General features: G+C 40.5%; 1 long non-coding RNA gene across 1 annotated transcript; it reads right to left on the bottom strand.

Moving 5' to 3' along the window:
• Positions 1-39,506: 39,506 nt before the first annotated feature.
• Positions 39,507-143,058, bottom strand: LOC132816666 (uncharacterized). Its single transcript, XR_009644814.1, has 3 exons — positions 142,986-143,058; positions 51,336-51,453; positions 39,507-39,647 (listed from the first exon to the last, which is right to left on the bottom strand). It is a non-coding gene; the product is annotated as an uncharacterized LOC132816666 (long non-coding RNA).
• Positions 143,059-144,179: the final 1,121 nt, after the last annotated feature.

Genomic DNA, 144,179 nt, shown 5'->3' with positions numbered 1-144,179 from the left:
GGCACTGCAAGGATATTTGCAATAGAGGGAGGAAGCAGAGGGCGAGGGGTGAATGAGGATTAGGAGCTGCATATTTAGATGGAGAACACAATGCAGTGGGCTGAGGAGGGAAACAAAATGGTGAATACGCAGAGGATGCAAATGTACTGCTGACCATCGGGGTCTGGATGGAAGTGAGATCTGGAGGGAGAGAAGATATATCCAGTTAAATGGTGAAAGGGCTGACAGTTACAGTGCAAGATTGAAGAAGTAAATATAGAATGCCACTGGAAAGGAGAAAGCCATAAACGTTTTTGTTTTGAGTGGAAAAGAACATTCTAGCTGGGGAGAGTAGAATATGAACCACCTAAAGAAAACATTCTCTAAATCTGTTTTCAAAATAATGCCTTTCAGATAATATGCAGTGGGAATGAAAGTGGCCCAAGGATTTTTTTCACATGTACTTCCCCAAAGCCCAAATGTGCCTAGTGAGGAACACAGAAACTAAAAAATGCTAATGCATGAAAGGTAATTGAGGATTTCATACTGAAGGGCTACACTCACTGCGGAATAAATATGAACAAACAGCTCCAAACATTAATGCCCCACCTATTTCCAACTATTCATCAACCTTTGTCAAGGAAAGGACCTAAGAATCACCAGCAGTTGTGAGATGGGGATAATTATTCCACACTCACCCATATAAGATTATTCACAGGCTTGTGTCGAGCTCATTGGGCATGGTTTTCTTCTTCAGAAGGAAAGAAGTTTGAACAAGTGTTATCAATGATATGTTAATTACTTTGCCTGCATTGGTGGACACAGATAAAGACATAAAAACCCCAAAGCTATGATTGTTTATGTGCATTATTTCTAAATATAATATGGTACATGTTAAGTTAGGAGGCAAAAGTTTCTGATTGAAATATGTCTAGTTGTGCTCAAGAGGCTAAGATTGATGGAAATTAATCATGCCTGGCATGATGTGTGCACGTGATACTTCTATGAGGTGTTCAGACTGAAGACATCTTTTGTAGTTGCTCTGTACAAGCATCTGTTGAAAAACAGTCATTGTGTAGGTCATCTTGGCTGTGAAGAAAAGACTCTGAGCTGATAATCCATGAGCTGCTCAGTGTTGCATGAGTTGCCATTTCTGAGAGACAGTATTGCTGCAGCACACACAGTACAATATCAGGAAGCTAAGCAGAAGGTCCTAACAGGGGCACAACTTCCTGACTGTTTGCCCATTAAACCTAACATTTTACCTGCATATGAATATCTAATCAGCAAAACCCCAGCCCAACCAGTCAATCTCCCCTCCCTAACAGATATCCAATTGTTGATACACCCACCACTCAGTCTCAAACAAAAAACATTCCACTCATGTAGATTGCAGTTACTCCTTCCAGCAACGTAGCTGGGTCAGAAGCCTGAACCTCCCTTCATATCAGCACTGGGGTGTACCAGCACTAAATGGACTGCACCACCTTCTCAAAGGACTTTAGGAATAAGCCATCAAAGCTAGCTTGACCACTAAGACTATAGTATAAATGCTATTAAGGGTCTAGTTGTACAGTGTTAGCATCCTTACCACCGGGCCAGAAATCCCAAGTTCAAGTCCCACCTGGTCTAATGGTAGGTCAAAACGTATGAAAGTTAATTAAAAATATCTAAAACATTGCTACAGAATTCCTAAAATGTGTGCAACTAAATTTTGCATACATCTTCTGTTGATTCTAATTGAAACATTCATTTAAAATTCATTTGATCATTTATTAAAAATATGTGTTTAAAGTAGTTATTTATCTGAATACTGCCAAGCACCAAATGAATGCAGAATAATATTGGACCAATATTGTGGGCTGGGTCAACCTGCTGGTGGTCTTGTCAACACTTCGTTTCCATTCAAAGTGAAATGATTAGTTAGGAAGCAACGAGGCCTTTGGTGTAATTTTTGCAAACTTATCTTTTTACCAGAATTAATTAACTCCAGTCATTATGGATTACCATTCAGTGACTTAAAGCATTAATTAAACTAATTAGAACAGGGCAAGCTTGACTAAAGGAAACCAGCCTATAATTTCCCTATCAACCCCTGGTGCTGGAAGCATACATTACAGAGGCACCATTGAAAGCAGCTTAAAAGTAAGAGTTTTGTCCACAATACAGGGTCACTGTCAAATAATTAGTCATGATATAGCCTCATTTGATTGCAGTGACCATGTGAAAATATTTATTTTCACAGTAAAAACAAAACATTGGAAATTGAACATGAATTAAGCATCAATGGCTATGGCTTTGACTGCAACAAAAAACAAATTCATGGGCATTGGTGCATTTGCTTTTCATTCCAAGAGTACTGGCTGTAGTCACAAAGTCTGCTTAGCAGGAACTTGCATTCAGATAATATGCTTAAAGTAATGAAAGATTCCAAAGTACAGAGCAAATTTTTAACCAAGTGCATTATAGCGATACTAGACCAGACAGACAAAAATTTCTACACAGAGGTAGGCTTTAAGAGTATACTTGCATTGTAAGGCTGATTCCTATGATGCAAGTTTTGACTTATGAGAAAAGATTGAGCTAGTTGGGTCTATACGTATTGGGCATAAGAATCAGAGATGACCTTACTAAGTCACATAAACTTGACAGAGGAGTAAGAGAGGCCAGGTGCTGAGGGGATGTTGACTCTTATGGCGGAATTGAAAATGAAAAGGAGCAGTTTTTAAAAAAAGGAGTATCCCATTTAAGATGGAGAAGAGGTGCAATTTCTTTTCTCAGAGGATTTCAAAGTGTTTTGAATTCCATTTTCCCGGAAAAGAGTAGAAAGTGGGTCATTGACTATATTAAGTTGGACAGATTATTGAGTGGCAAGGGAATTTTGATTGACAAGGGAGTTATGTATAATAAGGTCTTAGACATGAGAGCAGAATTAGGTCATTCAGCCCATTGAGTCTGCTCTGCCACTTAATGAGGTCATGGCTAATCTGATCTGATCATCCTTAACATCACTTTCCTGCCTTTCACTCATATGTCTTGATTTCCTTACTGATTAAAAATCTGTCTATCTCAACCTTGAATATTCTAAATATAACATTGGTGGCAGAACTTTTTTATGAACTGAACAGAATACAGATGCTGAGAGGATGAACAGGAAGATTATGTTATACGAGACATTACTATTCAAATGATTCCGGTGGTTTCAGAAAGCTGAAGATTGTACATCACAGAGGACTTCTAGCAACTTATTCCAAATTCACTGAAAGCCCAGACCAAGCCCACACACAACCTTACAGCTCTACCATCGATGTCCTTATCTCACAAAGAAACACCTTAGAGGTGCAACATATGATTTAAAAAACTCATCTATCAAAGGGAGAAAATGCAAACCTTCAAGAAACAAGGTGCAACAAAATCAGAAATTACTGGAAAAGCTCAACAGGTCTGGCAGCTTCTGCGCAGAGAAATCAGAGCTAACAGTTCAGGTCCAGTGACCTTCCTCAGAAATATTCAAGCTGGTTGGATAACATGCAGTTACTTTTATGTGTTATTTTCTTTCATGTCCATTCCAGATACCTGGTGATATTTGCCACCTCCATGAGTATGTGGAACTGGATGAAGATTATCTCATGTAGCTTGCTGTTGTCAATCCTCCTATGTCTTTAGTTTGCCATGGGCCTAACTATTGTTTCATGATGGAAATACATCACAATAGATAATGTACAACACAGACACTGTTCTTAGAGTACAAGAAAAGCAGAACATCACAATTGCTTAGAAATAATTACTCAAACCTTACAGAGCTGATACATAAACATTGTTCCTTTGACAGCTTGAACTCCTTGACCCCACCTATTTGGGGCAGCACGATGGCTCAGTGGTTAGCATTGCTGCCTCACAGCGCCAGAGACCTGTGTTCGATTCCAGCCGCAGTCTGCGTGAAATTTGTACATTCTCCCCATGTCTGCATGGATTTGCTCCAGTTTGCTCCCACAGTTCAAGGATGTGCAGGTTGGGTGAATTGGCCATGCTAAATTGCCCATAGTATTCAGGATTGTGTAGTTTAGGTGCATTAGTCAGGGGTAAATATAGGGAATTGGGTCTGGGTGGGATATTCTTCGGAGGGTCAGTGTGGACTTGCTGAGCCGAGGGGCCTGTTTTCACATTGTAGGGATTCTATGATTGACGGTGCATGGACAGTCAAATGCATGGAGCCAGAATAACCAATTCAGAACCACATTTACCCCACAGTTATTCAATCACATATATCATTGCCGAATGGCCTACTCCTGGTCGTATGTGCATATGTAGTTGCATTACATTTGCCACTACCTCAGCTCACAAGACTCTGTCATTACAAATGCAAGCAATCTGAGCATTTTACAATATAATTCCTTCAAAAGTAGAAGTACACTAGGTCCACTGCTTCACCTGTTGACCCCGGCTCAGATCTTTGGATTGTTGCCCTGCCGAAGGATTTTTTCCCTCTTGGGAACACTCTGTGGAGGACAAAGGTAGAATTTATTCTGCTGGAGATCAGACGGTCTTTAAAAATAAATGCTGTCTTTGTGTAGTATCCTGGATTTCAGGATCAAACAATCAATTTCTAACTGGAAGAAGTCATCTTTTATGTGCTGCATCTGTGATGTTTGGATTCTTCAATGCATCCTGGATCTGAGGCTATTGGTCCATGGAGTGAGACACAGTTTATCTGTCTTGAACTGTTTATCAGGCCACATATCTTCAGTCAGCCACTATGGTTGTTTTCCTGGTAAAGTAAACTTTTTCAGCCTTTCAGTCATGTGACTGAAATATTATTACTCACTCAAAGCTGCCGTCGTAACTGGGGTTCACAATTGTTTCAGAAGACGGAAGATTGAACATATCCTCCAGTCCTGTGCAGTGACATTTTTAATCTTGACAATGTTAAAAATTCTGTATTGAATTTTTCAATAAAGCTTTAAATTGCATTACTGTTTGCTCTGTATCACCTTATTGCTTTCAAGATTCTAAAATAAGTTTCTTTGTAGTGTAGGTACACAATCTTTTATCCACAATTCCGAAATCTGAAAAGCTCTGAAATCCAAAATTGGTTTCGTGCAGTGTGGAGCATCACTTTGACATGCGAACAGGTGTCCCACCTCCACACCCACTTAAACCACATCACTCAGACTTGGCCACGTGGCCCAGCACTGGCAGGCATCAATTGTGTCTCAGCGTTCAGACTACTCACACAGGCATCTGCTGTTCGGCAATGTTTTCTTATTTGACAATGAAAATGTCCATTTATTCTGAAATCCAAAAAATTCCAAATTCTGAAAAACAACTGGCTCCAAGGATTTCGGATGCAGGATTGTGTACCTGTACTGAATTTCTGCACTGCTTACTGGGTTTCCCACCATTTTCAGATGTTCCTGCTTATTTTTAACCTATTAAATGAATGGTTACCCACTCTTTGTAGAGCTTACCGGACTTCAACAGCTAAGATTGAGTTTTCCCACTTCCTTTCTGGTAAAATAGACATTTTCCTATTTCTTATCGTCTAAAACACCTTGCACATGTACATTTTCTAAAACGTTTTATGATTGCGATCTTGAATAAATTAACATATTGAGTCCCGACCAGTCTAATCTTTATTTTTCCCAGATTTTTCTTTGTTCGCTATAATCATTCTTTAAATATGTCAGAATCAAGGGGGCATGAATGGTAAATCTGATGTTCAGTTTAATAGTTATGCAAGAGTTAGAGTAGATTTTAATTGTCTGACTTTTTCTGGGTAACCTTTGGCCTAACTGTGTTGATTTCCTCCACCTTCAATGGACACTTCTATGTAGACATGGGGAATTGTTCATTGAATCTTCAATAACCCAGACATTTCCCATAAAGCCTGCTGTATCTCCTATCTGTGCTGCTCCATTGATTATCTGATTATCAGAATATCTGAGTTATTTTGGATTTTGTATCTGTGTACTGATTCTTGCTTCCTAATGGGAAATATTTCATTGGAGCTGCACTTTTAAATGCAAACAGTACAATTGAGGTACAAATCAAAACAAAAGTTATGATAACTAGCAGAAGAAAACTGTTGAGAGATCCATATTGGTGATGCACAAAGAATTTAACTTCAATACTAATACCTGATGGACTTAGTTCTAAACTCCCCCAGTACGAGACATTTGGAAATAAAGGAGAAATAAGTTGATAACATATAAGGCTTATAAAGGATTTGCCTAAAGACTGACTGTATATTTTGAAAGTGAATAATTACTTAGCATGATGGAATGACCTGAAGTGGAAGAGTGAACCAAACTGACCAATGTCAAAAAGGCTTATATAAAATTGCGGTCACGTTTGCCCATCTAATTAACTTCTGATCAAAAACCTGTCAATTGGATTATCAAGTCTGTTTAAAGGGAGATTAACAGACGGAATGTTGCAGAAGCAGTTAGTCATGGTGTTCAGAAAGTGAGAGGTGAAACATCACGTAACTGCGAGCAAGATTGACAGAACAATTGATGATAGTTGGGCCTAGGACCCTAGTCTGAGGAACTCCTGAAGAAATATCCTGGAGCTGAGATGACTGGCCTCCAAAAACCACAATCACTTTCCTTTGTGCTCAGTATGACTCCAACCAGTAGAGAGTTTTCCCACTGGTTCCCATTGACTCCAGTTTTGCTAGGGCTGCTTGATGCCACACCCAGCCATCTGCAGCCTTGATGCCGAAAGCTGTCGCTTTCACGTCACCACTGAAATTCATCTCTTGTATTAATTTTGGAACCAAGGCTGTCATGAGGTCAAGAGCAGAGTGGCCCTAAAGGAACTTAAACTGGATGCCAGTGAGCAAGTTATTACTGTGTAGGTGCTGCTTGATAGCACTGTTGATCACACCCTCCATCACTTCACTTTGATGGCAATTAGATTGGATCAGTCCTGTCTTTTGGATACAGTCCATGCCTGAACAATTTTCCACATTATCAGATAGATGCTAGTGTTGTAGCTGTACTGAACCAGTGCCTCAGTGTGCGGCAAGTTCTGGAGCATAAGTCTTCAGTACTATTGTCAGAATGTTGCTAGTGACCATTTTTAGTTTCCACTGCCTCTGACCATTTCTCAAAATCACATGGAGTGGATCAAATTGTCTGAAGACCAACATCCATGAGGACTACTGAAGGAGATCAAGATGGATCATCCACTTGATACTAGTGGCTGAAGATTGTTGTGAAGCTTGTGAAGCTTCAGCCTTATATTTGCACAGATGTGCTGGGGTATCCCATTATTGAGGATGGGGATATTAATGGGGTCCTCCAGTGAATTGTATAATTGTCCACCATTGTTTGCAATTGGATGTGGCAGGACTGCAAAGTATAGATCTGATCTATTGGTTGTGGCTTTGTTTTGTCCTGTTTACCACTTATGCTATTTCTCATGCAATTAATCTGATTTTGTATCTTCATCAGACACCTCAATTTTAGGTAAGCTTATTGCTGCTCCTGGCATGTCTTCCTACACTCTTCATTGAACCAGGTTTGATTCCCTGGTTTGTTGGTAATGATAGTGTGATGGAAATACCAAGCCATGAGGTTGCAGATTGTGCTGGAGTCTGATTCTGCTGGTGCTGATAACCCACTGCACCTTTTCAATGCCCAGTCTCGAGTTGCGAGATCTGTACAAAGTCTGTCTCATTTAGCATGGTGATAGTGCCACACTATGCAATGTAAGTTATTATCATTGTGAATCTGGGACCTTGACTGCACAAAGATTGTTGGATGATCATTCTTCACGATACTGTCATCGACAGATGCATTCATGGTAAGCAGATTAGTGAGGACGAGGTCAGGTACATCTTTCACTCTTGTTCATCTTCTCACCACCTGCTGAAGACCTAGTCTAACAGCAAGTCTCTTCAGTGATTTAAAAAACTGGGTGTGTATTCTTTAACATTTGAAAGAATGGTGCATAATCTCTTTGAAACTTGCAAAATTCATAAAGGGTATGACAGGCTGGTCAGATAAGATGTTTCCTCAGACTGGTGCAATTGAAACCAGGGCATATCATCTCAAGGTAAGGGGTAGGCAATTTAAAATAAGATGAGGAAAAATGAGAATGATGAATTGTTGACCTTGGAGCATTGTGAAGCCTTAATCATTGAGCATGTTCAAGCCAGGAATCAATACATCATTCAAGACAAATGATATCAAGGAATATGAGGATACTGTAGGAAATCAGCCTTGAGGTGAATGATCAACCATTATCTCATTGAATGGCAGAACAGACTCAACAGGCTAAGTAGTCTACTTCTGCTCCTAATATCGTATGATCAGCCAGAAACTTGTTTAATAGTGAAGCTGACCTGGAGATTTCAATGAGCTACTGTTGCTCCTATTTCTTCAATGCTTTTATTTAAAAGAACTGAAGGGGCAAACAGACTTCCTTTTTCTGATATTTCTATGTTTTTTTTGGTTCTATGTCATCATATTATTTCACCAAACTGACAATAGGGACCATCCATAGGCACGAGCCCACAGTGACAGAATCAGAATGGTACAATGCTAGTTGGCAAGCTGACCCATCTAGACTGATGGCAAGCCAGTTATATGAACTGCAACTCAATATTTAGTTTTGTAGCATCCTTTAATGGTTTACACTTAGGTGGCATTTAGCATTGGAAGCATGCAAAAACGACACTGGGAAATGCCACAACATAAAGGACAAACACAATGGTAAAACACATTTAGGTTTGAAAAACTAACTAAAATGGACATATGTTTTACTACCTGTTATACCTTTGTTCTGAAAAAAAAGTAAGGCTTCAGTTGATTGATCATCCAAAATTCCAAATGAAAGAAAAGAAATGTTACACAGCAAGGCTAAACTGATTAAGCTAACAACTGTCTAATAACTGTAACCACCTTAATAAAGCACAAGAAGGCACAAAACATGTATCAAACATTATTTCCAGGTGAATAAAACTCAAAACTAAGTGGGTTGCATTGTCATAATATAAGAGAGTCACTAATAATCTCATGAGAAATTTTGGATAATCTTCTTAATGAATCGTAAGAATATTGAAGTAGCTAACATTTGGAGTGAGTGATTGAGGTGATGCAGATCAGGGGTAGTTTGAAAAGTGAAACAGAAATAATGTTACTGAAGGCGATGAAGTAATATCAGAGAGAGGAGAGCAATGTGGAGCACACGCAGCTGTATAGACCTTTTGGACTAATAGACGCCCACATGTACCATTGTTATCTTTTTTAAAGGCAATTATAAGGTACTGTGTTCGTGATGTAATTCAATTGGTTACATTACTTGGCTTTAAGCAAAATACATTTTATTCTTACCCAATAGTAAAATAACAAAAGGAAGAAGAATTGTCATAACTTAACTCTATTGGAAAACTTAACAGAAATAATATATAATTTAACTACTAAATAGTAATTGTTCCAATACAGAAACATCCCATAAACACACCCTTGACAAAGGCAAAGCCAGTAAAATAGATTGCCTCACATGTACTTGTGGCAGCAGAGAGGCCTCCAGCTTTTAGCTATAACAGGGTGATGAATACTGGCTTCTACTTCCAGCTTCAAGAACCCAGCAAATACTGAAAGCTAAACTTATACCCTCGTTCTATGCGAGCCTGATTCCACCCACTCAGGCTGCTTCTATTGTTGCAATTTTAAAGGAACCCGAGGCCTTTCAAGCTGTTTACTTTATTAGCTTGAAGGGGACAACTTGACATCTATGGCTCAAATCTTTTGATCAAAATAGTCAGGATAAAATACACCTTTCATGCCTTTGAATCATCAGACTGGCATGTTAAAATGTACACCATTTAGAACTGACGCCCACAAAGAAAAGGAAAGAAGAACAGAGATTATGGTCTGAAATCGTTGCACTCAATATTGAGCCCAGAAGGCTATAAAGTGCCGAATTCAAAGATGAGCTGCTGTTCTTTGAGTTGGTGTTGAGTCTCTCTGAAACCGGGAAACATTCATTACAGCCGTTGGTTTCTGAGATAGGCTCTGTTACACAAAGATTGAGAGCACACTACAGGCCTTTATATTCTGTGGTTCTTTATTGCATTCATAAATCAAAACTCCAGCACAAAAATAAGGCTGACATTCCCAGTGTAATTCTGAGGTGGTGCTGAACTGTTGGGCAAGCAGTCTTTTGGGTAAGACATTAAATCAAGCTCCAATCCAGCCCATTGGGTGAACATAAAAGATCACAAGCCATTATTTCAAGGAAGAATAGGAGAGTTCTAAATAATACTTACCCCACAACCACTAGAAAAAAAAAACAAGCTGGTTCATACTTTGCTGTCATTAATGGAGTCTTGCTGTTTGTAAATTGGTTGCTGCCTTCCCTTTATTATGTTAGGCACTACACAACAAACATCATTGGCTGAGAAGGACATTGGGATGCTGTAGATTCATAGAGCCTTAGAGAACACAGAAACAGACCCTTCAGTCCAATTCGTCCATGCTGACCAGATACCCAAAATAAATCTAGTCCCATTTGCCATCAATTGGCCTATATCCCTCTAAACCCTTCCTATTCATATACCCATCCAGATATCTTTTAGATGTTGTAATTATACTAGCCTCCACCACTTCATCTGGCAGCTCATTCCATACACGCACCTCCGTCTGCATGAAAAACATACCCCTTAGGTCTCTTTTAAATCTTTCCCTTCACCCTAAACCTATGCCCCCTAGGTCTGGACTCTCCACCCTGGGGTAAAGACCTTGTCTGTTTACCCTATCCAGGCTCCTCATGATTTTATAAATCTCCATAAGGTACCCCTCAGCCTCTGATGCTGTGAGGAAAACAGCCCTAGACTATTCAGTCTCTCCTTATAGCTCAAAACTTCCAACCTTGGCAACATCTTTGTAAATCTTTTCTGAACTCGTTCAAGTTTCACAAAATCCTTCTGAAAGGAGGGAGACCAGAATTGCATGCAGTATTCCAAAAGTGGCCTAACCAATATCCTGTATAGCTGCAACATGACCTTCCAACTCCTGTATGCAATACTCTGACCAATAAAGGAAAGCATACCAAATACCTTCTTCACTATCCTATTTACCTGTGACTCCATTTTCAAAGAACTATGAACCTGCACTCAAAGATCTCTTTGTTCAGCAATACTCCCCAGGACCTTATCATTAAAGTGTTTAAGTCCTGGCCCGATTTGCCTTTCCAAAATGCAGCACCTCCCATTTATCCGAATTAAACTCCATCTGCCACTCCTCAGCCCATTGGCCTATCTGATCAAGATCTTGAAATGTGCTATGTAAATGCAAGGGAATTCAAACTAGTCTAAACCAATAGCACAAGATAAATGTGAATATTTTATTTTGTAAGTCAGTATCTTTTTTTTATGGCATGGAATCTTCTTTCCATGAAAGAACATAAAACTATAGCTCAAACAGTTTTTGTAGGTTCATTTCTTTGTCCCATTGTAACTTGATTGGAAATTTTAAAAAATGGTAGCGTTTACTAAGTCAATAGAAAAGAAATCTAATGTAGTGAATAAATAAATAGCTGTTTATTTACTGGGAACTTGTTATTCAGTGCTGATATAATCCATAAGACCATAAGACCATAAGACATAGGGGTGGAAGTAAGGCCATTCGGCCCATCGAGTCCACTCTGTCATTCAATCATGGCTGATGGGCATTTCAACTCCACTTACCCGCATTCTCCCCGTAGCCCTTAATTCCTCGAGACATCAAGAATCTATCAATCTCTGCCTTGAAGACATTTAGTGTCCCGGCCTCCACTGCACTCTGCGGCAATGAATTCCACAGGCCCACCACTCCCTGGCTGAAGAAATGTCTCCGCATTTCTGTTCTGAATTGACCCCCTCTAATTTTAAGGCTGTGTCCACGGGTCCTAGTCTCCTCACCTAATGGAAAAGAATTTCCTAGCGTCCACCCTTTCCAAGCCATGTATTATCTTGTAAGTTTCTATTAAGTCTCCCCTTAATCTTCTAAACTCCAATGAATACAATCCCAAATCCCAAATCCAATTTTATTTCTTTTATTTCGGTGGATCTTAATATAAATGCTGTTCATAGTTAATCTAATGACCTTGAGCCTCTACATCCACTCGTGCTCAGACAGATGCTAGGCTTGTCCACACAGTCCCTTTGCAAAGTGCAAACTCAACTACCTATTTGTGCCTTAGCAAAATTCCATAATGAGGTGGATAATTTGAATAGCCTTCCTCAAAGCTCTAATGCTCATCCATGCCAGGAACCTCTCCTAAGCATTGGCCAATAATTATCCATCAACCAACATGACTAGAACAGATTATGCAGTCATTAACTAGATTAATGATGTTTGCAGAAGCTTGCTGTGCACAAATTGGTTGCTGCATTTTCTAAATTACAGCAGTGAATACACATCAAAAACACTTTGCTGTTCTGCAAAATGCTTTGGTCTGCCTTGAGTTTGTGAAAGTCACAATAACAGAACAAGTTGCTTCTCTCTTCATCATATTGAGGCTGGATCTTGTCGCTCAGCTGCATATCACTAATTTGTTCACAAGCTGTTAGTGAAATAGATGTCAATGAGACGCAGATGATTACATTGAGAGTACTGTGTTAAAACCACCACACTATGCTGTGCTGAGACATGTCTCAGTTTTTATATAGTCAGTTACAATATCAATCAAACAATTCTTGAGATGGTGAGGAGGATCTCGGCTCAGATTAAATCATTTACTTTTCTATTCCTAGTTTTAGCCTGAAGAGAGCTACAAGTCATGCTCAATCAGAGGTAGCAATAACAATATTGAGACTAGGAAGCAAGTAGAAGTTGAAGGATTTAAAAGATGATTTCTGCTGGATTTAATCATAGATTTCATAAGAGTATTTTCAGAGTTGCCAGCAGCCTTGAAATCTGATTTAAGTCAAGTTGAAGAGCATTGTCTGCTTCAAAGGTTTAGGACTAATACAGAAGTATCAATGTCTAGTAGTTGTTTAGTGCCAGTCACACAGCAATGTAAGAAATAACTCACTAAACAGTGATGAACAAATTAGAAAGAATGATTAAAAATGTAAATGAAGCAATCTTCATTTTATTGAAAATATTTTGAAGACAATGGGTAAAGTAGCAAGGGACAGGTTTTAGGGGATGTGTTTGAAACAGGGTCGAAGCTTCTGTTCCTGGGGACAATGAGCTTGAAGGCGGGAAGGGCTCAGGATCAGGCAGGAAGTCATGTCTTAACCTTGCTGCTTTACCACCTCCACCAGAATTCAGTTCTGTTGGGAACACACCTGCTTGGGCTTCCTATCCCACCACCAACTGAGACCTTTACATGTTTAATTTAGGATTATCCAGGCTGCAAGCTGATTTCGCATCATTTGCCATGCATACCAGGCCAAACTGAATAGGCAGCTTGCGGTGGTAGAGAAAGCGCTCTTTGATTAAACTGCTCATTTGCCTGATTGAGAGACTGGAAATTGAATAGGGAACCATCCCATCCTCCACTCACCCTTGCTTCTGAACCCCTCTTCTTCCTGTGATTCCCAATCCCACATACACAAATCATTGATCCTTGAGCTTGCTGATCCCGGAACTCTGGGAGTGTAATTCCTCCAGCAGCCAGAACCTTCTCTCTGGCTCTCCTGAGCACAAGAGCTGCCAATCTCTGACTGGCCAGCAGATCTTGCTGGGCGTGGTCTCTGAATGGCTTCAACACGATTCTTTGCAGTTGCAGAGATGTGTGAGCTCTTCAATGAAAGAGAAGAGCAGGGTGAGAATTTCAACAATTTCAAGATGGCAGCAGCAGCAGCGTAGGAAGTGTTCTGACTCTGTGCCTATATACTCCCACTTAAATTTATCTAGCAGCAGCATTCTTCTTTGTTTTCATTTTGTTTTGTTTCTTTGTTTCTCTTTTGTATCAAAGTTCAACTTTGCTTCTTTTCTGTGGGTGCAGTGGAGGAAGGTGGTTGTGAGGGCCTTTGAAGCGGTGGCAGCACAGTAGATCGGGATGTCCATTTCTCAGGGCCATAGTGGCCCAAGTTTTCTGGAAGGCCCCATCGTCAGTGGGTTTGGACCATTCTTCCTGGTGGTAGTGCGGCAGTTTCAGCAGTGGTGAAGTGGTGGTTCAGGTTCATTCCTTGTTGCTATGGTGGCAGTGTAGCATCTTCGGCGACTGAGGTGGTGATGACTTGAGCGACAGCTTCAGTACGGCAGCTTGGTGGGTCCGGTCTGGAAGTCCACACTTTAACGGCCTCATGGATGCCTTTGGCAGCAGCGTCTCATAGCCATTCCAAAAACCCAGAAGCAAGAAGGGAACAAAAGATGAACTTGTCTTAACTTTGTCTGACTTTTTATCTTTTTATACTTTATGTAATTATAGTGGCACCAAATCATGGCAACTTATACACATCTCATTGTATTTTCATAAATACAACTGACAATAAATTGCTATTCTATTCTATTCTGTTCTGGAAGGTCAAAGTCAACTTGTTTCCTTTAGCTTTTTTTTTGGCGTGCAATGTCTTCAAGTCCATTCCCTTCCATGTATCTGTCCATTGGTCACCTTGCAACTAAGCATTCTTTATCTGATTCTTTGTTAAGACCAAAGAAGAGGGTTGGAGTGAGGCTGCGCAGTATGTTCTAAATGAGTTTGATCAGAATGCATGAGAGATGACAACCATCTGATGAAGGAGCAGTGCATAGAAAGCTAGTGCGTCTAAATAAATCTGTTGGACTATAACTTGATGTGGTGTGATTTTCAACTTAGAAATGATTGGCAGCAGAGGTCAATGGGGACAGAGCTGAGTGGGATTAGAGGAAAATGAGACAAAATTGAAGGACTTTAAATTAGTTTGCATAATTGGAGGTTGGATTTGGAAATTTAGCAAGGTATGCCTTGAAAATTATTCATCTCAAGGTATCAGAAGTGTACAAAAGGATTTTATCAGCAAGTGGAGGTTTGACAGTGGCAGAGGTGAGCTTTGGTAACATTGAACAGAACTTCGACCTAACTCAGGTTTGAAAAGATCAGCCCTGATGATGTGTACTAACTGATTTAGGACTGAGTTGGCAGCATATGAGGACATTGGAATTGGTGGGGGGAACACATAGGTTAAATGGTAGCCAAATGGCATGGCTAATGTCCAGTTTGGGCAATTCTTAGCTCATCCACCCAACAGCAGTACAGGAGTAATCATTCAAGGAAGTGGTGCACAAGTGCAGCTAAGAGTCTTGCAATATGTATGTTGAAGCCTACCCCATCTCTATAAGCACTGTCAACAAGGGGCATCATTCATATAAACAACGAAAAGGGCAAAGATTAGATTCCCTGCAGTGTGTAAATAGGCCATTTGGCCCAATCAGCCCACACCAATCCTCCAAAGGGTAACCCATCCAGACCCAATCCCTAACTAATAAACCTAGCACTATGAGCAACTTTGCATAGCCAATTCACCTGACCTGCCCATCTTTTAGACTGTGGGAGCAGCCAGAGGAAACCTACACAGACAGGGCGAATATGCAAACTCCACACAGACAGTGGCCTGAGGTAGGAATCAAACCCACGTCCCTGGCACTATAAGGCAGCAATGCTAACTACTGAGCCACCATGCCATGCCAGTGGAGATTTGCCAAGTTTAAAGTGGACAGGGCGGCATGGTGGCTCAGTGGTTAGCACTGCTGCTTCACAGACTCAGGGACCCAGGTTTGATTCCAGTCTTGGGCAACTGTCTGTGTGGAGTTTGCACGTTTTCCCCGTGTCTGCATGGGTTTATTCCAGGTGCTCGGTTTCCTCCCATGGTCACAAAGAAGTGCAGGTTAGGTGAATTGGCCATGGTAAATTGCCTACAGTGTTCAGGGATGTGTGGGCTAGGTGTAGTCATCAGGGGAAATGTCGAGTAATAGGGACGGGAATGGGTCCAGTTGGGATACACTTCAGGGGGTCGGTATGGACTTGTTGGCTAAATGGCCTGTTTCCACACTGTAGAGATTCTATAATTCTGTGCTGCCAGAGTTGCTCATTTGAGACATTAGTTAAGATCAGACAAAGAATGTTAGTTGCAAATGGACCAATGGACGGATAGGTGGAGGGGAATGGACTTGAAGACATTGCATGCCAAGGATAAACTAAGGGGAGCAGGTTGGAATAGTGCAGCACAGTGACAAACACAAAGGGTATTTTCATTGAAAATTATTGGCATAATTTTTTCTGAGAAAGTATTATGCCATTTAAAAACAAAGAAAAATATATGGCCAAGTCCAATTAATATTACTTTGTTTTACATTGTTTTGTTTCATATCATTCAGTTAATAGGCCAAGTATTCTTGTTTTGACTCACAAAATTCATATTTTTGTTCTTCATGCCAATAGAAATCCAGGCCACATAACCAAATCTAGACCATTTTGCAGCAACCTATCCTCTTGCTGCAAACCCATCAACTTGTGATCTCCAGTACTCCGAGACATAATTTCTCACTGAAACTCTGCTGCTTGCCGATTCCCTCTGCTGAGACCTTGATGTAAGTGAGGAGCTCCATGTCACTGGAGAACACTGACTACAGTGAAGACTTCAATAATAACAACCCCAGCTCAACACTTCTGCAGTGTTGGGACCCATGCTCATTTGTCAGAAACTATGTTCAGATTTAATGAAGGTCCTAGGTCCAGATGTGATTTGAACGTGGAGATCCTGGATTCCCCCATCCCTCCCAGACTGATCTTAATCCCCCCCACCCCCAGGAACTCTCTGATTACTACTTTTCTCCCCTCAACCATGACTGGACCTGTTCAGACCTCATCGTTGTTCCTGACTCCCGAACTACCCCATACCTGTTCTGACCCGACCTGATTTCCCCTGATCCCTGCTAGCTGTGCACCTTCAATCCAAACAATAACCCCACCCATGTGCACTTGTTATTCAGCCATCCTACCTTTTTGAAACCCCACCAACTTATCTACTGCCTCCCTCCCCACTTTACCCACCCAAGATTCCAACAAATTCCTTACCTGCCACCCCACCCCTTTTCATTTCCCTCACTCACTCTACCCCCTTAACCAACTTATTTTTACTCAGTACTTCTTCAAAAGAGCTTTGGAGCATTTAAACTCTTTGATTACTGGAATATGCCAATTAAAGAAGTAAGAAAAGGAGACATAACTTTTTTGAATACAAGGGAGCTTTACCAGCACTTCACATAATCTAGTCTACTGCCTTCACTGCTCACAATTGGAGAAATGAAGTCTAGACTAGGTGACCATTTTGCAGAACATCTTTGTTATACCCACAAAAAAGACCCTGAGCTTCCAGTTGTATGCCACTTCAACACACCACTCTGTTCCCTGGCCAATGGCTCTGTCTCAGGCTTGCTGCAGTGCTCCAGTGAAGCTCAGCACAAACTCAGTACAAGCTCAGAACACCACCTCATTTTCCACTTGGGGAACCCTGCACCCCTCTCGTCTCAATATTGAGTTCAATAGCTTTCAGGTTTGAGCTCTCCGATGTCCTTACCCCAACCCCCACACACCAGGACTTGTTACCACATAGTCTGCTGTTATACACAACTATTGTTAACCAATAACAGTTCCCGTTAATAACTATTTACCATCTTAGTCAGATCATTAACTACTCTTTTGTCTGTCCAACTGTTCTTTTCTCTCTTGGGGTTCTATTCTCACCTGTTGGTTTACTGCTTATCCCCTCCTTACCTTACCATCTGCATATAAACCGACATTTTCCTCGTTGCCATCAGTTCTGAGAAAGGGTCACTCGACCCAAAATTTTAACTCTGATTTTTCTCCACTGCTGCTGCCAGAGCTGCTGAGCTTTTCCAGCAATTTCTGTTTATGTTTCTGATTCCTGTGAATATTCTCTCTGCTGCTGTTTACGAGAATCCCTTTGCTTGGTGAATCTTAAAGCATCATCCATCAGAAGGCAACTTAAAAAATTAGAGGAAGCTACATAGGATTCTGTTTTGGCTGATCAGGATTGGAAGGAAGAGTTTCAACCTAGACTGGAAGAGTTGAGCTTATGCATATTTTCTGATTTTAAAAAAATATGAAGGCTTTACAAGACATTGGTTAGGCCACTGTTGGAATATTGTGTGCAATTCTGGTCTCCTTCCTGTTGGAAAGATGTTGTAAAACTTGAAAGGGTTCAGAAAAGATTTACAAGGATATTGCCAGAGTTGGAGGATTTGAGCTACAGAGTGAGGCTGAACAGGCTGGGGCTGTTTTCCCTGGGGGTGACCTTATAGAGGTTTACAAAATTATGAGGGGCATGGATAGGGTAAATAGGCAAAGTCTTTTCCCTGGGGTCAAGGAGTCCAGAACTAGAGGGCATAGGTCTAGGGTGACAGGGGAATGATATGAAACAGACCTACGGGGCAACTTTTTCACACAGAGGGTGGTACGTGTATGGAATGAGCTACTAAAGGAAGTGGTGGAGGCTGATACAATTGCAACATTTAAGAGGCATTTGGATAGGCATATGAATAGGAAGGGTTTGGAGGGATATGGACTGGTGGTACTAGATTGGGTTGAGATATCTAGTTGTCATGGACGGATTGGACCGAAGGGTCTGTTTCCAAGCTGTACATCTCTATGACTCTATGACACAGCTTTTATATGACTTTAATGGGAAAATCAAAATTTTCAGGCATGCAACTATAACCTTAAGCTAGGACTTACTGCATGGTAAATATTAAAATGCAAAGAACAGTATCAAAATCTAAACTAAAATAGTTTTTCCCTGCCTCATTGGGTACATCTTATGCCTTGACTTTAACACAGCGAGATATTCAAATCGATTGAACACGAACGCCTTGGAAGAACGCTAAAAATAAGATGTGAAGAAAGGAGTATTTAGATAAAGGTCAGATTATGTATCAAAGTCACTGCACAACAGCACAGCACACTGCATATTCAGACATGCTGCTTGAAAGACAAGTTAATCAGAAGATCTTTAAAATTGATGGAGCAATGTCATGTCACGCATTGAGAAAGCAATGGTTAACATCAGGACTCTTAATAAATGGCTTATGGCATGATTAAGATAAAAGCTCTGCATAAAGGAAATTATTTTGTGTAAAATAGATCCATAGAACCATGTGATGTTTCTATATATAATTTAGTTTCGTATATGATTCGTGAAATTAACAGAAATTAACAGAGATAATGTTCTTGCGCTTTCAGGGATATAACAGGAGTTTTTTTTTTAGAAATTCTACCCTGACAACTACAATCTTTCAATTTTAAATATTTTTATATCAACCAGTTCAGGCACATTATGACAAATTCTGGTATAATGCAAATTGAACCAAGACCTTTTGAGCTAGAGGTAAGAATTACATCACAAGAGCCCTTCAGTTTTATTCCCGGCTAAATCCAAATGTCTGAGCTTGATACTATGCCACAAAAATTGCCTTATTGTGCACTATTGATTGATTGAAACAATATAGGGAAGTAAAGCAAGACCTCATTTGCTTTGCGTGCCAATTATTGTAGAAAAGCAAATAATTAGGAAAATGTATGGACAAGCGGATGGGCCACCTTCACCCTTGGCCAATGCAAGTGCATTTTGAATGTTTTTTTTTAGTTCATTTCATAAGTGCACCTAATGGGAGGAATAAACTTCGAGCTGCAATTTTAATGCTGCCCCTTCACATCGTTCATGTGGTCAATATCATGAAAAATTTAATTTTGGAATTCTGTTTGTGCTGCTAATCAAATGTATGGATTTCTCTTTGCCTGTTTATTGTTGTTCTAGCCCTATCACTTAACACCATTTCAAATAATTCAACACACTTTACATTTTGATTATATGTCAGCACTCAGCAATTGCTTGAAACCAGAACCATAATCATCTGCATGTAATCAGAACACTTCTTTAAAAGATCATTTGTCATTGTACAAAAATGTTTTAAACCAAAAGCAAGTAATCATTTTACATGACTAACCATTGATGCCATGTCCTTGCATGATCATGATGATCCTCAGATTGTTTTGAGTATGTTATAGGTCTACATTTATGAAGGTACAAGCACTACCAAAAGATGAAATGGCAAATCAGAGCATTATGTGAAATAACAGAATTATCTAAAGTGTAGGGACACAAAATACACTGATCAAACCCTCAAATGTGCACAATTATAGCTCATAAATCACATTTACAACTTCAATATGCATATACCAAGTAAGTGAAGCTTATTAAGTTGATTTCCACTGAGAGCTTTTTTTTCAGTGTCAAGCACTTTGTTGTGTTTTAATCTTCTTTGTCGCAATAAATTACTTATGAGTTACCTGTGGCTCTTTATATCTCCTCATTGATAATTGCAGATAATGCATAATGAGACTGCAAGGAGGGAGAAAAACAAAACAAGTCACCACGGTTACAGGGGTGACATTGAAAACTACCAAACCAATTTCCATTATGTGAATGAGGTAGCAGCATAAGTCATGATTGGTTTATTAACATAAATGAACCAATCAACTATGATCTTTGATACAAATAAAGCAAATATTGATTAAAAGATTCATAAGGATGGAAAGCAATTAGTGTATGCAATAAAGCTGGTGAGATATACAAAATAGTAAGATTTCCTATATATATTGTAATAAAGGGATAACAGAGTCAATGTTCTTCTTGTTACAACACAGGGTAAACTCTCCTGCTTAGAGTAAACAAACAACACATAAAAGATTTATCCCGTGCAGTAATCCGTAAAAATTCAAGAGGCCCAAGAAATATTTAAAGTAAAAATTAACAACTTTATTTCTTAAAGTATAACAGAGAATAATTAACTAACAACTATTTACAACTCCTCTCTAACCTATCTTTTGCCTTCCCTTCTGTAATCCTAGTCCAATAAAACTCCCAATTACGACTTACAAAATAAAGCTCCTTCTCTTAAAACCGGACCGCTTTCAGTTTTCTCTGTATTCCGGTCATCTTTTCTTCTCCTTTGGGATTTTGTTTCACAGATTACTGATCAACAAAAGTACCTTTGAAGAGAGCTTTTTTTTCAGACAGTCTTTACAAGCTGGTAGCTTGGCAGTTCTCCTCTCAACTGTTAAACTTTCCCTAGTCTTATACACCCAAAGCATCAGATTGTGTCATTGGCTTTTAAGATTGTCAATATACTTAATTCAAACTGGATTGGAGTTTGATATTTTGCAGGGTATAATTTAAATTGATTGGCCTAATTCAAATCTGTTTTGTCATTTCCAGGCAACCAGCTAACCTAGCTACCCCAGTAGCTGGAGCACATGTTACATTGTATCTTTTTTCAGAACACTTGGTGTTGTCAGGTAGTTTTTGTTAGCTTTTAACTCTGTTAAAGGTACAGTACACCCACATCTTCGTAACAGTCTAGAGCAAGTGAATCTAGGGAATTATTAAGAGAAAAGAAGGAGATGACAGAGATTTGAGTGGGTATTTTGCATCAGTCTTCATTCCAATGGATACACATAACATCACAGAAATAGCTGTACATCAGGGAAGCAAGGGAGGAACTCAAAATTATAATTCACAGAAGGATTTGAAAATAAAGATCATTATGAAATTCCAAATAAACTTATGCAGGTATTCTGTACTATTTGAATTGTTTACTTCCTGAAAAGAAATGTAAAACAATTTCTAATTAGCATTTTGAGGATAGGTCTTTGCACTATTGATTAAATTAAAAGTTAGAATTTCCACTTGCTGCAGGGAACACTGCGAAAGATCTTTACATGTTCTTCTGCTTTAATTGTCATCATGAATTAGGTTATGACTAGAATAGTTTTTGGAACATTTGATTGCTTATAATGATTAAAAATAACTAATGCTTATTCTTACCTGCAGATGTCTGCTTGATACTTTGCATCTTAGGGTGATATAGGAATTGTCCATTGAGCTGAAAAGTCAACCATTCTTTTATAAATCAACCTGACTTACCTTGCTTCTCTAATCTAATTTATTTCTCATAACGAACACATTTTACAGTCATTTTAATCTCCTTTCCTCACAAACAGAAAGAAATGCTCAATATAATTACCATAAAACATCACAGAAAAATTTACACCAAAACAAGCCATTTGGTCCAACCAGTTTATGCCATTCTCAGGTTCCACACAAGCCTTCTCCAGTTATACTTACTTCATTTCATTCCATCAAAATGTCTATTTCTTCTTTTTTCCTTCTTTCTAGCTTACCCCGAATGTGTATTTCTCCTCAACAAATTGCTAATGCACTCTAGTGGACCACCATTGACCAGAATTTATCAGTTTTCCTCCTTCAGTTTCTTCCATATGATTTTCCGTGTAACAGCCTGAGAACAGAAAGGGAGTTCAATGTTTTTAATGGTGATGCAGCCAAGAGTGGGACACCTGATATCTGTATCACTGGCCCCTTTTGGTTGTTCTTGTTTACATCAGAGATTCCATCACATAACACAGAGAGAAATAATGAGCATGAATTAGGTTCTGACTAGAATAGTTTTTGGAATAGACAGGAGGGAATGAGAAATAGAGAATAACTGATAAAGAATATTGGGAGTTAGTTTTTGAACATCTTCTCTCTTAAATGGTGGCCAATAAGACAGCAAACAAGCTATAACAGAAGGACTGAAGTGATCAAAAGATCACATCAAGTACAGTAAGCTCGAGCCTTTTTTTGTCAAATTTGTCAATAAATTTCATATTTATTTCCCAGAAAATGAAAGCCATGAACTTATTGTGTAACAGTCTCACCGATAAGGAAAAATAATATTGAAGTGTCAGTATCATATCTAAGTACATGTTTTATTCCATTTAAGTGAAGATTCAACACAGTTAAATAAAGCATTTAAAATCCCCATTGAAACTAATGTTACATTGTTTACCACACTAGTCACTTTCATATAACTTCTGCATTCATTCCTAATTAGGACTGTAGAGGAATTAGACACATTACAGTTGGTATGATAATTAAAAAAAGCCACATGGTGTATTCCAACAATCAAACAAACCAAAGGTTGCAATGCTTCAATGATTAATAAGAAGTCTTTCTCAACTATTCAGCATATTCAATCATTACCAAGAGACCCAATTAGCTCACTTGATTTTTTTTGCCCTGTAAGAATACATGGAGAGCTTTGAACAATACTCAGCAATTAATATTATGGTATTGTTCCTGCTGAAAAGACAAACACAATTACATGTCTGCAATTGCAATTCAAGTTGTAGATCTGAAAAATACAATACCAAGGGGACAAGACTAATAACTTTCCCTTATCTAATTTATGCAAGGGTATTATTTTCAGTTCAGTTATTCGTCTTCATTACATGTCATAAATGACAAAACACAATTTGTAACAAGAAAGTAAAGGAAGTGTTTCTCTGCACATCTGCATCCACTGACATTTTGCAGCATGCAAATCAATGATGAACAGCTGGGTACAAGTCTTCATATCGCCATTGCTGACACAAGACATATTCCTGTCAGATTATAGGAATATGGCAAGTGAAATCAGATAGAAAATTGCAGTTGAAATCATCTGTTTCTCAAACATAGCAAAAGAGTAATGATGCCAATTATCATTTGCAACAATGGTGAATTGTGTCCCATTGACACTACATACTGTGTCCTTGAAGTGAGAATGAATACCAAGATAATGCGTCTGAATCAGAGTGAACAATAATAGCTTGAGGCTGAAGCAAATATACTTTGCGAATAAACTGCTTACTATCCGATGTGACTTTACTTGCAGCTTACTTGTCAGGAAGTGTTATTGCAGTCCTAAAAAGAATACAATTCATTTTCAAGAAACTGTTTACAAAGCTGACTGAGCTGAAATTAATTTCAAGAGGATTTCTTATTGAAAGTACTGCATCAGACAACAAATGTTAATCTCGTAATGTATTGAATTATTACCAATGCGCAAAACATTGTCATAGCAAGCTAAAGTGCTGTAACATTTCTCCAGATACATACGTCTCCAAATGGTTAATTATATGCCATCTCCACATAACTATGTGCAATCAGAATCCAGATTCCTTCCCAGAGGGCTGAAAGAAGAAAAACAAAGCAAAAATGGAAAGGAAGGAAGGAAAGGGAACCAAGGAAGGAACATCCTCCAGCGAATTTCAAGTTCTGAGGATGTCCTAAAGTACTTTAAAGCCAAAAAGAATATTTAAACTGTATTCACCATTATAATGTTGGAAATGCAACAGTTTGTGCACAGCAAACTCCCACAAATAGCAATGTGACAATTACCAGACCTTTTCTTTTGCTTGAGCGAGGGATATATATTTATTGGAAGAACCATCTTACCGTTCTTCAAAATAGCACCATGGGAACATTTATATTCACTTGCAATGGTCAGCAAAACATCAGTTTAATGTCTCATTTGAAAGATGACATTTACGACACTCTCATAACAATCTATTGGGAGTGTCAGCTCACATTCTGAGTTTAACTATAAGATGGTCACTATTAAATACAATGGGGGCCTCAGGGGGAAAAAATTCTTTACTCAGAGAAATTTGTTACTACATGGACTGTTTAAAGCAAATCATATTTAAGGACAAACTAATAAGCACTTAAGGAAGAAAGGACAAGATGGATATGTTGAATGGATTGTTCAATTGTTCTTTGTGTAGTTTTAAGTCTGCTTACTATTGATGCTCACTGTGCTCACTTGGTTAAGATGAGGAGTGTTCTCCAGAGAAAAGTAAACAAACTATTGAAAGCATTGAAGCACAGCTAGAGACATACAGTCATAAAGATGTACAGCACAGAACAGACCCATCAGTCCAACTCATCCATACCAATCAGATATCCTCAATAAATGTCATCATTTGAGCCTTTTTCCTCCAAACCCTTCTTATTCATATACCCATCCAGATGCATTTCAAATGTTGTAGTTATACCACCCTCCACCACTTCCTCTGGCAGCTCATTCCATACATGCACCACCCTCTGTGTGAAAACATTGCACCTTAGGTCTCTTTTAAACCTTTCTCTCTTACCTTAAATTATCCCTTCTAGTTTTGGTCTCCCCCACCTAGGGGAAAAGACTTTTCTATTTATCCTATCCATGTCCCTCATGATTTATAAACCTCCACAATGTCACCTCAGCCTCCGACGCTGTGAGGAAAGTAGCCCCAGCTTATTCAGCTACTCCCTATAGCTTAAACCCTCCAATAATGGCAATATCCTTGTAAATCTGCTCCAAACCCTTTCAAGTTTCACAACATCCTTGCTTTAATAGGGAGATCAGAATTGCATACAATATTCCAAAAGTCGTCTAACCAATGCCATGTACAGTCACAATGTGTCATCCCAACTCCAATACTCAATGCACTGACTAATAAAGGCACGGGTACCAAATGACTTCTTCACTATCCCATCTACCTGTGACTCCATTTTCAAGGAACTATGAACCTGCACTCCAAGGTCTCTTTGTTCAGCAACACTCTCTAGGATCTTACCATTAAGTGTATAAGTCCTATCCTGATTTTCCTTTCTAAAATGCAGCGCATCACATTTATTTAAATGAAACTCCATTTACCACTCCTCAGCCCATGGATCCATCTGATCGAGATCCTGTTGTACTTTAAGGAAAACATCTTCGCTGTCCATTTTACTTCAATTTTGATGTCATCTGCACACTAATGAATCATGTCTCCTATGATCTCATCCAAATCATTGATATAAATGTCAAAAAGCAGTGAAGCCAGCACCAATCCTTGTGGCACGCTGCTGGTCACACGCCTCCAATCTGAAAAACTACTCTGCACCGCTACCATCTGACTTTAGCCTTGGAGTCAGTTCTGTATCCAAATAACTAGCTCTCCTTGTTTTCCAAGTGACCTAACTTTACTAACCATTCCACTATGCGGAACCTTTTGAACGCCTTATGAAAGTCCATATAGATCACATCCACTGCTCTGCCCTCATCAATCCTCTTTGTTACTTGTTCCAAAAACACAATTAAGTTAGTCAGAGATGATTTCCCATTCAGAAAACCATGTTGTCTATCCCTAATCAATCATTTGAAGCAGACTTTTAAGCATGGTAAATAAAACCAGTTACACATGCAGAGCTAATGTTGCCTGGTCTGACATATAAGGTTTAGATCACAAACTCAGTGAGATAAAATAGAGTAGGAGGAGGCTTGTGGAAGCTTAAACTGCAGAGAGGAATATATAGGCTGAGCAATGTGCTGTAAGTTGAATACAGTTCAATTCTTTTTGTTCTGAGAAATGAATGTAAGTTGCCTTTATCACTTTTATCCAATCTTAAATGCATGGTGGCAGAAATTGTGGCACCCATTGTTCCATTGTATACCAAGGGTATTTTAATTCATTTTCAAAATGAGGAATGCAAGTTAAATCTTGCTCTCTAATACAGCATTTCTCATAACGTGATTGATCTAATGTGAAGCAAATTTAAGGAAGAAACAATTGATGTAGTTATGTCTTTAACTTACTGAGAGTACTGACTGTCACTCTACCTTCATCTCTGGCTGACAGTCTATATTATTTTGTCAATGCTCTATCTTTCTCTTCCCCAAATTGCCTGGATAATTAATTAAATATCCCAGTCCTGTAGTTCATAAAATAGGTAAATCATTTGATCTGCAGTAACAACCTGATTAATTTTATATTATAATGGTGTTAGATTAAAGGATTGATTAAAAGATCCTTATTTAGGTGTTTAAAGTTGAACATGATATTTAGTATTTGGAAAAACAGACCTAAAATATCATGACAATATCCGACATACCATTATTTCTTGACTCGGTGAAAACTCATGCAAATAAACCTGTTAACAATAAACAAGCATAGCAGTAACACTCAAAGGTCCTTATTCTTCAATCAACATCACAAAGACAAATTGTGAATTGGCTGCTATGCCTTCAACTTTTCAAGTATGGCTGCACTTCAAAAATACATAATTGTCTACGAAACGCTTTATGTCCTGAAGGCCATGAAAATTGTGACACAAATGGACTTCTTTTTCTTTTATTATTGGGGCAGTGCAACATGCACTTTTTTTGCAGAGTTTTCTTGTTTCAAGTGCTGTTCAAATTTCAGACTGTTTTCTGAAATTTCGATTTCTTAACTTATATAATGGCAGTTTATTGACTACTTCATCCATTATATATCAGTCAGGCAATATAACATTCTAGGTGCAGTATTAAATCTAAGTAATTTGAAGAAGACAGTTCTAGAAACTTCTTTATGCATCGGGTTTTGAGATTGTGAATTCACTACCAAGCTCATTGCTTGCCAAACTAACGTCAACATTATTTTTGGATAGATTAGAAAAGGTAAACAAACAGATATAATAACAGTTAGGATAAATGTAATCTAGATGGTGGAGGGTGAATGTTGAAAGGGCCTGCTTTAGCCAAAGGCTTGGTTGCTGAATTACAGCTTTTATTGTTGCTAAGTTAGCCGTGCCATAAATGGCTTCCAAGGTAAGAGTTCCTGCACTCATCAATCATTCAAAATCTGCATATTGTAGGATGTCACCCAAACATATATTGCTTTAAGATCCAAATCTGGGAAAGTTCAATCACAAACACAAGGCGATGTATTCAGAAAGAGAATGGTGCTCAATTACATCGCCATTTGATCAATAACTGGGGGAGGCAATGGCCTAGTGTATTATCGGAAGACTATAATTCCAGAGGCCCAGGTTATTGAACCTGAGGATCCAGGTTCAATCAAAAAAAATCTAGAATTAAGAGTCTAATCATGGTCATGAAACCATTGTCAGTTGATGGAAAAACCCATCTGGTTCACTAATGTCGTCTAGGGAAAGAAATTATCATCCTTACCTGATCTGGTGTACTTGTGACTCCAGATCCATAACAATGTGGCTGACTCCTAACTGCCCTTTGGGCAGCTAGAGATGGGCAAAAAATGCTGGCTAAGCCAGTGACATTGTCATCTTATGCATGAATTAAAAAAGGCAGCTTACGTACTAAATAGTTGTATGACACCCTACCCGAAGGGTTGATCACATTAAGGTCTAAGGGGATTGCTTCAGACCACAGAGTCTCTACTGTGCAGAAATAGGTCATTCAGCCCACCAAATCTGCATTAACCCTTTGCATTAACCCAGCCCTCGGCCCCTCATAACCCTGCATTTCCCAAGGCTAGTCCACCTAATTTGCACCTAAATTAGGTGGACTACAGGCAATTTAGGGACACTACAGGCAATTTAGTACATTCAATCTACCTAACCTAACAGGTGTCTTCTTCTTGTAAGATGGTGTATGCTTTCCCCATTAACTGACAGGTTTGTTATGTTTTTGGAGAGTTAAACCATCGTGTTTTATACTGTGACTGCTGGGAAACTAAACTCTCAGTACTTTTCTATTTTCTCTCTCTCTCTATCTCCCTCTTTCTCTCTCTCTCTAATGCTGAATCAATTTGCAAACATGCCCTCAGTCTGTCAAGATGCTGTTGTTTTTTTAACCTTGTCCCTTTTCCATACACCAGTGTATGCAGCCAGTCAGCCTTCCAAGCAATCATTGTAACAGTCCTGCCTGCTTTCTTTATTATTAATAATACTGTTGATGAATCAAGCACTTTGTTTCAAACACAAATAAGGACCCTTTTTACTTCCATCAAAACTGATATCAAAAAAGTTAATGATTCTTCAAAAGAGATTAACTAAGGCAGTCATTTTAATATTATGCACCCCATTCCTTTCCTCTTCATCATCTGGCATTCCATGTTTTTCCTACTCCCTGTTTTCACACTAGTAACAGTTAGAATATTCCAATAGATATATAGTTGTCTGTCTATCCTTACCATTAGCAATTACAGCTTTTCTCTCAGTCAGAGGGATCAACAACAGTATCCTTGTTTTCTTACACTCATGATGTTGTGGGATACATTTGAATTTAATACACCCCACTCTTAACAGTTGAAATATATTTCTATTCCATTTATAGAGATGCAAGCCTGTCATTTATCTCCGGAGAACTGCTTTTGCCCTTGCAATTTGGATTTAGGCTTTCAGTTTATTTACAACTTTTTCTCTTGGGCTAGTTTATTCCCAGAGGTATTGATTAGGTCCTTGAAGTGCTAATATTTAACTTTACGGACGTACTCCATTAAAATCTCTTAAATGATAATCCATGCTTATTGCTCCAAGACCGAAAGTTCTCATTTGAAAGGAAGGATCTATTTTGAGTGTACCTTTATGGCTCCTGTAGGAGCTGACCTGCTTTTTCTTCCAGAGGGAAGAGGACCTAACACACGGTCAACTGCTGATGAATTCATTCTCATGTTCGAAAAATGGAGCAATTCCCTTGATCCTCATCACAAAGTCAGAACAATAACTTGACATTTTCAAAGCACCCCCCAATATAGCATGACATTTTTGGAATTATTGTGAAGCCTGACTCCAATGATATATCTGGAGGTTCATTGCTTGGGATCTGTGAATTCTTTGGATCGTGAAAAGCTCAACTTAAAATGTAACATAACATACCATCTCACTGCAGCAAATACTGGGAAATCACATTTGACCTTGCTCTGTTATATTTTTCTTTCAAACACCAACACCACTCCCTACATAGATGGTTCACACCCTGGTTCAGGGAAGAGCAGGATAATGATTGAACAGAAAATTGAAATCTTATATCGTTTAATTACTTCTCAATAATCATTTCAAGCCATGTTCAGTTACAAATATTTAGCTCCTATAATCATAGCCAAGCACTACTGAGGCAAAGCCTTTGAATTGTCCAGGAAGTTGTTGAGTGTTTAATTGTAGGTGATTAGGAGTTCTATAAATCAAGTAGCATACCTGAAGGACAAGTGTATAAAAAATGTGAACCTGATGTTCAGAGCAGGCCAGAGAGATAAATCTAGATTTTCAAGCTGCATTAACTTTGTTTTGGAAATAGGAAAAGAAAGAAACAAAAACTTAATTACAATGACAAAAAAAAATCAAGTATTTCATAGCTATAAAATGGAAAAGAAATAAGAATGCTGAAAATCAGAAAATTTTGGAAACAATGTAAAACAGTCAGAGGGGGAAAGGTAAGAGTAACCATTCTGGAAATGTCCTTCTTCAGAAAATTCTTGTAGTCGAGATGATAAAGTAAGGAACTGGCGATCTGCTGTCATGGTCTACAATTTACCTTCAAAAACTATTAGAACTTAGAAAAGATTTGCATTTATAAAGCACCTTTCATGATTTCAGTGTGCACCAAAGCATTTTATAGCTAATTAAATAGTTTTGAAATATAGCTTTGAATTGTACTCAGTATTGTATATAGGACATGTAACTGCCAGTTTTTGCACAGCAAGGTATCACAAACAGTGGTAGACAGCTAATCATAATATTAGCTGAGGGAAAGCTAATTGTCAGAGTGTAGGAGAACTTCCATGCTCTTTTTATATTCTTGCAGTGGAACTTTTACTCTCCAGCTGAGATAAGGGACAAGCTATATTTTAATATCGCATGGAAAATCGAACTGGGCATCTCACTGAGTATGATTAATTTACGTCTGGAAATGTGAAATTAAGTTATTTATCAGGAGTTGTTTCTCCATTGAAAGTGTAAGCTACTCGTGGAATGATCTGCTGGACAGGTTAGACAGAGTGAGGAAAACTTTATAATTAAAGCAACAGTAAAGTGAATGGTGATCAGAAAGATAATTCTGTATGGATGAATTCCACAATCGTCTAATGTCCTTCCATTAGGTTGTCATTGTGGTTTATTGAAATACATGACCAACGCTGTGGTGCTGATTTCACTTTGGGGCCATGAGATCTGTAGCAAAATGTAGCAAATTATTTTGACATAATCAAATAATTGTTCATAATTGTCTAAAATCATCATATTGGCCAATGAAATTCTGATTTCATTCTGAGATCCAAGGCTGTCATTTTATTTCTTAACCAAACAGTGCATACAAACTTTCACTGGAAATGCTTTCCAATTCAGAATTATATTTTTCTGCAATTTGCAATGTAGATTTTTCCAACGGTGAAAGTATCAGGCACAATGGTTCAAATATTCTCCTTACTATCAATGATTTGATAAACAAGGCTCTGGTTCCAGGGAGGAAAATTAAAGCTTAAAAGAGAAGTCAACGTTGTCAGACAATGAATAGGTACCTTATGATCAGGGAGCTGATGGCCTAGTGATATTACTGCTGGACTGTTAATCCCAAGGCCCAGGTAATGTTCTGGAGACCTGGATTTGAAGCCCACCACAACAGCTGGTGAAACTTGAACTCCATAACAACAAAAATCTAAATTTAAGAGTATATTAATGAGCATTGTTGTAAAAAAAAAGCTTGTTTATTAATGTCCTTTAGGGAAGGAAAGCTGACTTATATGTGACTCCAGACCCGCAGCAGTGTGGTTGGCTTTTAACTACCTTCTGGGTGATGAAGGATGCATAATAAATGCTGGCCTAGCTGTAGTGCCCTGATCCCATGAATGAATTAAACAAAATATTTATAATAATTATTTTATCACAACAGGACAGCATCATTTTCAGCCACGCAATGACCCCAGGGATATTTACAGAGTGAATAGGGTGTGTGTGCAATTATGCCTTTAGGATTCATGTATTACTAAAGTGAAAAAAGACATTTGGTTTGAATAATGTTAACAACATTTATTATAATAATATTAACTTTAAAGAAAATAGTACTGTTTGTGAGATGTCTCCAATGTCTTGATTTATTTTTAGGTTGCCAAAGCAACAATATATAGATTGTGGATCATACTCTGAGGAAGTAGTGTAATAAAAGTTTCAGTTGAAATGTTATGAAATCAAAATGATAGAGTGAACCAATGGACACAGGTATCTTTGATATGGCATTACTGCACACAACAGTAAGCCGAAGATCTGTGTTAGCATATCTCAACTGACAGTCACCAATTTCATCCTAAAACAGTTTGCCACAGTGTTCTGGTTCAGAGGAAAATTCTCAGCCAGCAGTAATGCCCCTGATTATCTTCATGTGGTCGCTAAACAGAGGAACCTCGATTATCCGAAGGACACGGGCGGGGGGGTATTTCGTTCAGCTAATCGAATTTCGGATAACATAGATTAGCCAAGCATCGGGACCATGTGATCTTGCCGGATAAACCAATATTCAGGTTAATGAATGCTGGTTAACCAAGCTTCCTCTATAATTGCTTGTGCAGGATTGGACAGTAGGCACTGGAACAACATCATTTTTCAGCTAGCCTTGAAGAACCAACATTGAGTCCAATTTCAGGTCATAAATGTTTCTCTTTTTGTTAAATAGTGTAGCCTCATTACATCAGGGATCCAGGTTCAATTCCTGTTTCAGTCTGTGTGGAGTTTGCACGTCCCCCCCCCATCTGTGTGAATTTCCTCTGGGTGGTCTGGCTTCCTCCCATAATCCAAAGATGCATAAGTCTGGTGATTGGCCATGCTGAATTATCCATAGTGATAAGTGCATTAGGCAGTGGTAAGGGGACTGGCCTGGGTGGGTTACTCTTCAGAGGCTTGGTGTGGACCTGTTGGGCCGAAGGGCCTGTTTCCATACTATAGGGGAATCCAGTCAATAATTATGTATTTTGCTTTGGGCGTCCACACCAGCCTTGCCTCTTCTCTGTTTCTGCCAAAAGTATGAAATCCAGTCATCTTGGACTGAAAATATTAATGCTGTTTTTGTCTCTCTACAGATGTTGCTAGAACTACTGAATTTCCCTGGGATTTTCTGTGATTTTCTGCAGATTTTCAGCACCTGCAGTATTTAGCCTTTGTATTACCTATGGGTATTGATTCTGCTCTTCCCATATTCCATGCAGGTAACTTGTCTACCCTGTTCCACTGCTACTTTTTTTCTTACATCAACATTCCTCTTGGCATTTAATCTCTCTTGCCTCCAACCTAATGCAGATCAGCTCATTTGTACTTTCCTTCACAGGCAGTCTGACTTAAAAGCTGTTACATCTCGAGGAGCTACCAAATGAGATCAACCAGAAACATTTCCACCTTTTCTCCTGCCACAGATGCTGCCTGATTTTTCGCTTCCACCATTTGCAGTATTTTACTCCAAGTTGAGCAAATGTTGATACAGGGTCTGACCACGCAGATTGCTATGAAATGCTGTCTGTAATGGCATGAGGAAAATGTAAGCATGAACAACTTTTGGAAAAAGACAAAGAGGATAAATATTCCTTAAATCTCTCAGCATTAGTCTAAAGGAATCTCATTGTGCCTTTTTAATTTTTGTGGTTGGATGCATCTCTTGAAAATTTCTAAACAATGGAATTTAATCTGAACTATCGGGTTTAGTAATGTTTTGAACTTCTGGATGTCATTGTGTATTGGAATGCAAGGCATTCTGTGCCTGTTGTCTTTCATTAATATTGGGATCACATTTCTCACTTGTAAGACTGAGCTGGCTATATTAATTTGTGCTATTTCACATGCTGTTTCTCCATGTTCAACTAGTGTTTTTCTTTCGTAATAATGCTAGAGTTCAGCTCACAAAATTAATCATTGTCACTTTTAGTTTCAATGAGCAATATCCATAGTTAAAAATCAATTCTATAGAGAGCCACGAAAGTGCCTTAGACGCATACTAAATCACACCTTCCCCCATGTCACATATAAAATCACTGTACTCATGTGGTCAAAAGTACAATAACCTGGATAATAAAATGTCGATGTTGTGATTGTTTTCAAACTTTTGAGCCATGTTTGGAAAATTGAGGCCAAACATGTTTCATTAATAACAGAAAGTGAGGTTTCATTTACTCGCATTTCACAATAGAATTGTATTGAAAAAGAATAAAGTCTTCTTTGGATCTGAAAAAAAATAATGTGAACCTTTATCTTTGAGTAGCTGTGTGAGCCAGAGTGGGGGTGTCTTGACCAAAAAAGAATGATCAGGGTGAACATTATCAGGATTCTGGGAAGTACTACCTGTTTCTCTTTGAAATCGTGCCATGGACTCTTTTAGATTCACCAGAGAGAACAGATGTGGCTTCAGTTTCGCATCTAATTCAATAAATGGCACATCCAGTAGTGTAATTGTCCCTCGGTACTGCATTGGAATTTTAATGCAGACCATTAATGCCCAAAGTTAAGAGTGCTACCACAGAATCAACATTCACAGTTTTACAATATGCAGGACTGGATGTGTGTATCAGACTTATAACTGCAGATGTCGTATTGAAAGGGCACAAGTCATAAGTACCTGGTCATACTAAATTGCATAATTCCTTTGGTTGTTGTCTATCTCAATGATCATTGCAGGAGTTATGGTAAACTCCCATTTTGTTTATGACATTAGTCATTTATCCACTTATTTTAATCAAGAAATATGGAAATAGTGTCTGTCCTTTGGATTGAAAGTAGATTTGAGATGAGCAGCAGCAATACTATAGTGTTATCGTAATATAGGTCAGTTGTAAAGTGCATTTGAAAACTATTAGTTGTTGCTGAGCAATGACTTCTAAATTATTTGAGCTGTAGAGAGAGTTGCTAAAAGGTCCGATGTTTTCAAGGGCAATAATGCTGGACTATGGCTCTTCATCATGGAGTCACAGAGGGTCATAGAGGTTTTACAGCATGGAAAGAGGCTCTTCGTCCCATCATATCCACACTGGTCATCAAATATCTATCTAATTTAAACCCATATTCGAACATGCAACACATAGCCTTGTATGCTGTTGGATTTTAGGTGTTCATCTAAAGAGTTCTCAAATATCTTGAGTGTTCCTGCCTGTTCCAATATTTCAAGCAGTGAGTTCTAGATTCCCATCACACTCTGGGTGTTTTTATTCCCTCAAATTCCCTTTAAAGCCTTTGTTTCTGACCGCATAAATGAGGCCTTTTGTTATTGATACCCCTACTAAGGGGAATGTTTTTCCTTTCTACACTGTCTGTACACTTCATACATTGTGTCACATCCTCTCTCAGCCTTCTCTGCTTTAAGGAAAACAACCCAACTTATCCAGTGTCTCTTTAAAGATGAGTCTCTCCAGCCCTAACTATATTGTGGTGAATCTCCTCTGCACCTCCCAATGCAGTCACACCTACTTGTAGTGCAGCAATGAGAACCATACTCCAACTGTAACTAAGAATCAATACAGCTTCATCATAACCACTTTACTCTCATGTTCAATGCCTTGACTAACAAAGGCAAGCATCCCATGTGCCTCTTAACCACCTTACGTCCTGCTGCCTTCAAGGATGCATGGGCACACATACCAAGATCCCATCAATCTTCTAAATTTCTACTAATCAGAATGCATTCCTTTCCCTTGTTAGTCCTTCCAAAATGCATCACCTCACAGTTTTATGGATTAAATTTCCACTATTCAGCCCATCTGACCAGCCTGTTTATATCATTCCTCATCACTCGAAATGAAGTCACCAATTTTGTGTCACCTACAAATGTAGGCTTACATTGATGCCTAGATAATTAATTTACAAAAAAAACAGTAAGGGACCCAGCACTGAACATTGGGGTACTCCACTGGGCAGAAGCCTCCAGTTCCAAAGATAATCTTTGACCATTACCCCTGTTTCGTGCCACTAAGCCAATTTTTGATCTTATCTCCCATGAGCATTTAGCTTTTAAACCAGTCTCCCATGTGAGGTCTTATCAGAGGGTTTACTGAAGTTCATGTAGACTTCATTAGCACTATCCTGATCTACACACTTAGTCACCTTCTTGAAAAATTCAATAAGTGTTTTTAGACATGGTCTCCCACTTGTAAAGCTATGCTGACTGTCTGTAGTTAATCCATGCCTCTCCAAGTGGAGATTCGTTCTGTCTTTCAGAATTATATCCAATAGTTCACCCTGCTATCGATGTTAGACTTGCAGGTCATAGAGCCATAGAACATGGAAACAGCCTTTAGTACAACTCAGCTATTCTGATAAGACATCCCAATCTGACCTAATTCCATTTGCTAGCATTTCGCACAGATCCCTCGAAAGCCTTTTTATTCATATACCCATCTAGGCAACTTTTAAATGTTGTATTTGTACCCAGCTCTAGCAGCTCATTGTATACAGGTACCACCCTCTGCATGAAAACATTACCCTTCAAACCTTTCCCCTCCCACCTTAAACCTATGACCTTTTGTCAGGATTTCCCCAGCCTAGGAAAAAAGACTTTGGCTATTCAGCTTATCCAAGACCATCATAATTTTATAAGCCTCTGTAAGGTCACCCTTCTGACACTCCAGGGAATCAAGCTCCAGCCTAATTAAGCATCTTCTTATAACTCAAACCCTCCAGTCCTACCAGGATCAATGTAAATGTTTTCTGCACCCTCTCAACACATATGGTATGTGCCACCTCTAGCCGTATATAGTACTGGGTAAGGGGTGTTTGAGGTGGCTCCCTGCAACCAATTCTCCATTGTATTGGGCCTATCTAGTGATATTATATATATATATATCAAGTCTACTTCAATTATATTGAGTTTGAACACATTCTAATGGAACAGGTTGAATATTCTTGCAGATTCTGTAAGATTCAACTTGAAATGTATTTGCATTTTTAAACAACTTTTCTGAATAAATTATATTGTTGGGGAAGAATAGAAATAGCAGATACACCATCTTAGAGTATCTGCGGAGTAGGCACTGTTTTTAGTTAACAAGAAGGATGATTATATGATAACAACAAGTAGGATTGTATTTGGTCAGGAATAATTACTCGGACCTTAGAAAGCTTGAACTGATAAATCAGGTTTTTCTTAAAGCGAGAATAGAATTCCTCATCTCCAACCAAAGTGAACAGATGAAACAGTAGAAAGGGTGGATCTGGTGTAACATGAGCAGGAAGCAGAGGGATGACCCAGTTCTATACTCTTTCTGAATCTGTCAAAACTTTTAACACTACTGGAATCACAATAAAGAAGCCATGCTGGAGCACCAACCTCAACCCCTATCCATCCTTGCAGTATTCACAGCTCTAATTCTCAAATGTTCCCCAATGCAGTGTGATGTCAGGCTCAGGATCTACCCAATGTACATAAGCTGCCCAATCATTATTGATCAAAGTGCCAGTGAAACCTCAGTCTAAATTTGCTCTCCAAATAATAGTTATAATGCACAGAAGCAATTTCACGCAAAGGAAGACGCATAATTAAACACGGATATCCAAAGGTTGTTGGTTGAGATATCCCACTACATGTGGGTTCTATAAATAGGACATCACACTGTCTACCTCATCACTGAAATGCACTGAGTGGTGAAAATTTGCAATACTTATACAGTGAGTACAATTCAAACTCTCAACAAGAAATCATGAAATCTAAGTGTCCTTTTAACCCTGCGATATTTTAATTACTTATTCCATATTCCTGGCATTAAACACTAACCATTACAAGTGTGGAGTCTCATTTAATTTAAGTATTTTGTTTAAAAATGAATAAAGTACAATTAGTAATCATTTTAAAGCTTTCCCTCAGCCTAATCTTTCCCTCTTAATTTCTCCTTTTGTATTTTGAGTGTTTATTTTGAATTAATCTACTCCACATATTCATAATCCTTATGCTGTAAATTTCATAAACCTTCAATGCAGTTTGTTCAGGAGATCCACAGTTACTTATCCATTCTCACAGATGCTAAATGTTCAGTTTGCACAAGCTGCAACTTGTAACATCATATTTTAAAAAGAGTAAGTCTGTCAAATCTTGTTATTTTCACTCCTACAACAAATTATCAGACTGAATCAGATTAAAATTTTCAGAATCTGATTTCCATTCCTTACCTGCCACCAATTAAAGGTGAACAGCTTCCCCACACGCTATTTCAAACATTAAATCCTAAAGCCAATTGCTTGAAGCCAATAGGGGACTTGTTAGACCCAGTCAACTCAACAAAAAAACAGCCTTCAACACTTCAACAATCAATAACTGAATGCTACACTGAACACTATCAGAGCTTGCCAGGTTCACTGAGTGGTCATTTATAGTTAAATTGTAAAAGTCACTTTTTAATAAATATTGGGAATTTTTTTGTGAAATGTGATTGTTAATGTGAAATGCCGAAAGTACATTTGACCTCTGGCTATTTTTAATAATATTCCGCAAAACATGCATTTGCAGTTTTTAGATGTCTTATTTAAATGAATAAAGCAGTCAATTATTAATACATTTTGAAAATGACCAGTACTCCTTCATAAATTGTAGGCAAATATATAAAATAAGGTAAACAGAAGCAGTTTAACCCAATTAAACACAACTCAGGTCAATAAATTTTCCACTTGAATTCATAGCAGTTCTGTTTGTTTTCTCTTGATCTTTTACAAATGTGGGAATAATGTTTTCCTTCTTGTGTCTTAAGTTACCCTGAGGAATGGATTCTTAACATTTCTCAAGTTTTCTGGTTTATCTTAACCAGTCTTTCATTATGGTACAAGTTTAGCTGTGTTCCAGTCCTCTGCCCCTCCTGTGACCAGAATTTCTATCGAAATCCAGTCGACTACTTTACAGCCTAACTTGACCATGGTCATTTGTTCAATAAAAACTGAAAGAACTGCAGGTGCTGTAAATCAGAAACCAAAGCAGAAGTTTCTGGAAAAGCTTAACTGGGCTGGCAGCATCTTTAAGAGAAACCAGACTTAACGTTACGGGTTCGGTGACTCTTCCACAGAACAAGGGTCAACAGACCCACAATGTTAACTCCGATTTCCATTCTCTTTTGCTGCCAGACATGCTGAGGTTTTCCAGCAACTTCTGCTTTGGTTTGTGATGACCATTTGCTCTCTTGTTTACAACTGCAAGATCAGAAAAAGTGATTTTAAGAATTTTCGCTCATAAGTTTATTTTGAAGTTAAATCATTGAGCAACAAAAATTATTGTGAAAATAAGCAAAGATTTCTTTTAATGCAATTTTAAACATGTTTGTTTATGGCAAACTTTAAGAGAATTTAAAATGCCATTTGTGTCCAAGTTGTAAACATTTGGCTCCATTCAGAAAATGGCTGCATGAATGTGTGTAAATGTATCTTTTGCACATGAGTATGTTGAAAAATTTCTCCAGAGTTCAGTTTTTCATATTTCATAATTCAGTTAATAACATGGATATTAATTTGAGATACACATTTAAGCTTTTGATGCTTCAGAACAGAGAGTTCATGAAAGATGCAAGCCTTAAAGCATTTCTGTTTCACGGTTCTGGGGCCCTGCATAGTTCAACTCCCTTTAGTAGTACTTTCTGATGACTACAGTTTTGTTGCATGCCTTTCTAAAGTATACGTTTCCCTTCTAAATCATCTTGGATTATGATCAAATAGGACTTATGTCATTCTTACTCTATTAGTTCGTCATGCTGTGCTGGGACAGAATGATTGAGATCTTGTGAAAGGACCAGGCATACTCAAAACTATTGGCATGGTTTTAAAAAATGTATAAAATCTATTATTTATGCTCAGTTTCAAGTAGTATAACACATTTTGGATCAGTATCATTGCACCAGTTGCCCACTTGGAAAATAAATAACAATTCAAACTTTGTTTCCAAAACATGCATATTTTTATAATTCAATAACACAAAATGATTCTCAAAAAAAAACAAATAACTATGGATGCTGGAATTCAGAAACAGAAACGCAAATTGCTGGAAATGTCAATTTTTAATCAGAGAGTCGGTGTGGGTTACTCTTCAGAGGGTCGGTGTGGACTGGTTGGGCCGAAGGGCCTGCTTCCACACTGTAGGGTATCGAATCTAAAAGAAAAAAAAATACCCTGTTATAAAACTGAAGACTTGTCTTAGTTTCCTGAACTTCCTAATGTCGTGTACTAAAGCTTTCCAAATGAATGCTTGGATATGCTTTCCTTAATGTGTAAAACTAAATCATTTTTCATAAAGCTATTATTATAAACTATTCATAGTTGTAAAAATGATTAATTTGCTTCCTTGCCAATGGAATTTTGATATGTGTGTTATATTATTTAGTCAGGAAGACGTCAATGAAAGGGATCTGAAGACAGTAAAATCCATTTGAAAACTAAATTTCTGTTTTAAACTAAATTAGAGCATGTAAATAGAAGAAGTTATAATTTCAGCTGCAAGACTGAGAGAGACTGTGTTTATTTGACCTTCCAAAGTTGAGTGAGAGAGAAGCTGCTTCCAAGCTTGTCAGCTTTGTCAAATAATTATAACACTAGATGTAAGCTTTACATTAGAGCTGATCTTACAGACTTCATAGCAATTGGTAGAAATTAACATTCTCTCTGATCTTCCATAATCAGATTTGTAAGGAATATAAACTGCAAAACAGAAGTTAAAAAGTTATGAGTGATAAGCAAGTGTCTCATTTAATGGGAACTTTGCCAATTAAGTTAGAACTGAGACATGAGACTTCCCAAAAGTAAATTAGGAGGTGTAGATCAAAAGGAGAAATGAAAACCAGGCATGGATTTTTGATGGATTGCCTAAAAGGATAGATGAAAAAGAGCTCAGAGAACCTATGAAAGACCTCATAGCCGAAGCTCAGGAAACCAAAAAGGCATCAGACTGGTTTGAGATGGATGGCAATGGAACCACAACCAAATAGGGTGGTGATGGAAACCTATGCTAAAACAATCAAGTACCTGATTGTCAGGGAACAAGATGATACCAAAAAGGTTCGAGAAGGACAATTGTGTGTGCAGGTGGGTTATGGAAAGTAGACCAGATAAGACAATCTCAACTAGATCCAAAAGGGGGAAGGGATCTGACTGGATTAATAGCATTGCAGCTGGTAAACTAACTCAGGACAGAGAGACTGAGACAAATGCAGTTCAGCCACAATGAAGGATGTGTTCTGGAAATCATTCATACGTTCAACACTCATCCCCAATAAACACTTCACCTAATCAGAAGAAAGGGAAGAGGGAGGGACAGTACAGTGCATTGACCAAAAGAATGTCACACAAACTTGGAAGCTTACATTACATCATCACACTCCTCAATTTTGGCTTCACTCTTTGCCTGCCAGTTACTATATTTTGTTGTGCAGTTTATATTCCTTACAAATCTGATTATGGAAGATCAGAGAGAATGTTAATTTCTACCAATTGCTATGAAATCTGTAAGATCAGCTCTAATGTAAAGCTTACATCTAGTGTTATAATTCTTTGACAAAGCTTTTATTCCTGATGATAGGCTTTTGCCCAAAACGTCAATTTTACTGTTCCTCGGATGTGCCTGAACTGTTGTGCTCTTCCAGCACCACTAATCCAGAATGCCAGTTACTATAGGCCAGACTTGTTTGATGCATATCCTACAACAAACACCCAAAATTGTCCAGATATTCGACATGTCCAACAATTACCTCATGGACTATGAGGAAGTAGAAGAAGTCCTTATCCTACAGTTAACTGAGTAATTGGGAGAGAACTAGACATTGGCTAGGTCAGGCAGTCAAGTTAAACCATAGAGTCATAGAGATGTACAGCATGATAACAGACCCTTCAGTCCATTGCTGACCAGATGTCCCAATCCAATCTAGTCCCATTTCCCAGCACTTGGCCCATATACCTCTAAATCCTTCCTATTCATACACCCATTTAGATGTCTTTTAAATGCTGTGATTGTACCAGGCTCCACCACTTTCTCCATACACACACCATCCTCTGCATGAAAATATTGCCCCTTAGGTTCTTTTAAATCTTTCCCCTCTCACCCTGAGCCTATTCCTCCTAGTTCTGGACTCCCCCACCCCAGAGAAAAGACCTTGTCTGTTTATCCCATCTATGCCCTTCATGATTTTACAAATCTCAATAAGGTCACCCCTCAGTCTCCGACGCTCCAGGAAAAACAGCCCCAGCCTACTTAGCCTCTCCCTGTAGCTCAAATTCTCCAACCTTGGCAACATCCTTGTTAATCTTTTCTGAACTTTTCAAGTTTCACAACATCCTTCCAATAGGAAGGAGACTAGAATTGCATGCAATATTCCAAAAGTGGCCTAACCAATGTCGTGTATAGCCTCAACATGACCTCCCAGCTCCTGTACTAATACGAAAAGGATGATCACCTTATTGTGATTGTATTATAGACTCCCTAAGAGTCAGCAGGAAATTGAGAAACAGATTAGTAAGGAGATCTCAGTTATCTATAAGAATAATAGAGTGATCATAGTAGGGGATTATATTTTCCAAACATAGACTGGGACTGCCTTAGTGTTAAGGGTTTCGATGGAGGGAAATTTGTTATGCGCGTACAAGAAAAGTTTCTGAGTCAGAATGTGGATGTACCTACAAGAGAAGGTGCAAAGCTTGACCTACTCTTGGGAAATAACGCAGGGCAGGTGACTGAGGTGTCAGTGGAGGAGCATTTTGAGGCCAGTGACCATAATTCTATTTGTTTTAAAAGAATGATGGGAAAGGATAGACAAGATCTAAAAGTTGAAATTCTAAAGTGGAGGAAGGCTAATTTTGACAGTATTTTGAAATGCATAAAAGTGGATAAATCCCCAGGCCCTGATCAGGTGTACCCTAGAACTTTGTGGGAAGTGAGGGAAGTGATTGATGGGCTGCCTGCTGAGATATTTGTATCATTAGTAGTCAAAGTTGAGGTGCTAGAAGACTGGAGGGTGGCTAACATAGTGCCACTGTTCCAGAAAGGTGGTAAGGAAATGTCAGGGAAGTATAGACCGGTGTGCCTGACATCAGTGGTGAGCATGGTGTTGGAGGGAATCCTGAGGGACAGGATTTACATGTATTTGGAAAGGCAAGGACTGATTAGGGATAATCAACATGGCTTTGTGCATGGGACGTCATGTCTCCTGAACTTGATTGAATTTCTTGTAACAAAGTGGATTGATGAGGGCAGAGCATGACCGTAAGGCATTTAACAAGGTTCCTCCAGGGATAAAGGATAATGGTTAACAAGGTTAGATCTCATGGAATACAAGAAGAACTAGCATTTGGATACAGAACTGGCTTGAATGGTTGATTTTCAGACTGGAGGTCTGTGACCAGTGGAGTGCCACAAGGATCAGTGCTGGGTCTACTGATTTTCATCATTTATATAACTGATTTGGATGTGATATAGCAAGTTTTCAGATAACACCAAAATTGGAGATGTATTGGACAGCAAAAAAGGTTACCTCAGATTACCATGGGATGTTGATCAATGGGTCAAGGGGATGAGGTGTGGCAGATGGAGTTTAATTGCGATACTGGCACAGAAACAGATCCTTCGGTCCAACCCGTCGATGCCGACCAGATATCCTAAATTAAGCTAGTCCCATTTGTCAGCACTTGGCCCACATCCCTCTAAACCCTTCCTATTCATATACCCATCCAGATGCCTTTTAAATGTTATAATTGTATCAGCCTCCAACACTTCCTCTGGCAGCTCATTCCATACACGTACCACCCTCTGCATGAAAGCCAAAAGAAACTATGCATCTTGAAGAGAACATAGAACAAAAATTTCAGGAACAGAAATGTTAAAACAAAAAGATGTATGTTAAAACACTCCCCTATATCAGAATAATACCACATGTTATAAAAGTACAACCAGCATTGGTTCTGACTTGGGGAATAATGGCCAGTAGGTCTATTAGGAAAGAAAACAAACAGATCCTAGAAAGACACCAACAAAAATTGCTGGTAACAGTGGCAATAGGTTCATTTGAAGGACCTTTATCCTTGCTGGCCCTGACCAAAATAGGGATTATTAAGGCAAAAATGAATTTAAAACTGTGAGGAATAAGTCTAAATAAGGAGACTAGTCATTCTGACAGTTTAATAGCCACTTTACATTCCTACCTAGAATTAAATATTTACCTCATTATTGACACTATACTTCTTCCCATCCTTTTATAAGTGTTACAGCTTCCCATGGTTCTAGTTAACATAAAATGGCTGCCCATGGTTCTTATTTGAAGTGAAAATAGCTGAAGAAGATTGTTAGCTGAAATAGTAATTTATACAGTCATAATTGTGGCCTTCATACTCATAGTAACCAGATAAGATTGTAATCTTTGGAATGAGCCAGCTGGACATCACAGAATACGAGTTCCCTGATTGGGGCTGTTAAGCTGGTCCAATCAGGGAACTCTGGCTTATATAAAAGAATGAATGTCAGGGACATTGATCCCCGGATGCCTGACTCAGTGAGAGGCAGTGCTATTGTCAAAGGCTATTCATTTGTAAATAAGGGATGATTGGTGATGGAATGCTGGCCTCTGAAGGGTTATTCCAAAGATAATGAAGTGCCTTGAAATCTCTCAATAAGTTCTTATTAAAAAGAAGCAAAATGTAGTCATTGTTTACACTGAGAAATTTTGGATAAGGGAAGCACTGATAGAAGGCCTTTGTGCAAGCTAATTTAAAGTTTGTTCTATAAAATAGGATAGAAGTGAAAAAGTTAGTCTTATATTAGATCAGACCCTTTCAGTGGCTGCAATCACATATATGCACACCTGTATATTCATATATGAATGTAATAGCAGGTTTTAGGTATTCTACATCAAGGGATTTAATTGAATTCCCGCAGAATCAAAAACTGTCTTGATACCTTGAAAAACCTTGGTAAAGGTCCCTTTTACCAGCTGGCTTAAAGTTTGTTATTTATTAAAATTAGAAGAAAAATCTATAATAATTAAAACCCTTTAGGATAATTGTCACTACATATTATATATACCTCTGTCAGATTACTGCAGTTCTGAATGCAACAGTAAACTGACATTGAGGAATTTAACTTAATTCCTAAGGACAGACAGCCTTGGGCAGTAGGGGGAAGCCCCATCCTCTAACTGGGAGGATTGGTTAAGAGATGCAGAAGACAGCATTACTAGAATGTGGTTGAATAAGTTCAAGGTTAGGTGATAGGGATGTCTAGCAAACATAGTGAGATCATGGGAAGACCTGGAGTTGTCCAATATTGACCATGCAGTCACACGATTAAACTGATAGGATGTACATGTAATAGGATGGGTTTGTAATAGTCAACCGTGGACTAAAAACAAATATATAGAAGTTTATATGTTTCCTTTGTTCAAGGAAGAAACCTTTGGGCCCCTAGAGGCTTTCTTCTATCGGTGTAACTTCAATAAACTCTTTGACACTGAAAGTGGAGTCTGGGTATTGGAGATGGAAATTTGTCACGTGAGAAAAGTATCTGACAACTGCAGATGTACTGAGATTAAACTAACAGATGCCAATTCCTATGCAGTTTGGAGGTGAATTTGAGGTGAGACTCCAACAGGAAATCAAGGGACTACAACTTGGGCTAAATCTCAAAGCTCTGAGTTTTTTGTCTCTTGAACATTTGCTAAAAAATGTCCTTAGAAGTTATGGTTTCTTCTACTTATGTTCATTACATTGTAAAAATATTTTGTGCTGTCCAAATGCAATTTTAATGGCAATGGGCTTTTGGGGAGCTTATGTCCTTGGTCAAGATCAAGAGCTTCACTGCATCCGCTGCACCCAATGTGGCCTCCTCTACATTGGGGAGACAGGCCGCCTACTTGCGGAACGTTTCAGAGAATACCTCTGGGATACCCGCACCAACCAACCCAACCGCCCTGTGGCTGAACACTTTAACTCCCCTTCCCACTCTGCCAAGGACATGCAGGTCCTTGGCCTCTTCCATCGCCAGACCATGGCAACACAACGCCTGGAGGAAGAGCGCCTCATCTTCCTCCTAGGAACCCTCCAGCCACAAGGGATGAATGCAGATTTCTCTAGCTTCCTCATTTCCCCTCCCCCCACCTTATCTCAGTCCCAATCCTCGGACTCAGCACCGCCTTCTTGACCTGCAATCTTCTTCCCGACCTCTCTGCCCCCACTCCCTCTCTGGCCTATCACCCTCACCTTAACCTTCTTCCATCTATTGCGTTCCCAACGCCCCTCCCCCAAGTCCCTCCTCCCTACCTTTTATCTTAGCCTGCTTGGCACAACCTCCTCATTCCTGAAGAAGGGCTTATGCCCGAAATGTCGATCCTCCTGCTCCTGGATGCTGCCTGACCTGCTGCGCTTTTCCAGCAACACATTTTTCAGCTCAAGATCAAGAGTCCAATGATAACTATACCTTTTATTAAATGTCCTTCAATCTATTTAAATAAAAGTCTTAGCATGGAACCATCTCCCAGTAGTGTCTGTAGCCATGCAATCTGAAGGTAGAGACTATTACGTATACAGCATTTGACACTTTACATGACACTCATGAGCTATCAGAGACATTACACTCTGTTTGACTCAACAGACCAATCCATGTCTGCTTGGTCTTAAGGTGGCCCAATCACTCTAGAAAAACTTTAATCAATCCAATGTCCATTCCATGACAAGGTTAGAACCATTTTTTAAATCACGTCTGTTTCACGACTTTTTTCGGCCTCCAATACATCTTAGAGAAACACTTGCTATTCTTCTTCTAATTGTTCAATGTGACAACTGGCTCTGCTGCCATGAACTGGCACAGCCACATATCTTGAATACTGACAGGACTTCCATTCCACAATTTAAAACCAAACCCAAAGTCAACCAATGGATATAAATGCTATTTGATGCTTTGCAACATTCTCAAGAACTTACGAAGGCTAAACTGTGCTATTTTACTGACATTCAAGAAAGTTAGGGACAATTAATGATCATAATACATTGGAAGTTATTTTTCAGCAATTTCTCAATGAAAAATAATAATACATTCATGGTATTAGGATACTTAATGTCTTAATATTTTAATAATTTAGAACTATGAAGTGTTTTGGGTTTACCACATTGAGAATATATTAAAATCCATTTTTGTTAGTAGCAGGGAATTTAGAAAATCATAATACAACCAAACACAGCCAACACCATTTTCTGAAAGGGAAATTATGTTAGACAATTTTTTTTCAGAATTACATGAGAAAGTATCATACAAGGTGCAAAAAGAGGCGCCAATGGGTGTTTGTGTATTTGTTTTCAAAACACATTCAACAAGGGGCCACATGAAATGAAATGACTCAATAAGAACCTTGTGCTATTGGGAAAATATCTTAGCATGGTCAGAGGACAGGATAAATTTCAGGAAGCAGAACTGGAAGAAGTTAGTCAGGTTATTATTTTCAGGTGGGCAAACTGTAACTGGTAAGGACAAAAGGATAGGTGCTGGGGCTGCAACTATTAATATTATGGATGAAGGGATCTAATCCAATGCTGGTGCTACAGAGATAGCTAGGAAAGCAGGTTATAAGGTGGTTACAACAAATCTGCAAAGGGTATAGATAGGTTAAGTGAGTAGCAGAAATTGAGTATATTATAGAAAAAAAATGAGCTGTCCTCTTCAGCAACAAAAATAGAAACGCAGAATATTATGAAGAGAGATAACTGGATATAATTGTGATAATTTAGTTCTGTGCAGTTCCTTTTCTGTTAAATGAATGGCATTTGTTTTGCATAACCTTTACTTTCATATGGACGCACTATTTAGTTAAATAATCCGTCTTCCATTCAAAAATATGCAACAAGAGAGTAAAAGCCAAACAGACATTATAAAAAGAGGCAGAGGGACAGTCATTAAACTAAAAGTTTTACTCTTAAGAAGAATTACAGCAATAATTAAAAATGAAAAAAGTAAGATGCTGCACTGACAAGAGATCTTTGTCACTCAGGAGGCTAGCTGGCAGTAATTAAAACATTGTTGAAAGGATGCTTTGATTTTAAATGACTTTATTTAACATTGTGATGCGTTTATTTCACAGCAATGGGAAACTGGCAGAGAATAAATATAATGCTGGCTTGTGATGACAACCATGCATCAACAACAACCTGCATGAATGTAAAGTCTTTAACTTAGTCAAACATCCCAAGGTGCTTCACAGAAGTGTTATCAAACATTAAAAAAAAGGAAATATTAAGACAGGTGACCCCCACCTTGGTCAAAGAGTTATATTTTAAGGTATGACTTAGAGAGGAGAGAGATTCAAAGTGGCAGAGAAGTTTAGGAAAGGAATTCCAGAAATTAGGAACAAAGCAGCCAAAAGTACAATGGATTGTATGATTGTAGGAATATCTATATGTCCTGGAGCCTAAAATTTTAGCAATGCATAGATTTAAGAGGGTTTTAGGTATGGAAAAGTTTCCAGAAACAGAACAGAATCAGGTTACTGAAGATATTTGAACTCAAGAAGAAGTTTTAACATTGTTAGGACAGATGTGGAGCCAGTGTAGCTCAGCAAGAAATTAGTACATGGATGAATAGGTTGTGATGTGAGCTAGAACACAGGCAGCAAAGGTTTGGATGAACTCAGAGGTACAGAGACTGGTATGTGAGTCACTGCACCAAGAGCAGCAAAATAGTCAAATCTGGTAGAAACTAAAGCATGAATTATAACTGGAATATAATTAAACAGTAACAGTAAAGCAGAAGCTTGTTTCTTGATTGCAATAATACGTACAGACTATTTAATGCTCGAAGCTGTTGGAGAGGCACATTCTTGGATTGATCTGTAAAGCCTTAGCTTTGAGATTTGCAGATCTCAAAAGCATTCAATGTCTACATGCAATGATGATTAGACTGCATTTTAGAGGACTATGTTTAAAGTTAAAACCTAAGAATACATGATTAAACGTTATAGCAATGATGATTAGACTGCATTTTAGTGGATATGTTTAAAATTATAAACTAAGAATACATGATTAAACATTATAGTTTTTCACATATCCAAAATTTTCTCAAACTATATTCTCAGTTCTGTTATAAGAATGTACTGTGCAGCTTTATGATAAGTTTAGTTGCAGAAAACTATATACAATTATACAAGGATACACACCAGGAAAAACTCAACTGCATGAATATTTATGTTTTATAAATGTTTGTATTTTGTTAGCAGAAGGTCTAGGTATTTATTTACACAGCAGGGACCCTTTAGAAGCATTCACTTCCTCTAGTCTACAGAATGTTTTTATCGTTTATTGACTAAAAATATGCTTGAATTATAGTGCATCGAAAGTAAAAAAAAACCTGTTTTCAGTGGCTAAGAGCGAGATATATATAAATTGGAATGAATAAAACTGCAAAGTCAAGTCTTATACAAAAATCGCTTAACAAAAACAAACCATTTCTTGTGATTGCCTATTTGAGAAAAAAAACCTGTCCATTAGCTGTGGTTGGGATTAATTCCAGTACAGCATAATTATTACAAGATGTCAAATGGGAAATAGCAATTATCATTTTTATGACTGAAACATGTTTCTTGATTGCAGTAATGGGTACATATTATTTCATCCTTAAAGCTGATGGGAAGGCATTGTAGCATATTCTGAGTTTGATCTATAAAGCCTCAGCTTTAGCATTTGCAGCTCTCAAAAGATTAGCAAGTGTCAAATGGAACAATAATAACTGTGAGACAGTGGGATCCAGTAACAGAAAGCAAGAGCAAAAGCTGGGTAATAGGAGATAGGAGATCACAAGGGTCTAGAGAAGGGATGTTTCTGCTGTGCAGATAGATTAACTGAGCAATACTGGCGATGCTAGTTAAAGTCAAAATATACATCCCTATGGAAACTTCTTATCTAATAGGTCCAGGCATTCATCATTTCACTTTTAATTGTCCTTGATCTGCCAAAGTACAACATTGATATGTCCATAACAAATCAACATTTAATATATCACTCAGAATATTTACATGAGGTTGTATCTTTGAATTAATTCTACTCATTAGTTTTGTTACAATGACAAAAAATGTAACTGTTTTATTTCATGGAATAGATGGCTAAAATTGATTTGTATTCATAACACAGAACGTACTTTATTCACCAGATCAATGCTGACTTTGATATATCCCCTTCTTTGCACCCTATTAACATATATTTCTCTTCCTTTTTTCTCATGTGGTGATCAAGTTTCTTCATCCTCTTTATAAAGATTTTTGTCCTTAATTTCCTACTAAATTTGCTGATGACTGTCTTAAAGTTACAGCCCCTGCTTTTGACACTATCGTTTACCACAATTAAATGATTATAAACCAACCGAGTTACTTTTGCAGAGAAAGTAAAGTGACCAAGTGATGGATTAACCATTTAGAAGCCAGATGAGAAATTGAAATAAAAACAGGAATTGCTGGAGAAACTGGGCAAATTTGGCAGCATCTGTGGAGAGAAAGTGGAGTTTCCCCTTCTCACTGGATCAGAAATGTTAACTCTGCTTTCTCTCCACAGATGTTGTTAGATTTTTTGAGTTTCTCCTGCAATTTTTGCTTTTGTTTCAGATTCCCAGAATCCAATTCTTTGATTTTTCATTTGAATTGTGTATTTACATAAACACCAAGAGTATAATAAATGAAATTGGATAGTGGGAGAGCTGATAAATGAATTACGATTCCTACAACTTAGATGAAGAAATAGGGTAGGTGATGAATATTCTTATTAAGCTACATATGGTTCAGAAAGGGGAGTAAAAGGTGTGGAAGAAGAGGAAAGCCCAGATGAATAGTGAAGACTGTTATATTGCTGAACAGAATGAACTGCAGTTGACACAATGCCAGTACTTGATACTGGCAGACAAAAAGAGTTAATCATAAGGCCATGCTGTGAACAGAGATGTCCCACTGTGAAATATTATTAAAAGAGATATAGTGCTGGATCCTCAGTTTAAATCATGGAAGACTGTTTATCTTCCTGGTACGGACTACTATTTACAAAGGGGATAAGTTTGTGCAATATTGTAAAGTTAATTGGAGTCTAATTCCATTTAGGAGCATTAAAAAGAGATGTATTAATTTATTATGACAACATCAAGTAACAGAATGGTGACAAATTTAACTCTCCCAGGCATTGCAAAACAGAAGATAATGATTTGGCAGTCAATTTTGCAACTTTATCCATTGTAATTTCCATTGTGGAAACCAAGAATGGAGAAACTGGAAAGAAGAGACTTCTGTATAGATACCTTCTCTTTCAAAACATTTCTCGCAATTTAACTTTCCCAACATCAGCACAATGTAATAATTAAGCTGCAGTTTAACCACAGTTTTCTGTAACTGGAACTAACCGACATTGTTCTGAATTTGAACCCAGTACCCTCCCCATAGGAGCACCTACTGACTCCAACTGCCAACCTCCCCCCACCCCACACACACACTCAACCCATCATCCCACTGTGCCCTCCTGCCACTAAGATAAAAACTACTGAACTGAGAAGTGGCTCTGAATTCAATTGTTTACATTTGAAAACAAATTAGTGGAAACAAAGCACTGAGAGAGGAACGGAAATGGTGGTTCTGGAAACAATTCATCAAAGGACATAAAAACAATCTCACCATCCGAGCCACAGGGAAATCATGCACCTCCCATTTGGAGATTGCCAAATAATTTAGACGCAGTTATTGTCTAATAAAGTACAACATCTGGAAACAGTCTACCATTAGCATAGAACGAAGAAGCCACTTGACCCAAATAAAGGTGCCCTTATTATCACCAGGAAACATGGACTTACATTTTCTTTTCCCATTGCCTTCAGAGACTAGAGACTGAAGATAATTTGCAGAAGGCAAAACAAAGAACCATCTGCTTGTTGTTGTCATTCCCTTCCTTCCATTCAATATTACGCCAGCCTGTGAAAACAAAATCTGTGTTATCTTTGAAAGAATTATGATATGTGCACAGAAGAAACAAATGGGCAAAAATGGCCCACTGTTCTTTTACAAAAGCACTCTTGTTGCACATGCTTTCCCCTCTTTTCGGGTCTTACTGACATGAATTTTGTATCCCAAGCAAAGGCAGCTGATGAGAACAAGGAGATCCATTCGCATCAATGGAATTCCCTAAACTGCCTCAGTCATCTCGGGGATTGGAGAGTTATTTTCCACAGGACATTTTCTTCCTGGGTTTTCGATGACATTTTTTTGCTTCTCCTAGGAAACGACGTGATTATGGCTGATGGGAAGGAGTGAGAGAGTTAAAGGGACATAGAAGATGTTTGGACATGATGCTCTAGCTTACATGTAATGTGGGATAGGATTGATGGACTGACTGGTCTTTTCTTGTTCATCATTATCATACAATTCTTAAAATGCTGTACTAAATTCAACTGATGGAATATATATGTGATACAGAATCATAGAGAAAGGAAGCAGACCCTTCAGTCCAACTCATCTATGCCGGCCACCTATCCTAAACTAATCCAATCCCATTTGCCAGCATTTCCTATTCATTGGCCCATCCAGATGACTTTTAAATGCTGTAATTGTATTATCATCCTCCACCTCCTATGGCAGCTCTTTCCATACACACACCACTCTCTGCCCCTCAGGTCCCTTTTAAATCTTTTCCCTCTCAACCTAAACCTATGCCCTCTAGTTTTGGCCTACCCCAGACTAGGAAAAAGACCTTGACTATTCACCCTATCTGTGCCCCTCACAATTTTATAAATTTCTGTAAGGTCACAGCCCCAGTCTCCAATGCTCCAAGGTAAACAGCCCCAGTCTATTCAACTTCTCCCTCTAACTCAAAGCCTCTGAGCCTGGCAACATTCTTGTAAATCTTTTCTGAATCCTTTCAAGTTTCACAACATCTTTTCCACAGCAGGGAGACCAGAATTAAATGCAGTATTCCTAAAGTGGCCTAAATGTGTCCTGTACAGTCACAATGTGACCTCCTAATTCCCGTACAGTGGAAGCTTCATTGCCTCCCAAAGTGCTTACGTTTATCCGCTGCTAACTTCATAAAGCAAGAAAAATGACATATCCCAGAAATATTCATATGAAACATATTTCCTGCCAGTTCCCACCTGCTTGCCTGCTGTCACCACTCACCCTCCAGCCCTGTCCCAACAACTTGCTAAATAACAGGCTGTCAGATATAAAAACTGTGCAGAACTGGGTTCATGATTTGAACCTGACTAAATTGAATTTCGAATGTCACACTTGCCACTAAGTTCGACAAAAACAAAACATGTTTTATGAAATAAAACATCCCAAGACATTCCATAGAAGCAGAATAAAACAGAATGGAACGATAATTGGGGCGGTAAAGAACAGCTTTTAAGGAACATTTTAATGATTGAATAAGAGGTGGTGATTTTAAAAGGTTTAGAGTGGGAATTTCCAACTTATGTCTTTGACAATTGTAGACTCAATCACCAATTGTGGAGACATTCAAATCAGAGATGCTCAGAAGGCCACAATAGGTGAACGCAGGAAGTTCAATGGTTAGTGTCTCTGTCGGTGAGTACAGGGTTACAAGGTATAGAGGGACTTGAAAACAAGAATAAGTGTTTTGAGTTTGGGGTATTGTTGAAGATGAATCCAGCGTAAGTCAATTTGCACAGGGGCACATTGGTAAATGACACTTAAGACATTGACAATAGACATTTAGAGAAACTCAAGAACATGGTGCTTTGGAATAGTCAAGTCTCAAGTGGAATAAGATGAATAGCTAACATCCTATCCCCAATATAGGAGAATCCAAAACTATAAGCTGTAGGTTGAAGGTGAGAGGGAAAAGATGTAAAAATGGACCTGAGCGGCAACATTTTCACACAGAGGGTGATGCATATGCAGAATGAACTGCCAGAGAACGTGATAGAGGTGGGTACAATTACAACATTTAAAAGTCATTTGTACAAGTACATGGATGGGAAAGATTTAGGGGGATATGGGCCAAATGCAGGCAAATAGGACTAGTTCAGTTTAGGAAACACGGTCAGCATGGATGAGTCGGGCCAAAGAACCTGTTTCTGTGCTGTAAGACTCAAGGACATGAGTGAAAGTTTCAGCTGAGACTCAGGCAAAATTACACAATGTTTTGACAATAAAAGTGGGGTGGATTTGGTCTAGAAACTCAGGTCTTAGTCAAAGATAAGCCCAGGTTTTTAAATTGGTTGATTTAGGTTGGGACAGTCGTCAGTGAGAAGGATGGAGCTGATAACTAGGGTACATGGCAATATTCCAGTTATCTGCTTACTTGCGAAGTGGTAAAAGTTCTTATAGGTCACCCAGAAAATAACAATTGGTATTAACTATCGATTTTATGCTACAGATGGACATTAAATACAGTCAGCTTCATACACATCTGACAAGCTGTGATTGCCTGACAGCGTGATCAACTTATTGGAACAGGTCAATTTATCTCACAGCCTGTAGAGCTGAAGGCTTTCGCAGTAGTTTGTTCTCTCTCCTAGATGGCGATGTTGAGAAGTATCAGTATTTTAGTGCTGTCAAATAGAAACAGATCACATATGTAATTTATCATTGGAAAATTACACTTTCAAATAAATCAATAGGACTACCTGCAGAATCATTTCTCATTCAGGAGCAGTGAAAATTATCAACTGCAAAGTATTGAACTTAATATTCTTCAAATTTCTACTTGGGCAGTGGCTGTAAACAATTTGACATAGCACATGTCATGTCAGAAATGGTTTTACAGGAATGCATAGTGTACAGGAAGGACAAGAAGATAAACATTGAATTGGAGAGGACAGATATGTGGAACTAAGAGTAGGGAACAAAAACAAAATGAATACAGACATTGTATGTGGATTTTGGAAGACAAAATTGTGTGTATTATCTACGGGAAGCCCTGCAACAAATCACCATAAGTTCTTTGGCAGTGCCTTCCAAATCTCTGACTTTTCCCACCGAGAATGACAAGGGTAGCAGATACAGAACACCAAACCTGCAAGTTTTAATACAAGCCACACAGCATCCTGGCTTAAAACAAAATCACTATCTTGTCACTGTCACGGAATCAAAATTCTTCAACTCCCTTCCGAACAGTATTATGAGTACACCTACATCAAAGACTGCAAAGATCCAAGAAGGGAAACCACCACCTTTTCAAGATCATTTTAGAAGGACAGCAACTGTTAATTTCATCAAAGATTTCATCAAAGATATTAAAGCAACAGGCATGAGGCATTTTAGAAGGAAGTTTACAGAGTTGCTGATTTAAGTATTTTTATGCTCAGTCTACATGATATCAGCAGAAATGTCAACTAAATTTCAATTAAAGCCCAAGTTATATTCACAGGGAGAAATGTGTTATGAGTTAAGTTTCAACATATCCCTGGCAGGAAGTTTTGGCAGTGGTGGTGTGTTCTAGGTCAGCCACAGAGTCTGACTTGCTGTGATAATTTGTAATTTTTCAGGCAAATTCCAAACTGAAGCTATGGATAATGAGGTAGAGGTTACAACTATCTTTTCATCATATAACTGACCAGAAATCCCACTCTTACTACGTGCCATCGGTGTGTGTTGGAAGGATGTGCTGTTTAATACTCCACCTGCTTAGTTACATTATATATATTTATATAATTTCTTTGGTCATCAAGTGTTGGGGTTGGACTTGAACTCAGACAGGGACATGACCCTGTAGCGTACAACATTTTAGTTCAATAATTTATGCTTGGGTGTGGCACAGTGGCTCAGTGGTTAGCACTACTGCCTCACAGCACCAAAGACCCCGACTTCAATTCCAGCCTTGGGCGACTGTCTATGTTGAGTTTGCACGTTCCCATTGTGTCTGCATGGGTTTCCTCTGGGTGTTCTGGTTTCTTCCCACAGTCCAAAAATGTACAGGTTACCTGAATTGGCCATGCTAATTGCCCGTAGTGTCCAGGAACTTGCTGACTAGGTAGGTTAGGCATAGAAAATGGAGGATTACAGGGATTGAGCCGTGGGATATTCTTTGAATAGTCAGAGTGAACTCAATGGGCCGAAATGCCTGCTCCCACACTGTAGGGATTCTGTTATTCTACTTGTGGATCCCTTCCAAAATTCCTACATTTTATTTTGTATCTTAGTATATATTGCATCAAGTGTATGATTAAAAAATACATTTTTCTTTCTATTTGGTGTTTGATTATTAATCTTGTCAAATTCTAAGATGAGTGGTTTGTTTGACATAGCTGCCGTGTTCCATTTAGAAAAATACCTGATGCTTATGGCAAAGCTTCTTTAAAAGGAAATACTCTGTTAATTCATGAACTGACTGAAATACAGCACTTTTGAAAGTGATAAATCAATGTAATAGTTTTTACTCTTCTTCGCATATTGATTTCATTCTTCTCTTATACTAACAATTCATTTAAAGTGCATGGCAGAATGAAAAGTTATAATTGTGACAAATTAATCCATGTCGGAAATTATTGCTATAGCTTTTGAATAGCTGTTAGTAATTTACGTGATACACAATTAAGTGGGATGTGAATTTTAACATCAACTGCATGTTCTATATCTGGATTCCAGCCTGAAGGTCCTCTCCATTGACTTCAGTCAGTTTGCACCCTTGACAGAGTTAAAGTTATCCTTCCACACCAACCGCTATAAAGAAAATGACTGTATGAAATGCTACTACAATACACTTTCTGCATAAGTGATCATCTAGATTCTAGAAATTACTGTTTATGGCATAGAAAGTGTATAGTTGGTAGATTTAAAGCATTACAACGTCCTTATATTAATTTTTAAATTAAATGAGAAGCTTACTTACTTATACTTAATTCTTCTGGTCCCATGTGGAATAACACACAGCAAGTCTCTAACACTGACTCCAGTCCATTACAAACTCTTTTGTTCCAGATCAGATGGTGTCATACTCTTGAAGGTCCTCCTTAAATAAACTTTACCTGGTCATCTTTAACCATCACATCCTTCCTGTATCAATTGTCTCTCTCTGTAGTAACATCTCATGTGTGCTTTTGACCAATATCTTGTAGCATTTCTTTGTTGGTGAAACTGTATGTCCATGTGATAGCCAGGATGTTACACAAGCAATGCTGGTGAAAGATGTTCAGCTGAAGTGGCACTTTTTCTTGTATTCCATGTCCCATTGGTATTGGTTGTTGTTGGTGTACTATGGATATGAAATATCATAACATCTTGGCAATGTTGATGTTGCTGAGCGGTCATACCAACTGGAGTTGCAGGAATACCAATGTTGCTTTTCTAATTCTTGTGTAGACATTGATCTCAACATCATTGACCCCAGTGATGCTGCCACTGAGTTAAGTGAAGTGGTCAACAGCCTCAATATTTTGTTGCCCAATACAGATGAGTGGGCCTTGTTGCTATCTAGTCATAATTGACACATAATCTTCTCACATCTGATGCATAAAGCTGCCTCTGTGTTGCTACTCTTTTATCTGGTGATCTTGGCTTGGAGTGCACATGTTTCTGTAGAAAGTAGTACAAAGTCCAGTTCAGACAATGATGGGTGAGTGAGTGGGAGGTGAGCGTCTAGATATGGGGTAGGGTGCGGGTGTTGTTACTGCACCCACTTTCAACATGTAAGGTTAAAATCAGAATAGCCATGGTCTTATTGAATGGTTGAGTAGATTCAAAGGTCTGAGTGGTTCCTTATGCTGATATGTTTGAATATTGCCTCCTACTGTTCTAAAGGCAGAAGTGGCTGCTGAAGATGCTGGAGATTAGTGTCACAATTAGAGTGGTGCTGGAAAAGCACAGCAGCATCTGAGTAGCAAGGAAATCAACGTTTCGGGCAAAAGCCCTTCATCAGGAATGAGGCCAGGATCCTCAGGGGTGGAGAGATAAATGAGGGGGTGGGGGGGGGGGGAGGTAGAGCTGGAAAGAAGGTAGCTGAAAGTGCAGTAGGAGGATGGAGGTGGGGGTAAAGGTGATAGGCCAGAGTGGAGGGTGAAGTGGATAGGTGGGAAGGAAGATTGACAGGTGGGACAGGTCATGAGGTCTGTGCTGAGCTGGAAGGTTGGAACTGGGGTAAGGTGGAGGGAGGGGAAATGAGGAAACTGGTGAAGTCCACCTCTGGTGAACTTCACCAGTTTCCTCATGATTCTTCCCCCCACCTTGCCCCAGTTCCAACCTTCCAGCTCAGCACAGTCCTCATGACCTATCCCACCTATCAATCTTCCTTCTCACCTATCTGTGCCACCCTCATCTCTGACCTATCACATTTACCCCCACCTCCATCCACCTATTGCACTCTCAACCACCTTCTCCCCAGCCCCATGCCACTCCCATTTATCTCTCCACCTCCGAGGCTCCCAGCCTCATTCCTGATGAAGGGCTTTTGCCCGAAACATTGATTTTCCTGCTCCTCAGATGCTGCCCAACCTGCTGTGCTTTTCCAGCACCAACCTAACCTTGGTCCTTACTGTTCAAAACCCTAAGGAACAAAAGCCTAGCCTGTTCAATCTTTACTCATTAGTCAATTTATTAATTCCAGGTATTAGGATAGTAAAAATTCTCGAAATTATCTCCAACAGTTATGTCATTCTTTGAATAAAGCCACCAATACTATGTTAAATACTCCAGATACGGTCACATAACGAGAATAAATCCTCCCTACATTTATATTCAACTCTCCTCTATAATAACTATAACATACTATTGGCATTCCTAATTATAAACTGTACCTGCAAACTAGCCTTTTGCAATTTATGCATCAGGATATGTGGATCACTCTGCATCTCAAAGTTCTGCAAAATTCTCACCATGTTTCATTTTTATTCTTCCTACTAAATACACAATTTTACATTTTCCAAAATTATGCTCTATTTGCCAGACCTTTACCTACTCGTTTAGTGTATAAATATTTTTGTAGCCTCTTTATGTCCTTTTCATAATTTATTCTCTTACATATCTTTGTGTCATCAACAAATTTGACAACCACACCTTTCATCCAAATAATTCATATACATTACAAACGATTAAGGTCCCAGCACAGTGGCATATCACTTTTTACACTACGTGAACCTATGTCTACTCTCTGCTTCCTGTTAGCCAGCCAAATTTCAACCAATGCCAATGCACAATCCCTTATACCATGAAGTCTTATTTTCTGTTACAATCTTTAATGTGCATTTGAGACAAACAAAAACTGCAGATGGTGGAATCCAAAACAGACAAGCAGGATGCTGGAAGGACACAGCGTCAGGAGGTTGAGAAGTCAATGTTTCAGTTATAACCCGTTTTCAGGTTATCCCTGAAATGTTGACTTCTTCACCTCCTGATGCTGCGTCCTTCCAGCCTCCTGCTTGTCTACAACCTTTAATGTAGCATTTTAACTCAGGAAATACATTCTCCTTTATCCAAAATATTTGTTAGTTCCTCAAAGAATTTCAGAAGTGTGGTGACATGCGATTTCCCTTTCATAAAATCATGTTGAGTCTGCACAATGACCTTGAATTTATCTCAGTGCCTTGCTATAACAACTGATAGCTTCAAACATTTTTCTTATGATACATGTCAAGCAAACTAGCCTGGAGTTTTGTGCTTTATATTTCCATCCTTTTTTGAATGTAAGGTTTACATTTGCTATATTCCAATCTAATGGACCATGCTCCAATTTAGAGAATGTTGGAAAATTAAAACCTATACAGCAATTACCTTATTAGCCAGCTCCTTTAAGATCTGAGAATGAAGTCCACTAGGGTCTCTGACACATGCTAACTCACAGTTCCAATAATTTATCGACTGATTTTCTGGTGTTTACAATATTCCTGAGTTCCTCTCTCCTTTCCATTTCCTAATTTATAATGGCATTTGTAGTTCTTCACAACTTTGAGGCACCTCTTGTAGGTTGTCCAGGTCTCTAAAGCAAAAGGAACACAGGGATCACTGCTACTCAGGAAACAATACAGACAATGAGTTAGTCTCATTAATGAGAACCAATTGACTGAATTCTGAACTGGATGTTGGATGAATTCTGTAATCTATGTCTGCCTTCATTGTGAGAAGGCTTTTCTAAGAAAAACAGGTTATATTTTAGAGGATCGTATTGCTGATCTTAATTGATGGGAGAGATATTGCATGGTAGGAGCCAGTTGGAAGAGAACTGTTTAGGTGTTTCATGAAAGATTAATTTTCTCACATGTTTCAGAGATGTAGTCAGCAATAACACACATGATCACTGAACATATTTCATCAATATTGATTTGAGAACATTTTAACTGTAATATAAAGCTGGCTTATGTTACTTTAAATTTGTTCAAACTATTAAGGTGAAAACTAAAATAAGAAACTGTTATCCCCCAATATATTTGCTCTTTCTAAACTGTTTATCAGGCATCCGCTGTTCCTATGGTAACAGATTAAGGATTATAAACTACTACTGGCATCATATTGGTATCCATGTGAACGGAAACTACTCTTTGACCTTCCTGTACTGAACATTTCAGCTCTGCCTGCGTAATATTATGGTAAGAGCTTGAGGCATCTACTATGCTCTATTGTTGAAAAACTTTATAGGGTATGTTCAAATAATGAAAATTGCCAGATTTGTAATATTTAAGAAACTGACAGTAAGAAAAACTTAATCTCTCAATGATAGTGATGTTGATTGATAAAATGATAAAATACACTGGTGTTTATGAATTCATTAACTAGAATGATGTTCTGTACACAATTGAGTAACATTGTTTATCACTTCCAGGATCAGTGCAATATCAAATATGTAAGCCATAATGCCGAGCCTTTGGCAACAAGTACTTTCATTTGTTTGTGATATGTAGAACACAACAGTTTATTCAACCAAACTGCATTGTGAAAGCCCAAAACAAACCTTCTGTTCAATATGATTCAGCGATTGGGTAGAACATGTTGAACAACACTAAGTATGCTAATAGCTAGATTAATAACTACTTTAAGACAATGAATTTATCTCATAACAGAGTGAAGATTAGAATGGTGCTGGAAAAGCACGGCAGCTCAGGCAGCATCCGAGGAGCAGGAAAAATTGACATTTTAGGCAAAAGATCTTAATCAGGAATGATGCTGGTAGCCTCAGGGGTGGAGAGATAAATGGGAGGGGGTGGGGCTGGGGAGAAGGTAGCTGACAGTGCAAAAAGTGAATGGAGGTGGAGGTAAAGGTGATAGGTCGGAGAGAAGGGTGGAGCGGATAGGTGGGAAGGAAGATTGACGGGAGGGACAGGTCATGAGGACAGTGCCGAGTTGGAAGGTTGGACCTGGGGTTAGGTGGGGGTAGGGGAAATGAGGAAACTGGTAAAGTCCACATTGATGCCCTGGGGTTGAAGGGTCCCGAGGTGGAAGATGAGGCGTTCTTCTTCCAGGCATCAAGTGGTGAGGGAGTAGCATGGAGGAGGCCCAGGACCTGCATGTCCTTGACAGAGTGGGAAGGGGAGTTGAAATGTTTGGCCACGGGGTGGTGGGGTTGATAGGTGCACAGAGCTGATTTATATGTGCTAGAAGTGACATACATTCATAGGTAGAATACTGAACAAAGAATTGTACAGCACAGTAATGGGCCCTTCAGCTCACAATGTTGCGCCAAACATGATACCAAATTAAACTCATCCTTTCCGTCTGTCCTTTGTCTACAACCTTCCATTCCTTACATGCCCATGTGCTAATCTAAAAGTGTCTTAAGTGTGCTTGTAATATTTCTGTCTCCACCACCACTCTGGCTGTATGTTCCACATTCCTATCATGCTCTGAGTAGAAAACCTACCCCTCACATTTCTGTTGACTTATTCCCTCTCGTGCCCCCCGTGTTAGAAATTTCAACTCTGCGAAAAAAAAATTCTGACCGTCAACCCTCTCTAGGTATCTGATTATTTGATAGACTTCTATCAAGTCTCCTCTATGTCTCCACCTCTCCAGAGAAAACAGCCCAAGTTTTTTCTAGCCTCTCCTGAAAGCTCATATCTTCAAATCCAGGCAGCATCCTGGTAAACCTCTTCTGCAACCTCTGCAAAGCCTCCACATCCTTCCTGTAATTTGGCAACTGGAATTGAATGCAATATAGGTACCCATCCTCAATGACAAAGAAGTTTAAGCTTTACAGCTTTCTTTTTAAACCCAAGATCTCAGAACACATAATTCCATCAGACCATAAGACCATAAGACATAGGAGTGGAAATAAGGCCAATCGGCCAACGAGTCCACTCCGCCATTCCATCATGGCTGATGGGCATTTCAACTCCATTTACCTGCAGTCTCCCCTTATTTCTCCCTCATTGGCAATAACTCAGAATGGTCCTGATCTCTAATTGGCTTATTAATATATGAAGAGTGTATTAACAGTTTGTGATCAATCTTGACTAAATACATAAATGCTCTGCCTCATTTATGACTTTTTTTAAGAAATAATAGTTAATTTGGTATCCTGATCTTTTCTGCCACTTCCTTCATTCTTTAACACTCCAATAATTTTAGAAAAGCATGTTTTTTTTAACAGGTTTTCTCAATAAAGTTAAGAATCCATAAATCATTACCAAGATAAGGTGACAATACTGAACAACTAATGCATCTGTCTAGAATATTTAGTGTCACTTCCTTGTGATTAACTATCATCTCAAATGATGCATCAATGAAGATCAAAGATTGCAAAACTCAGTCCAGAACCTAATTCCAAAGTTATATATTTAGATATATACATATAAGTTTATACTCATTGGCATCTTACATACTTGGTTACAAAACTAAACATTTTAAAACATTGTTAAAAATCACACAACACCAGGTTATAGTCCAACAGGTTTAATTGGAAGCACACTAGCTTTCGGAGCAACGTTCCTTCATCAGATGATTGTCGAGGGCTCGATTGTAACACAGAATTTATAGCAAAAATTTGCAGTGTGATGTAACTGAAATTATACATTGAAAAATTGATTGTCTGTTAAGCCTTCCATCTGTTAGAATACAGTGATAGTTTCACTTCTTTCATGTGTAAATCACAAAACCTTTTTTAAAAAGTTGCAGTCTCAGGTTAGCTGTTAACAATGGTGATAGCTAGACAATATGTTGAAGGTGTTAGCCCCCTGTGTTCTCTGTCTATGACCTGATGTTTAGATTGATTCTAATCTAAAAAATGAGATAACAGTGTTTTACATAAATCCATGCAGTTTTTGAGCTCAGAGTTCTACATGAATGGATGCAGTTTTGAGCAAAGTGCAATGTAACTCTGCAAGTACAAATTCAACACACAAAATATATGTGTGCATGTGGGTCTTTGTCTGTGTGTGTGTGTGTGTCTGTCTGGGTTGGGAGTTGTGAGTGTGAGAAAGTGTGTGTGTGTGTGTGTATAGTAAGTGCAGAGTGTCTTAAATCTGTGAGGGGGTGCATGTGTGAGTGTGGGAGTGTGTGTGTCTATAAGGGTGTGTGTGGGTGTCTGTGCGTACCTGTGTCCATGTGTATGTGAGAGTGTGTGTGTGCAGTGCAATGGTGATCACCTGTAATGTGACATGAACCCAAGGTCCCGGTTGAGGCCCTCCCTATGGGTACTGAACTTAGCTATCAGCCTCTGCTCGGCCACTTTCCTCTGCTACCTGTCCCGAAGTCCACCTTGGAGGATGGTCACCCGAAGGTCTGAGGCTGAATGTCCTGGACCACTGAAGTGTTCCCCAACTGGGAGGGAATCCTCCTGTCTGTTGATTGTTGTGCGGTGACATTCATCCGTTGTCGTAGCCTTTGCTCGGTTTCCCCAATGTACCATGCCTCCGGGCATCCTTGCCTACAACATATAAGATAGACAATGTTGGCTGAGTCACATGAGTACCTGCCATGTACAAGGTGGGAGGTGTTCCCACCCGTAATAGTGGTATCTATGTCCACAATCTGACACGCCTTGCAGCGTCCACCATGACTGGGTTGTATGGAGTTGTCCTGAGAGCCAGGCAGTTTGCTACCAACAATGATCTGTTTGAGGTTTGGTAGTTGTTTAAAGGCAAGTAGTGGAAGTGTTGGGAAGGTCTTGGTGAGGTGCTCATCCTCATTAATAATGTATTACAGGTCACGAAGAACATGGCGTAAGTTTCAGCCCCTGGGAAGTACTGAACAACGAAGGTTACCCTGTCAGTTGCAGCACGTGTCTGTCTCCCAAGGAGGTCATTACGGTTCCTTGCTGTGGCACGTTGGAATTGGCGGTCGATGAGTTGAGCATCGTACCCCGTTCTTGTGAGGGCATCCTTGAGTACTTCCAGGTGTCCGTCACGTTCCTCCTCATCTGAGCAGATCTGGTGTATGCGTAGGGCTTGTTCATTGGGAATGGCTGTTTTAATATGTTTTGGGTGGAAGTTGGAGAAGTGTGGCATTGTGAGGTTGTCTGTGGGTTTGCGGTAGAGTGTGGTGCTGAGGTGTCCATCCTTGATGGAGACGCACGTGTCCAAGAATGAGACAGACAGCCGAGAGTAGTCCATGGTGAGTTTGATGGTGGGATGAAACTTGTTGATGTCACTGTGTAGTTTTATCAGTGACTCCTCGCCATGGGTCCTGAGGAAGAAAATGTCATCAATGTACCTGGTGTACAATGTTGGTTGGAGGTCCTGCATAGAGAAGAAATCTTGTTCGAACCTGTGCATAAAAATGTTGGCATATTGGGGTGCAAATTTGGTCCCCATGGCTGTTCCGTGTGTCTGGATGAAGAATTGGTTGTCAAAGGTGAAGACGTTATGATCAAGGATAAAGCGGATGAGTTGTAGGATGGTGTTTGGAGATTGGCAGTTGTTGGTGTTGAGTACTGAGGCTGTTGCCGCGCTGCCATCCTTGTGGGGGATGCTGGTGTAGCGTGCGGAAACGTCCATTGTGACGAGAAATGTTCCAGGTTCGACTGGTCCGTGGGTGCTGATTTTCTGTCAGAAATCCGTAGTGTCGCGGCAGAAGCTGGAGATCCCCTGTACAATAGATTTCAAGATGCCTTCCACATAGCCGGAGAGATTCTCACATAGGGTCCCATTGCCCGACACGATGGGACGTCCCAGTGTGTTATCTCCAAATCATTTTAAAACATAGCTATCTTTGAGCATTAGCCTAAAATTACGTTAGGTTGAGTTATAAAACAACTCAACCAGAAACAGTATTTTTAACCTAGCCTTGTACCTTTCTCACAGAAACTGTTGAACAACTAAGCAAAATTAAAAAGAGCATAATTTAGTTCCTCACTTGTTTAATTAAGTCAAAATTATTTTTCATCGAAAAATAAATACAACCTATTTGAGGAATGTTCAACAAGTAAGAGGTGGAAGGGTCGTTAATATCCTCAAAATATAAAGAACATCATCAATCTGTTCTTATAGTTGTATTGGTGAATTAATTCTTCACAATACAATTATCAATTATTCAAAGTATCATTCAGGCGAAAGTGAGGACTGCAGATGCTGGAGATTAGAGTCGAGAGTGTGGTGCTGGAAAAGCACAGCAGGTCAGGCAGCATCCGAGGAGCAGGAGAATCGACGTACCGGGCATAAGCTCTTTCCTGATGAAGGGCTTTTGCCTGAAATGTCAATTTTCCTGCTCCAAAGTATCATTCAGTCCATTGACACACAAATTATTGTTTTAAATTAAATTGTTAATACAGATCTTCTGCGTATGACCTCTTTGCCATCAATGATAGGGGAAGACTGTCTCTTACATAATCACTGATGAGTCACTAGCTAGTTCAGCTTCCTGCAATAGCAATTATTACCAATTGAGCCAGCTATTTTCAGCTGATTAATGACAGGTAACTGCCACTACCAGACAGCTCCCTGTTCAACAATTCTAAGGAGCTACCCTGTTACCCACCTCTCCAATATGAGCTTCGTAAGTAATCTCTGCAATCAAGATTTTAGTGAGTTTTGAGAAGATTTGTAGCTCAGGTTGAGGTTCTGGATGTAGGTTTGCTCACTGAGCTGGAAGGTTTATTTCCAGATGTTTCGTCACCCTATTAGGTAGCATCTTCAGTGGGCCTCAGGCGAAGCACTGCTGAAAAATCTTGGTTTCTATTTATATGTTTGGGTTTCTTTGGTTAGTGATGTCATTTTCTGTGGTGATGTCATTTCCTGTGGTGAAGTCACTTCCTGTTCCTTTTCTCAGGCAGTGGTAGATGGGGTCTAACTCAAAGTGTTTGCATCCAGGATACATGAAACCAACTAGCCACAATAAGACATGACCCTCTCTCACTAGTATCCTCACATGCGCATGAGTAAGGATACCACTTCAAATAGGACAACTCATCCATCCTAAGACAAGCGATTCAAAGACACACAAGAGAATTCCTAGAAGCATGGCCTCAAATTAATATATGAAGAGTGTATTAACAGTTTGAGATCAATCTTGAATTGACTAAATACATAAATGCTCTGCCTCTGGAACTCTATCAACAAACACATCGAGTTAGACCCCATCTACCACCCTCTGAGAAAAAGAACAGGAAGTGACTTCACCACAGGAAATGACATCACCAACCCAAAGAAACCCCAACATATAAATAGAAAGCAGGAATTTTCAGCAGTGCTTCGCCTGAGGCCCACTGAAGATGTTACCTAGTAAGATGACGAAACCTCTGGAAATGAACCTTCCAGCTCAGCGAGCAGAACTACATCCAGAGTTAAGATTTTATTTAGCATCTAACATGAGGAGACACCAGGAAAGACGATGAACAAAGACTCTAAACACTCAAACTGCTGGGTGAATTCATCCTTTAATTACAGTATAAAAATTCATTGACTGCAAAGGGTGGGATTTGAAATCTGCTGTTAGATAATTAGTTCAGACCTTTATAATGCACAAGGCCAGTGACGTAACATTGGACTACCATGTCTAATGGAAGCAGCACAGCTTTCCTGCTGCTGGTGGATTGGGAAAATTAGTATTCCCATGTTGAAATCATAAACATATTATAAAAAATAAAAAGAAAATGAGTGCATTTCTGATATACCAGGGCAGCATGGTGACTCAGCGGTTAGCATTGCTGCCTCACAGCACTAGGGACCCAGGTTCAATCTTGGCCTTGGGCAACTGTCTATGTGGGGTTTGCACATTCTCCCCATGTCTGCGTGTGTTTCTTCCAGATGCTCCGGTTTCCTCCCAAAGTCCAAAGATGTGCAGGTCAGGTGAATTGGCCATGCTAAATTGCCCATAGTGTTAGGTACATTAGTCAGAGAGAAATGGGTCTGGGTGGGTTACTCTTTAAAGGGTCAGTGTGGACTTGTTGGGCCGAAGGGCCAGTTTCCACACAGTAGGGAATCTAATCCAATCTAACCTTAACTACCATGGGATGCACACAATGTAAAGTTGTTTTTCATGCTCATTAACACATACTTTATTAGCGAGGTAGCACGTGATTTAGCAATACCACCTCTGCGGTCTCTGTCACTTCATCTGTAGAATGGGAAAAAAAGCTAAGCCACCAGAATAAGAAGATTGATTGCCTAATCCAAAATAGACCTTACTTTTCCAGTTCCATTTTCACCTGCAGATAATCATTATGATTCACTCAGTCAATGCATCAACTCACTAAAATACAAATTTTATTTTTGAAGTAAATTTTATAATGGTGAATGTTACCATGGAAACTCAACAAAACAGCTTGTTTTCTCCAATTATACTGAAAGTATTTTCAACATTGATGAATGCATGATAAAAATGTTTCCTTTCCAGTAACAGTGAGTAAAAATCAAAGATACATGATTGCTAGTCGCAAGCTGCAATATAACTGCAGCAATCATTTTTTTTTGGTAAGCTGAGATATCACATGATAACATTGGGATAATATTAGAATCAAGGCCAAAGAAGTACAGCAACTTTTGCCATGTGTACAAGAGAAATTTTTTGATCAATATGTACTCAATCCAACTAAAAAGGAATCGTAACTGGATCTGTTGCAGGGAAATTAGATGAGCAAGTTGGGCCCAAGCTGAAATTAAGAATCAGATCGACAATGTGATTGGTGAGTCCATGCCTGCAGGAACAGTAGGACCATTGTGTCTTAAACTGGGCAGGAATGGATGTGTATAGATGTACCAGCACATGGTGTGTTAGGGCATATCAGAAAGGCATGGTCATGGTGACTTCAATATGCAGTTGGATTGGATGACTAATGTTGCCAGTGGATCCAAAGAAAGGGAATGCTTACAGGATGGCTTTTTGGATCAGCTGGTGATGGAGCCCACAAGAGAGCAGGTTCTTCTGGACTTGGTGCTATATAATGAGCCAGACTTTATAAAAAAAATCTTAAAGTAAGGGAACACTTAGAAGGCAGCGATCATAATATGGTAGAGTTCAGTCTGCAGTTTGAAAGGGAGAAGGCAAAATCGGATGTAATGGTGTTACAATTAAATCATGATAATTACAGGGGTATGAGAGAGGAACTGATAAAAGTCGACTGGAAGCAGAGGCTACCAGGGATGACAATAGAGCAACAATGGCAGGAGTTTCTGGGCATAATTGAGGACATAGTATAGAGGTTCATCTCAATGAAAAAGATTATCGATGGTTGGGAGGGGGTGGGATTAGACAGCCATGGCTGACAAAGGAAGTCAGGAAATGGATCAAAGAAAAAGAGAGAGCCTATAAAGTGACCAAGACCACTGGGAAATCTGAAGATTGGGAAATCTACAAAAACAAAGAGAGGATAACAAAGAGAGAAATAAGGAAGGAGAGGATCAATTATGAAGATAAACTAGTCAGTAGTATTAGAAATGATAGTAAAAGTTTCTTTTGTTACATAAGAAACAAATGAGAGGCAAAAGTAAAATTGGGCCGTTCCAAATTGATGTCGGAAGGCTAGTGCTGGGAGATAAGAAAGTAGCTGAAGAACATAATAAGTACTTTGTGTCAGTCTTCACAGTGGAAGACATGAGTAATAGTCCAACAATTAAGGAGAGTCAAGGGGCAGAGTTGAGTATGGTGGCCATTACAAAAGAGAAAGTGCTAGAAAAGCTAAAAGGTCTAAAAATTGATAAATCTCCTGGCTCGGAGGGATATACCAAAGAGTTCTGATAGAGGTGGCTGAGGAAATAGCGGGTGTGTTGGTTGTGATCTTTCAAAAGTCACTGGAGTCAGGGAAAGTCCCAGATGATTGGAAAATTGCTATTGTAACCCCCTTGTTCAAGAAAGGATCAAGATAAAAGATGGAAAATTATAGGTCGCTTAGTCTAAACTCAGTTGTTGGTAAAATTCTAGAATCCATCGTTAAGGATGAGATTTCTAAATTCTTGAAAGTCCAGGGTCTGATTAAAACAAGTCAGCATGGATTTAGTAAGGGGAGGTTGTGCCTGACAAACCTGTTAGAATTCTTTGAAGGAGTACCAAGAAGGTTAGACAAGGGAAATCCGGTGGATGTTATCTATCTAGACTTCCAAAAGGCCTTTGATAAGGTGTCTCATGGGAGGCTGCTGAGTAAGGTGAGGGCCCATGGTGTTCGAGGTGAACTACTGGCACGGATTGAGGATTGGCTGTCTGACAGAAGGCAGAGAGTTGTGAAAAACGGTTCTGTTTCAGAATGGCAGCTAGTGACTAGTGGTGTCCCGCAGGGTTCAGTACTGGGGCCGCAGCCGTTAACTTTATATATTAATGATCTGGATAAAGGGACTATAAGACCATAAGACACAGGAGTGGAAGTAAGGCCATTCGGCCCATCGAGTCCACTCCGCCATTCAATCATGGCTGATGGGCATTTCAACTCCACTTACCAGCATTCTCCCCATAGCCCTTAATTCCTTGTGATATCAAGAATTTATCAATCTCTGCCTTGAAGACATTTAACGCCCCGACTGAGGGCATTCTGGTAAAGTTTGCTGATGATAAGAAGTTAGGTAGACAGGTAGGTAGTACTGAGGAGGTGGGGAAGCTGCAGAAAGATTTAGACACTTTAGGAGAGTTGTCCAGGAAATAGATGATGAAATTCAACGTGAGCAAATGTGAGGTCTTGCACTTTGGAAAAAGAATGCAGGCATGGACTATTTTCTAAACAGTGAGAAAATTCATAAAACCAAAGTACAAGGGAATCTGGGAGTCCTAGTCCAGGATTCCCTAAAGGTTAACTTGCAGGTTGAGTCTGTGATTAAGTAAGCGAATGTAATGTTGTTATTCATCTCAAGAGGGCTGGGATATAAAAGCAGCGATGTGTTTTTGAGACTTTATAAAGCTCTAGTTAGCGGCCCCATTTAGAATACTTTGTCCAGTTTTGGGCCCCACACCTCAGGAAGGACATACTGACGCTGGAGTGTATCTAGTGGAGATTCACACGGATGATCCTTGGAATGGTAGGCCTAACATACGATGAATAGCTCAGGATCCTGAGATTGTATTCATTAGAGCTTAGAAGGTTGAGGGAGATCTAATACAAACTGACAAGATAATGCATGGCTTAGAAAGGGTGGATACTGGGGAATTGTTTCCAATAGGCAGGGATACTAGGACCTGTGACTGCAGCCTTAGAATTAGAGGGGGTCAATTTAGAACAGAAAAGAAGAGATATTTCTTCAGCCAGGGAGTGGTGGGCCTGTGGAATTCGTTGCCATGGAGTGCAGTGGAGGCCAGGACATTAATTGTCTTCAAGGCAGAGATTGATAAATTCTTGATTTCACAAGGAATTAAGGACTATGGGACAATGTGGATAAGTGGAGTTGAAATGCTCATCAGCCATGATTAAAAGGTAAAGTGGACTTGAAAGGCCAAATGGCCTTACTTCCACTCCTATGTCTGACGGTCTTATGGTATAGGTGCCCTTTTTGAGGGTGCCCCTTATCCCTTCCCAAGAAGTTGGCACCACCCCCTTCTAACCTACCATGCATAGAACAAAATCCACACCCAATCATCCCACCTAAAAGTGATGAAACCAAACCACCTCAAAACCCCTAGGTTTACTTTTGCTTGGATTCTGCTATATCTCCTGCATGGGCCTGCCAGGAGTCCCAACAGAATCCACAACAGATATCTCACAGGGCTTGGCTTGCTGGAGATGCTGGCTTGTACTGAGGGTCTAGGTTCCACTCAAGAGTTCAGGATTGAGAGTGTGGTGCTGGAAAAGCACAGCAGGTCAGGCAGCATCCAAAGAGCAGGAGAGTGGATGTTTTGGGCAAAAGCCCTTCAGAGCTCAGTTATGCCACCCACAAATATTCTGGCTGTCGGATAGACATCTAACCAGTCAGGCAGCTCACTGCTGACATTTCTTTCAGTAGAGGGTTGGGAACTGAGCTGCCTGGTTGTCCAGTCCCAAACCCACCCCACAATCAAAGTGCTGTCATCTAACTCAATAAAGTAATGATGACTTCTGTGCATTACACTGGCACTGACATGATTTAATGTAGGTTTATTTCACAATTTTATTCTTTCATGACATCTGTTCTTCAATAGCAAAGCCAGCATTGATTCCCTTGTTTGAATGATTTGCTGAGCAAATTCAGAGGGTAATTAAGAGTGAACCATATTATTGTGGATCTGGCATATTCTGCAGACCAGATCAAGTAGGGATGGTTTTTTATGATAGTTTCATAACCAGCTTTTATTTCTAATTTTTAATGTTGTCTCCCAGAGCATTAGCTTGATTTACCTGCTTTGTTACTATTCAGTATGTTTTGTTGGAATAAAGACACACAAGGCTGCCCATTTTCCAAAACAATTCCAAAACTGATCGAAATCTAAAAATCAGGTTGCACAGCGATTTCAAGTTCCTGTGTATAATCTGAGGAATTTCACAATTATGAAGCAAATGAAAAGAATACCTTCCCTCAGTTCATCTGACATCACATACTTTGTATAAAAATGGTTAGCATACCAGAATAAAAAGGTTCCATTGAGATTATCAAACAGTAGCTATGCTTAGAATAACAAGATAGTGAATGCATTTGACTAACTGGTGAAGAAATATACCCAAGTGACTCATTGAGAGACCTTGACATTACTCTGCAAGACATTTGAATTGAACTTTCAGGCATGGATTTTTTGCCACAATAGAAAGCCGCAGATGAACGCAAAAGAATTTAATTATTTCTCCCAATTGCCCTTCATGGCCCCTACCAGTTCTGGGAGGATGAGATCAGGGTCAGGTCAGGATTTGTGCATGTACAATTCATGGAGGTGGCTAATTGACCAATTGCCTCAAGAAAGCTTAAGTCAGGAGTGGTGAGAGTTGGACTGCGCTTTGTGCAAGTTCTTGGGTCTGATCCCAGGATAAATTTGAGAAAGTTAACCTGCTCTTTGGTGTGAAGGAATTGTTAAAAGTCAGCATACATGTGCATGAAAGGTATTTCAATTAATCACTGTCAAGCTCATTAAAACTAACAGTGGACCTATAAAAATCAACCATGGAAACAGCCCAAAGCACATGTATAAGGAACTAAGAAGAGGAACTGTTTAAAATGATTGATTTAACTTGTTGTCACATGTACCGATAGACCGTGAAAGTGTCAAGGAAGAAAAATCAGACAGAGCTATTAATGGGAGCTAGATAGCAAGGCATTTAAAAATACTACACTTTAAATTATGGAAAAAATAAATTTTGGAGTGTTCAAAAAAAAAGTTGCTTAAAAAAAAATCAAAGGTCGACAGAGGCTGGAAATCAGAAACAAAAACAGAAATTAATGGAAAACTTCAGTAGGTCTGGCAGCAGCTGTGGAGAGAAAGTAGAGTTAATGTTTTGTGTCCAATGACCCTTCTTCAGAACGGCTTCAAAAAATATTGCTAGGTGTTTTACTCTGTCTGTTAACATAGGCCTAAAGACTTACATTTCTGGTTTACTGCTTCATTAATGTTTCTCCAATTTCCATTATCATAGTAGAGTACCTTCCATTTCACATTTTATTGACAGGTAAAGTGAATATAGAGTCTTTGATGTGGGACAAGGAAGTAAAAGGCTTGTTACCATAGGAGATTTAGCATTTCAATAAAATATATGTTGCTATTAGCCATAATTTGGTCAAAGGGATTCAAATATAGGAAATAGGCTCGTTTGTAGAGGACGGTGCTTTTTTAATTATGAAGCCCTTATTAGACACGAAGAACTATATTCACCATCTGCATGGGTGCCTAAATCTACTCATCATGGATATTATGGCAGTTTTATGGTGAATTGTGACAATAGGTGGTGGGTGGTAGACGTGAGTTAGTATGAGTTGACACTGAGTTTGCATAGAGGCTGTAAAGAGCAATGAGAGTGGGGTTAGGGAAATAGTGTATGGCATAGGAGGAAACAACAAGCAACACAGGTTGTTTTAGGGGACATACATTGACATGGGGACATGAGGAAACATGGGAATTAGTCGCATAAACTGAAGTGGAAAGTACTTCCAGAGACTTTTTAATGGAAAAAGATTCAAAGTTACTCTAGTGTGGTCCCTTCTTAACTGAATATTTACCTAAAACATAGGAAATAGGAGCAGGAGTAGTCCATATAGTCCTTTGAGCCTGCACCATTATTCAATTTGGTTTTATTGGTCATCCGCCTCAGGAACCTAGTTCCACTATTTCCCATACCCTTTGATTCCTTTCGCCCTAAGAATGATATCTAACTGACTGACTAATTCTTTCCTTAGACTTTGCTGCATGATGTCCCAAGTTCCTTAAATGTATTGGCATGGTTCAATTGTTGTAAGTCAATCTAGGATTAACTGGTTTGGTTCTTTCCTTCATTTCTGGTGCTTGTAGGGAAATATCTGTTCAAGCACCATCTCATGAGGGGTGTATTCAACTTTATTCCTTAGACATCAGGATTTCACTCCCCAAATTTGTACTGCTGCCGAGCCAAAGACCTACTATAATGCAAACGCAAGGCTAGAATTTTCTTAGGAACATTTCTGCTTTTCCTGCCTGCACTGGAAATCTGCTAACCAATATGAATTCATTACAATTTACTGAAAGCCTTGATCTATTTATGAAAGATTTATTTTTTACTATGTTTCATCATTTTAAGTTCTCAACACAGAATCCCTACAGTTTGGAAGCAGACCATTTGGCCCATTGAGTTCAACCGACTCTCCAAAAAGCATCCCACTCAGACTAACCCTCCTACCCTATCCTTATAAGCCTACAGTTCCCATGGTCAATCCACCTAACCTGCAAATCTTTGGGTTGTGGGTGGAAACCGGACCACCCGGAAGAACCTGCCCTAGACACAGGGAGAATGTGTAAACTCCACACAGACAGACACCTGAGGCTGGAAGTGAACCTGGGTACCTGGCGTTGTGAGGCTGCACAGAGCCATTGTGCTACCCTTAAAAGAAACGCATTCGCTCATTCGCTTTCTCACACAGTCCTAAGTGGTGTTATATTTTTGCATGTTTACATGTACAAATGTTTGTACACTTATGCATAAGTGGACATGTGATTTTGTTTTATTCATTCATCAGATATGGACATCGCTGGCTTGGTCAGCATTTATTGCCCATCTCTCCTCACCACTGAGATAGTGAGGTGAGCCACGTTCTGGAGCCACTGTAGTTCCTATAATACCATTAGGAAATGAGTTCTAGGACTTTATCCTCACCAAAGGAAAAGCTGGCAATATTGTTTTATGTCAGGATGGTGTGTGGCTTTGAGATGAAATTGCAGTTGGTGGCACTCCAATGCATCAGCTGCCCTTTGCCCTCACAACCGCAGGTCCCATATTTTGTGAGGGAGATGTTGCATAAGTGCAAGGCTTATTCCTCTTTCTTTGCATGCAATTGTATCCAGATGATGCTCAAACTGATTTCCTGCGACCCTGGTAACAGCCACCATGCATTCATTCAATGCCAGTCACCATGACTCTTCAACCTGAGAATGGTCTGTCTGTGAGTGAAAGCTTTGATAATGCTTTCACACTAATGTTCTCTCCACGTCACAGTCACTCCACAATTCCACAATCTATAATTTAGGTGCTCTGATACCATTTTCTACGGATGTAGCTGCGTTACAGCATCCTCTTGGCCAAAATCCTGACATAAAAGTCACCCATTTAAACCATTTATTTGCAACACACTGTTAGGTGCATTAGTCAGAGGAAAATGGGTGTGGGTGGGTTATTCTTCAGAGAGTCGGTGTGGACATGATGGACTTGATGGGCTGAAGGGCCAGTTTCCACACTGTAAAGAATCTAATCTAACCTAATCTAATCTAAATTCTGTATGCCAACACTTCTAACAATATGTACAGAACAGAACTGTTTCCCCTTTGCTTTCCCTTCGTGCCTGTCCTGATGGTCATATCCCAATACTGTAGGCCAGCTTCAGACTATACCATATTGACAGCCATCGTTTAAACACTGAATGAGGGGCAAACCACAAGGTGGAATGGCAATGGCAGAAATGTGAATGATTCTGGCCTGAGAGAGGACAATAGGGTTTGTGCTTCCAAGGTGGAGTCTTACCAATCCAAATTGGAAGACTGTCTCTTTGATCATGGGTGCCTGCAATTATATTGATGATGGTCTCCCTCTGAGTGTCACCTGACATAGATTTTTTATGACGACAGCCTGAATTTCCACCACATCACTAAAGTGTCAGGTGGCTTTTGTTGTTAATTCAATGGAAACTGAGGTGTGAGTTACCAGATGCTACACCACAGGAGAGTCGAAAAGTGCTGTAATGGCATTGGCTACCATTTTGTTGCTGAAAATGACAGACCTCAAACTTTGCACAAAACTCCGTTACAAATCAGAACCTGGCTGAATGAAGTGAGTTTGTAATAGTTAAAAACAAAAGGGCAGGCGTTCTGGTCTGCTGGTTGATTATATTGGAATAAAACACGAATCATTATCAAATATTATCTGTGGGAAACTAACAAAGTTATACATTTTTTTTTGATAAGTTGCCACTTTTGCGACTGTAATGTCACGACTCAGATATCCTTAGCTCAGTGCTGTATCTCCACATATTGTTAATTGTCATGAACTATTTGAGATGTATTTAAGCTTTGTGCACTTGAATAAAATATGCAGTTATTTCGGATTGGTACATGCATTGTTTGCAGTGATTCCTTATTACAGAGTGCACAGCTAAAAGGTACATTCTGTTCTCAGAACAAAAAAAGTATCGTAATGGGAATTTTTCACAATAATCCTTTGTATTCACTTGAAAAAAAATCTATTCACTCCTGACAATTTCTTTTATTTGTTAATGTGATCTGAGTGTCACTGGCAAGACCAGTATTTATTTGTTCTCCTGCATTGTGCATTCTAATTGGTTTTTGGGAATCAGGTAACATTCACAATGATCCCTGTTGTTAGTTCCTGGAATAGCTTCACATTCTTAGCTAATTCGAATTGTATCAACAGGACAAAAATTACCATTGTATGTTAAATTGAAGGCTCTGGCACATTTTTATATTCAGACTCTGTGTAATCTTGCAGAAGGTTGCACTGAGATTCTGAATTTTTGACAGCAAAGGTATGGAATATAGAGACAAGACAAGCAAATGAAGTTAGGATACAGTCATGATCACAGCAGTGAGTGTTCTCCAGCTATTCCTGAATTAACAAAGAGAAAAAATGCATGAGAGACAAGACTGTGATGCAAAAAATGTGAATGAGCCTAAGTGGCATAGTAGCAAGTTTGCAGATGATACCAATACTGGAGGTGTAGTGGACAGCGAAGTGGGTTACCTCAAATTACAACAGGATCTTGACCAGATGGGCCAATGGGCCAAAAAGTGGCCAATGGAGATTAATTCAGATAAATGTGAGGTGCTGCATTTTGGGAAAGCGAATCTTAGCAGGACTTATACACTTAATGGTAAGGTCCTCAGGAGTGTTGCTGAACAAAGAGAACATGGAGTGCAAGTTCATAGCTCCTTGAAAGTGGAGTCGCAGGTAGATAGGATAGTGAAGAAGGCGTTTGGTATGCTTTCTTTTATTGGTCAGAGCATTGAGTACAGGAGTTGGGATGTCATGGTGCAGCTGTACAGAACATTGGTTAGGCAACTATTGGAATATTGTGTGCAATTCTAGTCTCCTTCTTATCGGAAAGATGTTGTGAAATTTGAAAGGCTTCAGAAAACATTTACAAGGATGTTGCCAGAGTTGGAGGATTTGAGCTATAGGGAGAGGCTGAACAGACTGGGGCTGTTTTCCCTGGAGCGTCGGAGGCTGAGGGGTGACCTTATAGAGGTTTATAAAATTATGAGGTGCATGGATAGGGTAAGTAGGCAAAGTCTTTTTCCCTAGGGTCAGGGAGTCCAGAACCAGAGGGCATAGGTTTAGGGTGAAAGGGGAAAGATATAAAAGAGGACTAAGGGGCAACTTTTTCATGCAGAGGGTGGTGCGTGTATGGAATGAGCTGCCAGAGGATGTGGTGGAGGCTGGTACAATTGCAACATTTAAGAGGCATTTGGATGGGTATATGAATAGGAAGGTATTGGAGGAATATGGGCCAGGTGCTGGCAGATGGGACTAGCTTGGGTTGGGATATCTGGTCGGCATGGACAGGTTGGACCGAAGGGTCTGTTACCGTGCTGCACATCTTTATGGCTCTATGAATGACGAAAGAAACATAAATGGAGATGAGATTGCATACCTACTTTCTGCGTTATTCCTCAAATTGTTTCTCGAGTACAGTCTATTGTAAGCCTAATCTTCACTGGTCAATATATATTTTGGAATATGTATAACTCAGAATGCTTTTATTGGCAAACTTGTAAATAGGTCCCATCTAGTTGCAATCTCAATGCATCAATGAAAGCAATTTTTGATTAATCATTATGTTGAGCAGATCACTATTTGCTCTGTACCATGCAAACTCACAAATGGGTTAGAGGCCATAAGTTTAAGGTGAGGGAGGAAAGTTTTAAAAGAGACCTGAAGGGCGACATTTTCACATAGAGCGTGGTGTGTGTGGAATGAGCTGTCAGAGGCGGTGGTGGAAGAAGCTACAATTACAACTTTTAAAAGGCATCTGGATGAGTATGTGAATGGGATGGTTTCAGAGGGATATGGGCCAAATGCTGGCAAACGGGACTGGATCAGTTTAGGTTATCTGACTGGCACGGACAGGTAAGACCAACTGCTCTGTTTCCTAACTCTAGTGTTTTCTAACTCTGCAACTCTAAATGTTGCCCCTTTACAACCTGAAAAGTACAGAACCAACCATAAATTATCCAGGATAAAAAGTGTTTCAAACATTTGAACAACACATTAAGTAAGATATTTCTCACTGCTACCATGCAGTGACGGCTTAATAGAAGGCTGCATTGGTCCAAAAAGATGTTCTATCTATCACACAATTGAACATATCACATAGAAATGTTAGGGCCAGTATAATGTCAATAAACTGACTGTCACAATTTTGAATCAATCAGTATGTTCCATTGGCTATTCAAAGCAGAGAGAGGGAAGGGCTGAGACACCCCACACTTGAAAAAACCAAAACAAAATATCTGCTGTTAGATATTATTCCATGATTGGATCACATTCATGATTGCTGAAAATGTGTTGCTGGAAAAGCGCAGCAGGTCAGGCAGCATCCAAGGAGCAGGAAATTCAATGTTTCGGGCATAAGCTTGAAGAAGGGTGTAAGCTTGAATTGGTCACACTAGTGACCAATTACAATAATCAGTCAAGCTCATCACGTAACTTATTTCCACTCACTAGACATGATCTACAGGCAAATGAGGGACCCACTCTCTGCGAAAAGAATATTTTTGAATTGTCTGGGAAGTTGAGGAGCCTATAGTTCAGGTCAGGAAGCCCAGCTTCAAGTCTCACCTCTCCAGAGAAACAGGTTACTTAGAAAATATCTATCACTTAATATGCTCATAAACCAAATGGAATCAGCATACAATGTAGATATTATTTAAGAGTTAATTGGGTGTGAATTGGTTGTTAGAACTATAGTGCAGAAAGAGACCATTCAGCCCATTGAGTCTGCACTAACCCACTGAAGAACATCCAATCCAGCCCCAGCCCCCCTATCCTATTCCTGTAACCGCATACTTACAATGGCCAACTCATCTAACCTGCTCAAGTTTGGTGGGAGGAAATCGGAGCACCCAGATAGAAACCCACGCTGACATGGAAATAGCGTGCAAACTCCACACAGTCAGTCTGCCAAGGCTGGCATCAAACATGGGTCCCTGGTGCTGTGAGGCAATAGTGCTAACTACTGAGTCACCATGCTGTCCACAATTATTAGAATTGTTGGACTTCAGGAGATGCTGGCAATCAGTGGAATGTGAATTTTATAGTATGTGGTTAACTGAAATAAGGCTCTTACTAAAAGTTCAGACTCAGGACTTTGTTTAAAAACAATCATATTCTAGTGTATGTTGCCAACCAATCAGCAACCTTTTCTTTTATGAAGTAAGTTGTGATTATTTAAGTTTGGCATTCTTGTTTTTGTCATAGAGTCATAGAGATGTACAGCATGGAAACAAACCCTTCGGTCCAACCCGTCCATGCCAACCAGATATCCCAACCCAATCTAGTCCCGCCTGCCAGCACCCAGCCCATATCCCTCCAAACCCTTCCTAATCATATACCCATCCAAATGCCTCTTAAATGTTGCAATTATACCAGCCTCCACCACATCCTCTGGCAGCTCATTCCATACACGTAACACCCTATGCATTAAAAAGTTGCCCCTTAGGTCTCTGTTATATCTTTCCCCTTTCACCCTAAACCTATGCCTTCTAGTTCTGGACTCCCCGACCCCAGGGAAAAGTCTTTGTCTATTTATTTATCCATGTCCCTCATAATTTTGTAAACCTCTATAAGGTCACCCCTCAGCCTCCGATGCTCCAGGGAAAACAGCCCCAGCCTGTTCAGCCTCTCCCTATAGCTCAAATCCTCCAACCCTGGCAACATCCTTGTAAATCTTTTCTGAACCCTTTCAAATTTCACAACATCTTTCCAAGAGGAGGGAAACCACATTTGCACACAATATTCCAACAGTGGCCTAATCAATGTCTTGTATAGCCGCAACATGACCTCCCAACTCTTGTACTCAATACCCTGACCAATAATGGAAAGCATACCAAATGCCTTCTTCACTATATTATCTACGTGCAGGGAATTTATCCACCTTTAACCATTTCAAGACATCCAGCACTTCCTCCTCTGTAATCTGGACGTTTTGCAAGATGTCACCATCTATTTCCTTACTGTCTATATCACCCATATCCTTTTCCACAGTAAATACTGATACAAAATATTCATTTAGTATCTCCTCCATTTTCTGTGGCTCCACACAAAGGCCGCCTTGCTGATCTTTGAGGGGCCCTATTCTCTCCCTAGTTACCCTTTTGTCCTGAATATATTTGTAAAAACCCTTTGGATTCTCCTTAATCATATTTGCCAATGCTATCTCATATTCCCTTTTTGCCCTCCTGATTTTCCTCTTAAGTATATTCCTACTTTCTTTGTACTCTTCTCAGGATTCACTCGATCTATCCTGTCTATACCTGACATATGCTTCCTTCTTTTTCTTAACCAAACCCTCAATTTCTGTCATCATCCAGCATTCCCTATACCTACCAGCTTTCCCTTTCACCCTGACAGGAACATACTTTCTCTGGATTCTTGTTATCTCATTTCTGAAGGCTTCCCATTTTCCAGCCATCCCTTTACCTGCGAACATCTGCCTCCAATCAGGTTTCGAAAGTTCTTGCCTCATACCGTCAAAATTGGCCTTTCTCCAATTTAGAACTTCAACTTTTAGATCTGGTCTATCCTTTTCCATCACTATTTTAAAACGAATAATTGAAGCTGAATCATTGAATGTATTCAAGGTTGAGTTAGATAAAGTTTTGATGAACAAGGAGCTGAGGGTGGCTAAATATAATTGTAGTTATTGCTATAATGCAATGACCTTTGTGTTAGCTGTAAATAGTTCCTCTTCGGTAGACATTCTGTTGTGATATATTTTCTATTACCAGCTACTGGATAGGCCCTACACAAAAGAAAATAAAAGATGGATTGGTGGCAGTAAACTCCATGAAAAAACCCTTACCCAGTCCAACATTATTTGTTGATGCAAAAATATCATATTTCTATTCCTGTGCATTGATTTTTGCTATTACATTGACTAATCTGGTTTATGTGGATTTAAAAAAAAACAGTGCTTTGAAACTGAAAAATTGTGAAATGAACACATTATTGACCAATAAATGACATCACTTCCTGTCATCACATTTCTTTTTAAGTATATGGAGAATTGTTATAATTATTAAATGTAAATATTTGGATTTCTACAGTTAGATTCATGTGTTAAGGTATCTTGTGCTCGAAACAGGTTAAGTTAATTTATTTATCACATAAGCACACCCTGTCATGATGCCAAACAAGATTTCATTACAATGTTTGCGATACTTTGAAAAGTTATCAGTTCAATGCTTTTTATGACTTATTTGCAAACTGTAACCCTTGTCTTCTGTGAATGCAACACTTTAACAATACATCCATTTCCAAACATACCGAGTAAGTTCAGAAATTATTCTTCATACTTTTTATCGAATTTTTTTAAATAGAATCCCTACAGTGTGGAAGCAGGCCCTTTGGCCTAACGAGTCCACACCTACCCTTCAAAACGTAACCCACGCTGACCCATTCTTTTTGTCGAGAGTGTGGTGCTGGGAAAGCACAGCAGGTCAGGCAGCATCTGAGGAACAGGAGAATCAGTGTTTCAGGCATAAGCCCTTCATCAGGAATGAGTCTTGTGGGCTGAAACAGAGAGATAAATAGGGGGGGGGAAGGTGGGGTGGATAGCTGAGAAAGCGATAGATGGATGAAGGTGAGGGAGAAGGTGAGGGAGAAGATGATCAGAAGGGGGAGTGATGGACAGGTCCGGAGGATTGTGCTGAGTTGGAGGCTTGGGACTGGAATAATGTGTGGGGAGGGGAAATGAGGAAGCTGTTGAAGTCCACATTTATACCGTATGGTTGTAGGGCCCAAAGGCGAAATATGAGACATTCTTCTTCCAGATATCGGGTAGTAACGGTATGGTGGTGGAGGAGGTCCATGACCTGCATGTCCTTGATGGAGTGGGTGGGGGAGTTGAAGTATTCAGCTACAGGGTGGTGGGGCTGGTGGGTGCAGGAGTCCCAGAGATGTTCTCTGAAATAATCGACAAGAAGGCGTCCTGTCTCTCCGATGTAGAGGAAACCACACTGGGTGCAATGGATGCAGGAGATGACATTAATAGAGGTACAGGTAAATTTTTGACAGATATGGAAGGATCCCTTGGGGCCTTGGACGGAGGTGAGTGGAGTTGCGTGGCCGCAGGTTTAGCACTTCTTCTGGTGGCAGGGAATGGTACCAGGAGTGGGGTGTGGGCTAGTGGGGCGATGGACCAAACGAGGGAGTCACAGAGGGAATGGTCTCTCCAGAATGCTGGGAGGGAACATATAAAACATAGAACATCGAACATTCCACGCAGTACAGGCCCTTCGACTCTCGATGTTGCGCCGACCTGTCATATCAATCTGAAGCCCATCTAACCTACATTATTCCAGTTACGTCCATATACATGTCCAATGACGACTTAAATGTACTTAAAGTTAGCGAATCTACTACCATTGCAGGCAAAGCATTCCATACCCTTACTACTCTCTGAGTAAAGAAACTACCTCTGACGTCTGTCCTATATCTATCCTCTTCAATTTAAAGCTACGCCCCCTCGTGCTCGCTGTCACCATACTTGGAAAAAGACTCTCCCTGTCCACCCTATCTAACCCTCTGATATCTTATATGTCTCTATTAAGTCACCTCTCAACCTTCTTCTCTCTAACGAAAACAGCCTCAAGTCCCTCAGCCTTTCCTCATAAGACCTTCCCTCCATACCAGGCGACATCCTAGTAAATCTCCTCTGCGCCCTTTCCAAAGCTTCCACATCCTTCTTATAATGCGGTGACCAGAATTATACACAATACTCCAAGTGCGGCTGCACCAATATATATCTTTGGTGGTGGGGTCCGTCTGAAGGTGGCTGAAGTGGTGGAGGATGATGCATTGTATGCGGAAGTTGATGGGGTGGAAGGTGAGGACCGGGGAGTGGGGGGGGGGTGGGGGGTTCTGTCCTTGTTGCATTGGGAGAGTGGGTTTCAAGGGCAGTGGTGCGTGAAGTGGAGGAGATGCACTGAACGGCCTCGTCAACCATGTGGGAAGGGAAGTTGTGATTGTGGAAGAAGGAGGCCATCTAGAACTTTCTGAGGTAGAATTGGTCATCCTGGGAACAGATGCGGGGCAGGCAGAGAAATTGGAAATAAAGGATAGTATTTTTACAGGAGGTAGGGTGGGAGGAGGTATAATCTAGGTAGCTGTGGGAGTTGGTGGGCTTGTAGTAGATGTGTGGTTAGTCAATTACCGGACACAGTGATGGAGAGGTCCAGGAAGGGAAGGGAGGTGTCCGAGATGGTTGGTCCAAGTGGATTGGAGGTTGGGTTGGGAGGTGTTGGTAAAGTTGATGAACTGTTCAACCTCCTCGTAAGAGCATGGGATGGCATTAATACAATCATCAATGTAACGGAGGAACAGGTCGGGGATGGTGCCAGTGCAACTGCGGAAGATAGACTGTTCCACATATCTGACAAAGGGGCAGACATAGCTGGGTCCCATGTAGGTGCCCACAGCTACCCCTTTGATTTGGAAGAAGTGGGAGGATTGTAAGTAGAAGTTGTGAGGGTGAGGGCAGTTCAGCCAGACAGATGAGTGTGTCGGTGGAAGGGCACAGATTGAGACAGCATGAGAGGAAGAAACAGAGGGGTTGGAGACCTTTGTTGTGGTGGATTGGTGCATACAGGGACTGAATGTCCATGATGAAGATGAGGCATTGGGGGCCAGGGAAACAAAAATCTGGGTAAAGGTGAAGGGTGGTGTCACGAACATAGATGGGGAGTTCCTGAACTAAGGGGGACAGGACAGTGTCGAGGTAGGAAAAGATGACTTCGGTGGGACAGGTGCAGGCTGAGACAATGGGCCAACTGGCGCAGTCAGGTTTGTGTATCTTCAGCAGGAAGTAGGATTGGGTAGTGCTGTGTTCATGGACAATGAGGTTGCAGGCAGTGAGTGGGAGATCCCCAGAGATGATGAGGTTATGGATGGTCTGGGAGATGATGGTTGGTGATGGGAGGTGGGATCATGGTCAATGGGGTAGTAGGAGGAGGTGTCTGCAAATTGGCACCTGGCTTCAGCGGTATAGAGGTCAGTGCGCCACACTACTACTGCGCTGCTTTTGTCTTCAGGTTTGATGGTGAAATTGGGGTTGGAGCAGAGAAGGTAGAGGGCTGCGTGTTGTGAAGGTGGGAGGTTGGAGTCAGTGAAGGGGGTGGACAGGTTGAGGCAGTCAATGTCACGGCGACAGTTTGAAATGAAGTGGTCAAGGCCGTGTAATAGGTCAGCACGGGCCATTCTCCTACAACATATTTACCCCTGGCTAATGTACCTAACCTGTACATCCCTGAACACTGTGGACAATTTAGCATGGCCAATACACCTAATCATCCTGGAGAAAATTTTAAACCAGCTCTCCAGCAGGAAAATCTACAAAATCAAATGAGAGACAAATTTGACGCATTCTCTATCACCTCTAAAACTAAAATTGGGAAAGTTTTAAAACCAACATCGTATCTCATTCTGACAGATTCACGAATTGCAGGATTGATCAGGATGCCGTCAATCAGTGTGGAGAAGGATCAGTATTCCATTAAATCCTGCGGGGTTCCACATAGAAAATTGAAATTGCTCCTCACAGCTTTGCAGCAGTTGATTGACTAAGGCAGCAGCTGCAAATGTGTTGCTGGTCAAAGCACAGCAGGCCAGGCAGCATCTCACAGGACCATTGAAGTATACATGGTGAGTACATAATCCTACAATTAACATCACCAAAAAGAAACAGATTATTTGATCATTCTTGCGTTACTTTTGTGGGAACTTCCATTCACAGCCCCATTTCTTAAATTGCAATAGTGACTACCAATCAGCTTAATGACTATTTCATTGACTTTAAAGCACGTTGGCCTGAGGGCTTGAAAAATATCATGTAAGTGCAAGTCTTTCTTATATAATAGGAATTCATAATATAGGCATGCTAACGGAAATCCATTTGAAAGACCTGTGCTTATGCTAAGAACACTCATTATGCTTAGCCTACCCTTTATCTTTTCTGATTCCAGGTAAAGAAGCATTCTCCATTAACTCAGTCTCCCCTCAGGATTCTAAAACTGAATTAACTTCCAATTTTTTGGTTTATCCAGTATGTTGCTAAAACAATATTTAAAATTCAGCGATCAAAGATCCAACAACCATTGTAATGGTAGCAAAATCATTTCAGGAGTGACTTGCCTTTCTAATTACTGTAAGAAAAATCAAATTGCCCACAACTCTTTAAATGTGATCTGAATATTACCACACTGTAACAGTTATTCAATGCATCCAACAACATTAAATTCAGTCACCTTCAGAACATTCAGAACAACGCTCATTCAATAAATTTCTGGATTGCAAAAGGCACTCCATAGAAGCAATTAGCATCATAAGAAGAAACCTAAAGCAATAATTCCTCAGAAATATCGGAAGATAAATATCAGTTATTAATAGTTCGTGATAGGTTGCTGCTTCCTGTAAGGTTCTCAGGTCAATCATAGGATCACAGAATATACTTTTTTAATAGAAGGTATTTGACTCTTTACCTAAGTCAACTACTGAATTAGAACTATCTAATATGCCTGACTGCTGAGGGAACTGCCATCAAGATTAGACAGACGCAGTGTCCTCCCAGATTATGCTCAACCTACAGGAGTTTCTAACATTTCCTGTTTCTAACAAGTCCACGAGTAAAAAGTGAGGTCTGCAGATGCTGGAGATCAGAGCTGAAAATGTGTTGCTGGTTAAAGCACAGCACAGCAGGTTAGGCAGCATCCAAGGAACAGGAAATTCCACGTTTCGGGCCAGAGCCTTTCATCAGAGTCCTGATGAAGGGCTGTGGCCCGAAACGTCGAATTTCCTGTTCCTTGGATGCTGCCTAACCTGCTGTGCTGTGCTTTAACCAGCAACACATTTTCAGCTCTAACAAGTCCATGCCAAGACTATCACATTTTAGACCAAACTGCAACCCACCTTCATTCCACTCCAAACCACTTCATAAAACAATCCTGACTGAGGTAAATATATGGAGAGATTTCAGGCTAGAGAGTTAATCCAGCAATGTTCCACAGTGTTTCTCCAATCATTCCTTGCTCTTTTGCATCAAAATCGATGAAAAACAACATATCATAAAATGTAAGAATATCAATCATATTATTTTGCTCATGCTTTTGGTCCTTTCATGTCCATGACAACTCCCAACTTGCCTTTATAGCATAATTTATATTGACAAATTATTGGCTTTAAGGTGTATTTTAATGTAGGAATGTTAGTACAGTTCCAGAGTCAATGATTGATAGCACTAAATTAAGAGTCTTTCGGTTACATCCAGTAAGCAGTTGCATGCCACTTGAGATTCCTTGATAATTCCAGTTTGACATAATGTTAAGTTCAGGTCTTATCTGGGTTGAATGGGACGTCTCCAAATTTAATTTTGAATACTTTTGTTTGTTACATGATACTAGAGCCAATCCTAATTTGCCTCAGCATTAAATGTTAACCACCTGAGAGCTAAGATCTGTGCATCCTGACAACCTGCAACCAATGTCTTAATTGTTCCAGAGCCCTTTATTCTGTTCCTAAATTAACTGCCTTGTAAGCCCTCGAAGAATATGTTACTGCTTGATAGACAATATGTCAACTTGTAGCAAGACATAACAAAGGAATTATTAATAATTTATATTTGATATTAATTTTCAGACCTCTCTAATTTTAACAAATAAAAATACAACAGAAAGCAAATAGATGGCACAAACATACATGTTAATCATAAATTTATAGGCATTTAAAAGCTTGACATCCACTTATGTAGTGGTGACATGTCTGACACCTGTTAAACAGTTTTTTTAAAATAATGCTACCAAGCTCAACCTAATCAAACAACTCATTGACATATCCACTGTCTCTTAAGTCAATATGAAACAAAACAAATACACAGATTATCAGCATATGTTGTTTTTCATGATAAATATTGACAGAAAATGTATACTTGAACATTTTAATGTTTTTAATTGAACAAATATCATAATTTCACACAGAGCCACAGTCTGTTCTTGCCTGAGAGTTTAGAACAATAACTCATGGCCTCAGCGTAAGGTCAGCAAATTGGAATTGAGATAAGGATTCTAAACATTTGGAATCCTTTACCAAAGAAATCTACAGCATTTAGGGGATTAAATCTGCCATTCTTAGCTGGTCTGGCCTACATGTAACTCCTGAACTACTGCAATGTGGTTGACACTTAACTGCTGTCTGAAATAGTTTGGAAAGTTACTCAGCTGTGTCAAATTGCTACAAAGTCTTACTAAAGCAATGAAACCAAATGCATAATCCAGCTTTGAGCTAGGCACCAAAAGGACAATAGCAAACACATCCCCGTCAACCCTACAAAATATTCTTTATCAATAACTGGGGGCTTGTGCCAAAATTGGAAGAGCTGCCTCACAGACTTATTAAGCAACAGCCTGACATAGTCATACTTAGATAATCACATCTTAGACAATATTTTGCAGACACACCAGAGGTGGAGGCATAGTGGTAAGCAGCTAGAAAGGAATTGCCCTAGAATTTCTCAACATCATCTCTGGACCCCAAGTATCCTCAAGGCGTGAAGTCAAAGACAGGCCAGGAAACCTCCAGTTCATTATCACCTACTGTTTCCCCCTTGACTAATTACCTCCATTGAACACCAATTCGAAAAAACAACAAGGATGTCAGTTACACAGAATGTACACTGATGGAGACTTCAATGTCGGTCAATAACAGTGATTTTTACCAGTCAATTAATGATTACACTAGCCGAGTCAGAAGAATGTACCATCAAAGACAAAGTAGCCCATTTGACTGGTACTCCATCCAACAACTTCAAAAATCAACCCTTCACTGCTGATACACAGGTGGTATACCATGTTCGAAATGCACTGTTGTAACTCATTGGGACTCCTTTGACTGCACCTTCCAAATTTTCAACTTCCACCACCAAGAACAGCAGGAACATGGGAACACCACCACCTACAAGTTACCCACCAAGTCAAGTAGCTTCCTAACTTGGAACGATGTTGGCATTAATGTACCATTGGAAAATCCTGGAACTCCCTCCATAACAGCATTGTAGATACATTTACACTCCCGTATTGCAGCGGTTTGAAAAGGGAACTCCCTACAATTTCCCCAAAGCAAGTAGGAATGGGCAATGAATGTTCACCTCTTCATCACCCACATCTCATGAACAAAGTAAAAAGATCCAGGTATTCTTAGAAATTGTGTTTAATCAATGGTCTCAGGTATGCAGCTAGCTATGAATTATGAGCAATTCTGTTCATAGTGAATGTTGCTGCAACCATCCTTTTTCTGGGAATCTACAAGGCCAGCTTGATCTAGTGTGGTGGAGGAAAGCCACAAAATTATGTGGAGTATGGTCCACTCGTTTGAGATCCTAGGCTATTCTGCCCACCAGCCCTTGTAAGGCCATTAAAATGGATTGTACTTACAACACTCCTCAATATTCCACTCCATTTGTGTGGGTGACACAATGGTTAGCATCGCTGCCTCACAGCGCCAAAGACCGGGGTTCAATTCCCGCCTCAGGCGACTGACTGTGTGGAGTTTGCACATTCTCCCTGTGTTTGCGTAGGTTTCCTCCCACAGCACCAAGAATGTGCAGGTTAGGTGAATTGGCTATGCTAAATTTCCCATAGTGTTAGGTGTAGGGGAAAAGGGTCTGGGTGGGTTGCACTTTGGCAGGTCGGTGTGGACTTGTTGGGCTGAAAGGCCTGTTTCCACACTGTAAATAATCTAATCTAATAACCCTATCTGACTCATTCAAGATGGCAATCAATTGATTTTATTGTTAATAATGAAGTAAAGGTCTAGTGGTACAGTGTAGAAGGATCATGTAGAGGTAAATTCAGCCATGATTTTAGTGAAACAGGCTCAAAGGGCAGAACAACCTCTTCCAGTTTCTATTTAGAGTTTAATTAATGTAGGACAGCTTGCCCCGCCCTCTCAATTTGAGCCGAACATTCTCGTTGTATGCAAATCATGAGGTCTGACTTTTCCCGAATACCCTAACAATAGATATGCCACTCCCATAAATTGTTTACCTCCTCTTTAAAATTAATGGTCTCACCAATTAGTATGCTGTCTGCCATTATAATCCATTAAAGTAAAAGTTTGAAAATCATGGGCAACACGCCTATTGCATTTGGCCAGTGCACAAGACTTCCCATAAGCAGCGAAGATTTGAAAAATTAACCCTATGATAGGTACTGTGTTGATTAATGATCGTATGGTGCCAAGTCCATTTTAATTCTGCAATGTGTTTTCTTGGTATGCCAGGCAGCTATACAAGTACCAATGTTGGTGCCCAAACAGTACATGTTGCATACACAAAATATAAAATAAACAATGCAGTTATGATCATATCTTTAATTCCTAGAAAGCCAATTGTGTGCACATTTCCAATTTATTTCTATACTGCTCCACATGCAAATAAATCAATTCCTACACAATTCTTCAGACAAAATTAAACCCCAACGTCCACTTTACCAGGTAATAATAAATCACAATGAATAACAAATAAAAGTTCTAAACAGCTTCAGGAGTAACACATTATAAAGGCCAAGTAGTAATAATGAAATATATTAAAGACAATTGAACAATGTTTGGGAGATTTTTACTATAGTTGAGTTTCTCACTGCATTTCAAGAGATATTAAACTGCTTAAAATAACTATTGCTTCGAGATGTCACCTATAAATCACAGCTGAGGCAACATCAGTAGGATGATGGATGCAGGTTTGCTGAAAGGATTTGATCATAAGACACAGGCTGAAATGGTGACAAGTCAGAGATAAATGTTTGTGTTGAGATTAACATTCCAAGGTCGCAGTGTCAGGGCATTTCAATGAGGATTTTTTTTCTCTACACACACACTCAGAGGCCATACCAATTCAACAAAAGGGGCAACAGGAAACCAGGGAACAAATTAAATTTTAATGAGCTTGTCTGTGGGTTATCTTTTGCTATTGTCTGTGAAAAGCAAAATAACTTGCAAACACAAGGCAATTTTCCAGCGCTGGTCGTTTTGAAGACTTCATTTACATTTGTATATGCCTGTAGGTTTGATAAGAAAAATTATAGTTTCTTCCTTTGTACAAGTCTATTTTCATCTTACAATGAAGTTCTAAATTGTTTTTATAATTGTGCTGTAATAAATGAGAATAATTAAAGAGAATAGGGAAAAAACAGTGTTAATGCAATTTGAACATAGTCTCTGTTGCAATCTATTGTTGAGCTCCAAACAAGATTTATCTTGGACTGAATAAATAACAGAGACACAGCCAGGAATGAAATCCTGACTTAAGGTTCATGATACCTGGAGTTCAGTTAGCTCTCTCAACTCTGACTCAGAGGTTATTTGGACTTGAACACCAAGGTCAAAGCTGCCACTCCAGAGCTGTATTCTGAGTTTTCCGTACTCAGAGAGCACTGCATTGTCAAGCTATGCCATCTGTCACATAACACGTTAAACTAAAGCTCGGCCTGCTCTCACAGTCAGATGGAAATGACCCCATGGGCACCCGATCAATGAGGAGCAGTGAAATTATCACTGGTGTCCTCACAAGATGGCGGTGGAGAAGGACATTTCAGCTGGAGCTTGTCTGCTTTGCCCATTTTTTTTCTTCCTCTTAGTGTTCTTTTTCTTCTTCTGTCCCAACTTCCTGTCGACTCTCGGCCTTCGATTGATGACTCCTGGCCTCTGGTCAACAGCTCCTGGCCTCTGACAACTCTCAGCCTAGTGTGATGCCCTCGGCCCGGCGTGCTGGCCTGAAGCGATCTCCCAACCCCATGATCTTCCAGCTGAAGCCCGATGCAGTGTGGAGCCAGGGCCCGGTGCAACTGGAGGCCAGGTGCCAGCGTGGTATGGGTTGGAAGACCTGTTGTTCTGAACCTTTATTCCTGTGATGCTGGACATTTGATTTCTCTGTGTTCTAAGATCTTGTAACTAAAGAGGCTGTACCTAGGTACCTTTGTATCTAAGATCGCATTGTAAGTGACAATGTATGCATTTTTCACTGATGTCACTGAGTATACGTGACAATAAAGCTAATTCTAATTCTAAACATATATCCTTGAATTAATATCACAAAAGACAGATTATCTGGTCATTATCACACTGCTGCTTATGGGACCATGCTGTGCAAAAAACAGCTACAGTGTTTCTTACAATGCAACGGTGACTATAATTTTTAAAATATTTCCTTGAGTTAAAGCACTTTGTCATCATGCAAGGTACTATATAAAAGCAAGTCTTTCTTCCAATTATTAGTAGGTACTGCATAATTTCATAAGGAGGTAAAAGACTGGCAGCTAACATGGGTGGCCAAGATGATGAAGAAGGCATATGGCATGCTTGCCTTCAGTTGCCAGGGCATGGAGTAGAGGAGTTGGCAAACCATGTTGCAGCTGTACAAAACCATTGATAAGCCACATTTGGAGTACTGTCTGCATTTTTGTTCGTCATACTACCAGGGGAATGTGGAATCTTTGGAGAGAGTGCAGAGTAGGTTCAGCAGGATGTTGCCTGGTCTCGAGGGCATTGGCTATGAGGAAAGGTTAAAAAGATTAACATTGTTTTCACTGGAAAGACAGCGGCTGAGAGGAGACCTGATAGAGGTCACTAGAATTATGATAGGCATAGATAGGGTGGATAGTCAGAGGCTTCTTCCCATGCTTGAAGTTTCAATTACAAGGGGACACAGGTTCAAGGTGAGGGGAGGAAAGTTTAAGGTAGATGTGCGAGAGAAGTTTTTCATGCAGAGAGTGGTAACAGCCTGAAACATACTGCCAGAAGACATGGTGAAAGCAGGAATGTTGGTGACATTGCAGAGGCATGTGGATGGTTACATGAATAGGGAGGGAATAGAGGGATATAGTTTAGTTGCAGAATGAAGATCAGCACAGGCTTTGAGGGCCAAAGGGCCTGTTCCTGTGCTGTACTTCTCTTTTGTTCTTTTGAGTGTTATTCAGTCTCTTTTTATCATTCAACAAAAAACTGGATTTTATTTATGGTAATACACATAATTTTGCACTTGGAAACTAATGCTCGGTTTATCCCCTAATATGCTGTCATTTTCTCTTCACGTTATCAATACATGTGACAAATATGAAGTTATCAATGTTTAGAAGTACTTGCATGACAGCATCTGAGTTCCTAAATTCTTGGTTTGTATTCAGCATGCAGTTCTTTCTGAAATTTCCGTTAACTGCATCAATTTTAAATTCAATCATTTTTGCGATCAAATCTCAGTCCCATTCAAATAAGCAGAGTTATGGTCTTGACAGGATTACATAACCATGCAAACATCAAGTGGGATTCAAGGTATTGAGGATATGCATTCTGAGGAAGAGATTGTTCTGGTAACAGTAAGATTAGTTTTCCACCTGATTCTGAAAGACTAAGCAAACTTGGGCTGGTTTCTTTCAAAGTTCTATTAAAGTTACACAAAACCCTGCATTTGGGCTGCTGCGCTCAGTTCTGTTTGCTGTATAGTTCTGATCTCAACCATGTAGAAAGGACATGAAAGCACAGAGAAAGTTAAAATAATATTTACAAGAATGATTTCAGAAATGAGGGGACATGTCTATCAGGAAAGTCTGAATCGTCTGACTTCCTTTCGTGAGAAAATAGGAAGTTGACCTCTTCTCTAAATATTATGCAAGGCTGTGATAGGGTAAACACAGAGAAGATATTTCTACTTGTGGGGTGGGGTTCAAAACTAGGGATGATGGGTATAGGATATCTACTGATCAAATAAGGAAAATGTCAAGAATCATTAAAGATTAATAAGGAAGAAAAGCATCATATATGGGAGAAAGCTATAAACAGATAGTATTTTTAGAGATATTTTCAAGAGTTAACAAAGTGAGCATTAATGGAAAGAAAGTGATAGTGCTGCTACACTCAACACTCTGTCATATCTTGGAGCATGCATGAGTCTTCAGCCAGTAAAGCAGTATCATCAGCAAAATCAAGCTCTGTCAATTAATCGTGTTGCCTTGGGCTGCCAAATTCTGCATTCAGCATCGAAGTCCTCATCATGGAATAAATAATCAAAAGTAAAATATTGAAATAAAAGTACCAAGCCTTGGATATCTCATTACGTTTTCTTGTCCCTCCTTCAACTTTTCATATTCAGCGCACTCTGTTAAACCCAAAATTAACCTGCTTTGTTAAACAATGACTGACCATATTCTGAACAAGTCATTTTGTTCCAAGGAATACTGACAGGTAAAAGAGGTGCGGGAGTGGCATTGCTAATCAGGGATAGCATCACAGCTGCAGAAGGGTTTGTCTATAGAGTCACTATGGGAGGAAATCAGAAACAGGACAGGGGCAATCCCTTTATTGGGAGTTTTCTATCACCCCTTCCCCCACTCCCCAATAGCAACAGAGGTTGGGAGGCAGATTTTGGAAAGGTGCAGAAGGTTGTTGTTATGGTTGATTTCAACCTCTCGACTATTGATTGGAACATCCTTTGTGCAAATAATTTGAATGGAGCAGATTTTGTCAGTTGCATCCAGGAAGGATTCCTGCCTCCATATGTAGATAGTTCCACAGACATGCAGCTCTGCAACACCACACTGCCCGGCACTTTCTCTTACCCAAAATCCACAAACCAGAATGCCCTGGTGGACATATTGTCTCCACCTGCTCCTTGCCACTGAACGTATCTCCTCATATTTCGACACGATTCTGTTCCCCTTGGTCCAGGAACTTCCCACATACACTTGGGACACCACCTTCGCTCTCCACCTCCTTCGTGACTTTTGTTCCCTGGCCCCAGTGTCTCATCTTCATCACGGACATCCAATCCCTTTACATGACCATCTGCAATGGCGAAGGCCTCCAAGCCCTCTGTTTCTTCCTTTTCTACAAACCCAAACAGTATCCCACCACTGACACACTCATTCAATTGGCGGAACTGGTCCTCAACCTCAACAACTTCTCCTTTGGATCCTCCCACTTCCTCCAGACCAAAGGGATAGCCCTGGGGAATCACACGGGCCCCGGTTATGCCTGCCTCTTCGTCAGGTACACAGAACAGTTCATCTTTCACAGTTAAACTGGCATGATTATCCACCTTTTCCTCCGCAATATTGATGACAGTATTGGCTCCACCTCGTGCTCCGGCTAGGAGGTGGAACAGTTCATCAACTTCATGAACACATTCCACCCTGACCTTAAGCTGACCGGGAGAAAGTGATGACTGTAGGTGCTGGAGATCTTCAACCTCTCCCTGCAGAGGGCACTATCCCTGTCTGTTTCAAGAGGGCCAACATCATCCCTGTGTCTAAGAAAGCTCATGCAGCATGTCTCAATGACTACCGCCCAGGGGCCCTAACTTGGGTGGTCATGAAGTGCTTTGAAAGGTTGGTCATGGCACTAATCAACTCCAGCCTCCTCACTACTCTTGACCTACTCTAATTTGCCTATTGGACCAACAGATTCACGTCAGATGCCATTTCACTTGCCCTTTGTTCCTCCCTAGAACATTTTGATACCATAAACAATTATGTAAGAATCCTACTCATTGCCTAAAGTTCAGCCTTCAACACTATTATGCCCTCAATACCGATTACTAAACTCAGTGATCTCAAACTAAGCCCCACTCTCTGCAACTGGATCCTCACTTTCCTGACCATAATTAGTGAATATTGGGGACAATATTTCATCATCACTAACACTCAACACTGGAGCCCCTTAGGGGTGCGTGCTCAGCCCCCTGCTGTATTCACTGCATACCTATGATTACATCGCCAACTGATGACACCACCATAGTCAATCGAATCTCAGATGGCAATGAAACAGACTGCAGACGCAAGGTGGAAGACCTGGAAAAATGGTGCACTGAGAACAACCTAGCTCTCAATGCCGGCAAAACCAAGGAACTCATTATTGACATTTGGCGGGATGTCACTTATGCCTCCTACGCATTAACAGCACAGAGGTGGAACGAGTGGAGAGTGTCAAGCTCCTGGGAGTGGACATCTGCAATGACCTTTCTTGGACTCTTCATGTGGACGCACTGGTTACAAAGGCCCAACAACATCTCTTCTTCCTCAGGCAGCTGAGGAAATTTGGCATGACAGTGAATACCTTTGCCAACTTTTATAGGTGCGCCATCGAGAGCGTCCTGTCTATATATATCACTACCTTGTATGGCAATTATACCATTCAAGATCGGTTACAGAGAGTGGTGAACTCAGCCCAAGCAATCACAAAAGGCTAACCGCCACCCTATAGAATCCATCTACCAGGCCCACTGTCAAGGAAAGGCCACCAGCGTTCACAAAGATCCATCCACTCTGGCAATGCTTTTCCACAACCTCTACCTTCTTAACAACCCTATCAACTTGGGTGGCAACTTTAATAGATCCATAGATGTGGACGCCAAGATCCCTCTGCTCTTCCACACTGCCAAGAATCCTGACTTTAACCTTGTAATCTGCATTCAAATTCAACTTCCCAAAACAAATCACTTAAGACTTATCCAGTTTGATGACTGCTTCAGTGTCAGTTCATGCTCTCACCAGCACCTTAAAAAATTTGTCCATTTTGCCTCCAATTTTCACTCCTCTATAACTTTCACACCATCCATTTCCAACACTTCTCTTCCTTTCCTTGACCTCACCATCTCTATTTCAGGGAATAATCTATCCACTGTCGTCCCGTATAAAGCCAATGACTCCCGTGAATCTAGCTCCACTACAGCTTGTCACACCCCACCTCCTATGAGAACTCCATCCCGTTCTCCCAGTTCCTTGCCCGATGTTACATCTGTTCAGATGATGCCACCTTCCAAGACAGCGTTGCAGACATGGCTTCCTTCTTCCGTGAACATGGCTTCCCACCCACTGTGGTTGACAGGGCCCTCAACCACATCCAACTTATCACCCGTGCTTCTGCTCTTGCCCCTTCCCATCACTCACAACAGTGTGATCATGCACCCCCTTGTCCTCACTTTTCATCCCAGCAGCCTCCGCCATTTCAGACAACTCCAACAGAAGCCAGCACCATCGTCCCCTCACTGCCTTGACAGTCTTTAATGAGGATTGTTCCCTCCAGGACACCCTAACCCATTGCTTGACCATCCAACACAACCCCTCCTTCCCACGGCACCCTCCCATGTAACCGCAAAAGATGCAACACCTGCCCCTTCACCTCCTCCTTGTTCACCATCCAAGGGCCTAAACAGTCTTTCCAGGTGAAGCAGCATTTCACCTGTACCTCCTCCGACCTTGTGTATTCCATTCGCTGCAAACAACGTAATCTACTATACATTGGAGAAACTAAATGCAGACTGGGTGACCGCTTTATGCAACATCCCCCAGTCTGTGCACATGCAGGATCCCAACCTTCCCATGGCCGGTCATTTTAATGTAGCGTCCTGCTCACATACTCACATCTCTGTCCTCGGTTTGCTGCACTGTTCCAATGAATCACATGCAAATTGGAGGAACAACATCTCACCTTCAGACTCGGCACGTTACAGATCTTTGAACTGATATATTAAATTCAACACCTTCAAACTGCTAACCAACTCCCATTTCTTCTCTTCCTTTTAGCTTTACTTGTTACATTCTCTATCACCATGTCCTCTCTCCCCACCCCCAATCTGTCTGTTCTTTCAAGTCTAAGAGAAAGTGAGGACTGCAGATGCTGGAGATCAAAGTTGAAAAGTATGGCACTGGAAAAGCACAGCAGGTCAGGCAGCATCTGAGAAGCAGAAGAATCAATGATTCGGACATAAGCCCTTCATCAGGAATGTTTTTCAAGTCTGTTAGGAGACACACCAATTTTCTGCCATTCTCAAATACTGATCACCTCATCTGAACAGTCAACAGCTTTTCTCCACCAGCAGCCTGCACCCCACTACCCTGCGCCACTCCCCTCCCAGACTGCTCCCCCCTGCAAGCTAAAGAATAAATGCTGTCCCCTTTGCCTCAGCTCTAATGCAGAGTCATCTACACGCGGAACATTAGCATATTTTCTCTCCACAGACGCTGTCTGATCCATTGTGATCGCTTGTCCCTCACAAGAGTTTATACTTATACACTTGCACAGCCTGGCAACAGACCCTTTAGTTGAACTTGTCCATGCTGACCAGATACCCTAAATTAATTTTGTCCCATTTGCCAGTATTTGGCCCATAAACCTCTAAACCCTTCCTATTCAAATACCCATCCATATGCCTTTTAAATGGTGTAATTGTACCAGCCTCCACCACTTCCTTTGGAAGTTCATTCCATACACACAGCACCCCCTGTGTGGAAGACCTGCTCCTTAGGTCCTTTTTAAACCTCTCCCCTCTCACCTTCAATCTAATTTTTGACTCCCCCACTTTGGGGAAACAACTTTGGCTCTTTACCCTATCCATGCCCATAATGATTTTTAAAATTTGTATACAATCTCCCCTCAGCCTCTAACACTCCCGGGAAAATAGCCCCAGACTATTCAGCCTCTCCTAATATCTCAAACCCTCCAATCCTGGCAACATCCTTGTAATTCTTTTCTGAACCCTTTCAAGTTTCACATTGTTCTTCCTATAGCAGGGAGACTAGAATGGAATGCAATATTCCAAAAGTAGTCTAACCAATGTCCTGCACAGTTGTAACATCTTTATTTATTTTGTCCAGACTCTTCAAAGTTCCCCTTAACCTTTTCTTCTGTAAGAAAGTAAAGCTCTGTTTCTCTTGACCCTCCATATAACTGGAGTGTTTCAACCGAGTTCATTAACTCAGAGTATAAGAGAATAACACTCAGAACTAGAATCATTGAGCAAAATAAATGGTGTGTGACAACAGCTGAATCATGAATGGTGCCTAAATATTCAGTTAATAAAAATCTTGGCAGTGATGGTGACATTAATTAGGCATATTGTCATAATATTACGGCGTTGGCTTTCAAATAGGGACAGTGAGTGAAATAGAGTTTGTCTCAACTGAGTTGAGAAATATCAATGAATCAGTCACATCATTGAAGGAGTGTAATAGGCCACCTAAAGAAATTGAAGCTAAAATCTGGGGATAGATTGGACAAAGTACTCTAATATAGCTGCTTGTTCTGGCAACCAATTCATCAGTATTGTATTCCACGCAGTGATGCACTGCAGACAGACTGATGCTATTGATGTTCCTATCAGTCCCTTACAAAAATCCAGACAGACAAATGCATTTGTAAAGGGTTGTTGTAGTGCAGTAGTAATGTCCCTACCTTTGGGCCAAGAGGGTCTCATTCAAGCTGTTATCTGCCCCAGAGTGTGTAATAATATCTCAGAACAGGTTGACTAGGAAATATCTAAATGGCATCTGGCATGACCTCAGCACATCCAAAAAGACCTTCACAGTCATTGAAGTGTTACTTACCTGTACTCATTATTGTGATGTAAGAACATGACAAATTATTTAAAGTGAGCAAGATAAAATAAGTAGCAATTTAGTAATAGCTAGGTGGACTCTGTATTGATGCTTGCTATGGGATGAATATTGCTCAGTAGACCACAGATTATTCTTCTCCTGCTCTTCAAAATTCTTCAATGGGATTTATTGCTCGCACCTGATATTCGAAGGCTAACACCTCCAATGTGTATTTCTCTCAATGTTGTACTGGTGCATTTCCCTAGATTTTATGCTTCAGCAACTGAGGTGGGTTTTGAACCCATAAGTATCAAAAGTGAGTGCGTGCAACCTCCAAAATCAAGGTTGACACTATTTGAAATTATCCCACACCAGCAAGACCATGAGACATAGGACCAGAAGTAGGCCATTCAGCCCATTGTGTCTGCTTCACCATTCAATGAGACCATGGCTGATCTGATAATCCTTAACTGAACTTTCTGGTCATTTCCCCAAAACACTTGATTCCCTGATTGAGTAAAAATCTATTACACCATTTCACAATAAATTAAATGAAATATCCTTCACTGCCCTTTGCAGTAAAGAATTCTACAGGTTCATTACCCTTTGAAAGAAAAAAAATCCTTCACCTTTCCAATATGAGCAATAAAATGTACAACCGTTAATTTGAGGTTATGACTTGTATTCTAAATTTCCTGATGTAATGTGACCCAGTCAAGTCCCCAAAGAATCTAATTTGTTTTGATAAGGTTGTCTCTTATTCTTCTAAATGCCAGTGATGAAACACTCAACCTACTCTCCTCATAAGACATACTAACATCTGGAAGGAACCTGCCACTGCCAGACTGGGTGACATCAAGCCTCCAGCATTGTTGTCTCATGAATTCATGTTCCAGATAATTCATGTGTTCAAGATTAATTCAGTTGGCATGACAATAACAGGTAAGAGCTTTCCCCCAAGGACGTCACATCCTCTCTTCCTTGAAATAGATTTAGAGCAGATGTCCAGCAGGGATGGTGAAAAGAAAGCTTTGTTTTCTATTCAATTTCTATTGCTGATTAAGGCCATTAGATTGAAAAACAGTGCCCTATTTGTAGGTGGTCCTTTTTCATATCTGGAAAACATCCTATTTCAAGTATAAAAGTGAAGCTCCACTATTTTGGAACAGGATCTGCAGCTTTAGATGTGGATTGACAAAAAACTCCAGAGCATTCAACCAGTATCTCAAACACTTCAAGCCTATAATGTTTAATGAAATAGATGAAAGTTAAAAATCCACTTTCTATGAATAACACTATCAAGTGTATTAACTGGGATTATCCTGTGGATTCATTACAATAGCTTTTTAATGTATATAGATTGCACAGGAATAGATCTAAGTAACTGCTGGAAAAGCATAAATTCTAATAATGATCAATATTTGTCAACCATGAAATGATATTCTTGATAATGACACATACATTGGGTGTCGTAAATTCATTTTTTTTCTTAAAATGTATATTTTATGTTGAATCATTTGCTGGCATCATACAAAATTGGCAGGGATTGAAAAAGAAATATATGCCCACAGTAATTTTAAATAGAGGCTGGTGATCTATCCTATAGCGGTATGTCAAACTGACTTACATTCATGGTCAAAAAGTGTGGCACTTGAAAAGCACAGCAGGTCAGGCAGCATCTGAGAAGCAGGAGAGTCGACATTTCAAGCATTAGCTCTTCATCAGAAATGTAGTTTGGGGGGTGATGTGGGCTGAGAGATAAATAGGAATGTGGGTGTGGAGCTGGAGGGGAGGTAGCTGAAAGGCAATAGGTAGATGCAGGTGGGGGGTGATTGTGATAGGTCAGTGGGGAGAGTGGAGCGGATAGGTGGGAAGGAAGATGGGCAAGTGGGACAGATGAAGGGGGCAGTGCCGAGTTGGAGGTTGGATCTAGGATGAGGTGGCGAGGGAGTTTTGAAACTAGTGAAGTCAATGTTGGTGCTGTGTGGTTGGAATGTTCCAAGGCAGAAGATGAGGCATTCTTCCTCTAGGCGTTAGGTGGCTTGGACTTGGTGGAGAAGGAACCCAGCACTTGCATGTCCTCGGTGGAGTGGGAGGGGGACGCAAGTCCTGGGGCCTCCTCCACCACCAAATCCAAGTCACCTGCGACTGAAAGAAGAACGCCACATCTTCAACCACACGTCGTCAACGTTGACTTCACTAATTTCAAAATCTCCACTCCCTCAACTTTGTCCTAGATCCAACCTTCCAACTCAGCACCGCCCTCTTCACCTGTCCCACCTGTCCATCTTCCTTCCTACCTATCCATTTCACCTTCCCCACCAGCCTATCACAATCAATCCCCACCTGCATCCACGTATCGCTTTCCCAGCTACCTTCACCCCAGCCCCATCCTTACCCTCCTATTTATCTCTCAGCCCGCTTCCCCTCATCCTCCCAACATTCCTGATGAAGGGTTTTTGCCTGAAATGTCGACTTTCATGCTCCTTGGATGCTGGCTGACCTGCTATGCTTTTCCAGCATCACACTTTTCGACTCTGACTCTCCAGCATCTGCAGTCCTCACTTTCTCTCTGTGTTACGTTCATGCCGAACATTAGCATTTTCAAGCTGATAGCCATACTTGTGAGAAAATCAGCTTTATCACTGAGTTTGAAGATGTCAATCAGTTAAAAGGCAGTCAGTAGGAAGAAAATAGACAATTTGGATGCAGTAACTCATTCAGAATCTGAAATAATGTTCTCTTGGAAAAGTGAAACATTATTGTTGGAGCCTACAACTTCTAAACGATCTCTGTTGGCATTCATGTGTATCACTGGAAGATGTGTTGGAGGATGTATTGGAAATCTGTTTTACACAGTTATATTTATGGCCTTTACAATGTTTATTTGCAGAGTTCAAACGTGACTAATTGACATTTTGCACAAAAGTACTACCATGCACTAGGCTCCGAAAATGTTTTTTTAAAAACATTAAATTAAATGTTGAAAATCTAAATTTTTCCTTCTGGTTGTCTGTGCCCACAAATTAATCTTCTATTTATCAATCTCTCCTTTTTTTTCAGTAATTTCTAAATTCATTGCCACATCATGTTATACTTTCATCTACTTGAGGAACTTATCTCTAAATGAAAATATTTAACATATCTGCAGCTTTCATGTTCCATTGTGTGTTCAGTCTAATGCTTGCAGGGATTTGCCTAAGTCGTTTTTGAGTTTGAAGCCTTTTTTTACAGGCTATGGAAGCTTTAAGTTGGGATGAAATGATCCGTGCTTAATAAGCAAATTGATACTTTAAGCATTAAAACTGGACATTCAGGAATCATTGACATGACCACCATTTAATGCCCTTTTGAAGATGTCCTTCAGAATTTGGTCTTGGACCTTGTTGTTGAATTGGTGTAGTCCATGAATTGATTCAGCTCCCACTGTGTTCTGAGAGAGGGAGTTCAAAAGAAAACAGGCCATTTGGCCCAATGAGTCTACACCAAGCCTCCAAACAGCATCCCACTCAAACCCATCCCCCTACCCTATCCCTATAAACCTGCATTTCCCATAGCCAACTGCACCTAACATACTCATCCCTGGACACTATGGGTAATTTAGCATCACTAATCAATAAACTTGCACATCTTTGAAATGTGGGAGGAAACCGGACCACTGGAGGAAACCCATGCAGACTAGGGGAGAACATGCAAACTCCACACAGTCAGTCACCTGATACAGCAGTGCTAACCACAAGTTTGACCAAGAGACCATAAATGCATGGGAACATATGAGGTCACTTTTGGACCGTTGTGTGCAATTCTGGTCTCCCTGCTCTCAAGGACATTGTGAAACATGAAAGGCTTCAGAAAAGATTTACAAGGATGTTGCCAGGGTCAGACAAAGTTAAAATCAGACAACACCAGGTTATAGTCCAACAGGTTTATTTGGAAGCACTAGCTTTCGGAACATTGCTCCTTCATCAGGTGGTTGTGGAGTATAACATCGTAAGCTTACAATCTTATACTCCACAACCACCTGATGAAGGAGCAACACTCCGAAAGCTAGTGCTCCCGACTAAACCTGTTGGAGTTGTGTGATTTTAACTTTGAATACCCCAGTTCAACACCGGTTCCTCCAAATCATGACTGTCAGTGTTGGAGGTATTGAGCTATAGGAAGAGAATGAATAGACTGGGCCTATTTTCCCTGGAGCTTCAGAGGCTGAGGAGTGACCTAACAGAGTTGTATAAACTCACGAGGGGCATAGATAGGGTAGAGAGACAAGGTCTTTTCCCTAAGGTGCGGGGAGTCCAGACTAGGGGACATAGGTTTAGGGTGAGAGGGGAATAATTTAAAAGGGATCTAAGGGGCAATGTTTTCACGCAGAGGATGGTGCTTGTAAGGAATGAGCTGCCAAAGGAATTAGTGGAGGCTAGTACAATTACAACACTTAAAAGGCACCTGAATGGGTATATGAATGGATGGGGTTTTGAGGGATATGGGCCAAGTGCTGGCAGATGGGACTAGATTAGATTATGATATCTGGTCGGCATGGACAAGTTGACCAGAGAGTCTGTTTCCATGCTGTATATCTCTAAGACCTTATGACTCTTTATGTAAAAACAGATGTTCTTTGAGCTGAAGTCACAGTGTTACCATGCACTTGCTGCTCTTGACCTTCAAGGTGCTGTTGAAAGAGGAATGGTACAACAGTAAATTATGCAGTCAGATTATTCCATTGGTGGAGTTTTAAAGGATTGGATCTATAAAATAGGCTGCTTTACTATGTAGTAATAATGCATGTGGTGATTTATTCTTATCACAATGTCTCAAATGAAACATGAAAAATGACACAGTTAGGCTGAAAGCCGTCTTATTGTTTACAAAGTTGTAGAGTGATACAGTGTAGTTGGGCCTGGATTGAGCAGGGTGAAAGAGCAGATCAATCCTGGCTGAGGAAATAGAAGACTGAATTTCTGCATGGAATTAGATCTCCAACTGTGAGGAAATTGGAAGGAGAATAGATGGTTGCTCAAGTGATTGCTTCTAAGAGGCATTATTAATCAATAATTAATGAACTGTAGGGACTTCAGAAATCGTAGCTGAGGGGAAATATTTTTACTATTTGCGACTATGAATTCATCACATCAAGGACAGCTTGCAGCACCTTGAAACTTTTGCTGGAAATGTTTGGATTTAAGGGTTACAATTTTGGCATTTGTTAGGGGCTGGCGAAGAGATAAAATGAACATTTCCAAAATTAATTAACAAATAGCCAGATAACTGAAAAAAAACATGGACACTATATTTTAGATCTATTAGATGTTAAACATTACAAGCTAAAAGAATCAAATGTGTTTCTGGTAATATCAACTGGAAGTTATTTTATCCTTGAGAATGCTCTTCACATTATGCAAATTTCGAACAATCCATCCTGCCAGCCAGTTCATCTCTCTGAGTGTACGGTTTATAAGCATCATTCACCTCCTGACTGGGGAGGGACATGTGATCATAGCCTACCCACTGTTATTGAAAGGCTTCTGTCAGGACTGCATTAGATAACCATTCATAATCACTGGCCATGAAACATTTAGGAGGCAGACAGAGTTTAAGTGGTTTGACCTCTGCTTGTGGGTTCTTTAATTTCACACTGTCTCTGCAGGATCACAGAAAGTGAGCCGACCACAGGGGAGAGGTTCTGCTTTGAACAATGCAGCCAGTGAGAAAAAAAAACTTTATTTCAACTTCAGTGCGAATGAGAGTTTGATCAAATTTCCTGAGGAGGGTGTTACCCTGCAATCCCAGGGGACAGATAAATTTTCAATTGTAAGAGTATGATAGATTTAACAAGTTAATTTATCTCTTGGTTTATTTGTTCAGTTTTCCATCCTTTGTTAGAAGTGCAAGCAGCACTGAAGTTTAAATAATGCGTCCTTATGACCTGGAGATAAAAGAATGATTGTGTGGAAGAAATGATGATGTTAAGCATCAGTATATTTCCATCATTAACAATTTAATGCATAAAATTAAAATATGCATCATTATATAAAAATAAACATGAGTTTTAAAAAAAGGATATTCTTTACAAAAAACATACAGTTTAACAGCTATCTAAGAACAATTAAGTTGTCTTTGTTGTATTTCCAGCATAGAAACATGGTCAATGAAAAATGCACAAGGGCATGCTAGGATCAAGACTAGGCAGTCTGAAAATTGAGGTGACGACCTAGTGAAGTTGCCACATGCGACCACTTGCATGCCAAATAGCATAAGCAGCAAGTGATAGAGCAAAGTAATTCCACAACTATCAGATCAACGTCCTGCCACATCAAGTCATGAGTGGTGATGGTCAATTAATCAACTCACTGGAAGAGGAGGAGGTTTCACAAATATATCCATCCTAAGTGATGCAATAGCCCAGCATATCAGGGCAAAAATTAGGTCTGAAGCATTTGTGACGATCTTCAGCCAGGTTGATTCTCAACCTTGGCTGCCTCCAGAGATGCCAACCTTTTGCCAATTCAATTCACTTCACGTGATACTAAGAAGCAGTTAAAAGCACTGGATACTGCAATGGTTATGCACTCTGACAACATTCCATACATAGTAATGAAGGCTTGTGTCCCATGGACGGCTGCACCCCTGTTCAAATTACAGCTACAACACTGGGATCTATCCAACAACATGGAAAATTGCCCAGGTATATCCTGTACACAAAAAGCAGGACAGATCCAACTCAGCCAATTACAGCCGCTTTAGTCTACTCTCGATCATCAGTAAAGTAATGGAAGGTGTCATCAACAGTGCTATCAAGCAGTATCAATTAAGCAATAATCTGCTCGGTGACACCCAGTTTGGGTTCTGCCAGGGCCACTCAGCTCTTGATCTCATTGTGGCCTTACTTAAAACATTCATAAACAAACTGAATTCCAAGGTGAGATGAGAGTGATAGCTTTTGATATCAAGTGCACATTTGATGGAGTGTGGCATCATGATTCCCAGCAGAACTGGAATCAATGGGTATCAGGGGGAACTTTCTGAAGATTGGAGTCACGCCTGGCACATTGGAAGATGGTCAATCATCTCAGCTCCAAGACATCTCTGCAGGAGTTCATCAGGGTAGTGTCCCAGGCCCAACCGTCTTCAGTTGCTTCATCAACGACTTATCCTCCATCATAAGGTCAGACGTGGAATGTTTGTTGATGATTGCACAATATTCAGCATCATTAGTGATTCCTAAGATATTGAAGCAGTCCATGTCCAAATGCAACACGTACACTGCCCAGGCTTGAGCTGACAGGTGGTAAATAACATTCATGCCACACAAATGCCAGACAATGACCACCATCAATATGAGACAATCTAATTACCGTCTTTTGACATTCATTGGTGTTGCCTTCAATAAATCCCAGATTATCAACATTATGGGAATTACCATTGATCTGAAACTGAACTGGACTCACATATAAGCACAATAGCTTCCTATCTCTGAACCAGGAAGCCTGAGTTCAAATACCACCTACTTGAGGGGTGTGTAATAGTGATTTTAAAATATCTATAAATGTTGTGGTTGCAAAAGCAGGTCAGAAGCGAGGAATACCACAGTGAGTAACTCACCTCTGGACTCCCCAAAGCTGTCCACCATCTACAAGATACAAAAAGTGGGATGGAATATTCCTCAAGCACAACACTGAAGAAGGATGTCACCATCCAGGACAAAGCAGCCCTCCTAATTGGCACCGCATCCACAAAGATTCAGTTATCCCATGACTAACACTCAGTAGCAGCAGTGTATACAATCTACAAGATGCTCAGTAAAAATTTCCCAACAATCCTTCAGCAGTTCTTCCAAACCCATGATCAGTTCTATCCCAAAAGTGAAGGGCACCAGATACATGGGAATGCCATCAATGCAAGTACCCCTTCAAATCACTCGTCATCCTGACTTAGAAATATATTGCTGTCCCTTCGTTGTTGCTGGGTCAAAATCCTGGCATTTTCGCTGTAACCTCCCTATCGACATTGTGGGTCAACCTACAGCTTAATAAGTGTTGGCCCACCCAGCAACACCCATGTCCCATGAGTGAGCTAAGAAAAAGTAATTCCATCCAACTGATCTCTGTTGGTGTTTCTGCTCCACATGAGCCTTGTTTCTCATTTTGTTTAAACCTATCTACAAAATTGTTTATTTAGAGTCACATAGTCATAGACATGTACAGCACGGAATCAGACCCTTCGGTCCAACTCGCCCAGCTCACCAGATATTCCAACCCAATCTAGTCCCACCTGCCAGCACCCAACCCATATCCCTCCAAACCCTTCCTATTCATATACCCATCCAGATGCCTTTTAAATGCTGCAATTGTATCAGCCTTCACCAGCTCATTCTTTTATAGCAGCACTTACCACTCTCTGTGTGAAAAGGTTGCCCCTTACGTCTCTTTTACATCTTTCCCATCTCACCCTAAACCTATGCCTCTTTAGTTCTGGATTACCCCAACCCAGGGAAAAGACTTTCTCTATTTCCCCTATCAATGCCCCTCATGATTTTATAAACCTCTATAAGGTCACCCCTCAGCCTCTGACGCTCCAGGGAAAACAGCCAGATCCTAATCATCCTCTCCCTATAGCTCAAATCCTCCAACCATGGCAACATCCTTGTAAATCATTTCTGAACCCTTCCACGTTTCACAACATCTTTACAACAGGAAGGAGACCAGAACTGCACGCAATATTCCAACAGTGGCCTAACCAATGTCCTGTACAGCCGCAACATGACCTCCCAACTCCTGTACTCAATACTCTGACCAATGAAAAAAAGTATACCAAACACCTTTTTCACTATTGTATCTATCTGTGACTCCACTTTCAAGGAGCTATGAACCTGCACTCCAAGGTCTCTTTGTTCAGCAACACTCTCCAGGACCTTAACATTAAATGTATAAGACCTGTTAAGATTAGCTTTCCCAAAATGCAGTACCTCGCATCTACCTAAATTAAACTCCATCTACCACTTTTCAGCCCATTGGCTCATCTGATCAAGATCCCGTTGTAATCTGAGGTAACATTTTCCGCTGCCCACTATACCTCCAATTTTGGTGTGATCTGCAAAATTACAAACTATACCTCTAATGCTCGCATCCAAATCATTTATGTAAATGTCAAAAAGTAATGGACCCAGCACCGATCCTTGTGGCACACCACTGGGCACTGGCCTCCAGTCTGAAAAGCAACCCTCCACTACAACCCTCCGTCCTCTACCTTTGGGCTAGTTTTGTGTCCAAATGGCTAGTTCTCCCTGTATTCCATGAGATCTAACCTTGCAATCCAGTCTCTCCTGGGGAACCTTGCTGAATGCCTTACTGAAGTCTATATAGATTGTGGCCACTGCTTTGCCTTCATCAATCCTCTTTGTTACTTCTTCAAAAAACACAACCAAGTTTGTGAGACATGATTTCCTACGCACAAAGCTATGGTGACTATCCCTAATCAGTCCAAATACATGTATATCCTGTCCCTCAGGATTCCCTCCAATAATTTGCCCACCACCAATGTTAGGCTCATTGGTCTATAGTTCCCTGGCTTTCCTTACCACCCTTATTAAACAGTGGCACCACGTTAGCCAGCCTCTAGTCTTCCGGCACCTCACCCGTGACTATCGATGATACAAATATCTCAGCAAGGGACCCAGCAATCACTTCCCTAACTTCCCACAGAGTTCAAGGGTACACCTGATCAGGTTCTGGGGTTTATCAACTTTTATGTGCTTCAAGACATCCAGCACTTCTGCCTCTGTAATATGGACATTTTTCAAGATGTCACCATCTATTTCCCTACATTCTATATCGTCCATGCCCTTTTCCACAGTCAACAATGATGCAAAATACTCTTTTAGTATCTCCCCCATCTCCTGCAGCTCCACACAAAGGCCACCTTGCTGATCTTTGTGGTGCCCTATTCTCTCCTTGGTTATCCTTTTATCCTTAATGTATTCTCCTTAACTCTATTTGGCAAAACTATCTCATGACCCTTTTTCCCCTCCTGATTTCTCTCTTTAGTATACTCCTACTGCCTTTATACTCTTCGAAGGATTCATTTGATCTATCTTTTCTATACCTGACATATGCTTCCTTCTTTTCCTTAACCAAGCCCTCAATTTCTTTAGTCATCCAGCATTCCCTATACCTACCAGCCTTTCCTTTCACCCTAACAGGAATATACTGTCTATGGATTCTCGTTATCTCATTTCTGAAGGGTGAATAGTTGTTAATGGAGACTGTTAGTTGTTAACAATGGATCGTGTGCAATAGCAGACTATATGTTATCAAGGCCTGGTGTCTGTGGTACAAGGCTGGGACATGGGCCTTCAAATTATTGAACTCAATATTGAGTCTGGAGAGCTGCAGGTTCCCCAAGTGGAAAATGAGGTGCTGTTCTTCCAGCTTGCACTGACCTGTATTGGAGCTCTGCAACAAGCCTGACACAGGAGCTGAAATAACATGATCGGTGTAAGAGGCACTTGCCGAGGATTGAGCCAAAATAGCAAGTAATCCAAAACCGTACAAACTAATTAACTTAGAGAGATCATAACAAGATATCAAGGTCACAGTGTCAAAACAAGCCAATATGGAGATTTTACAGATACAGAACAATAACATGGGGTGACAAGTAGCGCAAGATGAACCTAAGATTAGAGTTGAGGCTGACTTCATGTGTACGGAACTTGGCTATCTGGTTTTGCTCGGCAATTCCGCATTGTCTTGTGTCTCAAAGGCATAATAACAACTTTGTAGTCATAGAGATGTACAGCATGGAAACAGACCCTTCGGTCCAACCCGTCTATGTCGACCAGATATCCCAACCTTACCTAGTCCCACCTGCCAGCACCCGGCCCGTATCCCTCCAAACCCTTCCTATTCATATACCCATCCATATGCCTCTTAAAAGTTGCAATTGTACCAGCCTCCACCACTTCGTCTGGCAGCTCATTCCATACACGTACCACTCTCTGTGTGAAAAAGTTGCCTCTTAGGTCTCTTTTATATCTTTCCCCTCTCACCCCAAACCTATGTCGTCTAGTTCTGGACTCTCTGACCCCAGGGAAAAGACTTTGTCTATTCTACAGAGGTGGAAAAAAATAATTATATATTTATGTTAAAGTTATTAAATGTCATCATTAAAGTTATTAAATGTCTACCAGTTATGAACAACTGGTAGATTTCATAGATTTTTTTTCCTGCATTCTTCAAGTATAGGTCCTGATCTTTATTGTGTTGTGTAATTTTTTTTAAAGAATGATTTCAATTTTACTGCTTTGCATGTCATGGTTGGCTGCCTTTGAGAAAACTTTCATCTAATTAGTTACTCAGATCACATGGTAACACCGCTGCAGTTCCATGCTGGGAATCCTCAGTTTAGCCATATCCAACAATCAGTTACACATCAGAGAGGTAATGTAGTCCCCTCAAGGATTACTGATTCTCCAGTATGGCTTTCTTCAATGCCAGCTCTACGTGACCTGACTTCATTGCAAACCATAAGATCTAATCCTTAGAGAATCATGTATTTTTATGCAGAAAAGGAGTCAGTTAGGTTCAATGCTGGCATTACTCGATTGTACAAGGGTTGACAATATTAGAGCCGTTAATTTCGTGAATTTAGTTTCTTAAACTCAGAGAATAGTAGGGGTGTGGAGCACACTGCCTGCAATGATGGTAGACTCGCCAAATTTGAGGGCATTTAGATGGTCATTGGATAAACATATGGATGAAAATGGAATAGTGTAGGATAGATAGGCTTCAGATTGGTTATACAGGTCGGTGCAACATTGAGGGGTGAAGGGCCTGTAATGCGTTGGGATGTCCTATGTTCTAAAACAATTATCTTTTACTCATGATTTGGAGATGCCGGTGTTGGACTGGGGTGTACAAAGTTAAAAATCACACAACACCAGGTTATAGTCCAACAGGTTTAATTGAAGGCACTCTAGCTTTCGAGCGACTCTCCTTCATCAAGTGATTGTGGGGGGCTCAATCGTAACACAGAATTTATATCAAAAATTTACAGTGTGATGTAACTGAAATTATACATAGAAAAATTGATTGTCTGTTAAGCCTTTCATCTGTTAGAATACAGTGATAGTTTCACTTCTTTCATGTGTAAATCATAAAACTTTTTTTTAAAGTTGCATTCTCAGGTTAGCTATTAACAATGGTGATAGCTAGACAATATGTTGAAAGTGTACCTTCCCCACACCTCCACTACTTGCCTTTAAACAACCGCCAAACCTCAAAAAGATCATTATTCGTAGCAAACTGCCTGGCTCTCGGGGCAACTCCATACAACCCTGTCACGGTGGACGCTGCAAGACGTGTCAGATTGTAGACATAGATACCACTATTACGCGTGGGAACACCTCCCACCTTGTGCATGGCAGGTACTCATGTGACTCAGCCAACGTTGTCTATCTTATATGTTGCAGGCAAGGATGCCCAGAGGCATGGCACATTGGGGAAACCGAGCAAAGGCTATGACAATAGATGAATGGGCACCGCACAACAATCAACAGACAGTAGGGTTCCCTCCCAGTTGGAGAACACTTCAGTGGTCCAGGACATTCAACCTCGGACTTTCGGGTGACCATCCTCCAAGGTGGACTTCGGGACAGGCAGCAGAGAAAAGTGGCTGAGCAGAGGCTGATAGCTAAGTTCGGTACTCATAGGGAGGGCCGCAACCGGGACCTTGGGTTCATGTCACATTACAGGTGATCACCATTGCATGACACGCACACATACACACACAGATATTCCTACACGCGCACACTCTCATATATACACGGACACAAGTACACACAGACGCGCACACAGACACCCACACACACCCTTATAGACACACATACTCCCACACTCTCACATGCATCCCCTCACAGACCTAAGACACTCTGCAGTCACTACACACACACAAACACACAGACACTCACACGACAAAGACCCACATGCACACATATTTTGTGGGGTGAATTTGTACTTGCAGGGTTACACTATACTTTGCTCAAAAACTGCGTGCATTCATGTAGAACTCTGAGCTCAAAAACTGCATGAATTTATATAAAACTCTGTTATCTCACTTTTTAGATTAGAATCAATCTAAACATCATAGCAGAGATAGAGAACACAGGGAGCTACCCTACTACAAATCCTCTTGCAAGGATGCCTGCCTTGAAGAAGTTTTCCTCCTCTCTCTACAAGAATCTCTGGGCCACGCTTCAGTCTCTCTGCCTTTATTCCTGATGAAGGGCTTTTGCCCAAAACGTCGATTTCGCTGTTCCTTGGATGCTGCCTGAACTGCTGTGCTCTTCCAGCACCACTAATCCAGAACCTTCAACATATTGTCTAGCCATCACCATTGTTAACAGCTAACCCAAGAATGCAACTTTTAAAAAAAGGTTTTGTGATTTACACATGAAAGAAGTGAAACTATCACTGTATTCTAATAGATGAAAGGCTATACAGACAACCAATTTTTCAATGAATAATTTCAGTTACATCACACTGTAAATTTTTGCTATAAATTCTGTGTTACGATCGAGCCCTCCACCGGATGAAGGAGCGTCGCTCCGAAAGCTAGTGTGCTTCCAATTAAACCTGTTGGACTATAACCTAGTGTTGTGTGATTTTTAATCTTTTAATCTTTTACTCAGATTATTTTCATTGTTCACCCTCTAATGCTTGCTATAATTGTTAGTTTTAAATTTTTGCAAGTATGCTTTCTTGATCTGTCTACAAACTAATAGCTTATGAGCAGTACCTACATCATTGCTCATTTATTGTATTAGCTCCTGCCTTTAAAATGCATCCACTTACATAGAAAATAGAAGCAGCAGTATACCGTTTGGCTCTCCAAGCTTGATCAACCATTCATACGATCATGACTAATATCCAACTCAATAGTTGCTCGCCCAAATCCTTGGCTCCCTTCAGACACAAGTGCTACAATCAACTCCTTCTTGGATGTGTTGGCCTTGATTGTTGGCTTTCAGTGATAACAATTTCCATAAGCTCACCAGTCTCTGGGTTAATTCTGTGCTAGTCTTAAAGTGACATTAATAGTTTCAAACAAAATTGCTTCATTTGCCTCAAACCTGCTTAGAAAGGAAAACGTGAGAGGAACATGGGATAGATGTCTCCTTAAACGACATGGTCAATGACAAATCAGTCAGGACAATTTGACACGATTGGAAAAGTGAGAATTTTGATATTAGAAAAATAAAGTCATTTTTCCATTCAAAGTTGGAATGGTGAGCTGGGAATCTCACGAGGGAGAAAGTGAGGACTGCAGATGCTGGAGATCAGAGCTGAAAATGTGTTGCTGGAAAAACGCAGCAGATCAGGCAGCATCCAAAGAGAAGGAGAATCGACGTTTCGGGCATGAGATCTTCTTCAGGAGCCTGAAGAAGGGCTAATGCCCAAAACGTCGATTCTCCTTCTCCTTGGATGCTGCCTGATCTGCTGCGCTTTTCCAATCTCACGAGGGAGAAACAAAAGGCCTGTTTGCACATATTTATAACTCATTAATACCCAATCTCACTCCATTTCTATGCAGTTTACTGTCGTCCTTTGCAGCAAAGACAACTTGCTCCGATGGATCTTCATTATGGCCAACAGTCTCCAATATCTTGAGGCCTACTCGTGGATAGTGATAACCTGCACATTCCATCAATGGAGGATGACATTAGACAAACATCACTCTCACCACATCATCCGTGCACATGTCAGACCCACTTCAGTACTAACACCTTTCATTGCAACACTGCCGCTGCTCGGCCACTTTGCCTGAATGCAAGGGCACCCATCTCAGAGATTGGAGCTGGGTTACCTCAGGGATCTTTGCTTGTTTTCTTGGTACACATTCACTTTGCGCCTGCTTCAATACTCACAACATCTCGGTCTTGCCTTTTTGCACTTTCTTGTCACAATCTAAACTGACAGGCTCACAGTGAGTCCGCCCTGCCTTGTCTCTTAATGGGGACACAAAGTCAAACAGCTTGTCGGCAGTGATCAATCAATTCATGTTACTGTCCAGTGTTGTGCTTTGTCAATGTCACACCTACAGCATGTGCCAGCATCATCCAGACACATTGCATGTTGTTCAACCAAATGGTGACGTCTCGAAGTCTAAACGGGGGTTGGGGTGGGGGAGTGTGTGGGGGTTAGTCCTCAGTTAAGTCCAGGAAAACTGTCTGCAGTCAGGGTATCTGCACAGTAAGTCAAGGGATTTGTTACCACTCCAAGGGCTTGAACGCAGTTAGTCAGCCACTCGGGACAGTCGGGGAACAGTTCATAACTGGGGTGGGTGCAAGGAGGGGGTGGGCGGGGTGGTGTTGGGGTGCACAGTCAATCCTGAGGTCTGTTTCAGAGGGGAGGTTATCAGGGGCCACCTCTATGGTAGGGAAGCTGCGGATGTCAATTGTCAGAATTGAAGGCAGCATCTTGGGTTGCAGAGCAGACAATCAACATGATGGGGGCAATTCAACATACAAAGGTGGGAGGTCATAATGTACTGGAGGACATTGTGTATTGCAGGACAAGGGGGCAAGCTGATTATTTGAATGTCACCACAGTCCTGGCTTCAACAGTGGGAAGACTGATGCATGATGGTTAGAAAGATTAAGCTGTAGGGCCAGGCTCAGGGGATAATATTGGGAGATAAAAACATACACAAAAGATTTATGTGGCAATGTGTGGATGCTCATAAATGATGAGGTGAGCAGAGAGTGCAAGAAAGAAAAGGAACACAAAGATTTGTAAGGGTGGAGTTTCCCTTAATTACCAGGATGAGACTGCGACAAGTGACATGTGTTGACATCCAACCCGATCCAATTCGCAAACGCAGAATGGAAATGAAAAATAGCCACCCTTACACCTGAAGTGGGTGGAATAAATGCCTTTTTCTGTTTGAACACATGGGCACCGCTTGTGGGTGTGTGAGAGAGAGAGAGATAGAGGGAGTGTGTGTGTGCATGTGTAGGTAAGGTTTCTTCAATTCTAACACACTTTTAATTTCCTTCTGTATTCACTCAGTATTCATTTTCCTGCATACAATAGAATAAGGGTAAAAAATGAGGTCTGCAGATGCTAGAGATCACAGTTGAAAATGTGTTGCTGGTTAAAGCACAGCAGGTTAGGCAGCATCCAAGGAATAGGAAATTCGACGTTTCGGGCATAAGCCCTTCATCTGATGAAGGGCTTATGCCCGAAACGTCGAATTTCCTATTCCTTGGATGCTGCCTAACCTGCTGTGCTTTAACCAGCAACACATTTTCAACTACAATAGAATAAGGCCCAGAGTGTTCAAGATCCATATACAGGTATTGCATGGACCTTCTTGTTGGAGTCCTCCAGGTCCCAATATATCGAGGTTTTAGCTAGGCTGTCATTTAAGTGTGATGTGAATACCGACTGCTCATATTATTAAGGACTTGTTCTCTTACTCATATTGCCCATGCAGGTTCATTGGAAATGCCACCAATGGATTCAGCCACAGCAGAGGTCATTATCACTGTGACTGGGGTGCAATGAAGGAGCGGAGAAATTGAGGGGGAGCAAATGTGCCAGTGACCCCAGGAGGAACAGCATTCTGGTCATGAAGGTGCAGCTGAAGGTCCCCACAGGACACACAGGAATTACAGGAGGCCCAGAGTCTATCACCTTTGGTGTCACTTTGTAGGATGAGCAAGGTGCACTCCTGCCTCAGACTGTGGATCACCCGGGGCACCATCACAGAACTGTGTCTTTTGCTGGATTTGCAACCTGTCAGAGTAGGTAGCCATCCTATCCTACTGGTCGTCAAAGCTGCAGCTGCCTCCCAAGATCAGTGGAGAACTGTGGGGCATCTCTCAATCTTCAACTCGCAAATGTATCAAGGCAGTTAGTGATACAATTTTCATAGATCGCACTATTAAATATTTTTTTTTCCCTGTGTCTAGGTCAGTGCTACAGCCTGGGAGGTCAATGGTTGCTACCAGTATTCCATTCCATTAATGTAAAAGTCATCTGTGGTCATCAGTACCTCATCTTAGGAGTCTGTGACAGGTACTCCAGAAGCTGCCATGTTCCTGTTTTGATTCAAGGCTGAATGCCTTACAAGGATGGTTACTGGAACTCAAGGGCTACCCTCTGCGACCATGAGTTGATGACTTTAGCATGCAAGCACCTAACTGAGGCTGACATTAGATACAATGCATCCCATTCTTTAATCTGAGGCACGGTAGAACAGACAATTGGTCTCCTGAAGATGAATTTCTGATGCTTTACTTGGTCTGGAGGATCAAACAGAGCATGCCACACAGTCATGTCTATTGTATGACAGGGATCAGGCAAAGAGAGGATGTGAATGGGATGCTGAAGAGCTGGGAGAGTGATAGCAATCTTCTGAGAGGCAAGGTTCAGAAATTGAGTTGGAGGACCATCCCATTCAACATTATAGAATGTCCCTACATCAGGAGTAACAAGCCAGAGAAGCGTAATGGACATCTGCTACTGCTTGATGGGAGCTGGGTGAAGTGATCATTTATTTACTGTAACTTTGTGGTTAGTCAAAAGGCAAGTAGCCCTGTTAATTCCCAGATGCAAGTACAGTTTTATTATGTGTGTTGCTTCTTTGTTTTTTGCTGTTGTACTGTTTAAATGTTTTCCAACATGTGCTGCTCCCACATAGAGCAATGACAAGATGTTATGCTACTGTGGGCATTAGAGAAAGAGTAACACTCACTTGGACAGAGTTCTAACATAGAAAGGCATGAAGGACAGGCAGCCTCTGCAGCTTGAGTCGTGTAGCTGCAGTTTGAATGATATTCGATCAGACATGAGATGATATAAAATTTATGAATGTGTGCTTCTATTTCCAATGAAGAGCCACTGTGCCACCTCTGTGCCTTCAGAAGTGGCTCATTTCATTCTCTCCCTGTGATGGGCTATTAGCTGCTGGTCAAAATTAACCTGTTGTACTGCTGGGCTATAACTATGGTGCTAGCAGTATGTATCTGTTAGTCCCAGCAGTGGAACATACCTCTAACAAACAACTGAGCAGGAGCACAGTGCCATAGAGATGCAGTGCATGCATAATGAGGTGTGCAGTGGAGAATTACTTGAAGTAACTCGCATGATCTCACGGAGAGAATTTGTCCATCAAATTCCCAGAATTGACACTTCACTAAATATTAGTAAATTTCAGTTTCAGAGTATTTGCAAACTTGTAGTTTCCTCTCAATACCAGGCCACACAATAAGAATTTTACCCTAATTCCCCACTGAGGGCGAATAACTCAATTATAAAATGAAGTCCCACCTGTTCCAGAGATGTATACAGTGATAGCATCTCGGAACAGATTGATTTGAAACTATTTTTTAAATGAAGCCGAGTTTCTAAAAACAAAGCCTAGAAAACCCCACCAAGCTCCACTGTTAGATTTTAGTCCTCTTCAGTTGAGAATTAATCCCTAGCAGGCATGGGAGACCCAAAGTCTGATTGACCTGACTTCAAGTCGATCCTAGTCATGTTAATATCTGAAAAAAATCTAACAATGTCACTCTGTATTTATCAGACCGTCTTATGTCCCTTCGAGAGAATAACTTGGTCATTTTATGGTAGCGGACTAAAGTGCATCCTCAGATCCCACCTCTACAGTATACAGCAATGAATGTAGATCCTCTGACAGTGAGGACAAAAGACAGTGCAGGAATTATTTATTCTTCTCTCATCCCCATTTATTCTCCAGATATATTGATTTGAATGGCATATTGATATGGGTCAGAGTCAGGCAAAATATCCATATCGTAACTGCAGGAGAATTGATAAAAGCAAATGCTAATACATACTTGATTAATCTAACTACACCGCCTTCATAAATCCTCTTTCAATGCAGTGAAGAACTTATTTATCAAGTGGCCAATTCGTCATTCCAAAATGGAAGTCCAACCCTCACATATATCCGAACACAAATCTAGCAATTCTAAACCTTTTGCAAGTTCGGAAGAGCTAGCTTTAAAAGAGGGTCACGCTCTGTAAATAGGAACTAAGCGTCAGCCTTCCTCACAGGATCCAGGTTACTATTTCCAGAGGAGGCACTACCCTCAGGGATGAGTTCAAGCAGAAACTCAGTGAAACTCTCCATATTCCCAAAGGAAAACATTTTCTATTCCTCCAGACCTCTACCCATCACATAATGAATTTTTTGCACACCTTCATCCTTGGTAGAGCACTCACCTCTATGTTCTGAGGCAGGGTAGGAAATCTTAAGTACAGTAGGTAAAACTAGGTCAGCTGTTGACGTTAGAACAAAATAAATAGGAGCAGGAATCAGCTCATTTTTCCTGAGTACTCTGCAGTCAATGTGATCATGATCTGATCTGATTTTTGTCTCGGCTTTCCTGCTTATTCCACATAATCCTTGACTCCCTTACAGTCGAAGAATCTATCAACCTCAGCCTTGACTGCATTCAATGGCTCAACTCTCTAGGGTAGAGAATTCTGAAGGTTCAAAACCTAATTAGAGAAATAAAATCCTCCCGTCATCATCCTAAATGGTTGACCCATCAGTTTGAAGCTTTCTAAGTTGTTCACAGGATCCCCTACACTCTTTTAGTATCAATCTTGACCTCAGAATGATTGTATGATTAAGCATGGATTGGTGAAAGAGGCACAGTCAGATATTTAGAAAAGGTTCATTGAAAAGCACAGATTGTACAACTCCAAAAATAAACTCGACAAATATCTTCTCATCTTGTCAGACAATTGCAGGAACTTGAAACAAAAACAGAAATTGCTGGAGACATTCGTCAGATCTGGAAGCTTCTGTGGAGACAAAGCAGAGTCAACAGTTTTGGGTCCAGTGACCCTTCATCCGAATTCAATTAATCAGAACGCACTTCTGAAGAAGGGTCACTGATCCCAAAATATTGATTCTGATTTCTCTTCACAGATGCTGCCAGACATGCTAAGTTTCTCCAGCAATTTCTGATTTTGATTTCAGGTTTCCAGCATCCCTAGTTCTTGATTTTACATTATTAATTGACAGACCTTGTTGTGGCGATGTATTTCCTTGAAAGATGAATATTCCAGTCTTGATCGACTGTCTGTGTGGAGTTTGCACATTCTCCCCACGTCTTACATGGGTTTTATCCTGTTTCCTCCCATAGTCCAAAGATGTGCAGGCTAGGTGGACTGGCCACGCTAAATTGCCAATAGTGTCAAGGGTTGTGCAGGCTATATGGGTTGGGAATGGGTTAGGTTACAGGGATGGGCTGGGTCTGGGTGGGATGCTCTTTGGATGATTGATGTGGTCTTGAAGGGCCGAATGGCCTGCTTCTACAGTATAGGATTCTATGTTTCTATGATTCTGTACTCTTGACAATATAATGAAAAGTATTTTGTTGCCACTGTCTGGAGCCATTTTAAGTTATGATAAGGATAAAAAGAAATTACTTAAATAAGAGTTCATCTTCTGTTTAAACTGGGGTCACACATGACTCCAGGACTTCTGTAAGATGTTCCAGTTCTCAAGGAGTCCCACTCCGGGAACAGCCTTGACAATGCTGATACCCCAGGAGAAATATTAGAGTCATTCCCTATAGTACAATAGTGATTACAGTTCAGAAATGCTTCACTGGGTCCAAAATGTTTTTAGCTTTCTAAGATCATGGAAGATACTATGTAAGTTCTTCACTATCTTGCCATAACTATCAGCTCCCACTAGCCCACATTTCCACAGCCATCCCAAATCGCACAATATCCAGGCTTTCTGATGAGCAGTTAGTGAGGCCACTAGTTGGCTCAGCCAATTGACATATGACAGGGTATCTCACAAATAGCAGAGTAACTCACCTCTTGCCACAGGCTGCAAGAGCTTTATTCTTCCCTGTGGCTAAAGCAGGATTTAGAGCCAGCCAATTTGAGTGAGTAATGTCCACCTAATGCTTGAAACTGGAGAATTGCAAGAGAGTTATAATCCATTATATTCCCAAGAGATGCAAAGCCATGCCCCAAAATCTGAGTGTATCAGGACACTCCTTGTATAAACCTTGTGCAACAACAATGTAATGGCTTCATAAAAAATATATCTGTACTTTCAGAAAAGAATTCAATATCAAACAATAAAAGGTATTGGTCCTTTATTTTCCCTAAGTGAGTTCAGATGGATAAATAAGCAGAAAGTCATGCACAATTCCTCTGAATCTTGCTAGAACAAACTTTTTTTATAAGAGATACACTGGGTCCAGGGAGAAAATGAATTTCACATCAAACTAGCTTAACTTTTCTGACAGAGTATTAATGGCTGGTGTGTGATAATGGCATGGATATATCACCAAGGGTGAGAACCAACCTGATTGAGGCCAGGGGCACTCCAGAGTAGTGGGCAGATATTCCTGGCCACCAGGAGTTTGTTACAACTGAGGCTTGCTGGAAATTTTGAGCCTTTTTAGACTTTATTGTCTCATGGTTCCATTCCATGACTCCACAGGGTTACTCTCTTTTAGCTGCTACAGAGTAACATTAACAGTAGACATTGATGTGGACTTTAATGTCCAACATATTTATATGAATAAATGAACAGGCAAATAAATAAGGATACGGTATATTTACAGCAGTACTGTACTTTAATAATTCATTGAAATGAAGGAAATAATATAATTGTCCTCAGTTTTGCATTATACATTTTATAAGTCCAAAGACAGGATAGATTTTTAAGATCTTAACAACTGCAGGAATTAATTTCTGCATTCTCCTCAAAAATTCCAGAAAACAGAAAGAGCTCACAATTAACTGGAAATAGTTGCTTCTGAATCATGCATAACTATCAGAATGAGTTTCATGGTTATTGGTGATTTAGTCCTGGGATGTAAGTTTGATTGTAAAGCATTTATTTTCCATCTGCATTTACACCTGCACAGTTGTTACCAAGCAGGCTCCAACTGAATAACTTCCTTTCTTATTTCAGAGAGCAGTGAGAGTCACTTGTCAGTCGGACCAGGTAGGATAGCAGATTGATTCTTCTTTTCATTGGTGAACCAGATGTGCGTGTGTTGGACTGTAACCTGGTGTTGTGAAATTTTACCTTTGTTTGTACAACATTTTTTATGTTTCGTTTGATTCCAGGTTTATTAATTACTTGAAGCCCAGTAATAACATTTTCAGCTTGGGTTCCATTGAGGGCACATAGCTCCTGACCCCATATGACAGCCTTTGTCCAAACATGGGAGAAATTGCTGAACTTGTGATGTGAAGCGAGAAGCCCTCAACATCGAGGTGACATGTTGATTTAGCATAACATCAAGGAACTCTAGAAAAACCCATCATTGGAAATCTGGGAAAAGTCTCCACTGTTGGGAGTCATGCTAGTAGAAAGGAAGATGCTTGTTGTAGTCAAATGTCGATCATCTCAGCTCCAGGACATCACTATCGGAGACCCTTAAGTTCTTGTCCTAGGTACAATCATCTTTAGGTGCTTCATCAATGATCTTCCTTGCATTAGGAGATCAGACATGAGGAGTTCACTGATGACTGTATAACGACAATTTGCAACACCTCAGATACCAAAGCCATTTCTGTCCACATGCAGCAAGACCTGGTCTACATTCAGGCTTGTGCTGATAAGTGGCAAGTAACATACATGTCACCCCATGTGTATGGAAATGACCATCTCCAACAATAGAGAATCTAGCTTTCCCCTTTCTCATTCAATGACATTACCATCAGTGAATTTCCCAGTATCAACATCCTGGGAGTTACCATTCACCATAAACTGAGCTGGACCTGCCACATAAACTCTGTGATTACAAGAGCAGGTAAAAGGTTAAGAGTTCAGTGGTAAGTAGCTAATCTCCTGAATCTTCAGTGCCTGCCCTCCACCTACAATTTAGAAGTCTGTAGTGTGACAGAATGCTGTTTGGATGATCGCAGCTCCGAAATACTAAAAAAGCTGAATACAATCCAGGTAAAGGAGTGCATTTCATTGTCACATCATCTAAAACCTTCATACCCTTCACTGCTTATGATGGCAGCAGTGCATGCCATCTACAAGATGACTGCAGAAACTCATCAAGATTCCATGCACTGTATCTTATAATCTTGTGGCTTCTGCCATGTATAAGCCCAAAAGCAGCAACGACATGAGAACACTACCATATGTATGTTTCCCTCCAACCCATTCACCATACTGAGTTTGAAAAAAGTTGTGGTTCATTTAGTGTCACTAGGTCAACATTCTGGATCTCCTTTCCCCATGGCACTGTGGGTATAACAAACCAAATATACCCACAGTTAACAAAAATGCAACTCACCATTACTTCTTAAGGGGAATTAGGGATGAGCTGTAAATGGTTGCTGAGCAAATGATGCCCATTTGTTGTGAATGAATAAATAAATTGAAAAGTAAGATCTTTCCGTAGTCATGGTGGGATTCGATATGTCTCCACAGCATTAGTCCAGGTCTCTGAAATTCTAATACATAGGGAAGGCAATGGCCACATGGTACTTCTGTGAGACAATTAATCCAGAGAATCAGGCAAGGTTTTGGGGGCTTGGTGTGAAATCCTGCTGTGGCAGATGATCAAATTTGAATTGAATAAAATAAAATCAAGAATTAAGGGTTTAATGATGACCCTGAAACCATTGAGGATTGTTGGGGAAAACTCATCTCATTTACTAATGTCCTTTAGGAAATGAAATCTGCCGTCCTTACCTGGTCTAGTCTGCATGTGACTTCACACCCACAGAGATATGGTCAGCTCTTAACTACACTCTGCACAATTAGGGATGGGCAATAAATGCTGCCCTAGCTAGAGATGCCCATATCCTGAGAATTAATGTTTTAAAAAGCAGAAAATAATGCGCACATTAATGATAGGGAGATGCAAAAATTCAGACAGACCATTAGAGCAGTCAGCAGTTATTGAAGGGGGAGATGCATAGAAAATGTAGGGGAAGAAAGCAGATAAGAAAAGTATGACAAAGTTAGCCTCATCCTGGACATACAGAAGAAGACATTGCTATTCACTGTCCTCTTGTGGTTGAATTGTTCAATACAAAACTAGCCCACAAGACAGTAACTTCCAAGACAGGTGCATTTCCACACAATGTTGCCCTGGACTTGCAGTTGAGAGTTAGAACTTCTTGAAGGCTATTGGAGCAGGGGCCTGCAAACTAATTTATTCTCCTTGATGGACCAGTTAAATTTATTGATGTATTCAAAATATGTCTGTGAGTAAAATTTTGAATAGTTCTGAAGACAGCTGGCAACATTTCTCTGTCAGACTAGTTGCGTGGAGGTAATGATTATATCGGTGACAAGTCATAGAGTTATCGAGATGTACAGCATGGAAACAGACCCTTTGGTCCAACCCATCCATGCCGACCAGATATCCCAACCCAATCTAGTCCCACCTGCCAGCACCTGGCCCATATCCCTCCAAATCATTCCTATTCATATACCCATCCAAATACCTCTTAAATGTTGCAATAGCTCATTCCTTACACGCACCACCCTCTGCATGAAAACGTTGCCCCTCAGGTCCCTTTTATATCTTTCCTCTCTCACCCCAAACCTATGCCCTCTAGTTCTGGATTCCCCAACCCCAAGGAAAAGACTGCCTATTTATCCTATTCATGCCCCTCATAATTTTGTAAACCTCTGTAAGGTCACCCTCTCAGCCTCTGACACTCCAAGGAAAACAGCTCCAGCCTGTTCAGCCTCTCCCTATAGCTCAAATCCTCCAACCCTGGCAACATCCTTGTAAATCTTTTCTGAACCCTTTCAGGTTTCACGACATCTTTCCAATAGGAAGGAGACCAGAATTGCACACAATATTCCAACAGTAGCCTAACCAATGTTCTGTACAGCTGTAAAATGATCTCCCAACTCTTGTACTCAATACTCTGACCAATAAAGGAAAGCATACCAAACACCTTCTTCACTATCCTATCTACCCACGGTAACAAGGAATAGTTGAAATAGAAAAGCATTTAAATTAAAAAAGTGATCATGCTTTTCATAGTTCAAAGACCTTAAGTGTTTGAAGTCCTGAAAGTGGAAAGGTTTGGACTAGATTAGATTACTAACAGTGTGGAAACAGGCCTTTCAGCCCAACAAGTCCACACTGACCCACCGAAGCGCAACCCACCCATACATTTACCCCCTTACCTAACTCTACAGGCAATTTAGCATGGCCAATTCACCTGACCCGCACATCTTTGTGACTGTGGGAGGAAACCGGAGCACCCGGAGGAAACCCACGCAGACGCGGGGAGAACATGCAAACTCAGTCGCCTGAGGCGGGAATTGAACCCAGGTCTCTGGCGCTGTGAGACAGCAGTGCTAACCACTGTACCACTGTGCCACTGGACTAGCATTTATAAAATTGTTATTGAATTGAATTTATTGTCACATGTACTGAGACACAGTGAAAGGCTTGTTTTGCGAGCAAAACAGCCAGATCACAGAGTTAAGTAGCATAGATAGTGAATAATAGGTAAACAACTGCAAAAACAAAAACAGAGGTACAGACAAATGGTAAGAGTTTGAGAGTCCATTCAGTATTCTAACAACAGTATGAAGAAACTGGCTGGTATGTGTGTCCAGGCTTCTCCCTGACGGTAGACGTTGAAGAAAAACATTGCCAGGGTGGGATGGGTCTTCAAGAATGCTGGCAGCCTTTCCTTGACAGTGGGCCTGGTAGATGAATTCTATCGATGGGAGGTTGGCCTTTGTGATTGTCTGAGCCAAGTTCACCACACTCTGTAACCGTCTCCAATCTTGAATGATACAGTTGCCATACCAGGTATTGGTACATTCAGACAGAATGCTCTTGATGGCGCACCTATAAAATTTGGCAAGGGTATACTCCGTCATGCCAAATTTCCTCAGCTGCCTGACGAAGAAGAGATGTTGTTGGGCCTTTCTAACCTGTGCATCCACATGAAGAGTCCAAGAAAGCTTGCTGTGGATGACCACTCCCAGGAGCTTTACATTCTCCACTCGTTCCACCTCTGTGCTGTTAATGTGTATGGGAGCATGAGTAACATCCTGCCTAAAGCCAATAATGAGTTCCTTGCTTTTGCCGGCATTGAGAGCTAGGTCGTTCTCAGTGCACCATTTTTCCAGCTCTTCCACCTTCCATTTGTAGTCTGTTTTGTCACCATTTGAGACTCGAACAAATATGGTGGCGTCATCAGTGAACATAGAACATAGAACATAGAACATAGAACATAGAACATAGAACATAGAACATTACAGCATAGTACAGGCCCTTCAGCCCTTGATGTTGCACCAACCTGTCATACCAATCTGAAGCCCATCTAACCTACACTATTCCATGTACGTCCATATGCTTGTCCAATGACGACATAAATGTACTTAAAGTTGGCGAATCTACTACCGTTGCAGGCAAAGCATTCCATACCCTTACTACTCACTGAGTAAAGAAACTACCTCTGACATTTGTCCTGTATCAATCACCCCTCAATTTAATGCCATGCCCCATCGTGCTCACCATCAGCATACTTGAAAAAAGGCTCTCCCTGTCCATCCTATCCAACCCTCCGATTATCTTATATGTCTCTATTAAGTCACCTCTCAACCTTCTTCTCTCTAATGAAAACAGCCTCAAGTCCCTCAGCCTTTCCCCGTAAGACCTTCCCTCCATACCAGCAACATCCTAGTAAATCTCCTTTGCACCCTTTCCAAAGCTTCCACATCCTTCTTATAATGCGGTGACCAGAACTATACACAATATTCCAAGTGCGGCCGCACCAGAGTTTTGTACAGCTGTAGCATAACCTCATGGTTCCGGAACTCAATTCCTCTATTAATAAAAGCTAAAACACTGTTTGCCTTCTTAACAACCCTGTCAATCTTGTGGCAACTTTCAAGGATTTATGTACCTGGACATTGAGATCTCTCTGCTCATCTACACCACCAAGAGTCTTACCATTAGCCCAGTACTTTGCATTCAGGTTACTCCGACCAAAGTGAATCATCTCACACTTGTCTGCATTAAACGCCATTTGCCACCTCTCAGGCCAGCTCTGCAGCTTATCTATGTCTCTGTGCAACCTACAACATCCTTTGTCACTATCCACAACTCCACCAACCTTAGTGCTGTCTGCAAATTTACTAACCCACCCTTCTACGCCCTTATCCTGGTCGTTTATAAAAATGACGAACAGCAGTGGACCCAACACTGACCCTTGCGGTACACCACTTGCAACTGGACTCTGCGATGAATATTTCCCATCAACCACCATCTTCTGTCTTCCTTCAGCAAGCCAATTACTGATCCAAACTGCTATATCTCCCACAATCCCATTCCTCAGCATTTTATACATTTTGCAAATGGCATTAGTGATGCAGTCATGGGTATACAGTGAGTACAGGAGGAGGCTGAGTATGCACCCCTATGAGACTCCAGTGTTGAGTGTTAGTGACAATGAAATATTGTCCCCAATCTTTGCTGATTGTGGCCTGTGGATCAAGAAACTAAGGATCCAGTTGCAGAGAGTGGGGCTTAGTCCAAGATCACTAAGTTTAGTAATCAATCTCAAGGGGATAATCATGTTGAAAGCTGAACTGTAGTCAATGAGTAGGATTCTTGCATAGCTGTTCTTGGTATCAAGATGTTCTGGAGAAGATTGATGTATAAGTGATATGGCATCTGACATGGATCTGTTGGTCTGGTAGGCAAATTGGGGTGGGTCAAGAGGAGTGGGGAGGCTTGAGTTGATTAATGCCATGACTAGCCTTTCAAATCACTTCATGACCACAGAGGTTAGGGCCACTGGGCGGTAGTCATTGAGACATGCTGCATGAGCCTTCTTAGGCACAGGAATGATGCTAGCCCTCTTGAAACAGGCAGGGACAGTGGCCTGATGAAGGGAAAGGTTGAAGATGTCCAAGGAGATCTCTGCCAGTTGTTCTGCCCATGCACTGAGTGCACGGCCTGGTACTCCATCTGGTCCCATCGCTTTCCTTGGATTCACATGAAGGAAAACAGATCTGACCTCTGATGCGATGACTGTTAGGATAGGTTCGTCAGGACTTGTCAGAATAAGTGTTACCTCTCCACCGAAATTCTGCTCAAAGTGAGCATAGAAGCATTGAGACGATCTGGGAGGGATATGTTATTGTCTGCTACCTTGCTACCTATGTTATTGTGTGATGTCATTGAGAAAATCCTATCAATCTAAAGCTGCAGTTAAACATTTTTTCTAAAACAGCAGCATTAATAAAAGGAAGCTTATCTCAAGTATTAATTGAATAAAACAATTTAGAACAAGATTTAAGAAAACCTAACAACAGGTCATGAACAATGTGAATATACAATGTTTGGCTGACCAGCTAAATGTTTTGTAATGTTTTCTGGTTTATTTCAGATTTGCAGCATTTTCATCCCTTTACTTTCATTACTGAATAACCTGGATGACTCTCCTCAAGTAAGACATTTTGACATTATTTTTAAAATGTAAAGACTTGTTGGAACTGTGATTCATTCACATTTCAAAGATAGCTTGTTATTAATGTAACCAGGGCTGCACACATTTTTTGAAATTTAGAACATGCTTTTAGTAGACTGGAACAGGTCACAATGATAAAACTCATTACACCTGTCAGTTTCTACAAGTTAGTTTATACAATCCTCCTTCAAAGAGTGATTGAGGGTGTAAAATTTAAATCATAATGATTTTCTTTTATCCATTCACAAAGTTTACTATAGTAATGTCTTGGATGGACAGCCTCAAAACTGCTTCCTCTTCCTGCAGCAACAAAATAATTAATACAAACCTCCAATCCTCCCTCTGATTACATGGTCACATGGTGCAAAACGTAGAACCTGTTACTGGATGACTAAATGGTGGATTTGCTGGAAAAGATACTATTGTGCTCATTTTTGCTGTGGTATTTACAAAGAAGCAGAGGAGTTTGGCATGAGGGAAAATATGCAGTTGAGGAGTCACAAATGTGAAACCGAGTTTTCCTCAGGTTTTGTGGTGGATGATTCCTATCCAATGAAGTGCACAGACAAGGGAAAGATGGTGTTTCATGGTGACATGAGCTCTCTCCCTTAATCGTTTGCCTGATTTTGATCTGATACTTCCTTTCCCAGAGTCTCCTCTAAAGTAAGATTATAATGAAACCATGCTGTAATGTAACTGAATTCTGCTTTGGAATATTACATTGAATATCTATATCCTCTGGGGACCTTTGATTGCTGAAAAATATTCAAATCATAATTTGACCTCATGACATTTTGGAAATGAAGTGGCAAGCAGACTGTGAAGGTCACTTTACAAGTTGAACATTCTTCAAATTTAATGGGTCCTGGGGGAGGGGACATGTATTCATTCAATCAATAATAATTTCATTTTGATTGCTTCACTAAATACATATAATGATTTTCATCCATGTTTTTAGGTGATACGGCGCATACAATAATGGTTAGCTGTTGGGTCACATTCTGTGCTACATCCTGAGAGCTCGTTAGAGGGGAAATCAATTGTCTTACAGCTGTTGCATTTCCTTCATTAGTATTTTTGCAGGATGGAAAAGTGAAAAGATATCACAGTGTCACAGCAGAATGGGAGAAAACTGCAGAGAATTCCAGGCAAATTGACACATACAGTGGGGCATCTCAATGTCTCAGTGGTTAGCACTGTTGCCTCACTGTGACAGGGATTTGGATTCAATTTCATTCTCAGGTGACTGTCTGCATGGAGTTTGCACATACTCCCCATGTTTGCGTAGGTTCCTGCAAGTGCTTTGGTTTCCTCCCACAGTCCAAAGATGTGCACGTTAGGTGGATTGGCCATGCTAAATTGCCCATAGTATCCAGAACTGTGCTCTAGGTGGATTAGCCATGGGAAATGCAGAGTTACAGAGATAGGGTAGGGAATTGGTCTGGGTGGTATGCTCTTTGAACGGTCGGTGTGGATTTGATGGACTGAATGGCCTGCTTTCACAAAGTAGGAATTCTATGATTCTACAAAGGAATGAGTTTATAATTAGGTAGCACTTTCCATGACTACATGATATCCCACAGTGCCTTACAAACAATCAGGACTTTTGAATTGTAATTACTGTTGTCTTTCTTCTGAGATAGTCTCTCAGGATCAATGAGGACTTGTTTCTACTCTGGCTTGATGGGTTGTGAGATGACTAATGCTCCACCTCCAGACACTGCTACATGTGAGACAGATGGTGCTTGAAGGGTCAAGTACATGAAGTATTTGGAGTTTGGATGCCCTCTCCAGCATCTCAATTTCACCTCGGCATGTTTGCGATGAAGCTTCTTGATGTGTTCCTAGCCTTCCTGAAGAAGCCAGACCCATTTTATCAGTCACAAACAATGGACTCCCATAAGTAAGTGGGAATGTTTAATCTTCTCAAGGCAGCTTTGATCACATCCCCAAACCATTTCTAGTGTTTTCCAGGATGTCTCATGCTGTGACCATTCTGGAAAATGCATTTCACTTTGCAAATAACAAGACCCTACAAAGAACAAAATGGAACTGAACATGAGAGATGTTCTGTCTGCAGAAATTTGCAACTGGGTAATGAGTTAGATGATCAGCCATCAGGGTCAAAGGGCCAAATGGCCTAGTCTTTGTTCTATTTTCTATATTTCTATGTAATTCCCTGAGAAAGTGATTTGGTATAATTTATTATTCAAATAATGCTATATAAATGTACGTTGTTGTTGTTTAGCTTTTGAATACACATTATTCTTTGCCTGTTGTAAGTATCGTGATGGATTTGTGAAACTTATTTTTGCGTATAGGTATATAGAAAGCTTAGTGATGGTGACAATTATTAATGAAAATAACTGGGCAAATATTTCAGCCATTTTCAACCTTGGTTGCAAGCCCAGGTCAATTATTTATTATAAATTGTGCCCTAATTTATTTTCTACTTAGAGTCCTAATACTTGACAGGCAATTCGTAATATTGGAGAATGCTCACTGTGTTCATACTTTATGTCCCTAAGACAATGATGCATTAATAAGCAGATAATGATTGTGTAATGTTGACTGAGAGATAAAATTGGCCAGGAGACTGGAAAGGTATCTCCTGCTATTCTTCAAAATAATACCAGGGGGGATTTTACTTGCATTTGTACAGCAGATGGGGCATCGCATTAATGTCTAATCCAAAATCTAGCATCTTTGACAGGATTGCACTGGAAGTGTTAGCCTAGACTTTGTTCTCAAGTCTCTGAAGTGGGACTACAAAACACCAGTCTTGTGACTCAAATGCTGCCGACTGAATCATAGTTGACATCTATGAAACTGAGACTTGCCAGCAAGTAGCAAAATATATAAATAGTGGCCAGAGTCGTTTGTTCACCTTACAAGTTTACCACTGAAATTGGGTACATCAGAGCTATCCTGTTACTTAATGGCAGTGTTGACAGGTCAATATTCTCTGTGTATTGCATATATTCACAGCTGGGCCTAAGGATCTTACTTGCACACCTGAAAAGTGTCCAGTCTACCTTAACTAACCCTGGGAGGGGAAGCTAACACTAACCATTTCACAATACTGCTGCTTTGTAACTATACTTGTGATATTCGCCACTAACAGGATGCTTCAGTCAAGCCATAAAGACATTCTGCCCATCATACAAATGACTAACATGGCTTATGAATTTGACTGCTGGTACAATGCCATACAATGTCTATCTGTCTCTTTTTAAAGATCAGATTGTACCAAACAGCGTGTCCTTTGGCTGTACACAATATGCTGCTTACTTTCTGTACTCAACCAAACCATGTTTGCATAACTCAGAAAACAATGTCTAACCTTAGGATTCCATGATTAAAAAAGACTTCCGGAAAAATCTGGAGTATGCTAAGAATTACACAAATAACCCCAATTCAAGATTACCAATCAGGCTTGCATTTACATTTACTATAAGCTGCATACATTCATATACAGGGACCTGTCCTTTTCATGGAGAAGGAACATGTCCAGACATGTTTTGAATTTAATAAAAACATGTTTGACAATAGGTCCACGGCCCATTTTCCGTGGCAACATCTCAGCCAGTTACAGGAGACATTCAAAACAATTCGGACGTTTTCTCTCATGCAGAATATATCGTTACTCCCTTTGAAATTGGGTATTTCTTTTTATCCAATTATCCAATGTAATAATTTTTTTTTGTATTCATATGAATTATCCTTATCTGATCTGGCCAAGATAGAACATAGGAATTAGAAGCAGCACTGGATCATTTAACCATTCAAGCCTGCTCTGTCACTCACGATGATATTGGCTGATTATCCAGCTCTACAGCCTGCTCCTGGTTCTTCTCCATGACCTTTGATCCCTTTAGCCACAAGACAACCACCTGATGAGGGAGCGGCACTCTGAAAGCTAGTGTGTTTCCAATTAAACCTGTTAGACTATAACCTGGTGTTGTGTGATTTTTAACTATATCCAACTCTTCCTTGAAATCATACAATGGTTTGGCCTTGACTGCTTTCTGTGAGAATGGGTTCCACAGACACACCACTCTCTGAGTGAAGAAATTTATCTTCATCTCAGTCCTAAATGGTTTATCCTTATCTTTAAACTGTGAGCCCCTGGTTCTGGACTCCCTGACCATTGGCACCATCCTTCTGCATTGAACCTGTCTAGTCCTGTAAGAATTTTATAGGTTTTTCTAAGATTCCCAACACCCCCATTCTTCTAAACTCCAATAAATACAATCCTAACTGATTCCTCATATGTCAGTGATGCCATCCAAGGAATCAGTCTGGTAAATCTTTGCTGCACTCCCTCTATAGAATGAATGTCCTTCCACAGATAAAGAGACCAAAACTGCTCATAATATTCCAATTGTGTCTCACCACCACCCTGTATACTTGCAGCAACACATCCCTACTCCTGTATTTAATCCTTTTGCTATGAAGGCCAAAATACCATTTGCCTTCTTGACTGCCTATTGCAGCTGAACACTTACCTTCAGTGATCAGTGTACAAAGACATCCAGGTCTTATTGCACAATTGTAGCCATTCTGACAGTAATTCACCTTCCAGCCATTACACTTAAAGTAGATAACTTTACATTTATTCACAATAAACTACACTGTTATGCATTGGTCCACTGACTCAAGCTTTTCAAATCATATTGCAACATCTCTACATCCTCCTCACAGCTCACCCTTCCACCCAGCTTTGTGTCATCTGCAAACTTGAAGGTATTATATTTAGTTCCCTCATTTAAATCATTAATTCATATTGTGAATAGCTGGGGTCCAGGCACTTATCTCTGTTGCATCCCACTAGTCACTGCCTGCCATTTGGAAAAAGACACATTTATTCCTACTCTTTGTTTCCTGTCTACTGACCAGCTTTCTATCTATTTCAACACATTGCCTCCAGTCACATGTGCTTTAATCTTAAGTCTAATCTCTTATATGGGGCTCTGTTAAAAGTCTTCTGAAAGTCCAAATAAACTATATCCACAGGGTCCCCTTCATCTAATCTATAAGTTACACCCTTGAAGAATTTCAGTAGATATGTCTTGCTTTTGGTAAATCCATGCTGACTCTGTCTGATCTTGTCACTATTTCCCAAGTGGTCAGCTATTATGTCTTTTATAATGGATTCTAACATTTTCATCACGGCTGATGTCAGGCTGACTTGTCTATGATTCCCAGTTTTCTCTTTGTCTTTTTTTTAAAATGGAAAATGCGCACTAGCTGCCCTCCATTCTGTGGGAACTGTCTCAGAGTCTATTGAATCTCAAACGATGACCATCGATGCATCTACTCATTCTCGGACCACTTCTTTAAACACTCTGGAATGCAGTCTGTCAGCTGATGTGACTCCATTATGTGATTGACAATAACTGATCTCTGAAATGGCTTGGCAAGTGAAGGACAATTAGGAATGGGCAGAAAAAGACGGCCTACACAGTGATGCCCACATTCCAAGAAATAATAAATAGTTCTTGATGAGTGTAAGACAGAGAGCCTTGACAGCATGCCCCTTTAGTCAACAATTTGTTGGACTGCCAAGTGACTACTAAATGATTTTCTGTTCACTCTGTGATTAAAACTATTCCCAAATGAAGAATATTCTAACTTGTCATTATTACTTAACTTCATTTTATGTTTAACAGTTGATATTACCCATTACATTCTTGCAGTCACTGCAGAGGACTTAGTTTGGGGAATGCTTCTTGACAGTTACATTCTTACTTTATATTTCCAACCCCTTAATAAAATGTTGAACAGCTAGATGATCATCAGGCGTTGTACATGTCAGTGCAAAGCCTACGCAATGCAGGAACAGGCAGCTATCATTTCAGCAGATAGGATTTAGTACAGTGCGCGGCTTCTAAAACAAGTGGCAGGTTAATAGAGAAATGATCTTTCAGTAAACGTTTGGATGTCGCTGTCAGTTCTCCTATCAATGCCATATAATTTCATTTCTGACTCTTGGGTAATGTCAAGAAAGCTTTTCTGTGTTACAGATTGGTTCGAACTTTGCAATTTCCAAGAAATCATTCCTCCAGCTTATTTAACTGATACTTCTCAGCAAAATGTTAACGTATCCATTATCAGCCACTACTCAATGTTAACTCAAACAACACTGCCTTGTCTTTTGATGGGGCATTTTTCAGTCTTTTAGACCATCCAATTAATTCAGCACTGTCTCGTCGTAACATCTTGCCAGGATTGGAGCAGTAGCTTTTGGAATAGGTCTGCTGTGCTCATTTATACCCTCTTGAAAAGAATCTTTTGATCTGTTATTCTGTTGTCTTCTTCTTTGACCTTTCACCAGCATTATATTTGTGATTTAGCCTCTCCTGCATTCCACTTCAAAATGGGCTTTCCTTTTTAGTTCTTGCCAGATCTCTTCACCCCTTTCCCTACCTAAGACCTGTTAGATCTCAAACTAGTCCAGCTCTTATGAAACTTTGATCTGATTTTACTTCACTCTTATACTCATTCAGCTATACAGAGTTAAATTGGGCCACATTAGATTACCTACAGTATGGAAACAGGCCCTTCGGCCCAACCGACCCTCTGAAGAGTAACCCACCAAGACCCATTCCCCTTGACTAACACTGTGGGCAATTTAGCATGGCCAATTCACTTGACCTGCACATCTTTGGATTGTGGGAGGAAACTCACACAGACACAGGGGGAATATGCAAACTCCACACAGACAGCTGCTGGAGGCAGGAATCGAACCCAGATCCCTGGTGCTGTGAGGCAGCAGTGCTAACCATTGAGTCACCCGTGCCACCCTTTGTTTGCGTTTCTTTCTCTAAACCACAGTTGGACCTCTGAATATTTCCAGCATTTTCTACATTTAGAAGCAATTACTACGCTGCTCACCTTGTGTAAAATGACTGTTAAAGCTTAGTAAGTTGTTTCCTCCTTTAGGATAGGCTGTGTCGCATATTGCAAAGATTTGCACCAAAAACAGTATCACTGAAGTAAATGGGCTGACATATTAAACAATGCAAAACGTAATAGCGTATACCTCCTGTTAATCCATGAAGCGAATAACAATCCACTTACTATCTCTGCTTTTGTGAGAATTTCTTTTAGTCATTTGTGGATTCGGGGTATGGGACAAGTGGAAGAAATTGGGATTAGCGGACTTTGAGTTGTAGTTATGGCGGTTCACTCTCGACCTTTTCTGCACTGTCCGAATTTATAAATCTATGTGTTGCTAAATATGCCAATATGTATTGCCTATTCCCCCTTGCCCTGGAGAAGGTTGGAGTGAGCTGCTTTCTTGAACCAAGATACACTTTGAGGTGAATGTCCACCCTCAGTGTTTTTAGGAGGGAAGTTCCAGGATTTTGACCCATCAACAGTGAAGGTACAGCAATATAGTTACAAGTCGGGTTGGTGTGTGGCTTGAAGAAAATCTTTCAGATGAAGGCGTTCCCATTGCATCGGCCAACCTTATCCTTATAGATGACAGAGGTTGTAGGCTTACAAGGAGGAATCTTGATGAGCTATTATATAGTAACTTGTCGATGTTATATACTGCTGCCATTGAGAGTTGGTGATGAAGGCGAATTTGGAAGGTGATGGATAAGGTTCCAATCAAATGAACAGCTTTGTTCTATTTGGCAGAAGTGTGGACTATGCTGAGCTTAGCTATCACAAAACAAACTCGCCACTCATCATCCTAACTACTGATGATTAGTACCTATGTGTCAACAATTTATGGGGAAATTGTAAATAAGCAAAGCTAATTTTGTTGGATTCTAATCCCAGATTGTAACCACAATACTCTAAGATTGCATTTATGCTGGCAGATGCAATCTAATAGGAATAAATGCAAAGTTGTCCACTTCAGGGGGAAAAGTGAACTGGCAGAGTATTATTTCGATGGTGATAGATTGAGTAATATTGATGTATGATGGGATCTGGTTGTCTTTGTGTATGCAGGTGCAGCAGGCAGTTAGGAAAGGAATTTTGTTTTTAGTCATACATGGGACATGGGCATCACTGGCTTGTCAGCACTTGTTGCTTGCCCTGACTTGCCTTTGAGGAGGTGGTGGTGAGCTGCTTGCTTAAACCATTACAGTCCATATACTGCAGATTGACTGACAATGCCATTTGGGAGGGAATTCCAAGATTTTGACCCAGTGACAGTGAAGGGTAGGGAATATGTCTCCAAGTCAGGAAGGTGAGTGACTTGGAGAGGAACTTGCAGATGGTGGTGATCCTAGATATTTGCTGCCATTGTCCTTTCAGATAGAAGAATGTTTGAGTAGACAAGCACAGATGTCTAAAATCAGCTGTACAGAGTCTTGGTGTGACTACACCTGGAGTGGTGTGTGAAGTTTTGGCCTCCTTGTCTAGGAAAAGATATATTGTCATAACTCGGAAGTGCCTGTGTTGGACTAGGGTGGGCAAAGTTAGCAAATCACACAATGCCAGATTAGAGTCCAACAGATTTATTTGGAAGCACTAGCTTGCAGAGCAAGTCTTCTTCATCAGGTAGTTGTGGAGGTTACAGAGTTTATAATCAAAGGAGTCCAGTGTCATGGGTATGTGATACCGTAAACAATCTTAGACTACAACTTTCATCTTTTATAATGAGATATGCTGATTTCTGTTCTTTCATATGTAAATCCCAGAACTTCTTTTAAATTAAATTGTCAAGAGAGCTCAGGTTTTTAAACAATAGGTGTGGAGTCTGTCTGTGTCTCAACGTGATATCATACAGAGGATTTTTCTGGAAAGTTTTACAGAGTTTTACATGGATTCATGCAGCTTTTGAAAAAAATAAAATGCAATTCTGCAAAAACAAATTCACCCGAAGAGCTTACATGTGTGTACATGTCGGAGTGATAGAGTATGTGTGTCTGTGTGTGTCTGTGTGTGTGTGTGTGTGTGTGTGTGTGTGTGTGTGTGTGTGTGTGTGGGGGGGGGGTCACCTGCAGTGTGACATGAACCCAAGGTCAGAAGACACAGAATTTATAGCAAAAGTTTGCAATGTGATGTAACTGACATTGTAATTTGAAAAATGCCTTGATTGTTTGTTAAGTCTCTCATCTGTTAGAATGACTTCTTTCATATGTAAGTCACAAAACTTTTTTAAAAACGTACATTCTCAGGTTAACTTTAACAATTGATGTCAGCCAGATAATGTGTTGAAGGTGTTCGCCCCCTGTATGCTGTTGGCTGTGCCATAATATTTAGACTGATTCTAATCTAAAAAAGTGAGTCTTACATGCATTCATGCAGATTTGAGCAAAGTATAATGTAACTCTATAAGTACGAATCCACCCCACATATGTATATGTGTGTGTGTGTGCGCATATGGATTTGTGTGTGTGTGGCGGGGGGGGGGGGGGGGGGGGGGGGGTTGGGAGTTGTGAGTGTCTGTGAGATTGTATATGTGTATATGTGTGTGAGTGTGTGTGTGTGTGTGTGTGTGTGTGTGTGTATGTGTATGTGTGTGTGTATAGTGCAATGGTGGTCACCTGTAGTGTGAACCCAATGTCCCAGTTTGAGGCCATCCCTATGGGTACCGAACTTATCTATCAGCCTCTGCTCGGCACTTTTCGCTGCTGCTTATCCTAAAGTCTGCTTTGGAGGATGGTCACCCGATGGTCCATAGTTGAATGTCCTGGACCGCTGAAGTGTTCTCCAACTGAGAGGGAACACGCCTGTCTGTTGATTGCTGTGCGGTGCCCATTCATCCGTTGCCGTAGCCTCTGCTCGCTTTCACCAATGTACCATACCTCAGGGCATCCTTGCCTGCAGCATATGAGATAGCCAATGTTGGCTGAGTCACATGAGTACCTGCCACGTATATGATGGGAGGTGCCCTCACGCATAATGGTGGTATCCATGTCCACACTCGGACACGTCTTGCAGCACCTACTGTGACAGGGTTGTATGGAATTGTCCTGAAAACTGGGCAGTTTGCTACGAACAATGATCTGTTTGAGGTTTGGTAGTTGTTTAAAAGCGAGCAGTGGAGATGTGGGGAAGGTCTTGGTGAGGTGCTCATCCTCATTGATAATGTGTTGCAGGCTGTGAAGAACATGGCATAGTTTTTCAGCTCCTGGGAAGTACTGGAACATGGAGGGTCCCCTGTCAGTTGCAGCACATGTCTGTCTCCTGAGGAGGTCATTACGGTTCCTTGCTGTGGAACTGGAGATCAATGAGTTGAGCATTGTACCCCGTTCTTATGAGGGCATTCTTGAGTACTTCCAGGTGCCTGTCTCTCTCTTGAGAATGTAACTTAAAAGCAGGTCTGGGATTTACATATCAAAGAACAGAAAACAGCATATCCCATTATAAAAGATGAAATTTTTAATCTAAGATTGTTTACTGTATCACTGTATGACATTGGACTCATTTGGCTATACATTCTGTGAGCATGATCTTAGTCTCCATAACCACCTGATGAAAGAGCGGTGCTTCAAAAGCTAGTGCTTCCAAATAAACCTGTTGGACTATAACCTGGTGTGTGATTTTTAACTATATTGTCGTAGAGGGAATACAGCAAAGTTTCACCAGACTAATTCCTAGAATGGCAGGTTTGTCATATGAGGAGAGATTGTGTTATCTGTGCCTATTTTAAATGTGGCTATTAAGATTGAGAGCGATTCTCATTGAAACTTTTAAATTATGGAAAGTGTTGGACAGCCTGATTTCAGGGATTCATGTTTCTCCTGGCAAGGGTGTCCAGAACAAAGGGTTATGGTCTCAGGATGCATGGTAGGCCATTTTGGACTGAGATGAGGAGAAATGTCTGAATTCAAAGGTTAGTAAACCTATAAAACTCCCCACCACAGAAGGCTAAGTCACTAAATCTATTGAAGAAAGGAATAGGTAGATTTCTGGAGACTGTAGGTGTCTCGGCGTATGGAAGATGTCAGGAATATAGGGTTGAACTGGAGAACCATCAATGAACATGCCATAGACTCATACAAGCATTGAGTCATACAACATGGAAACAAATCTTTTGTCCAACCAGTCCATGCCGACAATGTTCCCAAACCAAACCATTCGTATCTATCTGTGCTTGGCTTATATCCCTTCAAACCTTTCCTATTCATGAACGTATCCAAATATCTTTTAAAAGTTGTACCTGCATCCACCACTATTTCTGGCACAAACCACTCTCTGTGTAAAAAGGTTACCCCTCATGTCCTTTTAAAATCTTTCTCCTGTCACCTTAAAAACATGTTGCCGATCTTTGAACTGCCCCAACCCTCCAGAAAAGACCCTTGTCATTCACTTTATCTATGTCCCTCGTGATTTCATAAACCTCCATAAACCTCACCCCTCAACCTTCTATGCTCCAGTGGAAAAAGTCCCAGTTTTTCCAGTCTGTATTTATATCTCAAACCTTTTGAATGTTGAATGATGAAGTGGGCTGAATAGCCTACTCCAGTCCTATTTTCTTCGATTCTATAATTCTATGGCACTACTGGGTTGAATCTTTGACCGCATTCTAATCCAGTGAGACTTCAAGTTCAGGTCCGGTGTTTGAGACAATTATGCCGTGGGCAACTGTCCACAGAGATCAATTTTAAGGTAGAAAATGTGGATGTAAACATCATAGAATTATTGCTTTCAAATGTTCAGGACTTAATCCTCTTATATAATCATGATAAAAGAATCTACTTTAAGCAAGTGATCTCACTTCACAAGATTACGTTTGTTTCCAAAAAGAAAGCCAGCTTCCACCTCAAATGGTTGAAAACAATGAGTTGGTCTATTATTTAATATTGTTAATATTCTCTAAAATCAATATTCGTACTTAAGTAATGGGTCTTATGCTGGAACAGCAGGCTGGCTAACGATGACAGATTAGGTTTTTTTCACTGAAATGGTTTTTAACAAATACACAGTCTCTGTGATATAATTAAAACTGGGAAGCATCAACATGTGTCTGTTGTGAGATGTTAATTCAATGACTATAATACATGGCAGCTTCCCTAAAGCAACCATAATCCTGCATAAAATGCTGTTCAAACAACTGGGTAATAAATCTTTCCTATACTATATCCTGAGGCACAGTTTTTTTGGGGGGAGCAATCAGTTATCATTCAGTAAACACTGATTACAATTGAGTTTTAAATCCTTCAGTATGTTTGTCAGTGGATGTTTCCTGGGACATTAAAGAACTGAACAAGATTTGCTTTAGGAACAGGTGTAGGCAAATTGGCTGTTTCACCTGTAGTTTACACAGGCATCAATCAATGCCATTGAAAATGCTGGAAGTGTTTTTTGATGACAATTGGAAAATCGAGCATGAGGTTATTTTTTTGTCCACCTTTTGAAGCCTGTCTTTCAATAAAAATAATATTCTATTTAATTTCCCTTCTCCCAGTCTTCTTCTGTCCAATTCTGAAAGTCTGGACCTTACTCAGAGCTCTGCAAGGAGCAAAATAACATGAGAGGCTTATTCAAAATGACCAAGCTTTTGTTGCTCAGCCACTGTTGTGTTTAGTCCTGAGGAAGTGCAGCATAACACCAGCTTTCAGAATAATTTGTGTCATACAGTCATACAGCATGGAAACAGATCCTTCAGCCTAGCTTCTCCATGTTGACCAACTAAGCTAGATCCATTTGCCTGTGTTTGGCCCATCTCTCTCTGAACCTTTCCTATCCATGTATCTGCACAAATATCTTTTAAGTGCTGCAACTGTACCTGCATCGACCTCATCCTTTGGCTGTTCGTTCCATAAGTACACCACCCGATGTGTAAAATGGTTGCCCCTCGGTCCTTTTTACATCCTTTTCCTTTCACCTTAAACCTATGCCGTCTAGTTTTCGATTCCCCTACCCTGGGGAAATGACCTTGGATATTCACCTTTTCTATGCCCCTCACAATTATGTAAACCTCTACAAGGTCATCCCTCAGCCTCCCACACTCCAGACAACGACATCTCAGCCTATCCAGCCCCTCCTTACAGTCTCGCTAACATTCTTGTAAATCTTTTCTGCATCCTCTCCAGTTTTATTACATCCTTCCTACAGCAAGGTGACCAGAAATGCATGCAGTTCTACAAATGTGGCCTTACCAATGCCTTGTACAGCTGTAAAGTGGCATCTCAACTCCTGTACTCATTATTCTGACCAATGAAGGCAAGAATGCCAAACACCTTCTTCATCAGATGGTCTATCTTTGATGCCACTCTCAAGGAACTGTGTACCTGGATTTGAGATCTCTTTCCTTGACAACTCTCCCTAGGGCCCTACCATTAACTGTCCAGGTCCAACCCTGGTTTGTCTTACCAAAATGCAACACCTTGCAATTATCTGAATTAAACTCCATCTGCCGTACCTCGGCCCACTGGCCAAATTGATCAAGATCCCATTTGTACTGTAAGACAACCTTTTTCATAGTCCACTATACAACAAATTTTGGTGTCATTCGCAAACTTACTAACTGTGCCTTCTATATTCTCATCCAAATCATTTATATCAATGATGAACAACAGTGGATCCAGCACCGAACCTTGTGGCACACTTCTGGTCACAGACCTCCAATCTGAACAACAACCTTCTATCATACCCTCTGTCTCCAATCATCAAGATAATTTTGTATCCAATTGGCTAGCTCTTCCTGGATCCCATGTGATCTAACCTCACTAACCAGTCTACCATGTGGGACCTTGTTGAAGGCTTTACTGAAATCCATGCAGTCAAAGTCTACCATTATCTTCTTGGTCGTCTCTTCAAAAAACTTAACCAAATTTGAGAGACATGATTTCCCACAGACAAAGCCATGCTGACTATCCCTACTAAGTATTTGCCTTTCCAAAAACATTGGAGATCCAATATCTCAGAATCCTGCCCAACAACTTACTCACCACTGATGTTAAGCTCACTGGTCTGTAGTGCCCTCGGTTTTTCTTGCAGCATCTCTTAAACAATGGTACAACATTAGCCACCTTTCTGTCTTCCAGCACTTCACTATCACTGTCGGTGACATAAATATCTCCACTAGGGCCCCTGTAATTTCTTCCCTAGCTTCTCACAATGTCTTGGAATAGACTTTATCAGATCCCATTCTGGATCTTGGATATACAAGATTGCAAAAATATCTATGGATTTTCTATTACTACGGTTTGCATTTTTTCACTCTCAACATTAAAACAAATTAACTTCCTATTTGACTCCTTACTACCTGTGAGTAATTGCTGATTCAAAAATGGCTTTCTTTCAAAATTTATCTTCACGATGGACATCCAGTCCCTGTACACCTCCATCCCCCATCACGAAGGACTCAAAGCCCTCCGCTTCTTCCTTTCCCACCGTACCAACCAGTACCCTTCCACCGACACCCTCCTTCGACTGACTAAACTGGTCCTCACCCTGGACAACTTCTCTTTCCAATCCTCCCACTTCCTCCAAACTAAAGGAGTTGCCATGGGCACCCGTATGGGCCCCAGCTATGTCTGTCTCTTTGTAGGATATGTGGAACAGTCCATCTTCTGCAACTACACTGGCACCACCCTCCACCTTTTCCTCCGCTACATCGATGACGGTATCGGCACTGCCTCGTGCTCCCTCGAGGAGGTTGAACAGTTCATCCACTTTTCCAACACCTTCCAACCCGACCTCAAATTCACCTGGACCGTCTCAGACTCCTCCCTCCCCTTCCTAGACCTTTCCATTTCTATCTTAGGCGACCGAATCAACACAGACATCTACTATAAACCGACTGACTCCCACAGCTACCTAGACTACACCTCCTCCCACCCTGCCCCCTGTAAAAACGCCATCCCATATTCCCAATTCCTTCATCTCCGCCGCATCTGCTCCCAGGAGGACCAGTTCCAATACCGTACAGCCCAGATGGCCTCCTTCTTCAAAGACCGCAGATTCCCCCTAGACGTTATCGATGATGCCCTCCACCGCATCTCCCCCATTTCCAGCTCCTCCGCCCTTGAGCCCCGCCCCTCCAACCGCCACCAGGATGGAACCCCACTGGTCCTCACCTACCACCCCACCAATCTCCGGATACAGCGTATCATCCGCCGTCATTTCCACCACCTCCAAACGGACCCCACCACCAGGGATATATTTCCCTCCCCTCCCCTATCAACGTTCCGCAAAGACCACTCCCTCCGTGACTCCCTCGTCAGATCCACACCCCCCACCAACCCAACCTCCACTCCCGGCACCTTCCCCTGCAACCGCAAGAAATGCAGAACTTGCGCCCACACCTCCTCCCTTACCTCTCTCCAAGGCCACAAGGGATCCTTCCATATTCACCACAAATTCACCTGCACCTCCACACACATCATCTATTGCATCCGCTGCACCCAATATGGCCTCCTCTATATTGGGGAGACGGGCCGCCTACTTGCGGAACGCTTCAGGGGACACCTCTGGGACGCCCGGACCAACCAACCCAACCACCCCGTGGCTCAACTCTTTAACTGTCCCTCCCACTCCACCAAGGACATGCAGGTCCTTGGACTCCTCCATCGGCAGAACATAACAACACGACAGTTGGAGGAAGAGCGCCTCATCTTCCGCCTGGGAACCCTCCAACCACAAGGGATGAACTCAGATCTCTCCAGTTTCCTCATTTCCCCTCCCCCTACCTTGTCTCAGTCGATTCCCTCGAACTCAGCACCGCCCTCCTAACCTGCAATCTTCTTCCTGACCTCTCCACCAAAACCCCACTCCGGCCTATCACGCTCACCTTGACCTCCTTCCACCTATCACATCTCCATCGCCCCTCCTCCCTACCTTTTATCTAAGCCTGCTGGACACACTTTCCTCATTCCTGATGAAAGGCTTATGCCCAAAACGTTGAATTTCCTGTTCCTTGGATGCTGCCTGACCTGCTGCGCTTTAACCAGCAACACATTTTCAGCTCTGATCTCCAGCATCTGCAGACCTCACTTTTTCCTTTTCAAAGTTTGTCCTCAGCTTGTATGTGCTGCTGATAATGTTAACAATTGGTGCTCATTCCTAGCTTCCCTGGAGAGGTTAATGGTGAGCTGCTGCTTCCTATTATTTTAATTCATCCAATGAAGATATATTCAGAGGTCCATTAGCTACAGAGTGCCAGGATTAGATTACCTACAGTGTGGAAACAGGTCCTTTTGCCCAACAAGTCCACACCGACCCTCCGGAGAGACACCCAACCCCTTATATTTACCCCTGGCTAATCCACCTAACACTACTAGCAATTTAGCATGGCCAATTCACCTAACCTGCACATCCTCAGACTGTGAGAGGAAACCAGAGCACTCGGAGGAAACCCATGCAGACAAGGGGAGAATGTGCAAACTCCACACAGACAGTCACCTGAGGCGGGAATTGAACCTGGGTCCCTGGTGCTGTGAGACAGCAGTGCTAACCACTGAGACACCATGCCACCCTTACTGACAGTGGAGGAAAGACTGTACATTGTAGCTCCAAGTCAGAATGATGTGGGACTTAGAAGAAACTTGAGTTCGGGTTGATGTCTTACACTCCTCTTACCTTTGTTTTTTAAGGAGCCTGGAGGTCAGACGTTTGGAAGTTGTTATCAAATCGGCCTTGACAATGTGCTGCATTGCATCCTGTGAATGCCACACACCAGAACAGCTATGCACCTTTGGGTGGAGGGAGAATTAACTTTTGTCCACTGTTAAACAGCAGAAACATAAATGTTTACTCAACAGGCAGCAAGGTTAGACTGAACTGCTTCCCAGCCAAAATAGCTGATGGCATCATCATTATAGCACATGATCAGACTCTTAAAGTGACAGTCCACCATATTTGCACAAGTACACATCTTCCTGATAAGAATTTGACGTATTCCTCTTTCTTTCTTTATCTGTTTTCTCTTTGTGTATGCATCTGTATGCATATTGTTTTTTTCTTTCCAATGCTCTCTTGTTCCCCATAGCAATAGGTTATTTAAAACAGCAGAAATTGAGATTGCTGGAGAAACTCAGCAGATCTGGCAGCATCTGTGGAGAGAAAACAGTTAATATTTTAAATCCATTGAACTTCCTCAGAATTCTTGTGCTTTTTTTCTCCACTGATGATGCCTGATCTGCTGAGTTTCTCCAGCAGTGTCTGGTTTGGTTTATTTCAGATCACCTCTTTCCACAGTTCTTTGTTTTATTGCAGTAGGTTATTTGTCTGCCGTTCCAATATCTGGCCACACAGCTTTTGTTTTAACTTCTTGCAGTAGTGCATCCATATCAAGGCTCTCCAGATCATATGAACCAGCATTTCTTATTATTCAAAAAAATCAGAATTGATAGCAATTCATAAAAGCCCTTTTAAAATATTTTTAAACAGTTACTCTCTCCATAAATGTTTCAAAGAAATTATATATTTTCTGAATTGTAATGCTTTTAGATCAGATATCTCCACACAAAATATGACCAAACATTTCCTCTCCTCTTATTAATTTGTTATGTTGAGCCTGTTGTTCCTTTTGGTTAGTAATAGCAGGAGTTGATTTTGTGCACCTGATTTCTCCTTTAGTTAGCTTCACACATCACCTACCTCCCCAACAACAGCTGATGATTTAAATTTGGGATGGCATTAACAACAGTACGCATTTGTGTATGTCCTCCAACTTTTTCTATTTGTTTGGCTGGCGAGGCTAGCATTCATTATCCATTGCTAATTGTGTTTTAAAATCATTGTAGCACTTGGAGTGCAGGTTATCCCACTGGG

This window comes from Hemiscyllium ocellatum, chromosome 6, assembly GCF_020745735.1.
Source record: "Hemiscyllium ocellatum isolate sHemOce1 chromosome 6, sHemOce1.pat.X.cur, whole genome shotgun sequence".
In the NCBI taxonomy this organism is placed as follows: domain Eukaryota; kingdom Metazoa; phylum Chordata; class Chondrichthyes; order Orectolobiformes; family Hemiscylliidae; genus Hemiscyllium; species Hemiscyllium ocellatum.
The sequence above is the reverse complement of the archived record's forward strand: the minus strand, read 5'-3'. Positions and strand labels throughout refer to the sequence as shown.